The sequence below is a fragment of the Caretta caretta genome, chromosome 8 (genome assembly GCF_965140235.1).
Source record: "Caretta caretta isolate rCarCar2 chromosome 8, rCarCar1.hap1, whole genome shotgun sequence".
Lineage (NCBI taxonomy): Eukaryota > Metazoa > Chordata > Testudines > Cheloniidae > Caretta > Caretta caretta.
In genome coordinates this window covers 495,741-634,537 of record NC_134213.1, presented here as the reverse complement: position 1 = coordinate 634,537, position 138,797 = coordinate 495,741, and the positions used below count along the sequence as shown (strand labels likewise).

The window sequence follows — 138,797 nt, the reverse complement described above, 5'->3', positions numbered from 1 at the left end:
GAGTGCTGTGTTGTGGGGGGCTGCTCATTGTAGCGTTGGAGACTTGTCTGCAGGTTTTGCATCTCTTGCCTGGAAGGGTTTGGTGCTGTTTTGGGGTGTGCTGGTCTGTAGGCAGCTTGCTTCTGATGATGAGCTTGGGAAGTTGTTTGAAGGACAGAAAAGGGGGTTTGGGAAAGGTTTCTTTTGGGCTGGGGTCCCCATCGAGGATGGGTTGTAGTTATTTGATACCCCATGTGGGGTGGTAGGTGACAACTTAGGGGGTGCAGTTAGAGGTGTTCTGTATTGAAACAGGTTCTCCCAGGGTATTTGGGAGGCTCGTTCCATGGGGTGCAGGCAGAATCCTCTGCTGATTGAACCCTAGCATTAAGGGCTCTTATGCCTCAGCCCAGCCCTGGACAGAAGAAGGAAGGGATGGACTGAGCCAGGGGCAGGGAGACAGGCCCATGCAGCTCCCCATTGCCTGGGGAAAACTCCCACTTGGCTGCAGTAGGGCAGGGGTAAGTTTGCAGCATTCCTTAGCAAATCACTGGCTATTGCACTACTCAGGTTTCCCCCAGGGGGAGCTGAGGTGCCAATGAAATCTGCTGTAAGAGCTTCAGGGACCAGCCAGGTCAAGTCCTGGCAGCTGGGAGATGGGCTGACCGCAGATGATGCAGTTCTACCGCATATTCTGGTCCGCCCTCAGCCTGGCCCTGCCACCACCTGGGCTGAGTCCTTAGGGAGCAGGGTGCCTCCCTGTCGCGCAGGCAAGCTGTGCTCACCCTGCTGCCGAAGAAGGGGAAACTCTGAGCTAAGGAAGTGGCACCCAGTTTCGCTCCTCAGCATGGACTACAAGGTCGTAGTGAAAGCCATCTCACTGCTCCACCTCAGCCACTCTTACGCTGTCCCAGCCAGACCGTCTTCAATAACCTCCAAGAGGGGAGACCTAAAGGACCTGTAGCAGCAGGGTCCCAAGTACAACTAGCTCTTTCTGCCTGGGCCCCCAAAACCTGCCCAGGCTGGGGCAGTGGGGCTGACGGCATTACCACTTGCTCCAGTACATACCCATCCATCCTGGCCCGGGAAGCTGAGGGATACCAAGTGAGCGAATGACTAATGCCCGTTCTGTGTGCACACATGGAGCTCCAGACTGTGCTGCCAGGGGAATTTAACCTACTCTGAGACTTTACTATTATTGATCCTACAACACCCAAAACTGGGGCTGCATGTCACATAAGGAGGCAGATCCATGTCCCAAGGGATCACAATTGAAATAGATAACCCACTGATGAAGGCAGGGAGGGGAAGAGGTGGCCTTTGGGCCAGAAGATGCATTGGACAGACTGCCCTGCTTTCCAGACAAACTGCTGTGCTACTCAGATGTCTGCGCAAGGTGTAATCAGCACAGGGGTGTGGGAGTGCGTGTGTCTGTGAGCACTACCTAGTGCAGGTTTAAATTGTGTAAAGGGTCTTGTGCAAACTGGGTCTCTCAACATGTTATGGCATCCACCCCAGAAAACTGTAGTCACACAGAGAGCCAAGATGGGGGGGGGGAGGAGTGAAGACGCATTTTACTGAGATTTTAAAAGAGATGGGGAGTTGCTGAGGCAAATTGTATATGCACACGGTTGCAAGTGAGTGTGTGTTAAGAGGCTTACAGGCCATTTCAGGGCTGCAGAATCAGCAGGATGCAAGCACACTTTGGCCAGACCTCCTTCCACCCCAGATCCATCCCTCCCTCCTCTGGCTCTTGCAGCCCCAGATGCTTCCTGCACTGTGGAAGAGGAGATGCTGTGGACCTTGGTGGCAGGGCAGTTCAGAGCCTATGGGACTGCAGTATTCCTCAGAGAAGCTCAGGCCTTCATTTTGCCCCTTGCTGCAGGGCAATGTTGATGTGCCCCTCCCTGGTGCCTAATTGAGCATTAGCAACCCCAACGGTTTAAAAACCAAGTCAGGCCCCAGTAAATCAGGCTCTTGGCTTCAAAATGGTGAGCTTCTCAGAACCAGTAGCCATGGTCTCTGCCTGGAGGCATGCATGTGTTGCATAGTGCATGTAATTACTGAGTTAGAAGGTGAAGGTGCTGGTGCTTTGCTTGAGTCCCTGTTTCAGAATGAGCTCGGCTGGTGCTTGCATCCTTGTCTCTGCTGCAACCATCATCATGCCCCAGAATCCTGACTCCCTGAATGGTGGCAGCTGGGGAGGGGACACAAAGTAGCAAAACCAAGCATGGGCTAGGAGGGAGTAGGTCTGATTCAGAGGTATTGATTGTATCATGTCTCATGACTAAAGCAGGCAGGTGCCGCAAGGAGAGAGCTCATCTCTGTGCTGTGCTCTGTGTAACTGACAGTGGAAGCAGTAGAGGCTTCCTGGGATTCCCTTTGAAACACCTCAGCTGCCCTCCCCTTTGAGCTGGTGAAACCCAGTGAGCCCAGAGCCATGCTGGCTGCATGCTGAAGAATGTTTAGCAAAAACCCTTATGCTGCTCTGCTCCTACCCCACCCCCGTCCAGCACAATCAGGGCTCTGCATGCAACCTCCTCTCAGGCAAGGCCACATTCTAAAATTACTGCTGCTGATTAAAGGGCTGTCATTGATCTCGCCCACGTGTTCTCAACAATCAAGACTTCCATGGAGAAGTGAGAGAGGTGCCACTTAGTCTGGTGCTGACAACATGGTCTTTATAAACGGGGCAAAGGAGGGAGCCCCTGCAGTTCCATTACCACTGAGACCATATCACTGCAGCTCGGTAATGCGTGAACAGGAATGCTAGGTGTGCTTCCAGGCTCTGAACTGTGCATGGCTGGAAATTCTGGATGCTTCATACAATCAGATGTTTCATCCCTGGCCAGTTCTGTTTCCTGTCATCAACTTCAATGGGTTTCACAATACAAATCCCAATGATACATGTCCAGTGCCAAGCCCCAGGGCTGTGCAGCAAACAAGTTTGGCAGCACTGAACTCCTCACGTACACCTTCTGCGGAGAGCCAGGGCCTGTCACCATGCTCCACCAGGGCCAAGCACACATGCAGGTGGCTCCTATTGCAGCAAGGCGAGCCAGGCTCTCCCCACAGTGCTGTATGCTCCTTGGGTGTCCTAACTGTGGGACAGGGCACCTGCTGATTACTGAAACAGATCATAGTTTCCTGCTTGTGAGCTCCCTTCCCCTTTTAAGCTGCAGATTTTCTCCTGTAGGGAGTGGGCTGTGAGGCCAAGCATCATTTCACCTTGGAACAAACTGACCCTTAGGGACACAGGCTCCCTGCTGCTATGGCTGTAATAAAGGACACAGATGTGCAAGGACACACACTGCCCACGAGTGGATGTGGTGATGCTGCCCCTGTAAACAGTTGGAGGCATGGCTTGAAGCAGCCTACAGTACGTGTGTCTCTGCCTAGCTCTGCCTGTACCCTTGCAACCTTCTGTGGGGACAGGGCTTGATCATGGCCGAAATTCCAGTGCCCGGAGGGCAAGGGAGCAGATCTGTCTAATTCCTCTAGTAATAGTACTTGCCCTCTACCCATCTCTCCCTCCTGCCAGCCAAGGGCTCCAAGCACATCGGGGATGTCTATTCGTAAAGCTTCGTAATCACCGCCCCCTCCCCTGGAGGGAAGGGTTGTTATCTCCTTTGTGCAAAGGGGGAAACTGAGGCACAGGGAGGGGATGAGATTTGCACCACCACAGTGAAGCAGAGTTGGGAACAGAACCCCCTGTACATACCATCTTTCTGGGAATAGTAGTGGCATGGAGGGATGGATCAGACGTTTGTAATGGGGGGTTCTGGGTGACCTGTTCCGGGACTCCCTAGCCTGGTCCAGCTGGAGCCCTAGTCTTTAGGTTGTCTTGAGTCCTGGTGCTGTTTGTGAAATGGGGACCTAGACAGCTGTAAAGGGCAATAATCAAAACAGGCCCCATCAGCCAGCTGGAATCACACCACCCTTCCAGAGGCCCCCCCATGACAGAGCCCAGCGTTCTGGTGCAGGGTGTGAGCACGGGGCTGGCAGAGAGGCCAAAGGGGCACTAAGACTGAATACTTGTTTTGCTCCTGAGGCCCTGACATACAGGGCAGGGGCTCATAGCGTGGAGCACATGTGGATGCGGACAGTATCCGGTGGGCTGCCTCTGCTCCCAGTCGAGACCCCCAGCACCTTTGCACCAACAGCAGCAATCGGCTAGGTAGCAGAGCGGTGCTGCCCAGCGTTAGCGTATTCCTAGCTACCCTGGGTGTGCGGGAGCGGCTGGAAAGAGGGAGTGGGTGCTCTGGGGCAGGCAGCTCGCTGCAGACCCTGGCAAGGACGGGTTAGGCGAGGCTTTCCAGTGGCTGAGGTAGTTAAAAGTTACCTGGCATACATTGCAAGGTTGGGCAGTAGGGGCTGCGCAGGGCTCTGTGGATCGGAGCCTCCATGTGCCTGCCCGGAGGTACCTGCGGGCAGAGGCGGTGCTAACGGGGAGGGGCACTAAACAGGATTGCCCCCCCCAATAAAAAGCGAATAGGGGCCCCCTGAGCTGCTGGGGCTCTAAGCAATTGCTTAATCTGCCCGCGGGGCTACGCGGCTGTAGGAGCCAGCGGCTACTTCCCTGCGGAGGGGTCCAGCTACCGGGCCAGCCCCCCTCGCACGTGCCGGCCCCTTTGCAAACCGCGGCGGGCAGCGGCCCCGAGGGGCGGGGCGGGCAGTGCAGGGCCCCGCCCCCGGGCTGCGATCCAGGCCGGGCTTTGCCGCCCCGGGTTGGGTTCCCAGAGCGGCCGCGATGCGGCTGCGGGCGGGAGCCGCGTCCAGGCCGGGTTTTGCCTCTGCCCCGGCTGAGCTGCAGCCGCAGCGCCGAGCCCGCGCCGCGAGCATGGTGAGTCCCGGGGCGCTCGCCGGGCACGTGTCCCGCCGAGCCTCGGGCCCGGTCCGCGGCGCCCGGCCCGGCAGGAAACTGGCTTTGTTCGGGGTGCGCTGAACCCCCCTGCCCCGCCAGCTCCGGGCCGGCCAGGCCGGGGCCGGGGCCGAGCAGGGTGGGAGGCTGAGCAGTTGGGTCGGCCCGGGAGAGGAGCCGGCGCGGGGCTGGAACAGCTGCCGGGCGGCGGGGGGAGCCCGGCCGGGGCAGGCGGGGCGGGCCGGGCCGGGCCCGGGCTGCGGAGCGGCTCGAAGGCAGGGGTCTCTGCCTCGCTTACCCCGGCGCTGGGGGTCTCCGGGCCGATCTGGTTCGGCCACGCGTTGCTGGGCTCCCGAGCGGGAAATCTGGTCCCCGCAGCCTGCGGGAATCCCGGGGGAAGCGCTGTGCTCCGGCCTGCAGCCGGGGAGCTGGGCTGCCCCAGGACGGGGAGCCGAGAAGCGGCGTTTCTCCGTCACTATGGCTAGTGCCGGGACACCGGACCGGAGGGCGCTCCTGCTCGGCAGCCGCCCTGCTCCTACCCAGCCTGTCTGCTCCGGCTGGAGGGACCCACCCCCGTTAAAAGGCTGCTCCGGGCTTGAGCTCTGAGTCAGAATTCCGGACCTGCGGCCCCCCGGGCCCCGCCTGGCTCCGGGTTCCTCCGCATGCCCAGAGCCCCGGGCTGCGGCGGCCCCCAGGCGGGCCCGGTGCTGCCCTCTTCAGCTCAGGGTCTCTGGGGCCGCAGCTCTGTGACTGCCGAGTTTAAGACTTAGATTTTCAAAACAGGTTCTTTCCTCTGCGGCCATGTGAAAGACCCTGCAAATGGGGGAAAAACAACTGCCCAGGGGAGACAGGGGAACAGACTGTACCAGGTGCTGTCAAACACACAGAGACAACACAACAGGAATGTCTCCTCCTCCTCCAGTCCTTGTGTTCTGAGCTGTTACTTGCGGCAATAGGACATGAACAGTGTTCAGACAGGAGTGTGGGTCTGGAGCTAAAGGTGACCCCCCTTCAGCAAGAATGTGTCCATATTTCAGCCTGGATTGCTTCACAGAAATCCCCAGGCCTCCTGCAGCTGTTCTGTGGTGCGGGGGAACCAGGGAAGAACACCAGCCCTTCCTGCCTCTTTGCATGGGGTCTTCACACCAGGCGCCTTACGCGGGATGCTCAGGGTTTATGGTGTTGGGCAGTGAGGGTTTGCTGACTTGGACTCTTGGCTTATACAGCATGTGTTGGGTTTTACTGGGATTTTACGCTTGAAGATCCCCCACCTGTCCCCGCAGATATGTCCCTCGTTCTGAGCGCTGCTGGTCATTTTAGAGCTAGGGTGATCAGGCTGATGGGGAACGCAGGTGTTGTCTCCCCGTCACCGTTGAGAAGTGGTGTGTCTGTGGGACTCAGGTTACAGAACCTGCTAGTGCGTCTCTGTTGCATATGGAGTCTTGACAGCAAGGCTTTGGCAAGCGGGGGATGCAGGGTAGTGGCAGGAGTCATCTCTGGGCCGTGTGGGATGGGTATGGGTGGCTGAATGCCTTGTCCGGTGCTTGAACAGTTCCTAGGCTGTGCTGTGCTCTGGGACTCCGTGTGGGATAGTAGCTGGGGTGCTTAGGTGGGGGTCCCAAGTGGTGCTGTTCACCTGCCCTGGGGATTTCACAACCCACAAGGTCTGGCTGAAGAAACCAGGAGACGCCTGCCATTTTCCTGGTCTGGAGCTACTGCCTCTGCTTGCCACAGGCATCTTGTGGCTGCCCATGGAAGTGCCCATCTTCCCTTGGGGTTGATGATGTTGCCGGTTCCTAGTCCTTCCAGTTGGAGTCAGAAGGAATGGACGGCCCCGTGCTGAGCATCCTGTCGCCGCCCGGCACCTGGGGCTGGTAAATAGCTCGTGGCTCCCAGGGAGCTTGCCCAGGGCAGGGGGATGGAGCAGCAACTGTCTAGAGCAGGGGGTTCTCAAACTTCATTGCACTGAGACCCCCTTCTGACAACAAAAATTACTTCATGACCCAGGAGGGGGGACTGAAGCCTGAGCCTGCCTGAATCCCGCTGCTGGGAAGCCAAAGGAGAAGCCCAAGGGCTTCAGTCTCAGGCAGGGGGCCTGTAATCTGAGTCTTGCCGCCCAGTGCTGAAGCTCTTGGGCTATGGCCCTGGGTGGTGGGGCTCGGGCTTTGGCTTCTGTCCCAGGCCCAAGTAAGTCTAAGCCAGCCCTGGCAACCCCATTAAAACTGGGTTGCAACTCACAGTTTGAGAACCACTGGTCTAGTGTTTCCAGCCAGTGCTAAGATTCCTGTCAGGTTTTGGAGAATAACCCCCAGCCACCCTGCCTGGGACAGACTCCCTGGGGCTGCTGGATTCTTGCTGTTCATTGTGGTTCCAGGGCATGGGGAGGAAGCCTGGCAAAGCCAGTCTTCAGGAGCCAACAAAGCCCAGCTCACTGGGGTCTGCAGGACTCAGGGGATTGGGCCATTTCCTTCCAGGTTGCTGGCATGAGTGCAGCCCAGACTGCAGGCTTGGTGGCCTGCGTGAAGAGCTGCGGGACGGGGTGTCAGTCTAGTCCCCTAAGGCCTGAAAGCTGAATCTACTTTTAAAAACTCCATCTTAAGCGTGCATTGCAGAGCCTGCCCCTGTGGGTACAGCCACTGATTGGGCCCTGGTCTGGGCTCTGTGCTGGTCAGCTCTAAGTCCCAGGCTATGTTGTACTGGCCTCGGCAGCATCTTCCCAGCTCGAATGTTCCCTCTGCAGATGCCACTGGGCTGAAGTGTTCCAGCTGTGTGGCCGTGGGATGGGGCTGCTCTCTCACCCTGCCTCAATGGTTCCCACCCCACTCCCATGCTGCTCCAGGGCAGCTTGTGTCATCACATGGCTGGTCCCTGTTTGTCCCTGCCCCTCAAGCACAGCACTGGTGGGTGGATGTGCCCCTTCCCTTGGAATGCAGCCCCAGCTTCAATGCCCCTCCATGAGTCGTGCTGTGGCCATGACCCTGGGGAGGTGTCTGTGGTTTAGTTCCACCCAGGGTCTCTCCTGCAGTCCCGGTGCCTGTCCCTTTTGTTACTGAAGAGACAGGCTCTGCTGATGCCTGCCTCTCCAAAGCTAGGGCAGGGTACCAGGGCCCTGCCTGCTCCTGATGAAGTTGTGGCCAAGCTCCCATTGAATCAAGCCCGCAAGCTCTGCTGCGTTGCACGTGCACGAGCCCTTCCCCAGGCTTGCTTTGCGGAATGCGTGTGCACCCACTGCACGGACCTGCCCAGTCCGGAAGGGCCCTTCCAGCCCAGTGGGATTGGAGCCCGGCAGGTCCCAGACGCTGATTTGAAAGGAACTTCCAGACCAATCGGGATACAGGCCCAGGTCCTGGCAAGACTCTGTGGACTCCAGAGGGGCTGGGGTGTGTCCCATTGGCACCTGGAGGGAGTGGATATCCTTGCTTTGTGGCTGCCAGGGCAGGGCTCTGATGGCTATGCAGTGTTTTGTGCAATGGATAAACCTCACTAACCCGCTGCCACCCAAGGAAGGGGCTGGGGAGTCACTCACTGAGCATTCCCTGTTCCCAGGAGCAGGTGAGACTGTTCCTCAGGTCCGTGTGTCATGGATACCTTCAGGCTGCTCCCTGTCTGTGTCTGCAGCGGGGGCTGGGAGTTAGCCAGGCCTCCTGAGCCTGTGATCTCTGAAGTGATAAGCAGGACCAGTGCAGCTCACCTGCCAGGAACAGCCAGGTGCTTCAGGACAGTACGGGATGTTCTCCCTTCGCAGTAGGTGCTGATCCCACTGCCCCAGAGTGACGTTGGGGGTGATGTCAAATGGCACCTGACCACTTGGGATCATTGTATCCGTAGCCAAAATCACAAGAAGCTGGCTGGACAAAGCCGGCTCAGAGGTTCTCTGTGCTGCAGGATTGAGCGAAGCCATGAAGGAACGGGATGCAGTGCTGGTCCGTCCCCTGGCAAAAGGGGGCTGCCTCTGGGCCGGCTGCCCCATGGAGCCGGGGGCTCCTCACAGCCCCAGGTGCTGTGGTTACAGCTGTCTGTCCTAAGGCATCACAAGGTGGGGTGTGTGAGGGACAGAGCCTGACCTCTGCCTCCCCTCCGGGGTTCGGGGCTCAGCTGAGTCCCCCGGAGGGTAGCTCCGTACTGCTGGCTCAGCTCTGGGAGCGCATGGAGCTGTAGAAGGGAGAGTGCCTGACGGGGGGGGATTCGTAGAGTTTAAGGCCAGAGGGATCATTCTGACCATGCAGGCGGAACCTCTGTGGAGCACAGACGATGCAACTTCTCGTGGTTCCTGCGGCCAGCCCAGAGCTGGCTGAGCTAGAGTTGGGCTTTTACAAAAAGACAAAAAGAAAAGGAGTACTTGTGGCACCTTAGAGACTAACCAATTTATTTGAGCATGAGCTTTCGTGAGCTGCTCACGAAAGCTCATGCTCAAATAAATTGGTTAGTCTCTAAGGTGCCACAAGTACTCCTTTTCTTTTTGCGAATACAGACTAACACGGCTGTTCCTCTGAAACCTACAAAAAGACACTCAGTTTTGATTTAGAGCCTCCAATGACTGGAGAATTAACCCTGCAAGTTGCATCAATGGCTAATTCCCCTCCCTGTAAAAACTTTGTGCCCTGTGTTCAGTCTGAAGTGTGTTATTCCTGTGTGAAAGTGTGTGGGGTTACCCTAGGGCCCAAGGAGGGCAGCTGTGTCCCGGCTGGGGCTGAGAGTTACTTTCCAGTGCAGCATACCTGGAAATCCAGCTCAGGGCCCATCCCCTCCATGGAGGTGTGTACAGGGTTGTTCTGGGGTGGGCCACCCCACTGACATGGCTCACTGAGAGAGGCTGCTGCAGGAGGGAGCAAGGGGCCAGTGGGCTGAGAGGCCTGGAACTGCATGGTGCCTGCCCCTGCCATGTGCCCCTCAGGCAGCCAAAAAGCCCCTTCTAAGAAGGGGAGGAGGCAGTGGGCTGGCACCTGGGTACCACTTGCCTTGGTCTCCCAGAGCAGTGCCCTCACAGGGAGATGCCCACTGGGCACAGGTCTCAGTGGCATCTCGGGTACAGGGAGGAGATCGGGCCCAGGAGTTCCTGCAAGCTGAGCTGCTCCGCAGACCATTCCTCGCCCACAGAGGCAGTCTACCTCTTCTTGGGGTGCTTGTGTGGTTCATAGGGGGAATTGGCTGTGGGGTCTGGTCTCAGCAGCTTTCTCAGGATGTGGGGTCTGCTGCTGGAGAATCTGGTGCTTGAGGTGCAGGGAGCCCTGCCCAGTCTCTGAGGAGCGAGAACCCTTGCAGACCCCTCTGAGCTCCCAGCGGCATCCAGGGTGGCCCAGCTCCCCTGAGGAGCGTGGGTCTTTCCTCCCCAGGTTGAAAGCTGTATGTAGGCGGCTCGTGGGAGCAGATCCTGGGTTCCCTAGGCGGGAGATGACCTTGCAGGGCAGGAGCTGTCAGACAGGTTTGTGCGTGGCAGTGATTAAAGGGGAGTTGTTTGTTTACACAGTGCCTGGTGCAGAGAGCTGGGGCGTTACACCTGAGCTGCAGCTCCTGACCCAGGGCCCCCAGCAGGGATCTGTCGGGCCCTGGCAGTGCTGGGCTTGGAGCAGGCTGAGATCCCTCCTCTTGTCTCCCAAGCTTCAGTGGTGCAGAGACTTGTAACAGGTTCCCAGCTGTGGGCCTTGGACAGCTTCATCTCCTCGCCCCCACACTTGGGTGTCCTGGTCTCACTGGGGCTCTGAAGGGAAGATCCCTGCCCCCGGATGCTCGGGTATCCAGGGCTGAGTGTTGGAGAACCAGGGGGTGAGACTCATGGCACAGTCTGTGCTTTCCCGGCCCAGGCAGTTCTGGCACATGGGCAGCCTGCAGCTGTGCTGTTCCCGTGGGAGCCTTCGCTCCCAGCTTAGCCTGTTCATTTTTGGCTGTCATGACGTTATTCCAAGGCTGGTTGGTCTTTGCTGGGCAAGTCATTTAACTGCTTTGCCCCACTTTCCCCGTCTGTAAAATGGGGCCTCTAGTGAACTGTGCCCCCGCTGGCTCTGCAGTCTTTGGCAAGGGGAGGGTGTTGGAGGCAAGCCCCTGGAGACTGCCTTTGCCAGTGGAGATGCCACTGCTGATTTGGGTGCCCAAGGCAAAGCATGAGCCTGCAGTGAGTGGGCAATGGCCTTCGGGGGCATTGGGCTGAGTTCTGCAGTCTGGGCAGGTGGAAATGCTGCCCAGAGCGAGGAGCTCTCCCAGCTGGGCACTTGTGGGCATCATGCCGGTTCTTAGGTTGGGCTGGGTTACCTGTGTTCCCTTCTGGTGCGGCACCAGGCCCTAGAACTGGCTGGTCTCGCTGCACCGCTGCTGCCCAGGGTTGAGGGGCAGGGCACTGAGAGGGGAACAGGCAGCTGCTCCCTCGGGGGTGGAGCCAGCCTGGGGAGTGGACCAAGTTGGGGGTGATGCTGGGGTCGGTAGCCCTATGTACTGAGGGGGAGGCCTGACCACTGCCCTGGGCTGGGTAGCACTGGGGAGGTAAGGGCTGTTCCTGCCTGCTGCGCCTCAGGGGAAGGGTGAGGGGCTTGTCAGTTGCTAGCAGCATTGTCTGTTTCCTCCTGGGCTTCCTCCCAGGCCCAGCAGGGCCCAGAGTGTGCAGCCCAGAACCTGCTCAGGAAACTGCCACTTCCTGCCTCACGTCCTTCCTGTTCCTGCCTCCCCTGCTCGTGCCATCTGGCCTGTGCCCCACAGCCCCCATGCCACAGTATCTGCTTTTGTTCGCTGCCTGAAATGGAGTATCTTAGCCCTTCCCCTCCTCGGGGCTGGGGCAGGACTGTCCGGAGGAGCTGGACGCCTAGCCCCTGTGTCCATCCTCGAGAGGATGGAGTGCGGGGGCATGGGGAGGATCGCAGGGAGTGCAGGCCATGGGGCCTTGGGTACATGGAGGCCTGGGCTGCCATTTGCCTTGCTCCTCTTGGTGCAGCTGGTCAGGCCCAGAAGGTCGAGGTGGGATAGGAACCCTGTTCTGAGCCCATGGGACTTGGCAAGAGTTTGTCCATTAAGTGCAGTGGGGGCAGGATCAGGACTGAATGGAAAAAGAGTTTCTGGCTCATGTGCGGAGCTTCTCCCCTGCCAGACTTTCCATCCTAGCCGCAGCAGTGCCCTGCTGCTCTGGGGGCACTTGCATCTGCCACCTGTGGGCTTTGGCATTGTGCTGTCGTTAGGAAAGCACTCGGCATGATCAGTGGCCCAGCCTCCAGCAAAGGGCCATGTTTCCCCTGTGGGGGATTCCCCTGGTACCTTGCACTCGCACTTCAAGGGTGAAAGGTGCTGGGCTTCTTTCCCCCAGCCCCAGCTCCTGAGCTGGGTTCTGGTCCTTCCTCTGCAGGGAAAGCTGCTGCACTAACGGGGAGGTGAGGTGCTGGCCTAACAACGCTGGGGGAGCCAGTCATGCCCACAGCAGGCACAGCTCAGAGAGGAACACTGCCCCGCTCCTTGGGAGCCAGGGGGTAGCAGCCTCTGTAGCCCAGCCAGCCCTTGGCCCCTCTGCTGTAGCTGCCAACAGGGAGCTAAGCTGGATGCTGGATTTTGTGCTACTGAGACCCCAGTTTGCTGGTCCCAGGCCTCAGAACAGCCATGGAGGGGTGTTGTCTGCTCAGCTGGGCTGGATCCCCCGCACCCCTCTTGACTGCTCTCCCCTGAGCTGGTCTGAGGAGCCCCACCCCAACTCAGTGCTGTGGCCTGGGTCTGCAAAGGCTCCTGGAAGCACCATTGGCTGCTGGGTGCGTGCGCGCATGAAAGGTCATGCTGCTGGCCCAGGGTCCCGTCTGAGCTCGGAGAGGGCAGCCACAGCCCCGTGTGGACCAATTGTCCAGGAATCAGCCTGGGGACAGAGCCCAGGCAGGTGACAGGAGCTCTGGAGCTTGCCTGCCTGGCTGGGTGGCATGTGCTTGTTTTGGTTTCCCTCCCCAGCCCCCCAGGCGGGAGGAGGAGCTGGGTGTGGGAACCACCACGTCAGATAGGAGCGAGCAGTTCAGCCTTGGCTGGGTGGCAGGGCAGATCGACTTCCAGCCGGATCCTCCCGGTGTGCTGCTCCCCGGGGCTTGGCTCTGGCTGCCTGGGGGGAGCAGGTGAGTGGTAGAGTGGTTTTATCTCTGGGGAACATGCTGGTGTCCGGCTGGCTCCTGTTGGGGTTCCCAGCTCCAGAAGTTGAAAGAAGGCACCTGCGTCCTCAGTTTATAGGCCTGAAGGGAGCAGCTGGCTCAGTACAGACCCACTTCTGCCAGAGGCTGCTTGTAAGCAGGGGGCGGGGTGGGGCTAGGATTATGGTCACATGGAGACTGACTCCCCTCCTGCATGGGGACCCTGGATGATTCTTTGGGGCCCTGCTGTAAATGCTGGGGTGATCAGGGACTTGTCAGGGGGGAGCAGTAGTGGGCGCTGCGTGACACAGGGAGATGTGGCCGCTCTGCCTCCCCTCTGGCTGGCTGGGCATCCATGGGGATGGGGGGGAGGGAGCACGGCTCTCCCCCTCAGGGTGGGGCTGGTGGACATAGGGTAGCCCCAGCCACTCACACCCCTTTGCTGATTGTCTGTTCCCTCCTTTGGCAGTGCTGGTCCCACCTGCTGGTCTAATTCTCCATGGCAACAGCACAGGTCCCTCATGTGACCTGTGACCCTGGCAACTGCTTCCTTGACTCTTCCCTAGCCTCTGCGCCTGGGAGCTGCGGCTGCGGCATGGGCAGCGTGGGCAGCCTGGTGGAGAAACAGGACTTGACGCCTGTGGAGCTGAGGGCGGGGCTGGGGGGCTCGCGGGGGTTCCGGCAGCCGGACGGCCTGCTCCGGAAGGGCCCGAGCCAGCGGGAGCTCTTCAGCTACCTGCACGGTGCCAGGAAGGAGCCCCGGGCCGAGAGGAAGCACCAGGCGCCGGGAGCGTCTCGGGACTACGAGAGCGACCGTGAGAACCAGTCCCCTGACCGCTACTCCCGTGAGCACCACCGGGGGGCAGACTTCTCCAAGAGCTCGCTGCCGGAGCGGGGCCGCTTTGACAAGGTGAGGCCCCTGGGTGCTGGGCTGGGGCAGGCAATGTGGCTAGGGATCCACATGACTAGTTGTAGGGATGTTTTCCACAAGTGCATCGCACCAACCGCCCCTGAAATGCAGCTGCCTCCAGAGTGGAGAGCAGCCACCAAATGGGAGCTGGCTGGCGCAGAGCATGGGAGGAGGGGGCCCTTGCGGACAGCCCCCTAGCTCTTGGCAGGCCAGGTGGTGCTGGGCCCATGTATCTGCTGTGACAGATAGAAGCTGGGAGGTCCTTGTACATAAGCCTCATATCTGTGTCCAGGGCAAAGGGGTGGGGCAGCGCTGAGCCATCCTGCAGCTGGGGACACAGACTGGGGTTCCCCAGCTCTTCTCCCTGCTGAGCGGCTCTGCTGAGACCAGGTTGATCCTTGGCTCCCTTGTCTTTCAGTGTCGGATCAGGCCATCGGCCTTCAAGGCAGTGGCTGGGAAAGGCCTGGTGTCCATGCAGGGCCTGGCCTCATCCAAAGGGCAGAAGCTGTCAAAGAGCAACGGGAGCCTGCACACCCTCCTGTCCCAGAGCAGCACCAGCACCGGTCCCTCCTCCCAGCATGGCCCCCTGCGCACCCACCTGCTGCACACCATCAGCTTAGACGAGGCCTCCAATTCCAACCACAACTCCATCCAGAGCTTCCCCATCTACCCTCCCCACTTCAAACCTGCCCAGGGCCAGTTCAGCGCCTCCATGGGCCACATCAACCACATTGGGGGCTCCCTTGACAGGGCCTCCTGGGGCCCCAGAGACCCCCTGGCAGTGGAGAAAGCGCCTCTGTCCTGCAAGAGCATGGCCACGCTAAGCCGGCTGCAAAGCTGTGGGGAGCCCCCACCCCCCTACGAGTTCACCTACTCCCTGGAGGACGTGGTGAAGCAGCTAGAGGACCGGCTGCACGAGAAGAGTGGGGAGCTGTGGCAGTTGAAGAGGAGCCTTAGTGAGACTGAAGACCCCTTCACACAGGTGAGTGCAGTGGGGCTGGCCTGAGGGTGCAGGGCCCTGGGCCCGCTTCTCACCCCATCCGTGTGCCCCCTCTGCCCCCCCAAACAGGGAGGCTAGTGTCTCATGCATTGCCCCTGTGCTGTTGTGTGGAGCTCACTGTGCTGGGGTCTGTGCGTGGTCCTTGATTCCCTGGAGCACTGTGCTGGCAGTAGTGTGCCAGCGTGTTGTGTCCGGTGCGAGCAGGGCTGGGGAAGGGCACGTTCACCTCCAGAATCCAGTGACCTGTTGAGCAATGGGGAGCCTGGGCTCTGCTGCTCCCAGTGCCAGAGCATCCGGCTTGCTCCAGAGCGATCGGACTGGGAAATCTCCATGCACGAGGAACCTTTTCCGCCTTGCACCAAGGTGGTGGTGGGAGGAGGCTGGGGTGGCCAATAGGAGCAGCTGCCCAGCCTGTATCTGCTCTCTGAGAAAACGGAGACATTTGGTCCCCGGACTACATTTCAGAAGCACGTACTAGTGTGAGAATGGTCCAGTGCCATCCTGGCTGAATCCTGCTTGGAGATGGACTGTGTGTTGCTGGGGGGTGACTCTTAGAGCTGCTGCTTCCCATTCCAGTGTCATGGGGCCAGGCTGCTCCCTTTGAGGCCCTGGGGCTGTAAGGAGTGATGGGATCCTTCACCCTAGACCTTGAGCTGCTGGAGGGGGCTGGGCTGCCTGGCACTTTGTCCCAGGAGCTGGGCACAGACTTCTCTTTGTGCCAGCAGGTTTTTGAGGACAAACAGCATCTGTGGGTGGATGCGCTGGACGAGCTGAAGCAGATGTATGTCGCCAAGCTGCAGCAGGTGACCCAGCAGGCCCAGCGCAGCCAGCGGGCATTGCAGCTGCAGCTCTACAAAGCGCAGCAGGAGAAGAAGCGGCTGCAGGAGGAGCTGAGCCTGCACCAGGGCCAGTGTGAGGAGCTGAGGCAGTGGCAGCAGCAGTGTGAACGTGTCAGCCCCAAACTAGAAGAGACCAGGTGGGAGGTGAGTAAAGGAGAGCTCTGCATCTCTCCTCCACCCTTCTGCCCCAGCAGCTGTCCCAGCGCCCCTCAGTCCCAACCCACAGCCTCAGCCCTGGGCACAGGCTCCAACTGTACCGTTCTCCGGGGTTTTTGTGGGGGAACTTTCTCTCAGGATGAAGCAGAGAGAGGTTGAGCCACTGTCATCCATGGCTTAATGCAGCTATGGACCCGGCTCTAGAGCCAAAAGCCTAGTGACGCCCCGCCCCATCCCTTCTCATTCTTCACACCCCTGCAAAGCCTCCATTTCCTGCCTGTGGAAATCCTGAGAGTGCTGTCTGGTAATGGCTGCCACATGGCAGGTTTAATGCTCTATGCCCCTGCCTGGCAGAGTTGGGATAGAATGGGGGTTTCCTATCCAGATGCACCCAACAACTCTAAACCCCACCCCAACTTTTCCTGTGCATCTCATTTCTTGCTCTGTCCCGCCCCACCCTTTCTCTGCATCTCCTGCAGGTTTGTCAGAAGGCAGCTGAGATCTCACTGCTCAAGCAGCAGCTTCGAGACTCCCAGGAGGAGATGGCTCAGAAACTCAGTGAGATCTTCAGCTTGAAGACCCAGCTGCGGGAGGCCCGGGCAGAGGTGCAAGCCAAGGACTCGCAGCTGGCCCAGCTAGGGGACTCCTTCCAGGCCCCACCAGAGCCCAGCTCCTCCCTCCCTTTGGGGGATGCTCCCATGCCAGTCTGCCAGGACTTCTCTGGCTGTGAAACTGATGACTCCAAGTGTTGGGGTCTTCACAGCGAGAGTGGGGAGCCCCCAGAGAGGCAGGTGGAGTGGCTGTGGGCAGAGCTGCTGCGTGAGCGGCGCCAGGCCCAGCTGCAGGCTGTGAACTTTGAGCTGGAGCGGAAAACCTGGCAGGAGGAGAAGGAGAAAGTGCTGCGCTACCAGAGGGAGATCCAGGCAAGCTACATGGAGATGTACCAGCGCAGCCAGGCTTTGGAAAGGGAGCTGCGGTACCTGCGGGCTGAGCCCAGAGATGCTGACCCCGACACCGACTCACCCTGGATCGAGAGAGTCGAGTCTTCAAAAATCTGAATAGGAAGCCAGCAGCCTGGACTGGGAAGGGGCAAGAACTCTTGGGATGGTACCCAGGCTGCACCATGGACTGACTGGGTTAGCCAAGGGGGCTTCTCCATCTCAGACTGATGAACCTGTGACCACTGCAGGGCCATCCCTGTGGGAGTCTCAAGAGCAAGTGTTACTTCTGCCTCTGCAGCAGGGGCATGTGCTCCAACAGCTGCTTTTGGCAGGGCGAGTTTGCACCATGATTCTTACTGTCCAGCAAACAGAAGCCCAGCATCAAGTGGGATTTCCTGTTCCTCCTCCCCCATCCCCTGCTGCTTCCTACCCCAGTGAGGGCTCTGGCCCTGCTAGGGAAATGCCCAACTTCATCTCCTTACGCTGTCCAAGCTGCATGCCTGCCAGTCTTGCTCCATGTCCTTCACACAGTGCTGGGGCCAGTGGGCAGTCCAGCCTGAGAGCTGCAGGCAGAGTGAACCTGCCCTGCTGTGCCTGTGCTGGGTGCCCATGCAGGTAGCCTGGCCTTGGGCTTGAGGCCTGGGAAATGTGAAACACGGATGCTGGGAGCACTTCCTGCCAGGGCTAGAGCTGCCCTGGCACCTGGCTCTGCTGGAGTATCTGCAGCAGGAGAAAAGGAGTGATTATAGGGCTCATGCCACGGGGGACAGGTGCAGGGGCTTTGCATGCCACCCAGGGCTGTGGCCTCTGTGCTGGGGCTTCTCGTGCTGCTTCAGAGATGGAGAAGAGCTGGGTAGGTATCCTGCCATAGAGAAGGGGAGAAGGAAAGCAGCTCCTGCCAGAGAGCATGCACCATCACTCAGGCCTATCCTCGCCCCCTGCCCAGCCGACGTCTGGGTATGAAGCTTGCCTCGCAGAGCCTTCTTTCACCAGGAGGTAGGCTGTGGGTTGGTGCTGAGGGGTGGGCAAGGGCTGGCTAGCACCATGGGGTGGGGCGGGAAGCTGGGTGCTCTGGATATGAAGGTCCAGGCCTGGCAAGGCTCTCCTCAGCCTCTCCTGGAATAAATCTGAATTTGGTACTTCTGGCTCCTGTGGCTGCTTCTTTCTCTCCCTCCATGGGGGTGACCCCAGCAGCTGTCCTTGGATGCTCAGTGGGTGAGTTACAGGCCTCCCGGCTGGCAGTATATGGCAGCAGTGAAGCTGGTATTTGCTCTGCACTCCAGGAGGTTGCTGCAGACAAAGCTCCAATTGCTGCTGACCAGGGAGGTTGAGCAAAAGGCAGGAGAGTCTGGGAAGGGGAGCAGTGCTCCCAGCGTGGGGACAGACCATAGGCCCAGTTTCTGAGGATGATGCAGACAGGGCTCCACATGGCCTGGCCCCTAGCTGCCCATGCTGGGCCCCACCTACAGCAGCTGCCTGCTCCATTGTCCATGTTGCTGCTGCAGTGTGGGGCTCTGGTTTGTCTCTAATGGCCTGGCAGTGACATGCTGCTCTTTAAGGTCAGACACAAGCCCCCACGAGCAGTCCTGGTGCAGCACCACTTGCCTCTCCCACCTGCAGGTTATTTGACGGGTGGAGAGGAACCAAACTGGCTTCTGTGAGTTGATCTACTCAGTTCTGCTGGGCACAGGTGCTGCTGGGCTGGCAGGGTCAATCTCTCTGGCCTCGTCCTGGCAGCACCCTCTCAACTCTGTTTGGAACTGAAATACACAAGATGCCAACAGCTCTAGTACCCTCAACCACTGGCCAGGGTCTCCTTTTAAATCACCTCTTGTCATGGTGGTGCTTGGCACCTGTCTATGCCATAGACCTGGCTTGGCCCTGCAGTGACTGAGGCTGTGTGCACACAGAGCCGTGCTCCCAGCTGCTAGCCCAGTGGGGCTTGGCTTTAGGGAGTGGGAGCTGGAGCTCGGGATCTGTTGAAGGTTTGTTGTTCTGGGCCAGCTGGCTGTTGAAATCTCATTTGTTTGCTGGTGCCCACATCAGGCCAGGGCTCTGGGTGCCAGGCTCTGATCCTTGCAGCAGGTTTACACCCAACAATTAGAGCCGTGGGGAGGTGAGGTGGGACGTAGGAGAGGGCGGCACCAAAACTTGGCAGGGAAGCCAGAAACCAAGCTCCTGCTGCAGATGCCACAGGGCAGAGTTGTGGCGTCTCAGGAAGAATCGAGTGTTTAGATTATTGGGTTGGTGGTGAAACCGGTTTACTGAATTCCACAACATTGATTCACCCTCTGTGAAAGATGGTGGCCCTCCTGCAGAGGCCCTTCTCCAACAGCACTGCAGAGCAGCTTGCCCTTGCTTGGGACCTTCAGGCTACGCCAGCCCTTCCTGCACATGCTTCTAGCCGGTGCAGACACCCTCATGCTACCACCATCTCTCTTTGACCCAAGCATCATCATTCCCCAGGGCCTGGCACGAGGCAGGAGCCCCAGAGTGCAGCTGCAGCACCTGTGCTGTGGGCATGAGGCAGGGAGCACCGGGGGGAGTGGGCAGGGACGCCCACTCCAGGCCCTTGGGGCTGGTGGGGCCAGGACGAAGGGCATGAGATCACAAATGGTATTATGGGTTCCCTGCTAGGTTGCTGACCCACCAGGTTTTGTTCCCTCCACAGGAGCAGAGCTGGTCTGGGCCTTGATACCCTCCCCCCAGCACTGACCCCTTCCCTCCCCTCCCCTCCCCTGTTCCCTCCCCCCAGCACTGACCCCTCCCCTCCCCTGTTCCTTTCCCCCAACACTGAACCCCCCCCCGCACCATTCCCTGCCTCCAGGACTGAAACCCCCCCCAGCACTGACCCCCCCCCCCCCCCACCGGCACCATTCCCTCCCCCCAACATTGACCCCACCCGGCATGGTTCCCTGCCCCCAGCACTGACCCCTCCCCTTCCCTGTTCCCTCCCCCCAACACTGAACCCCCCCCCACCAGCACCATTCCCTCCCCCCAACACTGACCCTCCCGGCACCATTCCCTGCCCCCAGGACTGAAACCCCCCCCAAGCACTGACCCCCCCCCACTGGCACCATTCCCTCCCCCCAACATTGACCCCACCCAGCACCGTTCCCTGCCCCCAGCACCGACCCCCCCTTCCCCGTTCCCTCCCCCCAACACTGAACCCCCCCCACCGGTACCATTCCCTCCCCCCAACACTGACCCCCCCCATTCCCTCCCCCCAACACTGACCCCCCCCATTCCCTCCCCCCAACACTGGACCCCCCCTTCCCCGTTCCCTCCCCCCAACATTGACCCCACCCGGCACCGTTCCCTGCCCCCAGCACTGACCCCCCTCGGCACCGTTCCCTGCCCCCAGCACTGACCCCCCTCGGCACCGTTCCCTGCCCCCAGGACCGAAACCCCCCCCCAGCACTGACCCCCCCCCACCGGCACCATTCCCTCCCCCCAACATTGACCCCACCCGGCACCGTTCCCTCCCCCCAGCACTGACCCCCCCCCCCCCCACCGGCACCGTTCCCTGCCCCCAGCACTGACCCCACCCAGCACCGTTCCCTGCCCCCAGCACTGAACCCCCCCCACCGGCACCATTCCCTCCCCCCAACACTGAACCCCCCCCACCGGCACCGTTCCCTCCCCCCAACACTGAACCCCCCCCACCGGCACCGTTCCCTCCCCCCAGCACTGACCCCCCCCCCCACCGGCACCGTTCCCTGCCCCCAGCACTGACCCCACCCAGCACCGTTCCCTGCCCCCAGCACTGAACCCCCCCCACCGGCACCATTCCCTCCCCCCAACACTGAACCCCCCCCACCGGCACCATTCCCTGCCCCCAGGACTGAAAACCCCCCCAGCACTGACCCCCCCACCGGCACCATTCCCTCCCCCCAACATTGACCCCACCCGGCACCGTTCCCTGCCCCCAGCACTGACCCCCCCCCCCCCGGCACCGTTCCCTGCCCCCAGCACTGACCCCCCCCCCCCGGCACCGTTCCCTGCCCCCAGCACTGACCCCCTGCCCCCAGCACTGACCCCCCCGGCACCGTTCCCTGCCCCCAGCACTGACCCCCCCCCCGGCACCGTTCCCTCCACCCCTTGCCCGCCCCCGCCAGGAGCCGTGCGCTTCGCCGCAGCTTGGGCGCGCGGACTCTCGGGTTAAACACCCGGGAAATGGTACGTTCCAGCGCCCTCCCCTTCCCCCCGCCCGGCGAGGATGGTTTGCCCGCACTGTGGACGGGCGGTACCAAGCTCGGGAGACAGAGGGCCGGTCGCTAGGTGAGCCCCTCCCGTAGGAATGGGCCAGTCTCGCCCCCTCCCACGCCGGCTGCCGTAGGAACCTACCACTGCTCGCCTCCCGGGGAGGGGGATCCCGCCGCGCAGTGGGACAGTCCGGCCCCCGCACTCGGCAGCTGCCGGAAGCGCTGAAGCTGCCCAGGCGCCGGGTGAGCGGAGCGGGCCGGGCCCGGCGGGGCTCGGCGCTGGAGCCCCCCGCTCGGCGGGGTCTGGGCGGGGCAGCGCGTGCTGACGGGGGCCTGGCAGTGGGGGCCGGCGGCGGCGGGGGGGGAGTTCGTCGGGGGGGCGCGCGCTTGGTGGTGGTTTGCTTCCCCCCGTGGGCTCCGTCGGATGATGGAGCCTCGCGCCTGCGCCTGCGCCGTGTGCTCCCCCCCCGTGGGGTCCGTCGGATGATGGAGCCTCGCGCCTGCGCCGTGCGCTCCCCCCCCCCGTGGGGTCCGTCGGATGATGGAGCCTCGCGCCTGCGCCGTGCGCTCCCCCCCCGTGGGGTCCGTCGGATGATGGAGCCTCGCGCCTGCGCCGTGCGCTCCCCCCCGTGGGGTCCGTCGGATGATGGAGCCTCACGCCTGTGTGTTGTGCTTCTCCCTGTAGGGTCCGTCGGATGATGGAGCCTCACGCCTGTGTGTTGTGCTTCTCCCTGTAGGGTCCGTCGGATGATGGAGCCTCACGCCTGTGTGTTGTGCTTCTCCCTGTAGGGTCCGTCGGATGATGGAGCTGTGCGCCTTTGTGGAGCGAGAGCTGGACAAAGTGCTGCACAAGTTCCTGAGCTATGGGCAGCACTGTGAGCGGAGCCTGGAGGAGCTGCTCTGTTACGTGAGCCAACTGCGCCAGGAGCTCAGCAGCACAGGTACCAGCCAGCCCGCCGGAGTGAGGCAGTGACGCAGCACTGTGCTCCTCCTGCAGCCGGCCCTGTTCCCAAACCGTAGCAGGGTGCTCAGGGGCAGAGCGCCGGGTCCAGGTGGGGTGGTCGCTGACCACAGATCTATGGATGGAGACTGACCTCCACTTCCATCTGCTGAGCAGACAGCCCTGTGGCTCAGCCCCGCTTCTGGCTGGGGTGGCTGTAGGCCAGTGCGGGGACACACCAGCTCTTGGGGGGTGAAATCCTGGCAGAGCTTGTGAGGCATCTGCCTGCAGAGGGTGATACTGAGTATCTGAGGCTGTTGCTCTGGACCAGCACTGGTCAAAGTCCTCGGCTGCACCAGCCATTTCCAGCTGCTCCCAATCAGCTCTGCGTTATCTGGCCCCCGGACGCTCAGGCTGCTCCTGACCCCAGTCCTGCAGCGGGGAGCAGTTGCCCAAACTTCATGGTGGATTAGAGTGGTGCTTAGTTAAACAGAAGTCACTCTGAGGCCTAGCCTAGTGGCTTATTGTTCTGGCAGGGGAGGGGGAGTTCTGGTGCATGGTGCAGTGTTTGGCAGATGTAGCTCAAAGCTGCTGCTTTTCTGGTGCAAAGCCTTCGCAGTAAGGGACTTGCACTTCCTGGAATAGGCTCCTGGCTAGTCCCCGCAGCTAGGTCTGAAGACCCTTTCTGCTGCAGCCCTGCAGGGGGCACCGCTGTCTGCCACACTCTCCCTGATGATGGCCCAGTGCTGTCGAAAGATCAAGGACACGGTGCAGAAACTGGCCTCGGACCATAAAGATATTCACAGCAGTGTCTCCAGGGTGGGCAAAGCCATCGATAGGGTGAGTACCCCCTTTTGTCTAGGATCCAGGGGTTGGACCTGGGGGCCCAGATGGGAATCCCTGCCTTAGTGATGGCTTTCACTCCCATTGGTTCTTTGGCCCTCTGCAGGCTGGAGTATGGGGAGAAGATATCCCCCAAGGTCTCCCTCATCTGCTGGTGCCCAGTGGCATCATGGTGGGAGCCAGTTCTCATGGTGTTGGGCTTTCTGTGGTCCTGAGTGCCTCCTGCTCCTGTGGGTTCATGCCTGTTTTATGTGCTGCAGTCAGGATCGGGGCCCTCCTGTTCTGACGTGTTCTTGGCCCTAAGGAGCTCACATTTCACCTCTGTGAAGGACTCCCCAGGGTACAACTTGGAACTGGGGTACTGCTGTGCCCCCTTAGCTCTCCAGACTGGGCTGTCTCTCACAATGCTTTGCTAGTGAAAAGCAGCAAACCCCTTCGGGCGCTGTTATCACTCAGTACCCTAACAGCATGTGGACACCACACCTAGCTAAATTGCATGAATGCTCCCTGAACTACTCATGAATCACATGGAGAAAGGTACCAGCAAATCTTCCAAGCCCCCAGCCTTGCACCCCAAAGCTGTTCCGTCTTGCCCTGATTAGAAGCCTGACCAGCGTATGTTTACTACCCAGTCTGCCCCTCCCTCGATGTGGAGAGGACAGTCACTAGCCTTTGTAAACTGAGCTGAGATTTACGAAGCACTTCAATTGAAACACACTGCTTTAGGTAAAATATAAAACAGATTTATTAACTACAGAGAGATTTTAAGTGATTAGAAGTGGTAGCCACAAAAGGTCAGAGATAGTTACCAAAGGAAATAAAAGTTAAGTGTGCAGTCTAAATCTTAAACCTTATTACATTAGGCAGTATTTGGATCAAGCAGTTTGTCTCACCCCACTGGATGTTGCAAGTAGGTGATATTTCTTAATACATAGGCTTCCTCTTTAAGCCTGGGACCAGTCTCCTCAGTTCAAGTCTTTGTCTTCCCTGTGTTCTTGTTGCTTCCAGCATAGGTGGGGGAGGAGAAAGGCCAAAGCATGAGTCCACTGTCCTCTATTTTATATCCTCAGTCCATGTGCCTGGAAAACATTAGCCCAGGTGGGCTTTGCTGAGTCACAGAGTTGAGCAATCCCCCTTTGTGTGATGCTTGTGCAGCCCTCTTACTGCATTGTAAATCCCTTGTTTACAACTCCTCTGCTGTTTAATGGACACTTAACACCCTCCTGGGTGGGGATCACCTCCTTTTTTGTCACTAGAGAACTAGCAACATATTTCAGTAAAAACCATATAGCAAAATCTCACAACTTCACACACAATAACAGCATACATATTTGGACAGAACAGTGGGTTTCTGCGGATCATGACCTTTCATATGACTCCTTACATGACATACTTTGTATGAAATAGATCATACTTATATGATGGGGTGTATATGGGGGGTCCAGGGTGCTGCTTTGAGGTACAGAGTGTCACGACCTACTACTATGCCACCCAGAAATGAGATGATGTGGCTCTGAGGCTGTGATCCAGTCAGCCAACTGAAAGCAGCTCAGTGCAGGGGCTGTAGTGGTTTGGGTGGGAGCGTGCTGTTGTGGGGTGGCTTTGCAGGAAGTTGCAGGGGGTTTGTTTATGAGCATGTGATCAGGCCGGAAGGTGATAGATGGGGGGGGGCATCCCCTCATTCTCAGGGGCACCACTGACTCCTCTCATTCATTTCCCAGAACTTCGATGCCGAGCTCTGTAGCGTGGTCTCAGATTCGGTGTGGGAGTCGCGGGAGAAGCAGCAGCAGCAGCAGATTCTGCAGATGGCGATTGTGGAGCACTTGTACCAGCAGGGCATGCTGAGCGTGGCAGAGGAGCTGTCCCAGGTACCAGGGCTGCTGGTAACAACACTGGTCCTAGCTTGCCACACAGCAGCATTGTGTGAGGGAGGGCGTGGCCTCCCTGGGGCAGGGGCACCAGCAGTGTTGTGGGCCTGCTCTCTGGTGAGTGGGCCTTACTCAGCATTTGCCCCTGGCAAGGTTCGCTCCAGGCCAGCACCTCTAGCCAACCCAGGCCCGTTGGTATGAGGCCCTCCCCAGCTCTGCAGGGACCGAATTGCGGCTGCCAAGTCTGCTGCTCCCCTGCATGTGTTCTGTGCTCCAAGGAGGAGGGCCTCTCTCCATCATGCAGGGTAGGAAACCTCGCCCATCTCTGGCTGGGGAGCCTCTCCTGGCACCACCCCTCCGCCCCGGTGCTGCCTGCTGTATGCCACCCTCCCCAAGAAGCTGGTGGGATGTGACCACTGGCTCTCATTCTCCACAGGAGTCCACCCTGAATGTGGACTTGGACTTCAAGCAGCCGTTCTTGGAGCTGAACCGGATCCTGGAAGCGCTGCACAAGCAGGACCTGCGTCCAGCTCTGGAGTAAGAACCAATCATCTGGGAGCGCTGAGCATCCCAGTGCTCCTCCTTGCCCATAGCCTCCGCATCCTTACTGAAAGTGGCCCCTCCCCTTCTGCTTGACTCATGCACCGAGTCTGGGTTGGGGTATGAGGTGCTTTGGCTGGTCAAGAGGGAGCACGGTGCACCCCAGCTAACATGTGATGATCGCACTCACCCTGCCTGCTGGAGCATGCTCCTTGCACCTTGCATCCCAGTCAGAATGAGGCCTACAAGCACAATGCTCCTTAACACCCCAACCAGCCCTCCTGGGGCAGTGCCATGTGCAGGGCCTGACACACATCCTCTTGCCCATGAGCCACTTATGTTCCTTTTTTCACCCCAGCTGACTCTGGTGCTACCTGGGTAGTCCCTGGAATTACAGACACTGGAGGGAAAGGAGCCCTCTAGGCCAGCCCGGCCAGGGGCATTTCACACAGAACAGTCTCCAGGAATGGGAACAACCCCACCCTCGTCTTGTCAGGTTGGGCATCAGCGAGAACTTCCTGGCTGTCCTGGCCCACCTTCCCCAGACAGTCAGGACTTAGCTGCCCCCTGTTCTTTCCTATCCAGCTGGGCAATCTCAAACAGGCAGCATCTGCTGGAGCTGAACAGCTCCCTGGAATTCAAGCTGCATCGTCTCCACTTCATCCGGCTCCTGGCTGGTGGCCCTGACAAGCAACTGGAGGCCCTGAGCTACGCTCGCCACTTCCAGCCCTTTGCCCGCCTGCACCAGCGAGGTGAGACTGTGCCAGGTGGGGCCCTGCCACTGGCCTCCCGAGTGGGGCACGGAACTGTCCACTGGGTAGCCCCGTTCCCAGGCTACAGGGGGCCCCATCCTGGAGGCACTGATAGGACAGGGTCGGGGGTTGTGGCCACGTTGCTTCTTGAGGCCAACCAGGGTGTTGTTTTGTTCAGAGATCCAGGTCATGATGGGCAGCCTGGTGTACCTGCCTCTGGGCATTGAGAACTCCCCGTACTGCCACCTGCTGGATGCCCGGCATTGGACAGAGATCTGCGAGACCTTCACCCGCGACGCCTGTGCCTTGCTGGGACTCTCGGTGGAATCCCCTCTCAGTGTCAGGTAAGCCCCAGGCCAGGGCCTGTGGGGCCCCCCTTAGCAGTACCACCAAGTTCTAAGGCGTCTCCCTCTCATGCAGCTTTGCGTCCGGATGTGTGGCACTGCCCGTGCTGATGAACATCAAGGCAGTGATTGAGCAGAGACAATGCACAGGTGTCTGGAGCCACAAGGATGAGCTGCCTGTAAGTGTCATCTCGTGGGGCGGCGGGGTGGGGTGGGGCAGTGGGGCTGACCTCCCTGTGCTCTCTTGGCAGATTGAAATTGAGCTGGGCATGAAGTGCTGGTACCACTCAGTGTTTGCCTGCCCCATCCTTCGCCAGCAGACAACTGACTCCAATCCGCCTATCAAACTCATCTGCGGGCATGTCATCTCCCGGGACGCGCTCAACAAGCTCATCAATGGGGGGAAGTAAGTTTGGTTTCTTGACGCTCACCCGTGGACCCTGACCCACCTCTGCCCTGCAGCCCCTGTCCCGCAGGCTGGGCCTTCGCCTGGCATCACTTTGTGTGATGCAGCCTGGTGCCATGGGAGTGTGAGTGCTCTGAAGATCCCTTGGCCTGTGCACTGTACCGCCAGGGTTCCTGGCTGCCCTTGTGCTAGTCTGGGCCAGGTCACCTTCCCCAGCCCCCCTGCTCTCCTGCAGCTCGGTGCTGCAGGTTGCAGTGAGCCTGAACGGGCTGGGTGCCGTGGATGCTGATGAGCAGGGCTTGTTATCTCTGGTGCTGGGAAGTAGGGTGCACACGCAGTGCTGCTGCCTGCCCATGGCCAACCCTGTGCCCCTGGGGGATGCCAGGCCTTCCTTAGACTGAGCCTTGGGGACTGGGCTGTGACGGGAGGGGCAGACTTCTGCTGCCGTCGGCCCTGCAGTGCCCCAGAGCTCTACCATTTTCTCTGTGTTCCCCGGCCTTCCCACCTGATGCCTTTGTCTCTGGACCTCTCCTCAGGCTGAAGTGTCCCTACTGCCCCATGGAGCAGAACCCAGCTGATGGGAAGCGCATCATCTTCTGACGCTGGTGTGGTTGGAAGGGCTGTGGCAACAGGTCACTGCTCTTCCCCTTAGGTGGCCTGTCCCACCCTCGCAGTGCGAGAGGCGGTGGTGCTGCCCACAGCAGGGCGTGGGCTGCCTCTTAGGCTGTGGGTCTGAGAGCAGCTCTGTCCACTGCAGCCCCATTGGGGTCCCTTCCTCCTGCAGAGCTAGGGCAAAGTCCAGAGCAGTGGACCTGAGCCTGACCGCCACCTGAGAAAGGGAGCTGAAATGGACAGAGCAGCAGTGTGACGTGCTTGCTGCGGTGAGCTCCGGGAGGCCTCAGTGTGTGCTCTCCTAGTGATCTGGCTTACGCTGCCCTGCTCACTCTGTGCTCCCGTCCTGTCGGTCTAGCCTGCTGGGCAGCTGTCTTTCTGCTCAGTAATAGGCAGAGCCCCTCCTGGCCTCAAACATGGCTACGGGAGCATTCCTAGCCCTCTGCCAGTGCAATGGCCATGCTGTACAGTCCCTTGTGCATTTACTGATATTTTTTGCATTGTAAATATTAAAGTGGGAGCTGCCTGGAGCCATTTTATAAATTCCAGAAAATAAAGCCTGTTAGTCTTTCCCCCTTGCTCTCTGAGCGCCTTGGGAGAAAGGAGGGCTGGGTCCTTAACAGCTTGGGCCCAAAGATGACATGAACCCCACTGTAAGAGGGGACCCGCTTTCTGATGTGGGGGCTGGGGCTAGCTGTCCCTCTGGGACTGTTCTCCCGCCTCCCCTGCATCAGCCTATGAAATAGGGCACAGAAGTGAGGGGGAAGAGCTGCTGTTAGAGCTGAAAAATGGAGGGGTGAGGTGGGGGGCATGTAGAGGGGGTGTAAGGAGACAGAATGGGAGGGGGCACATGGGGGCTCCAGGACACTAAGTCTGGGGGTGGGGTAGCAGCTTTATGACAAGCAGACCAGTGTTGAGATAAACCTTTTATTCTAAACAGAACCAGGTAACAAACGTTCTACTGTGACTGCCCTGTCCTAGGCTCCTTTGGTTCTTCCCCAGCCGGAGGGATCACGGGGAAACCAAAGACTGGATAAAGTGTACAGGAGTGTGGCATGGCTAGCCGTCCTGGAGAATTTATTCTATAGCATGTGGTCCCTCTTTTAGATCTCTTTACTGAACTAAAACACTGTTATCTTTAAACTAAAACCAATACAGTACTGATTTAACCACCTTCAGGTTGCTTTAACACTTAATACGTCTCACTCTGTCCCTGAGGGCATTTCAGCAGTCTTCCCCATCTGCAACCTCTCTTTGGGCAAGCCCTGGTCTGTAAGGCTGGTCCACCTCATGGTCAGTTTGTGGCTTGTTTCCATCTTGTGTCTGCTCTCACTTCACTTGTCGTGGCCACATTGTTGGGTATCATGGCAGATGCTTACAATTCCGGGGTAAGATTTTGCTTTGACTGTACTCACTGAATCTAAGGTGACTCTTCTTTGGTCGCTGCTGCTTTGACTGGCCAGTGCCCATCTTGCCACTCTCTCTCCAATCTTTGTGTTTAAGTGGGGTAGGCTTTGCCTCACTTTCCCAGACTCCTTAGTCGTCTTTTGTTTGTCCTATAGCTGCTAATTGAGTATTCCGAAGGATCAGAGAAATGTGGGGCTGGAAGGGACTTTGAGGCCATCAAGTCTAGCCCCCTGCATTGAGAGAGGCCCAAGTAAATCTGGACCATTCCTGGCAGGTGTTTGTCCAACCTGGTTTCAAAACCCCCCAATGCTGGGGATTCCACAACCTTCTCACGAAGCCTAGTTAGGAAGTTTTTCCTAATATCTAACCTAAATCTCCCTTGCTGCAGATTATGCCATTTCTTGTGGTCCTACCTTCAGTGGACATGGAGAACTGATCCCTGTCCTGTTTATAATAGCCTTTCACAGCTTTGAAGTGTGATTGGATCCCCCCTCAGGGTTCAGTATCCTTGGTGATGCTTTTCAAGTCTCTTTATGTGTATTGCAATCAGTGATTTGTGGTCAGTTTTTACTTTGAAGCTACAACACTAGAGAAAGTAGTGAAATATGCCAGACCTAGTGGCTCTCTGTGTGTATACAGCCTCTCTGCGGCTGTCATACCCCTGGATGCATAAAAGACTGGCAACCAGTCAGTCCCCTGACACACCCAGCCTTCCTTTTGAAGCATCTCTGTAGATGGGGCAAAATATCACAGCACTGAAGATGAAGTCTGAATGGGCTTTAAATCATTGACCAAGTGCCTGAATCCTGGCCATTTCTTTTACTCATGCTGGTTTCCAAATCACTGACGTCATTTTCTGCTTCCATTTTTCTGTCCTCGTCCAATTTTAATTTCTGTGACCTTTTGCCTTGCTGATTTCACTATGGTATTCAGTCACATGCTCTGTGCCTTTCTTTCGGCATCTTTTGTGTACATTCTGCTGCTTGGCATGTCAGAGCCATCATACTTAGTAATCGTTCAGACTCACTTTTTGTTACAAGCGGGACGATCTAGTCTTTGAGCGTTTATTCACAGGACTAACTTAAAATTAGTCTTGTGACAAATCCCTCTGTTTTCCCTTTGCTGTGTTCTTAGCCTGAATAGCTCTTTCCCAAGTAACATGTTTTCTAGGGACACACTGATCCTCAAACATTTTCATTATTTATGCACCCCTTTCCTGCCTGCCCCACCATCTGCATGGGATGCAGTGTGTACAGCTGGGGCTTCTAGGCCTGCCACTGCTGAGTGCAGAGCAATCGTTTCCTTAGCCTCCAGTGGCTTTCCGGCTTCTAGGCACACAGCATTTCCGCGCATGCTTAGGGCTGCAGGGGCGTTACTTGCAGGCGCCCGGGCACTGCAGCTGCCATTGTAATACTGGGCCTTCCAGCTCACGGTGACTTCCCTGCTGGTACTTACTACTGCCCTGTTGATGAGCAGATGGTATCAAGGGCTGTGCCGCTGGGGTGCCATAACATAAGCACTTGCTACAGCAATGGCGGGTTTTTCTGTGCCTAATTTACCTCCCCGAGCAGCAGGAATTAGGTTAATGGAACAATTCTTCTGTTGTCCTAGCTGCATCTCGACCGAGGGTTTCGTTCATCTGAGCACTGCAGCTGCACTGAGCTATGTACAGAAATGAGAAATGTTTCACTGCCTTGTGTAGCTGCAGCCTGAGTGTGCCCTGGCTTGGGCACCTTTGGTTCTGCCCCAGAGGCAGTCTCAAAGGCTGCAGAGTGTACAGAAGTGGGGCATGGCTACACCTGGCCAATTTAGTCTAGAGCTCAGGGTGCTGGGGCTGTTCTTGGGGCAAGGCTGGCCTGGCCAGCAGAGACTAGGCTGGGAGCCTGGCCTTGACTCTGCAGTGTGAGCATGAGGACAGCAGTAGCTCTGCAGCCCTGTCTCCCATCACCCAAACCTGGCGGTGAAGGATGGAGTCCAGTAGTGGTGGGGGTCGAGCCTATACATCCAGGATAGCCACCAGTACCTGCTGCTAACAGCAGAGCAATCAGTTTCTCAGAGTGCAGAGAGTGCTGCTCCCTGGTACAAGGTGCCCCGTAGTTGGTCAGTACCTCACCCCTGGGTTCTGCTGCTCTTTGGACCCAGCTGAATCAGAGGCTGGGGTGGTTCATAAATTGTCGTCATTCCAGTTTGCCCCTAGACCAGCCAGCACTGTAGTGGGGCACACTGGGGCAACGGCAGGAAAGGAGGGAGGGTTTTTTTTGCACCAACTAGGATAGAATCAATACGTGTCACAATGCTGCACAGTCACATCATGCGTGGCTGACTGCAGTGCTGAGACCCCAGCCCCACTGCCTGGCAGACACCCCACATGCTGGAGCCATCTCCCCACCAGTGGTAAGGGGGGAGAAGAAATGTGTCCGAGACTTCAATACATCTCCACCCCCCTCAGCAGGCTGGGCATAGCCAAGGGTTGTGGGGACTGGTCATAAGCAGCGGCCCCCAAGGACATGAGTCCAAATTCCTCTCCCCCCCGTGATCCTGCAAGAGGCTGATATTTTTGATGCAGAGAGAGGCCACCAGGCAGCCATGTGCCATGGTTGGGGAGTGCATGGTGCAGTAGCTAGGCACAGGTCCTGCCTTACATTCATTTAGTCAATTTCACTGTAGCCTTTTGTTCACTGAGCCCAGGCTCCACTTTGCCTCCTAACACAGGCCCCAAACACAATGGTTCCCACCTAGCTGGGGCTGGGCTGGACTGAACTGAACGGGACACCAACCCTCTCCAGCCCCGTCTACACCCAGAATGGCCTCTATTTATTCCAGGGCAAACGCTGGTGGGCCAGAAAGAAAGTGGTTTCTGCGCTGTCAATGTCACTTCTACACAGTCATCCCTGTTCCTCCCCCATTATCTAGCCTTCAGGCCCAGCCCTGCTGATGCTGGAGCAGTGGCCTCATGCTCTGATGTAGCCTTAAAGCCAGGGTGCCACCGACACTGGCCTAGCTGCTTTACTAAAACCCACAGCAAACAGCTGTACAAATACATTTATTTCATCCATCACAGAACAGGTCTGACTTGATGCTCATGGCATGGACTCTTCCCCCACAGGAATGCTAGCCTGTCCAGTAAGCCTGCTGTCCCCCTCCCTTCAAGGGGGAGGTCAGTCACCATCTGCCCCCAACCTCAGCAGCTGCTACTCAATTATTTCAGAACAGGTTTTTTTTGGTTAAAGATAAAAAGCCCAGGGTCCATGCAGCCCCCTCTCCCGCACACTGAGCACCCAGCAAGTAGCTGCAGGACCAGCTCACATTTCATTTTGTAAAGTCCTCGGAGGCCACCGAATATTGCTGGGGCAGTGCAGGCCCAGCCTTCCAGAAGCTCCAGAGCAGGCACTCCCCATGTCCTTCACAGGGGGACAGGAAGAGACACAACCTCCTCCCAACACTCCTTATATGCCTCCTGGTACTCCTCATGTGGCTTGATCATTATCACACAGGTTGGGCGCTTTGAGCCGCCAGCTGCTCCCAGATCCTGAACAAGAGGAAGAGGATATCAGAGATGCCCAGGAAAGCTGCTGGTGACCTCCACCCACTGGGGGGAGTGGGAATCCTACCACTCCTCTGTGGAGGAGAGCAGACCCCTGCACTCCACCCCACAGGGGAAAGTATGGCTCCCCTGACCCTACGGTCACCCCCACCCCCAAGTGACTGAACCAAATTGTAAAGCAACCTTCCCACAACTGAGCAGTCTCTCACCCTCCCGCCCCCCCAGATTAGAGCAAGGGGTCCCAAACTTTTTGTGGGACAACCCCATTTGAATTATTTCCTTCTGGGACCTCAGAGGGTACAGAGTACCTAATTCTGAAGCACAAAATGGCATCCTCCACGCAGCGTGACCTCGTAGCTGTGTGGCGTGTGAGGTCATGCTGTGCTTAGCAAGCCATTTCACAGAACAAAATGGCATTATCCATCTGCCGTGACCTTGCACACACCAGAGGAGAGGTCACGCTGTGTAGAGCAAGACAGCATCCGTTGCACAGTAGGGAATGCCAGGCCCCATCTGCTCAGGGCACGACCCCATTTGGGAACGGCTGCGTTAGAAGGACTTCTTATCTTCCCCAACTCCTCCCACAGCCTGTCCTTACTGATCCAGAAACATCCAGCACCTGGCCTGATGGGGCCCAGCAGTACTCTGCAAGGATGGCATGAAGTCAGCAGGGCCAATGTCTTGCCAGGTCGGAGGAATATTAAAGCCCTAAGGATGCCAGTTGGAGACACCCCCTTAGAGAAGATTGTGCAGGGCTCCCGTTGGGGTTTTTTTTATTTTGCTATTTGGACAATTTAAAGGACCTGCCAGACGAGAACAGAACATAGATATCTCCTGGCTGCAGCGGGGAAAACTGGATGCTTTAGGAACAAAGATGAAAGCTCTTTGACTAGAACACACTTCACAGTATTACCCCAGGCAGCTCAAAGCATTTGCCTGGCTGTGTTACCTCTGGCAAAATAACAGCTTCAGTGTTAGGCAGTGACCCGCCTTCAGCCCCACCCTTGAAGCAGGATGACAAACAGCCCATAGAGTGTCACCGCTAGGGATCCCTTAGCTCAAATGGTCGATTTTAGGGAGTTGTGCAGGAGGCCAAGTGACACCCGTGTGTTCAGTCTGACTTTGGGAATGGGGGAGGAGCAGCAAAGACCTGGGTTTTATGCCCTGGGCAAGAGCTTCTTAGCACCAAAAAGAGAAAGCGGGGAGGGAGGAAGGAGGCACCACCTAAGCCACAGCTTGTTATCCTGCTGGAATGTTTCATGCCCTCTTGGTGCCCACGAAGGGGAGATTCCCCCAACTCCTGAGAGCCCCCTGAGCTTACCGACTTGGAGGGGATGTAAGCGTAGGGGAGGGACCTGTCTTCACACATGACGGGGAGGTGGCAATAAACTTCAATGGGCAGCGTGTCTCCAGCAAGGACTATGATCCTGAAACAGCAAAGAGAGACGACTTATCAGTAGCGGTGGACAGGGAGATGGGAACCGGAACGTGCCCGTCGAGAAGCGCTGAGGAGGCGGTGACTGGTCACGAAGGGGGCCGGGGCCGGGGCCAGCATTGCCGGTGCCCCAGCAAAGCGTATCCGGCCGTGGGACGCAGCCTACCCGGGACGATGCCACAGGCCTGTGCTCTCGGAGCGGAGAACCCACGGCTCTGGTCCTTCGGCCCCGGCCAGCGCCTGTCTTGCCGGCAGATACCGCAGGGCCCAGCTTTGGGGGTGGCTGCAGCTGGGCTGCTGGGTTCTTACCCCTTCTCGCCCTTGTTGATGAATTTCTGAACTTCCTTTACTCCCCGCCGGATCTGCTTGTGTTTCGCCGCTGGAAGAGAAATAAGCGGCCATCAGATTCAGCACGTGCTCCGGGGGGCTCCCGCTCCGGCCCCGCTCCCCAGGCCCGTGCACGGGACTCTGTCTCGTTCCCGCGGCGGTTCTCCCGCAGGGCCCGGCCCCCCCCCGCAGGCCCCGGCCCCCCCCCGCAGGGCCCGGCCCCGGCCCCGGCCCCGGCCCCGGCCCCGGCCCCACCTTTCTTGATGCACTTGTAGAGCTTGCGGGTGAGCCTGCGGGAGGCCAGCGGCCGCGCGATCGGGTTCAGGTTCCCCAGCAGCTCCTGGTACGATCGCTCCGGCGCCACTTCGGGCTCCGGCGCCGCCTCCGGCTCCAGCGACTTCTCCCGGGCCATGATCGACAGACACGTGGCCCGCCCCGGGCTCCACTTCCGCACGCGCGCGGGGCGCCCTGGGAAGGGCCCGGTTACAGACTCCGCCCGCCTCCACCCCAGCCAATAACAGCCCTCCCTTGGGTGCCCCGCCCCTCGCGGCGGCGGCCTGGCGGCGCGGTCCCACGTGCCGCGCCTGCGGGAAGAAGGGAGGCGCGTGACCGTCCCGCGCCTCAGAGACACGCGCCTGCTGGAGCCACGTCCGTGCGCGTGCCCCGGGTCTCCCCGGCCCGGCCCGGCCCGGCCCGGCCCGGGTTCTGGCTGCAAGCCCGCAGCTGCAGCCCGGGCTACCAGCGCCCCGCCGCAACCGGGCCACGCACCCGGCGGGGGAGGCGCCAGGCCCGGCGGGGATGGCAGGGAGCGGGCCCGGGTGGGGGGTGCCAGGGAGCGGCCCCAGGCCCAGGGCGAATCCAGATCGGGACCAGATTCCCTAACCTCTGGACACCAGCCAGGCTTTTCACCGGAACGGAATTCAGGCGTCAAGTCTGGACTCCAGCTCCTCACCCCAGCCCGGTCTCTCTGGCTCCTCAGCACCTGCAGGGAGGACGGACTAAGGCAGGGAACAAGCCCTGAAGCACTGCAAAGCCTCTCTCCCTGGGAGGTCTCGTGGCAGTAGCTGGCTGGGATGGGACCTCTGGGCTGAGTCTGGGGCACGTGCGAGTTCCAGACACTTCCCCCTTTAGCAGTTAAGGAGTTCTTTCTGGGGACAACTGTGTGAGACTACCACAACTTCACACACACAAGATTTATTAAAAGCAGAGAAAATGGAAATAAAAGCAGAGGCTTTACCCTGTTTACAAGCGGACTTAGATTCCAAGCCAAAAATGCAGTTAAAAGCAAGCACACATACCGGTGCTGGAAGGGTAAAAACATTTACAGAGCTGTTGTAATGATCCCCAAACCAAACATTACAAACCCAGGAAATTCAAGTTTAGATTACACTTAAATCCAAATGTGTTAAGGGATGGAAAAGCACCATTAAACAACCTTAACTCTGCCCTGTGGTGACATCATGCAGTAGCCATATGATTATGATTAAGGCACTTCAGTGTGTGTGACCTCAGGTTAAAGAGATTTTTAAAGGCCTTGTAGTTTTTCCCCCTCATGTCCTCATTACAGGGATTACATTGTAGAAACAAAGAGCCATAACAGCCACCTTTCAAAGGCTTAAATTACCTTACTCAGAGCCTGCATTTCACGAACAGTCTGCATAGCTCTGCCTCTGCCAATTTTGGTATTGTCCTTTCAACTATGCAGACTGACAGAGTCTTCCAATACACCCTTCCTTCCTCATTCTCCACTGTGCTAAACAATGAATCAGGGACAGAGGTACAGACGCCCATCACAGGAACTCTTAAAGGGACCAAGGGCTATACAGCTCATTTCTTTGGGGACACCATCTTTCTTTACTGGCCTGGGAAAGGTCCCCAACCCTTGGGAACATCACCACCACCCCAGCCAAGGAAGGAGGCATCCAGCTCAGGGAGTGTGTGCTCGGCCCCACCCCAAGCCAAGGAAGGGGATGTCCTTTCCAGGGCAGAGGAGGCCCCAGGAATCTAGAAATTGCATTTAGTTTTTTTAATCCATCTTCCTGGGCTGTGAGAAATGGTTGCTAGTGCAGGGCAGGGGAACAGGGTCTGGAAGAGTGCTGGGGGAGGGTACTACCCCCCAAAACTGGCCCCTCATCTGACCGTCTTCCTACATCCTCCCAAAGCCCAGCCTCTCCTCTGAGCACAGGAGGGCCTCACCCAGCAGCTGAAGCTGCTCCAGGACATCTCGCTGCATCTCCACAGCCATGCGGTGCACGTGATGGTCAGAGCTGTTATACATCACTGCATTCTGGAACATCAGCATGAGGTCCCGCTGGAATTGGGCTGTGGTCCAGATCTGGCCCTTGGACAGGCGCCTCTTTATGTTGGTTAAATCCATGGGTCTGGAAGGAGGCATGAAACTCAACTGTACATACCTAAGGACTGCCCTAACCTTGCCTGGATGGGGGTGGGCACCCTCTCCCTGAGACGGAGGTCTCATTTTTGTTTCCCTGCAGCCCCAAACACTGGAATGCTTAGGCCCAGTTCTCAAGAGGAAAATGGCAAGAGCTTAAGAAAGCTGGAAAGAAACTGCGGATTTGGGTGATCTATATCACACAGCTAATTAACTTGCCAAGCCACTAGCAATTATTTCTGAAAAGCCAAATGTGACACTGAGCAGAAAAGGAAAGAGGCGTGATCCTGGTAATTAGCACCTGTCAAATCAACCCCAATTCTCTTGTGATTGAAAATGGCACATGTTAAGAAAAATATCTATAAAGAACGAGAATCTAATGGTCCCAAGGGAAAAAGCAGTGGTGGTGAGGGGGTGTGTTATAAGGACTAAATCTTATTTACTTTCTTTTGAAATCATTACAGAATTGATGGGTGAAGCAGGAGGTGGAAGAGGATGACCGTGATTAGAAACACGGGCCAGAAATAGAATGAGCATCATCTTTAAAAAATGTACTTAATCCATCTGGGGGAAAAAGGATCTGAAACTCAGCTCCTCACTTTGCAAGGTTTCAGAGTAACAGCCGTGTTAGTCTGTATTCGCAAAAAGAAAAGGAGTACTTGTGGCACCTCAGAGACTAACCAATTTATTTGAGCATAAGCTTTCGTGAGCTACAGCTCATGAAAGCTTATGCTCAGATAAATTGGTTAGTCTCTAAGATGCCACAAGTCCTCCTTTTCCTTTTTCACTTTGCAAGGGGAACCTTGCAAAACGGGAGTGATTGGGAGACTAAGGAGAGGAGAACTGCAAATGAGACAAGTTTACAACACAATATGATGATACAACAACATCAGTGCAATTCCAGGGCAGCCTGTACGTGGCCCTCCCCATGCAGCCCTGGAGCCTGCCCTTGGAGTAGTGCTGTCAGAGCTCGGCACACATTACTAGAACTCCAGACAAACTGGAGGGAGCACAGAGAAGCGCAACCATATGCTGACGCGGTGAGAGAGTGTAAAACAAGTCTTGGACAAAAGGCTAGATTCACAAAGGGACTTTGGGTGCCTAAGTCCAACACCTAGGCACCACTGAATGTCACAGCAAAAAAGGTCACTCACTCTGTGCAGTGATTGTTGTTCTTTGAGATATGTCCCCCTATGTGTGTGCCTCTTCAGCTATGCAGGAGTCTTGCAAACCCTTGACCAGAGCTTTTCCATTAGCAGTGTATGGTCGGCCCACACATGCACTCTGTACAATCTTGTGCTGCACACTGAGGGACTATAGGGCTGCACGGGCGAACTGCCCCAGTTCCTTCTCTGACTGCCCAAGAAAGAGGGGAAGGAGGGTGGGTAGTGGGGCACCCACAGGGGGACACATCTCACAGAACTACCATTACTGCACAGGCATACTCCCCTTCTCTGAGTAGTGTCCCCACGGGTGCCCCACTTCAGGTGCTTCCTGAGCAGCACCCCACAGGGAAGAGGGCGCTTCAGAACGGAGTCCAAGGCTGAAGCAGTACAGGAGGACCAAGTGCCACATCAGCTCTGATGCTGTGGACCAAGTGTTTAGACCAAGTATACACTGAAGCCCAGTAGCAGCTGGGCATATCTCAGAGTGTTTTTGAGCCAAGTGGTGGAAGTTGCCTGTGATTGGCCAGAGGGTGCTTTTATCCTTTGGGGTAGGAGGCAGACCACCATCTGCATTGTAGCAAGCGACCACACACCCAAAGCGCCATCTCAAAATCTCTGCGTAAAGATTGTGAACCACTTGGTCTTTCTGTGCTGGAGTCAGTCTAGGTGATTTCCAAAATAGCTTGGTCCTATCTAGATAAAAGGCCAGTGCCCATCTAACATCTAAAGTATGAATAGATGTTTCATGCTGAGATTTACATCGTTTGGGGAAAACACTGGTAGACGAATACCTTGGTTAAGATGAAAATCCACCAATACTTTAGGTAAGAATTTAGGGTGCAACCATAAAGGGACCCAGATTTGAATATCCTGTGAAGAATTTGAGAGTCCAGCTCCCATTTGTAGTCCTGGGAGAAGTGCCTGCTGATCATATTGTCTGTGACATTCTGGATTCCAGGAAGGTAAATGACTGAGATATGAAGAAGTTACTCACCTTGTGCAGCAGCGATGGTTCTTTGAGATGTGTGTCCCTATGTGAGTAACTTCCTCTTCTTCGTCAAGTAGCGTCCCTGTGGATGCTCCACTGAGGTGATTCCTGAGCAGTATCCCGCACTGGAGGCTGGGGCTTCAGAGTTGAGTCTACTATAGCTAATAGCACCATGGCACCAAATCTGGCATCTGACTGCAGCAGAGTCCCTCAGGATGGCATAGTGTTCTGCAAAGGAATGTGCAGATGCCCAGGTAGCTGCTCTGCATATTTTGGATATAGGGATACCCTTGGAGAAGGCGACAGACGAGGAAACTGATGTCGTAGCGTGTGTGTGGACTGTGGATGGAGGTGCTAAATTACGAATCTGATAAGAGTTTGATCCAGTTTGAGACCCATTTGGAGAGTCTTTGAGCTGAAATTGCGTGCCTTTAGACATGTCCATGATAGAGAGGAAGAGTCTCGGAGATTTTATAAAGTTTTTGTCCTGTCCAAATAGAAGTCCAAGGGTCTCTTTATGTTAAGTGTATGGAGGATGGCTTCCCTATTATCCTGATGAGATTTGGGATAAAAGGTCAGAAAGTGAATGAGCTGGTCTATGTGAAATGCTCAAGTCGTTTTGGGGGTGAACTTCAGATGTGGTCTGAGGGTGACTTTGCCATGGAAGAACACTGTGAAGGGTGGATGCGCCATCAGAGCCACTATCTCCCCAATCCTTCTTGCTGAGGTGATGGCGATCAGGAACACCGTCTTCATGAAAAGGTGAGTCAGAGAACAAGTGTCCATGGGTTCAAAGGGCGGTATAGTCCTTTTAAAAGTAGACTGAGATCCCATTGTGGGGTAGGAAGCCTGGGTTGGGGAAAGAGGTTCGCTAGGCCTTTGAGAAACCTCTTTGTTGTCAGGCGGGAGAAAATTGAGTCCCTTCTATTTGCTGGTGGAAGGTTGCTACTGCTGTTAAGTGTACTTATAGCGAGCTAATGAGTCCCAATATCTTGAGATTCAGCAAGTAATCTAAGATTACAGGTAGAGTGGCCGTATCCGGAGTGACTCCTATGGGCTGGCACCAAATTCGAAATCTGGTCCACTTTTGTAGGTAAGGTTGCTGGGTAGTCATTTTCCTGCTGTGTAATAACACTTCCTGTACCTCTTCAGAGCAGTGTGATTCTATGTGCTGGAATCATGAAGGAACCAGGCTTTGTGGTTGAAGGGGCACCTCCATTAGGAGAAGCTTAAGTCTCAGTTCTCTAGCCTTTCTGCACCTCAGCTTCAGTTGTTGACATAAGCCACACTTATGTGGTTCTCTCCCAGACAGCAGAGCAGAGACGCAGACACATCTACAGTGCAGCACCCACAGGGACACTTCTTGAAGAAGAATCTGATGGGCTATACACCAGTTCCACAACTTTATAGCTTTGACACACAGGGAAAGGGATCTTGCACCTCCCCATTTGTTGATACAGAATATGCAACCCACACTTTCTGTCATGATCCTGATTGATTTGCCCCAATGAAGCATCAGAACTGAAAGCAGGCATTCCTGACTGCCCTGAGTTCCAACAGGTTGATATGAAGACCTGTTTACTTAGATCACTATCTGCCCTGAGTTGTAAGGGTACTGATGTCTGCTTCCCACCCTCACAGTGACGTGTCCATCGTCACAGTTATCAATGGAGCGGAGCGGATGAAAGGGATGGCCACTCAGGCACTGAGTTGATTTTTTCCACCAGTGTAGGGAGTCCTTTACCTGGAGGGGAACTGTGACCTGTTTGTCCAAAGCTGTCTCTGGTTGAGGAATAGAACCTTCTGAACCAGCCCTGAAAGCAGTGGTGGTGTAATCTTCCATGTTTAGTTAAAAGATGCAAGCTGCCATATGATTTCGAAGTTGTAAATAGTTCCTTATAGTAGTTTGGAGTCTTCCTTGAATTATCACAGATTTGCCTAGGTTATGAATCCATTCACAGGAAGGAAGGTTCTGGCTGCTAATGAATCCAAGTATGCCCTTATGAATTGTATTTTCTGTACTGGAACTAACATAAATTTTTTTTTACATTTAGCTGGAGACCCAAGTCCTGGAAAAGAGCAAGAGCTGTCTGGGTGGAGGTCCACACTGCTGTGTAAGATCGGCCCTTGAGTAGCCCGTTATCGAGACACAGGAAGTCTAAAATTGCCTGTCACTGAAGGTAAGCAGTTACTATTACTAGAACCTTTGAGAACACCCTTGGGGCCCAAGGGAAGTACATGGTATTGAAAATACTCCTCGCCCATGGTAAAATGTAGGTATTTCCTGTGAGCAGCGTGAATCACTATATGGAAATAGGTGTTTTGCAGGTCAAGGGCCAAAAAGCAATCTCCTATCTCCAGAGAAGGACTTATAGTTGCCAAAGTCACCATCCTGAACTTCTGAGATGTCACACATTTGTTCAGTCAACTTAGATCTAAGATCAGTCTCCACCCTCTGTATGAGAAAATACTTTGAGTGAAAAACTTGCCCCCTGCGAGGAAATGGGAGCTGCTCTATCACTCCTAAACAAAGGAGACAGTGCACTTCTTGACTCAATGTGGTCTCGTAAGAGGGGTCCCTGAAGAGGGATAAGGAAGGGGGATGGGAGGGAAGAAGGGATGTAAAGTGGATGGTGTAATCTGATGTTATAACTTCCATGACCCCTTGTCTCTTGTAATATGCTGCCAAGTCTGTTACAAATGGGAAAGATGGTCTCCAAAAGTGGGGCGGAGGCCAAAAGGTTGTAGCTTGCAAACTAGAGGTGAGGGCAGAATTGAACCCTCCATTGACCTGTCAAAATGATTGTTTTGATGATGACTGGGTACTCGATGAAGGAGAGTGAGGAACTCTCCTCCTCTGGAATCTTTCTAGTGGGTTCGGCAGTTCTGTGAAATCCAGAGAACTGGGCAGGGCACAATCTCTGGGCATTCTGAGACCTGCTAAATCTCTTGTTCATAGGGGTATATATGTCCAGAGACCCCAGTGTGGCCCTGTAGTTTTCGAGAAGAGCTTCTGACCATCAAATGGAAAGTCCTCACCAGTATTCTGAACCGCTCTCGAAAACCCTGATAGATGCAGCCATGAAACCCTGTGCATAACAACTGCTGTGGAGATGGATCTGGCGGTCGTGTCCGAAGCATCTAAGGACACTTGGAGAGGTTCTGGCTAATCACTGACATTTCCTGATGATGGCCTGAACGAGTTCTCTATGTTCCTGTGGAAGATGTTCAATAAAGGCTGCAAATTAGTTGTAATTCATGATGTCGTACTTGGCCATGATCATCTGATAGTTTGCGATACGAATCTGGAGGGTCATGGATGAGTAAGTCTTTAGGCCAGAAAGATCTAACCTCTTCTGGTCTTTATCATAAAGGGTAGACCTAGAGCAGGGGTCGGCAACCTGCGGCATGCGTGCCAAAGGCGGCACACGAGCTGATTTTTAGTGGCACTCTGCTGCCAGCCGGGGTCCTGGCTGCCGGCCCCATTCAGCCCCCTGCTTGACTGGCTGAACGGAATCCATGGCCGGCAGCGGGCTGAGTGAGGCCGACGGCTGGAACCCCAGACTGGCAGCAGGCTGAGCGGCTGAGTCCACTGCCGGTCTGGGGTTCCATCCGCTGGCCCCTGCCAGCCAGGGTCCCGGCTGCCGGCCCCGCTCAGCTCGCTGCTAGTCTGGGGTTCCAGCCATCGGCCCTGGCATGTGAAACCTTAAATTACAGTGAACAAATGAAGACTTGGCACACCACTTCTCAAAGGTTGCCGACCCCTGACCTAGAGCAATGCTGTTTACCACTCTCATTTACAGCATCTGTTATCAGGGAATTAGGCAGAGAGTGTGAGAACAAAAATTCTGAGTCCCTGGGAGAAACACATGTTTCTTAACTGCCTATTTGCAAATTGGCAGGATGACAGCAGTAGTTTGCCGCCCAGTCTTCACTGGATCTAGGAGCGGTTCATTAATGGGTAGTGCAACCCAGGTGGATGTTGCTGACTGCAGAATGTCCAGGAGCTTGTTTAATCGACTCAAGAGGTATCTGAAGGGCGTCAGCGACCCTCTTCACAAGGTCCTGGAAAAGCAAAAATGGTCAGCCATTGATGGTGGTGGAGGCATGAGTACCTCATCCACAGATGAGGATGACATAGGGGTTTGAGGGCAGCCTCCTTATCCACTCTAGTCTCCTGCTCTTCAAAGGTCTCCTCGTGTTGGGAGTTCGGTAGAAGAGACTGTGTAACCCTAGTCTCTCGGTGCATTCGAGCCTGAGGTCTAGAAAATTGCTGACGATATGCCACCCAAGGATCCCAGGCCACTGAGGGGGCATAAGGGAGAGGGGGTGGCACCCAGGGCTGATCCCACCATCCCTGTTGTGGATGCGGATCCTTACTGAAGTATGGATTCCTGTATGGATGAGGAGGGGAACCCTGCACTGCTAAAGACAAAACTGACTGACTGTCTCCTTCATCCTCCTCCATGTCTTCCAATGGTGTGGGTCGGGGAAGGCAGCAGAAAAAGGCAGAGACACTTGTAGTATCAGGAAACAATGGTAATTCAGAGACTGGGTCTCGGTACCAAGAGCTGTCTGGTACCGCTAAGCAGTGGGGGCACTGGCTTGTTGAAAATGGACCAGTCCCTAGAGTAGTGTAATTCCTGCAATATTGAGTGGGTCAGTGCCACGGCATTTTGGTGGATGGTACCATTGATCTGGAATGCATTGGCACCGGGACTGAAGGTGTCTGGCATTTCAATTTTCCTGATACCAAAGGTGCCGAGTGAGAGGGCACTGATGTTATGTCTGATGTAGATGGTGCCATTCTAGAGAAGTATATGTCGTGGGCCTCCCATCCTTCAGAGACAGTACCAGGGGCCTGCTGGACCCATGCTTCTCCAAAGTGCGCCGCGTCTCCTGGACCCGGAGACGCGAGGAGAAAGAGTCTTTTGCCTCCACAATACTGAACCAAGAGGTCAAGGCCTCCGACACTGTAGACTTAATGGGAGATTGGGGTCTTTTGGGAGCCAGCTCCTTGTAGTGGAAGACCAAGCTCTGCTTCTTTGGTGCTTTCGCTGAGTCTTCTGAAGTCTTCTCCCTCTTAGGGGACATCTGGGCCAAGGTCAGAGGGGTGTGTGGTGTGTGTGTGGTTGTCTCCTGACTCAGAAGTGGGCTGCAGGACATGCATCATCATCAGAAGCCTCAATTTGGTCTCCCCATTCTTATGTGCTCTAGCTATGAGAGCCAGGCAAAAGTTACACTTTTGAGAGAGTCCCGCCTCTCCCAAGCAATAAATACATCTAGGGTGGTCGTTGCTGACCAGAACAGCCTCCTGACAGGCGAGGCGGCATCTGAAACCTGGTGAGCCTGGCATGCACAGTCAAGCCAAATAGGCTCCCCGGGAAAAAAAAAAAGCACGGAAAAAAGGGAGAAGAAAAACATCAGTCCTCTCACAACTAGCTAATGAATGATGCATTAACAACTACCGCTAACAGAACAACTGCAGAACACGCTGAGGCAGGCAGAAGGTGAACATGCCAGAGCTCTGTGCCAGGCCGAGGTGACAGAGACAGCAGCTCACCTGCACAGCCCTATACACCCTTGGTGTGCAGCATGAGGCACATGTGCAGGCCAAATGGAAATCTCCAGTCAAGGGCTCGAGAGGCGCATGCGCACCTGAAGTGGAACACCCATTAGGACACTACTCAAAGAACCACTGCTCTGCTGCTGCTAACCCGGTAGGCACCTGAGTTTCTGCTGATGGGGATGTATGTCCTGACACTACCAAGCTCGTTGGCCCTCTAGCTCACACCTAAGCCCCAACAGCATGCTCCAGCAAGGCACTCCCCTGCCTACCTCAATGTGGTAGGTGTACTTTGAATATGCCTACCCTACATAAAAGACTGCTGGGGTAAGAGTTTTTTGGGCAGATTGGCTGATACAGGTATCCCAATAGCTCAGAGGTTAGGGCCCTCACCTGGAATGTGGGAAAGGTAGGTTCAAGTCCATGTGCCAAGAAATTAGCCTTACAAATTAGAACATTGCCAGCAGGAGAGAGTGGGAGACACAGCCCCAAACAGTGAGTAGCCTAGCAGTTAGGGTGCTCCCCTGGGATGTGGGAGATCCAGGCTTGAATCCCCATGCTTGCCTGATTTGGAGCTGTGACTTGAATCCTGGACCCTATAGCGCAGGTGAGAGCTATCACTCCTATCCCCTTGGCTACAAGGGGTGTGTGCGTTTCCCTTTATCTTCCCCCACCATGAGAAAGATCTGATCTGGCTCAAACACCTAGCTCCAGGAGAGGGCTCACAACTCAGCAGCCTGAGTAAAGACGATGCCCTAAGCCTCATCCCCGTCCTCTGAATTTCACCCCAGCAGTACCCTTCTCAGCTTGCTGGCTCCATGACTCCCTTTCTGAGGTGCCTAGCTCTCCCCAGCCAATGCATGGCTAACATGGGCATCTAACTCAGGGCTGCGAATGCCACTAGGGGCCTGGGAGTCAGGCTTTGCGCCATCCAAGAGCCCATAAAGCTGTAGCTGAAGCTGTTCTCACACAGCTCCTTTTCTGTGTCTTGCCCCACCCTAGCTGTTCACTGCTCAGACTCTAAGCTGAGAATGCCCCTGCCCCGTTTGTTTGGAAAGCCCCCTCTGGGTGATAATACAGCCATGCTCAGGGGCTGGAAGAGCCCGCTTTGTGAGGCAGGACTACGTTAATTTTGCATAGCTTGGCTCATTCTGGTTGTAGCATGTAAAGGCCCCGTCAGGACAGGGCCCTGGTGCACTGTGTGCTGTACAAACACATCGTCCTGCCCATAGCAGCTCACAAACAAACTGGCATTAATGACAAACAAGGGGGAGGGTGGGCATAATACATGGTGCTGTTGCAGGGTCACTTCACAAATCAATGGTCCCAAATCACCTGGAAGGGGTTTCTATGAAAATAAATTAAATCAGCTCTCCCCACCTACCACCGTGCCTGGCTGGTTCCTGGAGGCGTCGCAGCAGGGGATGGGGCTAAGAACAACTTCAAAGTATTTGAAGGGTCTAAACCCACGGGAGGAAGTGGGAGTATTTTAGGTGCGCCAAAGGTGTGACATTTCAAAAAGGAACATGGATGCTGAACAGCAAAATGGAGGCTGTATATAAGAAAAAGTTTCTAAAGAGTGAGGTCTATTCAGGGACAGGAGAGTCTCCTCAGGAGAGCTGGGGCAGGATGGGAGCCCCACTGCTTTGGACTAAGCCTTGGAGAAGACACTGTAGGGAACCTTCCCACCCTGTTCCCTGATGGGAGCAGATACCATGGTGACAAACATGGGCAGATGACACAAAGTTGCCCCATAGCTTTTTCCTCTCTACATGCTGGGGCTCTGGGAAGGTAGAGGAAGCAGATGAAAATGCTCTAGAGCAGTCTTCCTACCTTCTCACCACATCCTTGTACCCAGGAGCCTGCTTGTCTGACACCGGCTTCAGGAATGGGCCACAGTACCTAGAGGGACAAGCCCAAAGAGGCAGGAGAGAATCAGGTTTGTCCCCCACTGTTCACGTGACTCTCGAAGAGGGGGCAGCAGGTCCACTGTTCCTCTTCCCTGGTGCCCATGAAGGTTGATTGTGGGGCCAGTGACTAGCAATCCCTAGGGGAAACACAGGAAGGATGGCAAGAAACCTCGGAGTTCACTGTTGGTGGTCGCTAAGGCAGGAATCTGAACTCCGTTTCCTGCTCGAACCAGTGGCTGCCAAGTTAATCAGATGGAATATACAGGGCCAGTGCCTCGCGTTAGTCCCATCCCTGCAGCAGGAGGCATTCCTGCTACAGAGACGGATGTGGGTGAACCCAGCGAGAAATTATCCATTTTACTCTTGCCCTCATGGGTTAGAGTTAGGGACAGTGTGGACAGGGGCCAGGAAGTTTCATTCCCAGCTCTGCTGCTGCCCCTCAGTCCCAATCTGCAGTCCCTCTGCTATTCTAGCCCTGGACTTGTCTCCCACTCCCCCCAGCTCTGCCACTGCCCTCAGCCCACAGTCCCCTGACACTTCAGTCCTGCTCCCCACACCTCAGCTCTGATGATTCCCCTCAGTTCACTGATTCAAAAAGTCCAAGGCCAGAAGGGACCATTGTGACCTTCTAGTCTGACCCCCTGTATAACACAGGCCAGAGAACTTCCCCCAGATAATTTCCGGTACGAGCTGTCCCCCAGAGATACACACCTGTGGCTGGCTATCATCTTCCAGATGGACAGCAGCGTCTTTTTGAAAAGCAAATGTCGCAGTGAGTTAGCGCAGCTGAGCGGCACCCTGCACAGAGGAGAGGTTATCAACTCATCATGCCAGATAAGGAGCAGGGGGATGTACTGCCACTGCTGGCCTCCAGGACACTCGGGAGGAGGGAAGGTCACTGCTCTTTAGCTTGTAGTCTAAACAAAACACCTTCCAGGTAGCTACAGGGCAAGTCTCCCCATCAGGGATGTATGGAGTGGCTCCCCCATCAGGGATCTATGGGAAAGTATTTCCCAAGGCACTTCCTTTGTTTGGGTCCCTCCAGAGACTCTCTTTAGGGTTCAGCTCAGTCGCAACAGTTGCCATTGGACCCACAACTCACAGGCTAGAACAGGTCTTTAGCAATGGTTGAGCCACCAAGGCACCATGTGCAGAGTTTACTAAAGGCAGCAAAACCTGGGGAGAAGTCACTGAGCTCCCGCGGGATCACTGAGCTCTCTCAGTCTGGTGGTGGAGAGTCTCTTTTGCTCAGATCCACAAAGGGACTTTCAGCGCTGCTGTGATCCACACAACTCCTGCTCAGCTGCCACCTAACCCTGTAGGTGCCTAAATTCACCAGGCTGTAAAAGTTCCCTCAGCACCGAAGTTTCTGCCTCTGGGGATGAGCTCTGCTGCCTCAGGCAGGTGTCTGGAGGCCCACCTCAGGTATAAGCCTTAATGAGATCCCCAAATGGATGGAAACAGGCACTCCTCTGTTTAGCTTGCCTGTAGGGCCCACACTGGCCCAGACTTGCTGAGCATGGCTGCCCTGCACAGCATGGCCAGGGGGGAGAGGGCAATAACCTCTCTTATGGCCTTTAGCTTAGTGGCTAAGGTACGCACCTCGGAGGTGGAAGACCCAGGTTCAGTGCCCCTTTCTACTTGGTGAAGCAAAGGGCTTTGCTTTCAGGTAAGGCCCCTCGTCATTGGCCTGTTGGAGAGTCCAAGGTAGGGGTCTTTCAGTCTCTCTTGTTGAGGCCATTCCACTTTGTATTAATGAATTAAATATGAATGAGGTCAGAGCACAAGTGAGTATAACTCTATAGTCCAGGGGTTAGGGCTCCTATCTGATTAGGGAATCCCTCTTCATGCTTCAGAGAGGGGACTGAACAGGGGTTTCTCACATCCCAGGGAGTACTCTGAGATTAGCTCTGCTCTAGGAAATATTTTGGGAAGTTATCTCGTTAATGTGTCACGGCGCTAAGCAGCAGGTCAGACTAGATGATCACAGTGGGGCCTTCTGGCCTTGGAATCTATGACCCTGTAAGGAAGGCCTCAGCCACCTGACTCCAGGAGAGGGCTCCTGGCTGTGGATCGCAAGCAGAGACAAGTACCTCCAGGCACCCTGGATTTAGGAACTGAATGCTGTGAGGGGGTGGGGCTTAGGATACTTCCCTCTCCTCAGCCTATCCCATTGGCCAGTTTAGGTGGTGCCTGCATAGTGTGCTCATGTTCTGTGGATCCTCATTGTACAGGGACCCTTGGCACCTAACCCAGGCTTTGTGGATGCCAAGGATATTCTAGGCACCTGACATTAGTTGTTGCAATGTCTAAGTCCCTTTGTGGATCAGGGCCTTGTCCCTGCTGCAGCCCTCCAGTTCCCATGTTCCATTCCATGGCCCTACATCATACCTAGCCTCCTGCCACACAAGTGCACAGAACTCACGTGGGAGTCTATGCGATGGTGGCCTGTCACTTTAAGGATGTCTGGCTCCTTGTGCTACAAGTGTGGGAATGGCTGTGAAATGAATGAAGCAGGACAAGGAGTCCAGTCTTTTGTCTTTCTTTCCACAGAACGAGATGCTGTAATTGGTGTGAATATCTCCATAGGAGGAGGCAGTGATAGCTCTGACTGGTGGGTGTCTGGTGTGCAGTGTTACTACAGTTAGACCACTACTAAATCACAGTGTAGCAAACTGGTAATCAGCCAGGACTTGAGGCACAAGAAGACGCAGGGTTATAGGTAGCAATCATAGAAGGTGAGATGAGCTGAATCAGGGCAGCTCTGAGGAGAGGCCAGGAAGCTGGGTCCAGAACTGGGCAAGAAGCCGCAAACCACACTGGGGCAAAGGCCTTTATTCTGGTGACTTTTGTTCTCGTTCCTGTCCTGGAAGAATAGATTTTATTTTATGTTCTGCTGCATCCTTTTCTTTGGAAAGCCAAACCAGCTTCTCCAGTGTGTAACAGAGCCTGTCTGTCACACACCCTCCCCAGGGCAGGGTTGGCTCGGCTGCCTCAGCACATCTCCACCTGGGAGCGGGCCTGGACTCTTGTGCCTGGCAGAGCATGCCAGGTAACCCCGAAAGAAACACTGGGGTTTCCTGTACATTTGGTTCCCACCCCCCATTTCACTTTACCTGCATTAGGACTAGCATCCAAAGGTTGGATGCTCTATTATCACCCAGGCATCCAGGGCCCTCTCCTTCCCCCTGTTCCCTGGTGTTCGCTCACCTTCCGTGAGATGACCCCCTCCATGTACATGCTCTCTGTCTTGGGCCCATGGAGACAGGTCCACGCTACGGCATGCAGGTGGAGCGAAGGGGCCACAGCATCAGCAGCACCTACCAGACCCAGGGCTGTGCTACTCACAGCTGTGAGGAGGCTGCGCTCATGAGACTGGAGTCCACCAGGGATGCTCTAGAAGGACTGTAGCTATCACTGTTATCATGTGCGGAGAGATCGTTGTCCTCCTCCAACAAGTGGCTCTCGCCCTGAGCACGTTCTGCAGGCTGCTCCAGAACATCACCCTGGAAACAAACAGAAAGGAGGAATAATGCCTGCAGGGCTGGGTACCTCAGTGACAGGGATGCCTGGCAAAGCAGCAGATCAACTGGAATCCCCCAGCCAGGGGACAGACTTGCTGCATGTCCCCGTATTACAGCCAAGCTTCAAGACAGGGTCTTTATGGTCTCCTGGAAGCTGTTCTCTTAGGTGGGCAGAAAGGAGCTGTGAGTCTCCCTCTGTGCATCTGACACTCACCTTCAGCCTGTAGGAGCTGTGAGTGTCCCTCTGAGCGTCTGACGTTCATTTTCAGCCTTTCAGTCCAGTGGCGGCTGGTGGCCAATATCCCCTCACCACACCTTTCTCATGCTACCAGAGTGGCCACACTCTGTCCATCAATAAGGCAGTCCCCAAAGAACAGCCCAGATGGATGTTACCTTCCGCCGGTCAGTCCAGAAACTAGGAGTGGCATACGGGGAGGTCCAGGGACAGAAAAGAAGCAGAATGACCAGTGGCTAACAGAGTTTAGCAAGGGAAGGGGCCTGACCAGTAGCAAAAAGGAAATGGCTGTGAAGGGAAAACTGTGCCATAGGGAGTTTGTGTGGTCTATTGACACAGGTTTGAGCTGGTTCCAGCTCTGGAGGGAAAGATTGGGGGCTTAGATAGCAGGTTCAGACACCAAGAGAGGCCACACGGGTACTGAAAGGGAGGCAGCAGACACATGGCAGGGGGAGATGATGATGGATTAGCTGAGGAAAAGGTAGACGGGAGGATGTGATAACTAAGGCACATGGTCAATCAGGAAACAGGTACTGGTACCTTGGCAAGGAGGGACAGCAGGCCAAGGAGGTTGTAGCATAACTAGTGATCAAGAAGCTACTAAAAGAGCCCACCAGGAAACTGAGATGTGATCCTGACTGGTCAGAGAACAGTGAGGTCACTGGCCTGCAGCCCACAATGGAACCCTGAACTTTGCTGAACTGATCGTGCACAGTCAGGAAGGCTTCTCAAAACGCATGGGCCCTCTCCTCTACAGAACTGCTTGCACTCCCAGAGTCAGCACGGTCACACCTTAGGAAGTTCTGGACACCATAAAAGAATCTTGACTCGAAATGTGTGAATATGAGCCAAAACTTTCCTGGCTGTTGTAAGAGAGTCATGGGCCACTCCTGACCAAAAGAGCCAATCCCAAATTCAGGGAAGGAATCTTCCCTTCCTCTTTCAAACATGCAATAGTCCAACCAACACTGAAGAATCTCATCCTGGCTACATCAGTTCGAGCCAACTACCAGGATCAGTATCCATACGAAACCTTCGGTTCCTGAGCAAGCTCACAGAGAAGCTAACCAAAGGCCAACTACAAGCTCACCTAGGAACACAGGAATTGCCATATTGGATCAAACCCAAGATCCATCTAGTCCACTGACCATCTAGATCAGAGAGAAGTGTTACTTAGGGTGCTAGAGGGGGCGTAACTAGGAGTAGTGGATTGACTCAGAACAGGGCACCTTGGAAAGCGCCAGAGGGTGAGATTTGAGGCTGTGGAACAGGCTCCCCAGCGAGATGGAGGACTACTCCATCATATGGGACTTTGGAAATTGGAGCGAGCCCTATAGATACATCTCCAGGACACCCTTGGCCTGGCTGTACAGGAGAAGCAGGTGGACCCTCAAAGGCACTTTTCATCTCTTGTATCTGACTCTGTGACATGGCAACGCAAAGGGCTTGGCCACAGATAGCAAGGGTACTGTCCTACCCAGCCTTATCATTGCTTTTATTACAGTAACACCTAGAGGTGTGAAACTGAGATGGCCTAGTCTGAGCCCTGCATGGACACACAGGAGACAAAGAGTCTAATACAGAAGACAAAGTAAGGATCATTATCCCCATTTTACAGATGGTGAACTGAGACCCAGAGAGATTGTGACTTGCCTGAGATTTATTAATTGATTTATTCTGTTAGACTGACCTCACACTTGGTAAAGCAACCCTCATCCTTTCATGTATTTATACCTGCTCCTGTATTTTCACTCCATGCATCTGATAAGTGGGTTCTAGCCCACCAACGCTTATGCCCAAATAAATTTTTTCGTCTCTAAGGTGCCACAAGGACTTCTCGAGATCACACAGGCAGTCTGAAAGGAACCCAGGTCTCTAGACTCCGAGTCCACTGCCTTGATAACAAGACTAGGTGTTTTCATGCATTTACCTCCACGCTGCCTGGGAGCACCTCCTCCAACGCACTCATGTCCGAGGAAGTCTCATCCAGAAGCAGCTTCCTGTTCTTCTCTTCCTCCTCCATTTCTCTTCCATTCTCCACTGGAAACTGCAGCTCTCTCTGCTCTCCTGAATCTCCTTCCTCCCCTCCTGGAACTTGGGGCTCTCCTGTCTCCTCTCCTAGAATCTGTTCTTCCTCAGCTTCTCCAGCCTCCCAGCCCAGGACCTGCAGCTCTCCTGATACCTGTGGTACCCACTCCTCCCGCACCTCTCTTCCTGGGATGTGCAGTTCCCCAGCCTCTTCTATCAGGAGCTGCAGCTGCCTTTCCTCCTCTCTTGGGACTAGTGGTCCTGCCATTTCTTCCTTGAAGCTCAGGACTTCCCTTTCCTCTTGCTGCCCAGAGCCACAGAAAGTCCAGTGATTCTGTTCTGAGTCTGTGCCACTAATGCAGAGGGGTTCCATGAGGTGGGTCACCTGTAACACAGAGCAATTTATTACCAACTTCAAACTACGAGAGCATGAGTGATTAGGAGGAGGGAGGGATCAGCAGCATGAACCACATAGGGCTCCTCCATTACAGCTGCCTTTTCACCTTCAGGGACTTTAATAAAGCACAGTGTCCAAATCAAGAGCATTATTAAAAGAGCGTCAGCCCATCACCTTTTAAATGGTTGGCTCTGCATCAGGATCAGGAGACCCACAGGCAAGACAACCAGCCAGCCACTGTGCCCTCTTTAAATATGGCAGACTTGGACTTTCCTTTGAGAATACAGTCATTCATCTAAATGGGCTCTAGGGGTCTCTGTTGCTCCACACTAACAGGTTTCAGAGTAACAGCCGTGTTAGTCTGTATTCGCAAAAAGAAAAGGAGTACTTGTGGCACCTTAGTGACTAACCAATTTATTTGAGCATGAGCTTTCGTGAGCTACAGCTCACTTCATCGGATGCATCACGAAAGCTCATGCTCAAATAAATTGGTTAGTCTCTAAGGTGCCACAAGTACTCCTTTTCTTTCCACACTAACAGTTATACATGGCAGAGATGCTCAGAGCATCAGTGTTTCCAAGGCATTGTTCTAGAGCAGTGCTTCTCAAGCGATCTGATGTGGGGGACCGGCAATTTTTTTTCCAATGTGCATGCAGACCGGCAGCTGATGGCTTGCGGACTGGCACCGGTCTGCGGACCACCACTTTGAGTAGCACTATTCTAGAAGATGGGTCATGCAGACTCTTCTCCAGCTACCCACTGCAGCAGCCCTACCTCCAAGAGGAACTGCAGAAGACTGTCTTGTTCACACTGCCCTGCCTCTTCCTGGAACTCTTCTCTGCCATCCTCCCATACCAGAGGTTCCCTGGACTCCAGCCTGCGATCCTCTTCTTCTTGACTGCTTTCCTCTTGTTCCTCCACAGCGGCCTCTTCAGTCATCCTCCAGCTCCCCACCTCCAGCTCCAGGCTGGAGTCCCAGGAGCTGCTGAGAGACAGGCAGCCACTACTCTTCACAGAGTCACTGGGAGATTCTCTGTTGGACTCCAACCACAGCCACGCACGACCCATCTGCAAAAAGACACAAGGGGACAGGTAAAGCCATTTGTTTACAAATTAATCCCAAACTGCACAGACTCCAGCTCATTCCCTTGCATGCTCAGAAAGCCAAACATTGGAAAACCCACATTCGGAGCAGAACCTACTCCTGACCCCAGAGGTCACAGCCCATTTTCTGCTGCAATCAAAGGCTCCTGCTGCACCACAGAAACTGTAATTTCTGAGTGATTGGACCTAAGTTTTTATACTACACTCCTCTCTGGCATCTCAGCACCCAACCCCTGAGGGCACTCATCCTACTGCACTCAGAGGGGACTGGGCAGGAATGAAGCTTGCACCTTTGTCTGTCTTGTACAGAAGGGGTGCAGGAATGTGAGAATGCAGCTGACAGAAGCAAGAGTTCCCCGGAGGAGTGGTGCCTAGGGAACTGGAATGCTATTTAGGTACTGTGAATAATCCCTGATTTCAAGGAATGCTCACCATGACAACCTCAGCTCCCAAGGGAGCACTTTGGAATCTCCTCAGAACAAGAGCTCTAGAAACACTTGTTTTAAGTGAAAGCTGTGATTAGATGGAGAAGGTGGGGTCGGTTGTGTGTGCCAGCCCTAAGGGAGTTAGAACAGAAGAAACATAACCACCCATTTGTACTCCACTGGGGGAGAATCCTATGGGCACTTTAAGAAGATGAAAATATTTTGAAAAAGTGAAAAACCATTTCTTCAGATTCTCCTCAGCAGCACAGACCCTGCTCACTTAAATGGTGTAAATCCTATATCATGCCAAAGAAGTCCATGGAGTTGCTCCAGATTCACATTAGAGTAACAAACAGGACTGGCCTATCCTCAAAATCCTGAATCCTTACAATGCAATTCTGACCTGACAGTCCATCAGAAAAACTCGCTTCTAAGCTCTTCTGGATGGACCATAGACCAGTGCAAAGCTCTTGCGAGGCAGCTCTGAGCAGTGGTGTTGGAGTTTCATATTAGTCAGGTGGGGCCTGATTTGCAGAGGTGCTGAGCAGCCACAGCTCCCACTGACTGCACTTGGCACTGGCGGTGCTCAGCATTCTGCAGATCAGACCCATGGCACCCAACATTCCATGTGGCCTTGGCACCAGGAAAGCTGTTTGTTTACTTTCTGGAGATGGCAGCAGGAGGAGTTTGCTATTGAGACCCTCCTTCAATTTTACTGTTGGAGGAAACAGATGGAATTTGATTCTTGAAATGACAATGAGACAACATGATGACTCAAACTGGTGCTAAGTGAAAGGCACAACACAAAAACCTTATTTATCTCCTGTGAGCAGTCTGGACTCTGAAATATACCGGAAGGCTGAGCTAGGTCTACATTTCTGAAATGTGGCTAGGTTACTGCTACTGCAAGAACCTTCACTTTAGCATTGTGTGACTTGTGGATTTAAAAATAATATAGGACTGCACAAATCTGCTCCTGAACTAATTTAATATTAAAGTTTATGTACATATACATGCCCAGGAAAAAGACCTGTTAGACATAATATGTCCCTTCTGCTTCCTTCATTAAGAACTGTGTATTGTGGAGAAATTCAGCAGTTTGGATGGTAGGATTCGAGGGCTGAATCTATCAGTTACATACAGTGCATAGTACATGTCCCATTTACTTCCATTTACAATTTCACTTTTGTCTCTCCCTTCCCCTCCAAATACAGGGAAACAAATATTTGCCAAATTATATCATTTAAAAAAAATCAGCTGTTTTGGGGTTGAGCACAAATAGCCCTGAATTCTTTATTTACAGTGGAGTCTCCTTGCCCATTCCAACAGCCGAAAGGGTTTTATTTAAGCTCTCTAGAAAAAGCTGAGAAATGTAAGCCCCAAAAGTAAGTTTTCCAAGAAGATAGTGTGATGTGTGTTCGGAGCAGAGATGCCACCTCAGACTTGCAGGCAAACGCCCCCTGGAGGGTGAGAGACTTACTGCTTGGATATATTTTCAGCCCAGTTTTGAAAGATTTTTGGTCACTTTTAGTATCTTCATTTAGTGACTGGTGCTGTTGCTTCTTTGGGGGACCTAACATTCTCATACTGTTCTTGTCTCGCAATCTGCTTAACATCCAGGTCACACAATGTACAACTCCCATCAGAAGGAGGCACAGCTGGTGGCAGATAAGTTCTATTTTTCCTCGGTTTGGTTAAACTAGACAAACTTCAGTGCATTGTTTCCTGTGCCTTAATGTATCTGCAGCAACACTTAATGTATCTGCATCAACCTGGGGGTTACAGTGGACGAGAAGCTGGATATGAGTCAACAGTGTGCCCTTGTTGCCAAGAAGGCCAATGGCATTTTGGGATGTATAGGTAGGGGCATTGCCAGCAGATTGAGGGACGTGATCGTTCCCCTCTATTCAACATTGGTGAGGCCTCATCTGGAGTACTGTGCCCAGTTTTGGGCTCCACACTACAAGAGGGATGTGGAAAAATTGGAAAGAATCCAGCGGAGGACAACAAAAATGATAGGGGACTGGAACACATGACATATGAGGAGAGGCTGAGGGAACTGGGATTGTTTAGTCTGAGGAAGAGAAGAGTGAGGGGGGATTTGATAGCTGCTTTCAACTACCTGAAAGGGGGTTCCAAAGAGGATGGATCTAGACTGTTCTCAGTGGTAACTGATGACAGAACAAGGAGTAATGGTCTCAAGTCACAGTGGGGGAGGTTTAGGTTGGATATTAGGAAAAACTTTTTCAGTAGGAGGGTGGTGAAACACTGGAATGTGTTTACCTAGGGAGGTGGTGAAATCTCCTTCCTTAGATATTTTTAAGGTCAGGCTTGACAAAGCCCTGGCTGGGATGATTTAGTTGGGGATTGGTCCTGCTTTGAGCAGGGGGTTAGACTAGATGACCTCCTGAGGTCCCTTCCAACCCTGATATTCTATCATTTGAGACATATTTAAATCATTCTGCTAGTTGACTCTTTCATCATTAGATGCAGGGAGCAGCATTTCATTTCACGACAGTTTCTTCATCCCATTCTCCAATGTTGGGGTAATAGCTCCAAGACAGGTCAGAGCCAAAATCTCCCACTTCCACTTTCAGCTTCCTTTGGCAAACTTAGAGGGAAGGAAGAGGAACGGAGTATGGACAGGATGAAAGGTGATTGGTAATAATGGAGAGAGTAGAAACTGAAGAAGTGGACTGTCAATTTGTGACCAGGATGGGAAAGAGAACCAGGAAGCATTCAACCTGGCTATAGGTATCAAAGAGTTCTCAGATAACCCAGCGAGTCAACAACTGAGGAACCTGTCTTGAGGAAAAGAAGAGAAAACTATAGGGGACAAACCTCATGGGCATCCTTGTGATATGAAGCAAGCAGCTACTTAGAGAGGTTCTTCAAACCTCCTTAGAAAGCAAGCAATAGTAATCAGCCACTCCTTATTAAAAAGAGTGCAGAGAGATCTCAGGAAGAGACACACAGATAATAAGCTGATGCGCTGTCCCCCTGGAGCGAAAATATGAGATGCAACTGCCAGATGGACAGGGCTATTAGGTTGTCTGGCAAGTCTTCACTGATGACACAGTAGAACCATTATGGGGAACTACAGATTTTCTAAGACTTCAGGGATCTTAAGTGGAAAGTCAAGTTATATTCTCCAGAATCCTTTTGGTCCAACAAATGAAGGTGGAAAATACTGGAGATGAACCATTAGCTGCCTGGCTGGCATGAAGCTGAAGGTTTTGGTTTTGTGGAACACTGGGCCACATTACAGTGGGAGAAGAGACTGTATGAACAGTTAGGATGGCTAATTTAGATTAATAGATTCCCAGGCCAGAAGGTACCATTGTGATCACCTAGTCTGACCTTCTGCATAGCACAGGCCAGAGAACTACCCCAAAATAAGTCCTATAGCAGATCTTTTCGAAAAACATCCAGTCTCGATTTAAAAATTGCCAGTGATGGAGAGTCCATCGTGCCACTTGGAAAATTGTTCCTAGGGTTATATACCCTCACTGTCAAAAATGTACACCTTATTTCCAATCTGAATTTGTCTAGCTTCAACTTCTAGCCACTGGATTGTGTTAGAGTTCTCTCTGCTAGACTGAAGAGCCCATTATTAAAGATTTGTTCCCCATGTAATCTTAGACTGTAATCAAGTCACCCCTTAACCTTCTCTTTGTTAAGCTAAAGAGATTGAGCTCTCTTTGAGTCTGTCACTATAAGGCAGGTTTTCTAATCTTTAAATTATTCATCACTATTCTCTGAACCCCTCTCCAGTTTGTCAACATCCTTCTTGAATTATGGGCACCAGAACTGGACACAGGATTCCAGCAGTGGTCATACCAGTGCCAAATCCAGAGGTAAAATAACCTCTCTGCTCATACTCAAGATTCCCCTTTCTATGCACCCCAGGATTGCATTAGCTGTTTTGGCCACGGTGTCACACCGGGAGCTCATGTTCAGCTGACTATCCATCAGGACCCCCAAATCTTTGTCAGAGTTGCTGTTCCCGGGATAGACTCTCTCATCCTGTAAGTGTGGCCTGCGTTCTTTGTTCCTCGTTGTATACATTTAGTTATACCAAAACACACATTGTTTGCTTGCACCCACTTTACCAAGTGATCCAGATTGCTCTGAATCAATGACCTGTCCTCTTCATTTATCATTCCCTCAATTTTTGTATCATCTGCAAACTTTGTCACACCTGGAAAAAACATAAAATCATGACTAATAATGTGGGAATATTTCATAATATTTTTATGAGGCCAGCTTGTGCCTCAGTTTCCCCATATGCTGTTATACAGTAGGTGGAAAAGGACTGTTTGTGCTCAGAGCAGGATAAGAGACCTGGGTGCAGGTGTCACCTGTCTGGGGATAGATCCCCATATCAATGGAGCATTGAAAAGACAATGGCAAAGCTAATTGACCAGACACTGACACCCAGCAAGCAAGGACCCAAAGGGATTTGGATCTCCCCACTTCTCAGCAGGGAGGCTGAGCAACACTCCCCATCTGAAGAACAAAAGACTGGGAAGGTGTGAGGTGGGGGATCAGAGTTGGAGGCTGGAAGGAGATAGGGCTCTCCCTGGAGGCTGACAAAGGAGGTTAGACTCAAAGACAGAGCTTAAACCAAGGGGTTCAATACAGTTTGGCTGGGCTGACCAGAATGGACTATTCTTTAACCTTAATTCCTCTGTGCTACCCTAAGGACTTCCTGTGCTGTGTTCCAGTTAATGAATAAACCCTACTGTTTTGACAATGCTGTGTGAGTGTCGCTGCAAATGCTTGGTGAGGCACATTAATCCCTGAGGAGCGTACAAGTCTCCAGTACGGTCTGTCTCAGCTAGACTTGCTGAATGGAGCTCACATTGTAAAGCAGGGGGGCTGAAGGCTCAAAGGTCCAGTCTAAGGAGGCAGTGAAGCCATGTGGCTTACCCTGGAAGAAGAGTGAGATGTCTAGGGGGTCTGGCACACTGAAGGGGGTCCTCCTAAAGACAGTTTCAAAGCACCGATCCTGTGGATCCATGACACCAGGTCATTGATAAAAAATGTTAAATAGCATACGGCCTAGAACCAATCCCTACAGGACCCCACTGGAAACACAGCTGCTTGATGACAATTCTCCATTTACAATTACATTTTGAGAGCTAGCAGTTAGCCAAGTTTTTAATCCATGCAATGTGTGAAATATTAATTTTACATTGTTTTAGTTTTTTTAATCAAAATATTGTGTGGTACCAAGTCAAATGCTATTCGGAAGTCTAAGCATATTACGTCAACATTATTACTTTTAATCAACCGAACTGGTAATTTCATCCAAAAAAAATCCAGTTAGTATGACAGGATCTATTTTTCCATAAACCTGGCTGGCAGAAGACTAGCTAGAGCAGCTAGGTACTATTAAAACAACATAAGGGGAAGGTGCTAAGTCATCACAGGTGATATAAACTCAGTGTGTCACAAACAAATTGAAATGATGTGACAAAGAATGGAGAAATCTTTCAGTTGCTTATGTCTGAGTAACAAGCAAGAGGAACTGAAAACTCTCATAGATAAGAAGAAATGATATAATTGGCATTACTGGAACCTGATGGGACAATTCATGTCAGGAATGTTAAAATCCCTGGTTATAACTTGCTTAGGAAGGACAAAGAGGGTAAAAGATGGGGGGTGGTGTGTGTGTGTGTGTGATATGCTACATTAAAGACAACATTACACGTTTAGCATTATTGATTACTCAGGCACAGAATCTTGTGGGGTATGGAAAGAAATACGGTATTATGGGGGCCTTCAATTTGGAAAATGTATGCCAGAAGTCTCATGCTGCCAGTAATAAAACATCATTAGAGTTTCTAAAAATGGTACATGACAATTTTCTAGCACAAAAGGTATTGCACCCAGCAAAGTAACTTTTGGACATTATAATTGATAAAGATAATTAACTACCGGACAGGAAGTTGGTGCTTGTCTCGGGACCAGTGATCATAAACCGATTACATCCAGTGTCAGCAAATAGAGGACAGTCCCAACTCTCTATCTATATTTGGTGCTACAAAAGCTCATTTCCCAAAGCTGAGAAAAACAATCAAAATTGATGGGCAGAAAAACTCAGACAGAAAAATGTGAATGAAAATTGGAAGTTTTTATTAAATGGCAAAAAAAGCCACATTTGCATGATCCAGAGAGAAGAATTGTTGGCTAAAAGCCCACGCTGGTTCAGTGGTAAAATGAAGGCAGAAATTACAATACAAAAACAATATATAAATGGTAAAAGGGGACATACAGAGCAAGCAACATCAACTAGAAGTTAGGAGCTGCAGAAAATTGCTAAGGAAAGCTCAAGACATCAGGAAAAAAAATTGTTGTGCTTAGTTCTGCCAATCACAGGAGGTTTTTAAAAAAGTCTATAAGGAAGTAAAGGAACCTCAGCAATGGTACAGACCCTTTATTAGACGGTGACATTGTTAATAATGATGCATGTTGACCTATGATCTAGTCATATCTGAGTTATGTTAAAGTATATTGGCTGACAAATATTATAATGCAACTAAGGGGTAGATGTGGATTGGTTTATAATGCTTGTTAGAGTGGACATATGCCACAAAGGGAGTGGGAGAACGAAGACAGTAAAAGTGTAAGGCTTTGCTGTAGTATAAAGGTAACATTTATGTAGTGTGAGGGCTAGTGCAGCAGGCTTAATTTTCAGTTAGCTGAAGTAAGCCTGAGGGTTTGACCTAGAGGTCAAATAAGTGTATAGTCTCATACTATGGTCACAAACAAGTTAACTGCAGAAATACAGCACACAACAGAATTGCTTAAATAAATTTAAAATAGATGTTTAGGTGTTTTTGCAACTAATAACTATGGAAATAATTGTATTGATGCAAATGATTTATTAAGGACTTAGCTGACTCAAACAGCTTTCTGACTACGGACATAAGTTAAGTGTAGTCACATGGAACACCACATGTGAACAAAGGCAGGGCCCACATTTATTATGGTCAAATCTGGCCATAGATCTATATGGGCTTAATAATTTAGAGGTACAGGAGATTGAGATATTTGCTTAAAGCCTTGGGTGCACTCTATCTGCCAACCAGCATCAACTGGATCAGGACTTGCTCACTGATGTGCTCTACTGAATGATTTTGTCTATTGTTGTTTTCTGTGAATCTTAGGAGTATGTTCATAACCCTACAAGCTCTCTTTTTAGTTGTAGCTTGATGTTGTTTGGTTATATTAACAAGTGGACTTATTTGGATGTTACGTAAAGCATTTACCTACATCTTATGTAGAACTGCTTGGGAAAATTGTGGGGTAGTAAAATAGCATACCTTTCCAATTTCATACACAGAGCAGGCTACATGTAGAAAAAGCAGAAGTGTCAATAAATATGTCTGTTCTTTATTTGGAAAGAAGCAGGAGGATTATACTAATATTAGACAAGGATATTGAAATAAGTTCCAGTCCACGAGTAATTAAGGAGGATGTTAAACAATTATCTACAAGAAAAACATTGTTAAAACACATCTGGGTAACTTGCACCCTCAAGGAGTTGGCTGAGATTTTTGGCCCACTATTGTTAATTTTCCAATAAATATTGGCATAGAGGGAAAATTCCAGAAGACAGCTACTGTTGTGCCACTATTCAAAAAGGGCAAGTAGGGTGATGCGGGTACCTATAGGACAGTTTGCCCATCAATCCCAGCTAAAATATTTTTTTTTGGAGGGGGTTGGGGGGGGGAGGAAGAAAGATCTGAATACCATTAGTTCTCTAGAAAAAAGGTCCTGTAATACCAAATTCCATTCTTTGATGAGATTACTTCCTTTATCAGTGAAACTTGTAACTGTGTTAATGTAATAACCTTAAACTTTTGTAAGGCTTTTAAATTAGGTCTTTGACTTAGGCAGAGTAATTACTCTTTTCTGGAGTCACTCTTATTCTGCAATACAGCATCCACAGAAGGAGTTATAACAGTATAATTATTTCACTACACTCATGCCAGTCAATTTTCCCATGTAGGCACATCCTTAGTACTGTACAAAAATGATTAAAAATTAGCTCTATTGAATATCAATAAAACCCATGGTAAATGGAGTAAGAACTGGCTAATAAAAATTAAAAAACCCTCAATAACGGGGGATTTCAATTGTCCCCATATTGAGTAGGTACATGTCACCTCAGGACAGGATGCAGAGATAAAGTTTGACACCTTAAATGATTGCTTCTTGGAGCAGCTAGCCCTGGAAGCCACAAGAGGAGAGGCAATTCTTGATTTAGTCCTAAGTGGCAAACAGGATCTGGTCCAAGAGGTGACTAAAGCTGGACTGCTTGGTAACAGTGACCATAATATAATTAAATTTAATATCCCTGTGGTGGGGAAAACACCACAGCAGCCCAACACAGTAGAATTTAATTTCAGAAAGGGGGACTACACAAAAATGAGGAAGTTAGTTAAACAGAAATTAAAAGGTACAGTGCTAAAAGTGAAATCCCCGCAAGCTGCATGGAAACTTTTTAAAGACACCATAATAGAAGCTCAACTTAAATGTATACCCCAAATTAAAAAACATAGTAAGAGGACCAAAGAAGAGCCACCGTGGCTAAACAAAAGTTAAAGAAGCAGTCAGAGGAAAAAAAGGCATCCTTTAAAAAGTGGAAGTTAAAGTCTAGTGAGGAAAATAGAAAGGAGCATAAACTCTGGCAAATGCAGTGTAAAAATATAATTAGGAAGGCCAAAAAAGAATTTGAAGAACAGCTAACCAGACTAAAAAAAAATTGCTATTACTTTTTGAAGTACCTCAAAAGCAGGAAGCCTGCTAAACAAACAGTGGGGCTACTGGACAATCGAGATGCTAAAGGAGCACTCAAGGACAATAAGGCCATTGTGGAGAAATGAAATGAATTATTTGCATCGGTCTTCCCAGCTGAGGATGTGAGGGAGATTCCCAAAACTGAGCCATTCTTTTTAGGTGACAAATCTGAGGAACTGTCCCAGATTGAGGTGTCATTAGAGGGGGGTTTGGACTAAATTGATAAACTAAACAGTAATAAGTCACCAGGACCAGCTGGTATTCACCCCAGAGTTCTGAAGGAACTCAAATGTGAAACTGCAAACTAATTGTAGTTTGTAACCTACCATTTAAATCAGCTTCTGTACCAAATGACTGGAGGATAGCTAATGTGACGCCAATTTTTAAAAAGGGCTCCAGAGTCGATCCCAGCAATTACAGGACAGAGCCTGACTTCAGTATCGGGCAAACTGGTTGAAACTATAGTGATCAAAATTGTCAGAGACAGATGAAGGAAGAGTCAACATGGTTTTTGTAAAGGGAAATCATGCCTCGGCAATCTACTAGAATTCTTTGAGGGGGTCAACAAGCATGTGGACAAGGGTGATCCAGTGGATATAGTGTACTTAGATTTTCAGAAAGCCTTTGACAAGGTCTCTCAGCAAAGGCTCTTAAGCAAAGAAAGCGGTCATGGGATAAGAGGGAAGGTCCTCTCGTGGATTGTTTCCTATCTTTTAACTAGTTAACAAAGGGTAGGAATAAATGTCCAGTTTTCAGACTGGAAAGGGGTAAATAGTGATGTCCCCCATGGGTCTGTACTGGGACCAGTCCTATTCAACGTATTCATAAATGAATTGGAAAAGGGGGTAAACCATGAGGTGGCAAAATTTGCAGATGATACAAAACTACTCAAGATAGTTACATCCCAGGCAGACTGCGAAGAACTACAAAAGGATCTCAAAACTGGGGGATTGGGCAACAAAATGGCAGATGAAATTCAATGTTGATAAAAGCAAAGTAATGCACATTGGAAAACAATCTCAACTATACCTGTAAAATGATGGAGTCTAAATTGGCTGCTACTACGCAAGACAGAGCTTGGAGTCATTGTGGATAGTTCTCTGAAAACATCCACTCAATGTGCAGCGGCAGTCAAAAAAGCAAACCGAATGTTGGGAATCATTAAAAAAAGGGAAAGATAAGACAGAAAATACCATATTGCCTCTATATAAATCCATGGTACACCCACATCTTGAATACTCTGTGCAGATGTGGTCGCCCCATCTCAAAAACGTTATTGGAATTGGAAAAGCTTTAGACAAGGACAACAAAAATGATTAGGGGTATGGAATGGCTGCCATATGAGGAGCGATTAATAAGACAGACTTTTCATCTTGAAAAAGATGACTAATGGGGGATATGATACAGGTCTATAAAACCATGACTGGTGTGGAGAAAGTAAATAAGGAAGTGTTATTTACTCCTTCTCATAACACAAGAAGGAGAGGTCACCAAATGAAACAAACAGGCAGCAGGTTTCAAACAAAAGAACTATTCTTCACACAATGCACAGTCAACCTGTGGAACTCCTTGCCAGGGGATTGTGAAAGCCAAGACTATAACAGGGTTCGAAAAAGAACTAGATAAGTTCATGAAGGATAGGTCTATCAATGGCTATTAGCCAGGACAGGCAGGGATGGTGTTGCTCAGCTCGGTTTGCCAGAAGCTGGGAATGGGCAACAGGGGATGGATCACTTGATTACCTGTTCTGTTCATTCCCTCTGGGGCACCTCACATTGCCTCTGTCAGAAGACAGGATACTGGGCTAGAGGGATCTTTGGTCTGACCCAGTATGGCCGTTCTTATGTTCTAATAGATCTCAACAAGTAGTTGTCAATAGGAAATAGTTGACTGGTGGAGTTTCTATTGGGGTTCCACAGGGATTGGTACTAAGTCTGATGCTATTCAACATTTCATCAGTGATCTGGAAGCAAATATAAAAATCACCATTTTATAGATGACACAAAGATTGGCAGAGCAGTAAACAATGACGACAGGGTAGTGAAACAGACCCATCCAGATACCTCAGTAAGCTGGACCTATTCAAAGAAAATGCATTTTTAATACAGTCAAGTACAAGGTCATACATCTGTGAACAAAGAATACAGGCCATACCTATAAAACGGGGGACCATGCTGGAGGGTAGTCACTCTGCAAAGGACTCAGAGTCATAGTAACAAGCAACTAAACATGAGCTTCCACTGCACTGCTGTGGCAAGAAGGGCTAATGTGATACCTGATGTATCAACAGGGGAGTAGTAGTTGTGAGATCTTGCCTCCATGTATGGCTTTGGTACCCATACTGGAATACTGTGCCAATTCTGGTGCCCATCTCTGCAAAAAGGATGTTGAAAAAAATGTAGAGGATGCACAAGAGAGCTACGAACATTATTTCAGGGCTGGAAAAATGCCTGAGCTCTTTGCCTCTCACTGTAAATTTGTTTAGTTTACCAAAAAGATTGAGAGGTGACAATTCTAGTCTAAAAAGTACCTTCGAAGGGAGAAAATACATGATTCTAAAAGACTCTAATTTGACAGAGATGGGCATAAAAAGGACCAGTAGCTGGAAACTGCAGCCAAATTCAGATTAGACAAATTTTAACAGTGAGGTTGATTAACGATTAGAACTACCAACAACAGTTGTAGATTTGCCCTCTCTTCAGGTCTTCAAATTAAGATTGGATGCCTTTCTGGAAGTTATACTTTAGTGAAACAAATTTGATTCAATATAGGGGTAACCAGTGAAATACAGGTGGCCAGACTAGATGATCTAGTGGTGTCTTCTGGCTTTAAATTCTTGACTCTCGGGCGGGGAGGGGTGGTGGTGGTGGTGAAGGGAGGAATTGATCTATGTACGTCGACTTCAGCTACTTACCACAGTGTCTTCACTGAGATGTGTTGATGGGAGACGCTCTCCTGTCAAGTCCCCTTGTGCTTCTCGTTGAGGTGGAGTACTGGAGTTGATGCTAGAACGATTGGCGGTTGATTTATCGTGTTTGTACTAGACATGATAAATTGACCCCCACTGGATCGATCGCTGCCCATCGATCCAGCCGGTAGCGTAGACAGGCCCTCTGGCTCCTGCATCCCTGGGTGAGAGGACTAAATACAGTGCAAGGTACAGGGTGGGTAAGTGCGTAAAGCAGCCCATCCCCTGCCTACTGCAAACTCAGGAAGCAGCAAATACAGTCCAAAACAAAACCTGCAGAATTTACGGCCTATGGGATCACATGAGGAATGTACATTTACAGTGCGTAAGTCTCAAATTAGACTTTAAAATGCTGAGGTTCTGACACTTCTTGCAGATTAAAGAGCCTCTGGTCCTCTTCATAAGAGCAAGGTCATATCCTGATGCACTTGTCCGAATTCCCTCTCCTTCCTACCCCACTATGGTGCAACATTCTGGGCATTAGATGCTGTTCTCCAATCCAGAGGTGGCCACATTTCAGCCGCTGGTGGTATATGCAAACAACTGGAAAGTACTTCAGGATCCATGAATATGAGAAGTGCTATGTACATGATTCTAAATCAGTTTAATTTCCTTCAACAGGTCAGTGATGCACACAGACATGAGTCAATACAAACACATTATACACACACACAAACCCTGGGATTCTCACCCATACTTTATTATACACATTTACACTTCACTAATAAAAATCTGTACACTTCACATTACAGTATGTCCTAGCCACCAGCTAGCTAGCTAACATTGGGACACAGATGTGGCCTGAGACTGCTGCCCTAGAACAGGCAGTGGGGGCTGCTCTTCCTTTCCAGAGAAGTTTCTTCAGCTTACACTTATCAGAGAGGACACTGTTTTCCATGTAGATGAGCCAGGACAGTGGAACAGGCCTCAGCAAGAATCCTGCCTGCATTCAGCTCTTCCCCTATTCTGTGAGATGGGCAGGCATGGTGCTCACGCCTTGGCTCAAGATGCCAAGTAGTGCCTTGCCTCCTGCCTACAGCCTTATTTCTTCATCTTCATGTCAGCCTCAATGGCACAGCGACGGCCTCGGGTTCCCCCATCCTAATCAAGATGCAAACAAAAGGAAAAAGGTCTAGTATTAGCAAGGATGGAAAAAGCTTCCTTCCCTACTCAAGGGACTGGGAAACTGCACAGATGGAAGACAAAGCTCTCTGCTTACTGGAAGCTAGGGGAGGGAAGTACACTGCAGTCTGCTGTAAGATAGGCAGGGGAGACTTCCTTGAAGACCTTCCTACAAGAGTCAATGTGGGTCTAAATATATGAAGTCCCACTGGGGACTCAGAATCCCAATGCCTCTATGGTCTACTGAAAGCAGGAAGAGACAGAAGTTCAGCTGCTTCTCACCTGGAGAGACAGGCTTTTTGGGGCTAATACAGTGCTGCTTTTTATTATGTGAAACATTCCAGATGAGCTGTTCAAGTGGGAAGAGGGGACTGTGGGCTAACATACCTGACCAGCTGCTCATCCCTACAGGAAGTGTTCCTCCAGCTTGGTGACCCTGGCTCTAGCTCCCTAGCTTCGCCGCACAGCTACTCTCCATGAGTGCAGGGCAACTGGAGGGCTTCTTCTCATCGGATCCCTCTCCCTCTGGCTGACAAGCATTTTAGCAGAGGCAGCATCTCTAACAGATGTGTGAGAAAACAAACCCTCAAAACTTCTGTTCCCAGCTCAAGGGCCTGAGCTCCCAGGAAAGGAAGTGCTTTTCCAGGCTCTCCCAAATGAGCCGAGAGGCACAGCAGAGGTGCCTATAGAGGACTGTGGTTGCTTCCGGATCCATGAAACAAAGATCAGAGCAGATCCCCCCAGTCCTGTAGCCTGCTCTCAGTGCACACTGTCCTGGATGGGAGGAGGGCGGCTCCTATATATGCATGAACAGGTGTGAAGTGTATAAGAATCTGCAGTGCTGCATTTGACCCATTGTAATAATTTGGGGTCTAGCAGGCCAATCCCAATGGGGAGCTCAACTGGGGAAGAGTGCATAAAGTTTATTAAATGTTCCAGTCTCCCATAAAAAAAGTATAGGAAAAGGTATGAAACTGAGGCAAAGACTGAATTAGTCAAAACAAAAAGGCCTACTGTATTATCATCATGTTTGGTAAACAAGAGTTTGGGACTGGAAATCAATAGATCAAAATTGATGTGTGGGAAATTAGGCCTAAGTGGTGTACAAGACCACCAGGGTACCAGCTATTCTGCCCATCACTCCCTCTTGGGTCCTTCAAAAAGGACAGACAATGGGGAGAATCAAGCTGGCTGAAGTACCAGTGGACTGGTTGGCGCTTCACCATCATGGCTGCTGCCACCACCACCGTTTCCTAGAACCCACTGTTACGTCTGTGTCATCTTGATCCTGAGGGGTGTCCTGATCAGACCTGGCTAGAGAGAGGGATCCAGATTACACAGACCTCCGCCAGCTCCAGCTAAATCCTAAATCCCACCTGCTACGGGAGGTCTTGGTTCCTTTTGTCACTCCTCTCCTCAGGTATCCTTATCCTTCCCCACCTTATTTCTTCTCTTTCCTATCCATCTCCTTTTGTTTAACAGACTGGCTTCACCAGTGAAGACTGCGTGTTTTGTAACACTGCAATCAAAGGGAGCCAAGAGCAATGCCCTGAACAGTCCAACAGAGGTACAAGTTTGCCAGGTTTTGGCATGGGTGATAAGGCCAAGTGCAGGCCCTGTGTTTCTCTAGCAGAGAAGCAGCAAGTCAGAGTCAGCACCAGAAGCTGCATTTCCAGAGAGGCTGGTTCACATAATGATCGCAGAGCTATTCTAACCAGTGTCTCCATGCACCGCAGCATCTGAGTATTTGACCCTCTTGACTTTGCTGTTCTTTTCTCTCTCTCCCCGCATGTGTCTTGTTCCAAAGCAAACAGGATCGGACTTTAAAAGACAATTACCACCATTCTTTAATACCATATAAAAGACTGGCAGTTTTCCTTAAACGCTCTAGTGCTAAAGGGAAAGGGAATAGGGGATACTGTTAAACTGACAGCCCTACCTAATATTTCACATGTTTTTCCTTCTTTATTGCATCTTTAGTAAATGTTAAAAAGATTTTTAATGAACTAAGGTGGCCAAGGTCTCTGTTACACCCCAAGCCTTGTGTAACTGTTTAATGTTGTACTATGACAGGGTCCCTTTAACACAGGGGTAGGCAACCTGCGGCACGCAAGCTGATTGTCAGTGGCACTCACACTACCTGAGTCCTGGCCACTGATCCAGGGGGCTCTGCATTTTAAATTTAATTTTAAATGAAGCTTCTTAAATATTTTAAAAACCTTATTTACTTTACATACAATAGTTTAGTTATATATTATAGACTTATAGAAAGAGACCTTCTAAAAATGTTAAAATGTATTACTGGCACACAAAACCTTAAATTAGAGGGAATAAATGAAGACTTGGCACACCACCTCTGAAAGGTTGCGGATCCCTGCTTTAACACCTTTGACTCTCTGGGCCCACATATTCCACAAAAAACAGCACAACAGATCTGTCTTCCCATTTACGTGGGGAGAAACTAAGACAAAAATCACGGGAGAAAAAAGGGAAGTAGATGACTGTGCCGCAACCCCGCAAACCAGAAGGAAAGGCAAAAGCCATTCCCTACCCTGAGGGCAATGGAATTGAGAAGTTTCTTATTTGATGACCCTAGATGTACATCCACTAGTTTAATGCATCGCTACAACGCCACAGATTCTGTGAGTGTGCCACAATCCCGCAGACAAGGAGCCAGCAGTACCTTCCAGCTCACAGTTACCTGCCGCAGTCACTCAATACTTACAAAGAGAGAGAGAAGGAAGGCAGGAGAGCCCATGGGGACGCTGTCCTGTCAAAAGGCCAAAGAGATTTACTGATCAGATTGCACAGATATGAACATGCAAACACCCTACAGAAGCCACACAACCTGCATGCTCATAAAGGCAGAAAAGCAGGCACCCGAAAGTTTCCCTCCCGCAAGATATCACACAGAAACAAATAAATAATTAGGGGAAAAGGAAGGACCATGAAGTGAGGATTCTGTGACAGCAAGAACACTAGGTCAGGAATTTCCCTTCACTCCACCATGTCGTTTCCAATCAAGGTCTGCTGTGTCCCAACACCATTTTGGAGCTCTGTGCACTCACCCTCTATTTCCCACAGCAGCTATGTAGCTCCCAGATGACAGGATACATCAGTTGCTACCATATGAAATGATTTAATCAAGACTGGATGCCTAGCTAAGATACACATTACTTCAGCAACAAGTTAAGCTTGATGCAAGAATTATTGGGTGAGGTTCTCTGGCCTGTGTTACACATGAGATCAGACTAGATCACAACAGTCTCTTCTGGATCTAAAAATCGGCAAACCAGACCATCCAAGGGAGGGACACTGGAGCATTTCTCCAGTTCTTGATTCTCCACCCCAATCTCCCTGCCAAGCATGGACTCCTCCAAACCACCCCCTGCTTCTTTAAGGTTCCGATTACTACTTTAATACAGACAAAAGGACAGAACTATCACAATTGCTGGGGTGATCCACAAAAGTTGTCTGTGTGGTAACCTACAGCTGCCACCTCTAAACTCTAACTGAAGGTCACATTTCCAGAGAGGTTTGTTCACATAAGGATCTCTGAGCTAGTTTAACCCCAACTGCATTCATGCACCCCAGGGTCTGATTAGGTGACCCTCTTCTGCAGCTCAGTAGGATCCTCCTGAAGGAATCCCTCTCTCACACAAAAGCATAAATCACCAGCCTCCTTTTCCCCTCACCTTCTCTGAAGCATCTTGTTTCCGAGTGGAATCTCGCCCACGCAGGCTCTTTGCACTGATCCCGGACTCTGATGTCTGCATGATCAGCTGCGTGGCCAGAAATTGCTGCATGAAACCACATATTCAGTTATGGTATCAAGTGAAACAAGCTCAGTTAGTGGCATTACTCCCACAAACCATAAGGTCGAGCATGACCACTTTGGAGGGAATTTCAATTTCTAGTTTGCTTCTCATCGTAAGCTCCCCCCAGCCCTAAAGAGCTACAAGTCATTCTGAGGGAAGAGTAAAAAAGCCACACAAACTCATCAAGTTAACTTTAACTATCAGCTGGGACTTGCCAACCCAGTGGGAAATTCTAGAGGGCACAAAAAAGCAGCAGGCACTCAGAGCCGAGTAGCCTCTTCCTACAGACCTGCTCAGTACCTCCCATATCAACCAGCGCATAAGTTCTGTCCAACACTGCCCTCAGCTCAAGCCTTTACCTGGATCTGCTCCAAGACATCTCGCTGCATCTCCACAGCCATGTGGTATACATCATGGTCAGAGCTGTTATACATGACTGCATTCTGGAACATCAGCATAATGTCACGCTGGAACTCAGCTGTGGTTCGGATCAGCCCATTCTCAATATTTTTCTTAATGGTAGATAAATCCATTGGCCTGTGAATGAAATGCAGTTAGAAGCAGCAGTAAGAAAAACTAACATGGTCTATCCTCCACAACTCTTCTCTTCCCAAAAAGCTTGGTCTAGATAATTAGTCCTGCCACAAGTGCAGGGGACTGGACTCTGTGACCTCTCGAGCTTCCTCCCGGTTCTATGATTCTATGTCAGGAGTCCAATAACTCCAGCTAGTCTGTCTAGCACCATCATGGTCAAACAGGCCTTCCCTGACATCAATGGTTCTAGACTCAGGACAGGAAGCGAGATGAGATGCCATCTTCTGAATGGCTTCAAAGAGAGCGTTAATCCTTAGCAACTCTGGGGCTGTACTGTGGGGTGCCCAACAGAGGTGTTTGCTCCTGGCATTAATGGGAGGGGAGCTAGTGCAGAGCCCACAGATGGTGCATGAGGCACTGCTTGAGCTGGCAGGTGGTTCTAGTAATATATTTGAAGAGAGTTGCCTGGCAGGATGTAGATGACAGTAGATCAGCTCTTTAAAGGAGCTGAAGGGTGCGTGGGGGGGGGGGGGTAGGGGGGAGTGTCGCTAACCCATCATGGGGATGGTATGAGGAGGCTGCCTATAATGGCATATGGCTCATCCGCAATTGCTAACTGCAAGTATCTCCAGTGGCTGGAGACAGCATACTGGCGGGGAGGGAGGGGGGGAGGAAGGGCTCTGAATTACTACAAAGCATTCTTTAACAGATGTCTGGCTGGTAGGTCTTGCCACATGCTCAGGGTCTAAGTGATTGCCCTATTTGGGGTAGGAAGGAATTTTTCCCCAGATTGGCAGAGACCCTGAGCGGTTTCACCCCCCTCTGCAGGGTGAGGCATGGGTCACTTGCAGGTTTGAATTAGAGTAAATGGTGAATTCTCTGTAACTTGGAGTCTTTAAATCAAGACTTGAGGACTCAAATAGCTTAGCCAGAATTTATGGGCCCATTACAGAAGTGGGTAAATGAGGTTCTGTGACCTCCGATGTGCAGGCGAGACTAGACGATGAAAATAAACGTACAGACTAAGGCCAGCAGGGACTAAGTTGGGACAGGAGGGCAACAGCCATTTACTGTACCACCGACACACTGTTCTGAACACAACTTCTGTGCACCCCATCCAATCGGAGAACACAGACTCTTCTGTAAATGAAGATGAACCTGTCCTGGGGAAGCCTTTTTTTCCACTGACTGACAATGGTAATGAGCTTCTTTTCCCACCTTGCAATCTGACTGTGTGCTGAGGCTTAGTAATCCCCTGCCAGAGACTCCAATACAGACATGTCAGACAGAATCTGACGGCAACGACAGCTGGGCCACTTACCTCTGCACAATACTGTGGTAGCCTGGTGCTATATCATCGGTCACAGGCTGTAGGAAGACATTAGCATATCTGCAGGGAGAAGAAGGCAACTGTGAGCAGTCAGTCCCCTCGCTGGTAACAGAGAGAACACCTGGTCTGAGGGTGGAGCATGCTCTGCCAGACAGAACCACTAAGCACTTGTTTCATACACGGATGCCCTTCTGGTCAACCACCACCAGACAGATGTGGGGAGTGGAGAGTCCCCCACCCAAGCACTAGTAGAGACCAACCTGGGGAACAGGAGAGCAAATAATTCCCCTCTTCAGCTTGCTGGGCACAGGTCCAGACTTCCTACCAGTCCACATAGGATCAAGTTCACTTACCTGTGATTGGCTGCTGCTCTCCAAACTAGCATAATAGCTTTTTTCCAGATCTTCTGGGCTTGAATCGCTTCCTGGTCCTCACTGCAAACAGAGCTAAGGAGAAAAGGACTGTCAGAGTGGGATGCACTGGAGCCCCTAGCCAAATGCACAGGGTCATTGCCAGGTGCAAGACTTCCTTCAACAAGCTCCAATGTTGCACTGCGGCAGCAGCCTAATTTCAGTCAGCCCTGGATCTACCCACATTGCTCCATGCAAGCCAAAGGAAAGGAAGCCACACCTGTCTCCTGTGAGCTGGCTCGATGGAGTTGTCTGCACAATGCTCCTGGGAGTAGGGAGACCACAGGAGCCAGACAGATCAGCAGCCGATCTCCACCACAGGCCCAATCAGCCAGCAACACACAGAAATGAGAATCCCATACTCTTTCCCCAGCATGGACTGAGATTTGCATTGTGGGTGGCTGAAGGTTTCACTGATACTCACAACTGCGAGGAGGCAGGGCTGCTGGGGATGGAATCAGCTAGCGTGTGTGACTGCAAAGGTGCATTATGGATACTGAAGCCATCATCACTCTCACTCACAGGGGGCTCATTATCCATTTCCGATAGGTACCCCTCACCCTGGTCTTCCTCCTTGGGTTCCTCCAGACTGGCAGCCTCACTGGCACCATCCTCATCCTCATCTTCACCCTGAGCATCCTGAGATATAAGATCAAATTCCATCAATTTAACCTAATCAAAATGCAGCTATCAGTAACAATGCCTGGGTCACCGCCTCCAAAAGATGACTGTTTCAGTAAGCAGAGTGGAGCCCTGTATCACAGCTGCTAGCCAGTTCTAGGGGCATTTGCACAAACACTGAAATCCTTGCCACAAAGTATTACAAGGGCCTGGAGTGAGTCCCTCTAAGCTACAGATATCAGATGCAGATACATACTGGCGCCCTCTCCTACTCGGGGGGGGGGGGGGGGGCACGCGCGCGGGCGGAGAACGCGGCGCCCACTGGTTTTCCTATCCACTGTGTGGGAGCTGAGAGGCAGCAGCAACATAACAGTATCAAACTCATTTTAAACCACTGGACTCAAGTAGTTCAAGGCCATTTACCTTCCCAAAAACAGCTCGGGTCTCTTCCTTCATCGACTCTGGGAGGAAAAGACAGAGCAAAATTTTGATTTCCAGGAGCAGTTTTTAGAACATCCCCTCCTGCACCAGTACCCTCCCCTTCCAAATTAATTATTCCCTATTTCTACATAGATTATCTTCACCCCATGCTGAACCAGACCACACTAGCTGAATGGACTTTAAAGTTGCAGGTAAAAGATATCCTAGCCCAGTTAAATTACCTGACAGCTCAAATTTGTGCTGAACATCAGCCTGTGAGGAATCGTCACTTGCATTTAGGACATGTGGAGGGGATGAATCATCATCAGGTGGTATCTGGAGGGAACAGAAATGCACAAATTTAAGTATCTCACTACCCCAAACCCAGTCCCAGACAGACAGTGGGTTTTCACAGAATGCCAGGACAACAGCAATTCTGCACATGGACTGGCAGCAGACAGCGCAAAGATCTACTTATTATACATTCAGGGCTTCAAAGATCATAGAATAGAATATCAGGGTTGGAAGGGACCTCAGGAGGTTATCTAGTCCAACCCTCTGCTCAAAGCAGGACCAATCCCCAATTTTGCCCCAGATCCCTAAACAGCCCCCTCAAGGATTGAACTCACAACCCTGGGTTTAGCAGGCCAATGCTCAAACCACTGAGCTATCCCTCCCCCCCAAAAAATTAGCATGTAAGGCCCTCACCAAGGGGCCCATGCCACCAAATATTAATACTTGTCCTCAGTCTCTCTCCCACAGCAATAGTCATAACCCACAAAGAAAGTCACTACTCTGCTCCAAGCGTACTCACTGAAGAGACATCTCCAGAGAAGGAATGGACCCCTATGTTTGAGCTGCTTTTCCTTGACTGCCAACGGTTACCTGCTTTCAACCACACCAGTCCAACACATCCTCCCCACCTATGTACCTCTATCTTCACCGTACTGTGTGTTGCTGCTTCTCCCTTGGCTGATTCTGTCTCCGTTTCAGAGTTCTCTCCCACAACAGCAGCTGCTTTCTGCTGCTCCTCTGTCTCTCGACTCCTGAGCTCAGGTGTTTCTGCTATTTGCATGGCACCTGCAGAGTTCAATTCGTTCTGCTCCAGCTCTGCAGATTCCATCTTTATTTCTGACCCCAGCTCCCCAATGCTTATTAGGTCTTGGATTTCCTTTGCCTCTGGTTCGTCACAGTCTCGCCTCTCCTGCTTCACAGTCACTGCCACATGGGGGATCTGTGCCCGTTTCTCGTGGTCCTGCTGAATCGGATGCTCCCATGGGCCAGTCAAGGCCTGAGGGTCATCAGTCTCTTCACAGAAAGACAAAGCAGCTTCAACTGCTGCTACATCCAGGACTTCAGGATGGTCATCTACCTTTACCAAAACAAAGACAGCAGCACAAGCAAAGGTCAGCAAGGAGAGCAGAACCCCTGCACTGGTTCAGCCAGAGAGCCCTTCCCACCCCAAATACATCTCTATCTAACAGGCCAGGGCCACCGTGACCCAGCGCTGAGGAAGCTGCAATGGCTGCATCAGTTTAATTCCTAAACAATAAACCAGCATGCATGGGCAGCGGGTATCATAGGTAGGGGTAGACTGTGCCTCCCCAAACAGCCTAACATGGCCCCACCCACGGTCCAGGCACCTTCTTCCTGCGGTTCCCAACACTCTGCTCTGGCTGGCCTGCCTTCTGCAGGGATTCAGGGTGGCTGGGGCTGTGCCTGGCCTGGTGCTCTGGGGCCTTGCCCCTGGCTGCCCAGCGCTGGGGGCCATGTGGGAGTGCTCTGGCTCCTGAAGGGGAAGGCAGAAGGGGAGGGTCTAGCCCCCCCAACGGCTGGGTCACCAGCAGCCCATGCTAACATGGCTTCTCAAAACCTTATGAGCTGGCTGTTAAAACAGGGGTATTAAGGAGCTGGGAAGAGCCATTACTGAGAAGACATTAACAGGTCCTGACACCCATGGACAGGCCACATATATTGCGTCTTCAGATGGGTAACTCCCACTTTGGGCCAAGTACATCAGATTGCTAGCAATGATTTAAGGTTCCCTACTAGCCACTCAGTACCAGGTTCCTTGGTCTTGTCAAGTACTGAAGGATATGGAGAAATAAGATTCACCTGCCTGTACTTGTGGCCCAGGAGACTCCTTGGCAGAGCTTGGGGCCTTCACGCTCAGAAACATGGGGCTTCCGGGACTACATAGTGCTAGTAGCACTTATGTGTGTCTGTCTGGGATCTGTTCCCCATTCAATGTTGGTGCCAGCTGAAACCCAAGGGTTTCCTCTGAGTGCAACACCACACTACACAGCTGTTGCCAGCATACTAGGGGGTTGCCAGGGGACTGGAACTTAATAACTTGGACAGACAGGGAGGAAATAGGCAGGTGAAGATCGTTGAATGAGCAAGAAATACTTCCTAATCCTGCTTCTGTGTAACAACTGAGATAAATACATCCAGGCCCTGGAGAGAAATGCAGTTGGCTTCCCAGCCTGCTTTGACATTTACCTTGTCCTCAATGATGGCTATAATATCTCCAACAGTTTCAAAGTCCAGCTCTTCCCCAGTATAGGAGACTGCAATGTCCATCTTCTCAGCGAGATCCAGGTCTTCTTTCCCATCCATGCCGTGATCTTTGGAAGGCCCAGCAGCACTGCCAGCATCAGTACCCAGACACTCCTTCTTGATGGAATCAATGATCATGGAGATTTCACTGCTGTCCATAGACACCGTCACTGTGTGGGGATCAGACACTGCCTCCATGGAAACACAAGTGTCTGACTGGCTCACTGGATAAGGATAAGAGAGTGACAACTCAGAGACCAGTCAGGTGAAAGCCTGCCAGCATCAGTGACCATTAAGGTGGAAAAGAGCAGCAGCCTCTCTCACATAGCCCAAGCCCACCCACAGCAGTATGGCCAAAAAGGATAAAGAGACACACAGGGCAATTTGCTTGCTACCCAATAATGGATGCAAATCAGGAACCTAGTTCTTGTATCATGATCCAGCACACCATGCCAGCAGCCAGCCCACCCAGCATATTCCCTTGTAAACCCCATCCAGCACCTCTCCTCAGGAACCCCAGTTCAGCCACCCATCTAGGAATCAGCTTTACATGCCCATGCTCCCTCATCCCCTTCTGGGGACCAGCATCTGAGGTGAGGTAGAAGCCCCAGCTCACATCTCTCTGTTTGAGCCTTTGGGAAGCGCTGCTTTCAAGTACTAAGCCACCCATGAGTGCGTAGTTCAGGGACGCACCTGTCGCTACGCTTTCTGGAGTTGCAGCTGGTGGCACAATGGATGGTGCTGACAGCGTGGGCATCATGGCAATGGTTGCCTGGGACACAGACTCTACAGGGGGTGGCAGGAGTTTAGCTGGAGGTTCGCTGGCAACAGCAGAGAAGGAAGCAAGAGGTGTGGTGAACTGTGCAGGACCAGCTTCTAGAAGCCGAGAAAGAGTAGGAGCACCTGACAGAGTACAACAGGGAAAAAGCACATGAGCAAGAAGCAACAGCCATTGAGCTCTCCGATGCAATCACCAGACTTCATGGACTGACTGCTCCCTCCTGAGCCCAAGGTACTGTAAATGACCTATGGGCAGAGAGAGCCATGCTGGTAGACTGTCAGAAATGCATGACTAAGGTATGCAGTCTGAGCCAGAACCATGCAGAGACTATGGGAACACCATGAGTTTAGTGTAAAGAGACTGCAGAGGCTACACCACTCATGCAAAAGATGTTAAGGGCCCTCTTTAAAAAACTTGCCGCAAATAGAGCCACATGGTGTGAACTAGGAGGAATGCAGTTCCTAGTGATCAGAGTGAGGGAAGAATAAAAGAGAGATTCTCTTTGCAAATTAGTTCTGACAGCTGCCTCCTGGTTCAAGGGCTGCTATGCATCTTAAATCCTACTTCCAGCACAAATTTACTGAACCACTTCAGCTCCAATAGCAGGATTCAAAAGATCAGACATTCAGAAAGCAGAAAGAGAACATTCACATTGGATAGGATAAAACATGTATAAAAGGCATAACCTCTCCTGCTTCAGAAAGCAGGAGAAAACCAGTAACTGGCCACGGGCAGGAAGAAAGCTTCCCATGGACAGGCTGTTCTGTAACTGTTCACTGCAGATATTCTTGCACCTGTGTGTCTACCTGTTCACCTGGCCCTCAGCACCATGATATCCAAATGCCTCACAATAATTAGTGGGTTTTTTTCCATCACAATACCTCGGAACTGAGGCAAAGGGCAGATTAAATGACTTGCCAAAGTTTACAAGAAATCCGTAGTTGAACCAGGTTTCCTATCTACTAGACCATCCTCCCTATCCTGAAGCTTCTGGTGTTGGCCATTGTTAGAGACAAGAGACCAGACTATAAGACCATGATCTGATCCAGCCTGGCAATTCCTATCATCCAGTGTTTTTGCAGCTTCGTTCTCTGCCAGGATTAGAGTCATTTTAAAGAAACCAAAGAAGTGTCAATGGATTTCTTAATGGACTGTGATGAGCAGATAGCCTGGCTGTCTTTGGACCCATCCTGAAAAGGGTTTATTATAGAACCGTCTATGAAACTATATTTCGCAGACCAAAGCCTCAGGTGCCCCAGAAGAGAGAACTATGAAGAGAGTCTGTGTGGGTTACCTGAAGCAGCAGGGGATGCAGGGACAGCACCAGATGCCAACTGCATTTCCCCACCATGCAGCACTGGAAGGACCCCTCCTACCTCCAGGAGGACTCCTGAGCTATTCATGTGACCAGAAGTCACTGCCATCTCGTTTTCACCAACCTGCCAAAGGAGGACACAGATGAAGCTCCTGGGCTGGAGACATGTTCACATCACTGATTCTCCCCTAGATATGCACCCCGTTAATATATCCACCAATCTGTGAATCAGAGCCTCTTCTGCACATTTCAACCCAGTCCAGCCTCTGACTGAGGTGCATTTTGCTTTGACACACAAACATGGCTGGTTGAAATATTTGATTACAATCATTTGAAACAGATGCCATGTGGCTGTTGCCTTGGAAGTCAGAGTGAGTGCATTATTTGCTGTGCTCTAGACCCTCTACCCAAGGATCCCAAACTGCTTTACAAATATCAGTATTTAATCTCACAACCCCTTAAGTGGCAGGGAAATAGCCTCACTTTGCAGATGGGAAAACTGAGGAAGTGAGAGGGGCAGTAACTGGCTCACTGTGTAACCTCGAGCAAATGACAGAGTTGAAAATGGATGCCAAATGCATTGTTAATGCAAGAAACCCCCTGTAATACTTAAACTGCCACACGCCTTACCCGGTTTTCCCCATACCTTAAGATGGCATTCTGCTGGATGAGAACTCCAGAGAACAGCACGGAAGAGTTACCCCAGCCAACTGCATTTCTGCAAGTGGAGGGGACTGGAAGTGAGGCAGCAGCAACACCTGCCTCTCTGATTGAGGTGGTCCTATCCCTTTCTCTAAGCCTCTCACTTCTTTGTGATCCAAACTTCTCCGCACCTGTGAGAAGTCCTCAGCCTCACTAGCCACCCATCTACATGAGGGACAGTTTTTTAGAAGTTTCCCATATTAACACCTATTTAGCTCCACCAAGGTTAACATTAGGAACCAAAGCGGAGACAGGCTGATGGCTGCTGACTCCATTTTCAGAACAGATCTAAGAAACAAGTTACTGAAGAGTGTCAGCAACTGGTTGTCCCTCTAATACTAGGGATCCCAACATCATTAACACCAGTAGGGTTGAACTGGTGTTAGCAACAGTGGTTATTTTAACAACTGTCTAGGCTATGGACATGAGCCATTGAGGGACTAGTCCAGGACAGGACAAACCTGTCAATCCTGGTCTCAGTTTTTATTTGCATAAAGGGCATTTGTTTGACCTCCCTACTTATAAGTTAACCTGATTTTTGTTGAAAATTAAAATTCAACTTTGGGCTGAGATGCAGACAAGCAGATACAGATACAAGGCCTCCAAGTAGACTAACTAGGGGTTCTGCTCTGATCTCCCTTCTGAGTGCAGTGTCACTCAATGGCAGTCTGCTACTCCAACTCTTCAGGTCCCAAAGGGGACAGTTTGCTTTCAGAGGGCTTGTCTTCACTACCAGGGTAAGTTGGCCTAAGTTACGCTACTCCAGCTATGTGAATAATGTAGCTGAAGTTGACGTAGCTTAGGTCGACTTATTGCGGTGTCCACACTACGCTGCATCAACAGGAGAAGCTCTCCAGTCAGCTTACCAAGAGGTGGAATATCAGGGTTGACCAGAGAGCGCTCTGCCATCGATTTAGCGGGTCTTCACTAGACCTGCTAAATCGACAACCGTTGCATCGATTGCAGCAGCTGATAGCAAAGACAAGCCCTGAGTTACCCAACCTCTTCAGTCCTGAATTCACAGTACCACAAGGAAAAAGTTCCACCTTTGTGGCTCACAGGGTTTAATGACAGCTTTAGGATTTTCCCTGTGCTGGAATCTTCAAAAACTATCCAGATCTTGCAAGCCCTTTACAGCTCTCCTATTCAGTGCGAGAGTCTGAAGCACAAATTCATCAGTATGTTTGTATATGTGAGCAGAGTGCTCCATACCAGCCTGGGGCTTGTGGGGAGGAGGCTGCCCTTCTTCAGTAACTCCGAGAGCAGAGGGGAAGGAGGCGGAGTTGCTTTCTGTCCTAGTATCTTTTTCTGGGGTGAATCATCAGTGACTGGGGTTATGGGGGCATCCAGGGGAGCTGAGCCTGGAGGGGTGTCAGGGATCCCAATGAAGGAGGCAACTGGGGTGCTGGGCAATGTCCCTGGAGTTACCTGAGAAAGAGAAAAACCACACTGTTCAAAGCCACACCTTCACCATACTGACTAGACCCACTTATCCCTTCCCCCAAGGCCACTGACCCAGCACACCCCAGGGGCCTGCTCCATTCATTCACTGCACCGCTCCAGGCATGTGCTTTCACCTTTTCACTCCCTGCCTTTGCCCCAGATACCTGCTCCACTACCTCATCACAGACACTGAAGGGAATTTGTATCCTGGATGATACTGCACACTGGCCATACTACAGCACTAAGATAGGGCAAGGCAAGGGGCACTCCCAAGCTGCACAGAGCTCCCCAGTCCCTGCTGCTTTCTCTCTTACCAGGGGAAGCATCCTTACCCCTGGGCTGGTCTCCTCCACAGCTTGCTGAGACAAGTCCCCCAGAGCATAGTCTCTTCCAGGGGAGGATGAACCTGCAGGAGAGCGGACCATCACACCGGTCAACCTTCGTGGGGGGTTCTTAACTGCCTGACGAGCTGGAAGAGAATGGAAAGGAAGTGAGACCCCAAGGCTCCAGCTGGGAAACTTCCTTGGAATCAGTTCTGCTTCTCGCCTAGCAGACACCACCAAATCAACCACTTCAGTTACAGTGATTGCCACAAAGTCACCTAATTCAACTCCTGCACCACAGCAAGGCTGACCATCATATGCCATCCCTAATGAATGGCTGATGGATCCCTGCTTTGAACCTGCCCAGTGGCAGGGTCTGCACAAGCTCCCCTACCACTGGTTCCATGGCTGAACTGTCCCGAAAGCTACTAAGTTGTTCTGAATATTTAACCCATCTTTCTGCTGCTGCACCTTCAGGCATGAATGTAAGTTTTATCTTCCATGACTAATGAGAGTCTTACTCCCGGTCCATTTCTAATATTCCTTATCAGGCCATTCTCCTGCTTCCTTTCAGGTGCCTTTTCTGCAAAGGACTGCATCCAGCTCTCCCCCTTGCCTAATGGGGCATTTTTACTTTATGGGTTCCTCTTTCAACTCTCCTCATTTTGCACTTTTACAATATGGTGTTGAAAATTGCGTGCATCCCTCTTCCTCCTAACCCTGAGCCAAGGAGAGCAGAGTATCCAGGTTCTTCTTACCTGGGCCTCTGCAGGTTCCTCCCTTTCTCAGGGCTGGATCCTAACCAGCCTTAAATTCACCCCAGATTTTTTTTTTTTTTAAATAAACAAGCGCTCCTGTGTGTGAGTGTAGGGGAAGCAAACAGTCCCATCTCACCCTGATAAGCAGCATCTGTAGCCTTCCTTTTCACCTCTGCCTCCTCTTCTTCCATTTTTTTCTTCCTGAACAAAGCAAACAAAGTACTTGGTGGCACAATGCCCCCGGGACCCAAAAGCCATCTGGTGCCTCCCCCAGGGCCAGCAGGTCAGACACCTGTTCCATAGTCTTCATATGTCAATGAGACGTCCCTCCTAGCTAAGGCCCGATTGTCCTGAGCAAAGGAGTAGTCAGGCTTCAGTCAGGGAATGAGAGACATTCCAGGGAGTCTCACTCAGCTCTACACCCAAGATGATGCCAACAGGACACTGCAAGCCTGCACCAGGCTCCTTATGCCAGTGCTGGAGAGCTCCAAGAGACACTCCATATTGGCTTGCGCTCCCATTCCAAATATAACCCTTAAAAGCCAGAGCATCTGTCCAGCTTAGCTATTCCTCCCAAGCCTGGGAGTGCAATGACTGAAAGAGAGACAGAGAGAAGGGGGAATATCCCCAAGCCCAAGGGCTCTGAGAAGTACAATCTCAGGGGGAATTGGAACAGGGAAATAATAAGATAACCCACACCACAATGTCATTGCACAGCTCCTCCAGTCTGCTATCCATGTGTCCAGCCTGGATCAGCTCTGCATCCTTCTTCAGCTGCCTGCAAACAGACACAGCGTCACCTCAGCTCCACACCAAGCCTGCAATGTACACTCTTCAGTTCCCTCTGCTATACTCACTCCCTTCAGTCAGACCAGAGCCTGACCCCTCTAATATGTACCTATACTTCTCCTGTGTCTCCTTGATAACTTTCTTCAACTCCTCAACTCGTTCTGCTGTCAGTTTCCGCACGATGACATCTTCCACGGTTTCCACAACCTCCCCTTTCTCACCACGTTTTCTCCTACAGAACAAGGACAGGAAAATGATACAAGCACCAACCACAGGAACCCCCAGTCCTCCTATAAACACCATCTGCTGCCCACACAACCCCACCATTCCAGCCATGCCCTATTAGCTTCTTCCTTACCAACTAACCTGGTCCCCAGTTTACCTCTTCCCCTTCTTTTCCCAGAGAAAATACTGGAACTCACACTGCTCAAACACCCTCCTGCTGACCAAGCCAGGTCACCTGTCTGACAGTGGCCAGCACCAAATGCTTCAGAAGGTGCAGAAAACCCCATCACGGGGCTAGTTTCTTCCTATCTTCAAAGAAAAAGTGGATGATTCATACCATGAAGCAGGAGGGTTTGCCTTCCTGTCAAATTTTTACCCTAGCTAGTATAACTTCAGATAAGATTCTTACTATCCATAAATGCTCAATCCCGCTCTTGAATTCTACTCTTTGTTTCAGTAACCTGTGCAGTGAGTTCCATATGCTAATTATGTGTAGCATAAAAAAAGCTACTACTAGGAAATGTTTTCCCTCTAATTTCATTGGGTGTTAAGGGCCAGCATAAGCACCCTAGCTCAGAACTTGGGCCTATGCCAAGCACAGACTGAAACATTTCAGTCTGAACTGTTGTAGTGTTAGTATAGATGGAAAGAACAGGAGGTTCAGTTGCTCCTCCCTGCACAATCCCAAAATGCTATGGGCATATAAGAGCAGCATATAGCGAGAAGTGGAAAAAGCTTGGTCTTCTATAATCCCAGATTCCTCTCTTATTCTGAACTGTAGTTTTATGCATACAGCTTTTGGTTTATATGGCAATGCATGTGATCAAGACTTTTTTGTATAAAAAACAAAACTATTTGGGTGCAACACCAGTGCCATATATTTTATGAAATACACCCTTGTTTAATATTACTGCCTTACTGGGATGCATTATGTTACATTATCTTTCTAACTGTGGACTGCAACTACCATAAAATGCTACTTTGGGGAGCTTTGCTGAGAATTCTGGCCAAGATAATTCAGGAGCTCCACAATGCGCTATATTATAAAGGTTGCAGGAAGCGATATATATGAATGAACAGTACCATTTCAGGAATAAATGTTACAGTAACCAGTTACAGAAACTTTTAGATCTGAAAGGGTCTAGTCCTCTAAAGTAGGAAACTGGATGAACAGAAAGAGCATTCTAGGTGAATATTTCTATGCTTCCTTCCCAGCTGTTCCTCCCTTGGCAGCAGTCACCCTCCCTGCCCAGATATCACATCTAGATTTCCCTGTCCCTGCCTGCTCTTCCTTTAACAGTTTGGGCAAATGCACTGCCAGATAAACTGTTGAGCCCTCCAAGAGCTGTTGCAGAAACCACGTGCCTCATCCTTTGCACTCACTTGGGGGTCTCTGTGGTCTCCAAAAGCTCCGAATACTGAGATGCACAGTGCTAGGGAAAAAACAAAGGGAGTTAGAGCACACATAGAACAGTCATCACAGACAATTCTATTAGCAAAGCTCATGTGGGCACTGGGCTCCCCTCTTCAAAGATCTATCACCCACTGAGTGTGTTCTCAGAGGTATGGAGAGGGACACAGCTGCACACATTGGAGTCACATTTATGACTGCAAGTGGGTTCAATGTACCAGGATTTCCTCCCACTCCCACTCTCTGCTCCTGTCCATACCGATCTGCCAGAGGAAAGAAAAGCAGATTCCCCAGCCTAATAATGTATGCGTCTAAGAAGGGAAATACTACAGTTATGAGGAGCAGCTGCAGGATGTTCTCAGAGTTGGTACAGGCCAAGAATATCTCAAAGACATTTGGTTGGCTAGAACTGGACCAAGACCAGTTCTTCATAGGACATAATTTGGACTAGAAAAATGACAATATTAAAAAAGTGATTCCCCATCTCCTCCAGATAAACACCTCCTTCCCTGCTATCTCAAGTTACTGACCTTCAAGCAGCCATACCCCCCAGAAGCCAGTCTTGGCAAGTTGTAGCCCCTTTCCAAAATTCAAAAGCCAGCATCTTACCTTCTGAGAGAACCAGTCAGGTGGGCGGCCTGGCTCTGCAAAGGGTTTGATAGCTCTGCTGACTGATACCCTGCAAGAAAGAGCAGGTAAAGGACTGGAAACTTGCCTTCCTGTCCTCACCAAACACATGGCAGAAGGGTGCTAGCCTGTCTCACTGCTCACTTAGCCATAGCATGTGTAATGTACAGAACTTTCCTAGGTACTTAAGAGTATAAGCTCTTTGGGAAAGGTACTGTCTTTGTACAAGACCTAGCACAATAGGGTGCTGGTCCCTGACTTGGGTCCTAGAGACTTTCGTAATACAAATAATAAGTTAGCTAGTGCATTCTTGGGAATTGTCCAGTTTTAGCCCTAGGACTGTTGAAGGGATCTGTCCATTTCCAAACAAACTAAAGCTTCCTTTGGAAGAAAGTGAGTTTCAGACTCCTGATAATACCCTAAGGACAACATTACACTCACTCTGCAAAAACATGCACAATCGAGGAAAAAACTATGGTAATAAGTAGGGCTGTCAATTAATTGCAGTTAACTCAAAAAAATTAATGATTAATCTCATTTTTAACCACACTATTAAATAATAGAATACCAATTGAAATGTGTTAAATATTTTGGATGTTTCTCTACATTTTCATATATATTGTGTTGTGTTGTAACTGAAATCAAAGTATATATTATTTTTGATTATTTCTTTTATCATTTTGACAGTGCAAATATTCGTAGTGTTTTTCAATTCACCTCATATAAGTACTGTAGTGCAATCTCTATTCTGGAAGTTGAACTTACAAATGTAGAATTATGTATAAAAAAAGCTGCTTTTAAAAATAAAACAATGCAAAATTTTAAATCCTGCAAGTCCACTCAGTCCTACTTCTTGTTCAGCCAATCACGAACACAAACAAGTTTGTTTACATTTACAGGAGATAATACTGTCCTCTTCTTATCTACACATGTCCCCTGGAATGGTGGTTCAAGCATGAAGGGACACATGAATATTTAGCGCATTTAGCATGTAAATATCTTGCAATGCCAGTTGCAACAGTGCCATGAGAACGCCTGTTCTCACTTTAAGGCGGCATTGTAAACAAGAAGCAGACGCATTATGTCTAAAAAATGTAAACAAACTTGTTTGTCTGAGCTATTGGCTGAACAAGTAGGACTGAGTGGACTTGCAGGCTTTAAAATTTTGCCTTGTTTTATTTTTGAATGCAGCTTTTTCTGTACATAATTCTACATTTGTACGTTCAACTTCCATGATAAAGAGGTTGCCCTACAGGACTTATATTAGGTGAACTGAAAAATACGATTGCTTTTGTTTTTTTACAGTGCGAATACTTGTCATCAAAAATAAATATAAAGTGAGCACTGTACACTTCCTATTTTGTTGTAATTGAAATAAATATATTTGAAAATGAAAAAACATCCAAGAGTATTTAAATAAAGGGTATTCTATTATTGCTTAACAGTGCGATTAATCATGCAATTAATGTGCTTAATCGCTCGACAGCCCTAGTTACCAGCCTTTAAAGACACAGTTAATGGATCCAGCCAATTGCCGTGACAGGTAGTCGTTCGATTCTCAACCCCTCTCTACTCTGCTTTCAGTCCTTCCCGGACATGGGCCCGCGGCTCAGGCACGACGGGTCCTTCTCCCTGTAGCGAAGAGCTCCAGGAGACGCTCTCCCTGCAGGCGCTGCGGCTGGAGCAGGAGGTTTGTGAACCGGGGCTCTGGTCAGTGTGAGCTCTCCCAGCCCCACCGCGGGTCGGGTTCTGGAGCGAGCGAGCGAGGCGGCGGCGCGTGGGGCCGGCGCCCGGGAGGCGGATTTTCGCCGTGGAGAGGCTCTCGCCGCTTACCAGTTCTGGTCCCCACTCCGCATGACCGAGGAGGCGAGGCAGAGCTTCTCCCGGACGGACCATGGCTCCGTGGGGCCGGCGCCCAGCAGCTTGTGCTCTGCCAGGCAGAAGGGAAAGCTCAGGGTGCTGCGGTGGGGTGCCCCCCCTCCCTCCAGAGCCCCCGCCCCCCGAGTCTGCCCCCCTCCCGAGCCCCCGCCCCCGGTCCTGGCCCCAGCCCCGCAGGCGGCACCTCCCCGCCGCGCGCCCCTCACTCACTCCCCGTCCCGGCCGCCATTTTCCCCGACAGCCCCACCACGGGAAGGGGGTGGAGCCAAGCGCAAAGCTCGCCGGGAAACACTCACTCACCGGCCTGCGGGCGCCCATGGGCGGCTGGGAAATAAACGCCGTCACCTTGCCCCGCCCCCAGCCTCGCTCTGACTCCCTCAGCCCCGTCCCAGCCTGTGATTGGCGGTAGGGCTGCTCGCGTTCTGATTGGTTAAGCGGGCAGACCGCGAGGTTTGAACAAGCAGCAGGACGGAGTCGCCCCCAAATCTAAAGTGAGTGGGGGGCCGTGAGCGGGCGGGGCCGGGGGGTCCTGGGGGGGCCTCGAGGGGACGTGTTGGGCTGGGGCTGGGGCTGGGGCTGGGGCGGAGGGGGGGCTGGGGCTGGCGGGAGCGTGGCTGGGGCGGGGGGGGGCAGGGGCTGGCGGGAGCGTGGGCGGGGGCTGGGGGGAGGGGCGGTGGGCAGGGGCTGGCGGGAGCGTGGGGGGGCTGGGGGGAGGGGCGGTGGGCAGGGGCTGGCGGGAGCGTGGGGGGCTGGGGGGAGGGGCGGTGGGCAGAGGCTGGGGGGAGGGGCGGTGGGCAGGGGCTGGCGGGAGCGTGGGGGGCTGGGGGGAGGGGCGGTGGGCAGGGGCTGGCGGGAGCGTGGGGGGGGCTGGGGGGAGGGGCGGTGGGCAGGGGCTGGCGGGAGCGTGGGGGGCTGGGGGGAGGGGCGGTGGGCAGGGGCTGGCGGGAGCGTGGGGGGGGCTGGGGCGGAGGGGGGGTGGGCAGGGGCTCGCGGGAGCGTGGGGAGGCTGGGGGGAGGGGCGGGGGGAGTGGGGGAGGCTGGGGGGAGGGGCGGGGGGAGTGGGGGGGCTGGGGGGAGGGGCGGTGGGCTGGGGCGGAGGGGGGGGCTGGGGCGGTGGGCAGGGGCTGGCGGGAGCGGGGGGGCTGGGGGGAGGGGCGGTGGGCAGGGGCTGGCGGGAGCGTGGGGGGGGCTGGGGCGGAGGGGGGGTGGGCAGGGGCTGGCGGGAGCGTGGGGAGGCTGGGGGGAGGGGCGGTGGGCTGGGGCGGAGGGGGGGCTGGGGGGGGCAGGGGCTGGCGGGAGCGGGGGGGGCTGGGGGGAGGGGCGGTGGGCAGGGGCTGGCGGGAGCGGGGGGGTTGGGGGGAGGGGCGTTGGGCAGGGGCTGGCGGGAGCGGGGGGGGCTGGGGGGAGGGGCGGTGGGCAGGGGCTGGCGGGAGCGGGGGGGGGGCTGGGGCGGGGGCTAGCGGGAGTGGGGTGGGCAGGGAATGCAGTTGAGCTCACCTTGTCTGTTCCCCTTCCTGGTCGGAGCCACCTGTGAGGACCATGGCCCAGGGACTCCTCTCCCAGCAGGGGCTGCTCTCTGACGAGGAGATCACAGCCTCGCCCCTGCTCGAATCCACAGCTGCGGAGTTTGGGTCCGGCCTGCGCAAAGATTTGCTATCAGATTTCTCTGCTATTTCCCCAAGCCTGGGGGAATCCCAGCAGGTGAGTGGGTTAAGGCTGCTTAATGCTTTTGTTTTTGGAGCTCTGATGTTCTCACTGCTAGCAGCTAGCATAGCCTGCTAATTTAGCAGACCTCCCTGGTTCTTGTAGAGAAAGACCACAGGCACAGTTCCGTGATAAAGGCACTTTTCCAGGTTTATTGCCCTTATGGTACAGTTCTAATGACTTGCACAAGTACTTTAACATGAGTGTCCCATGGCACAGCGTGGCTTAATCAGCAGTGGGAATTTTTGCTTCTGCCTTGGCCAAACAAAGAATTAAGGCGAGGTACCCCGACATTTATAGACTGAGACAAGCAACTTATGTATCACCTTGCATGCTTCATGATGATTATCATCTCCCCTTGTTGCTGATAGTTTGAAAAAAACCTTTATTTTGTCAAACTATCTTTTTAGTACTAGATTGGGATGAACATGTACTAGCTTTTTGAAACGTATTTACATAAATATTTAGTGCCTAGTACTTACAAATGTATGTTTTAGCAACACTAGCAGCAGCTTTGCCAAGTTTATGTATTGGGCAGTAAACCTGTAATCATTTGCTTTAATACTGCTTGAATGGTCTGACTTTGGTTTACAGCCTTTGGTTCATGTCTCAGCACCAGGTCTAGTGCTCTAGGCTCTCTTTCTCTAGTTCATGGGTCAGAGATCTGACCTAGGGGTGACTCATTTGCGGAGGGGGCTGCACATTGAGCTTTGGCTTGTTTGCTGCACCAACAGGTTAAGATATCAGCCCAACAGAGCGGGAACCAAACCAGGGGTCAGAGCTGGAGTTGTAGTCCAGGAACCAAGCCAGGGGTTTGTAACCTTTATGATGAAAATGTTCCCAATTAATATTAAGTGACTAAGATAAGGGTGTAATCAAACCAAACTCTGTTTTCAGGTTCAAGCCTCTCAGCTGGTTACCAAAAACTTATTTAATAGAGGACCACTAAGTGACACTTTGAATTATGCAGCCAAAGTTTGCTTAATTATTTTCTTTTTAACAAACACGCATGCAATTACCACTTTCACTAATGATACTGTTATACTCTCACTTAAAGATAGAATGGTGAATCAATGAGTATCAGTCCACTAACAGGGAAGTACAGCCTTATAATCCTGGAACCAAACAGTACCATTTTGACAACTGGGGCTCCCTGCAATTTGGCAAGGCTACTCATTTTATACTCTAATACTAATTAACATTAAACTGCTCTTTACCATAATTCTATTTCTATCACCTTCTTATTGGCTTTTTTTATTAGACATTATTTAAATTAACATCTGCACCAATGTCCTTCCCATACTATCAATATAGATAGCATTTTAATAAATTCATAATTCTCAGAAACCTTATAACCAAAACATAACCCTGGGTCATGCACTTGCTTTTATTTTCCCATAACATTTTGTCTCCAACTTACCTCTAGCTTTCTCAGTGTAGTAACTTCATTTTCTCATACTCTTCTATGCTTAGGCCCAAAACCTAACTTCTGCTTATTTCTTCATCTAAACCATTCTACAGGCCAGAGCCAGAATAAGTCCAGGGATCAGACAAGAGTCAGGTCTGGTACGCCCATGAGTCAGGAAGTCATTCAGTTGCTCAGTCAACTTCCTGTGCCTCCTTCTGGCTTAAATGGTATGGTCTGGCTCGGGGCGCCATCATTGTCCCCAGTCGGGATCTGTGTGGGTGGTGCCTCTGATGGGGTGAGAGTTGTGCTAGATCCTCACTTCCAGTACTGCTGGATGAGCTGCCTAGTGGCTGCCTGGGAACCCAGTGGATGTGCCTGAGCAAGCTTATTTTTTGAACTTCTGGAGCACTTGAGGCTGAAGCTGGAGCAGGTACCAGTAAAGTGCCCAGAAGCTTCTGAGGCATGAGTCCTATGAGCTACCTGTGCCGCATGCTATGGTTCCCATTGGTGCACTGAATTTTACAGAACTTTCTGGTACTTCCCCTGTGGCTGATGTATCTAACCTGTGTGGGGTTTTGCAGGCTGCATCTGAGGACAATAATGGGAAAGTGAAGGTGTATCTGAGAGTCCGGCCCCTGAAGCCATCTGAGCTGGAGAAACAGGAGGATCAGGTGAGAGCCTGGGGCCAAGCAGGAGCTGCATGTGGAAAATACAAGAATCCATTTCCCCAACCCACCGGGAACAGGGTGGTTGTGCTGCAAGTGGAGATTCCATAACCTCATGCTGTGTCTGGGTGGTGGAGTCGCGGGTGGGGGGGAGATTTCTCTTCTGAGCCACTGCGATGATGGAGTTTTGTTTGTACCCCTCAGGGCTGTGTCTGCATTGAGAATTCAGAGACCCTCCTTCTGAGAGCGCCCCAGGACTCTTTCACCATGCGGAGCACTGCACGGGGGGTAGGCCAGGCAGTGCATAAATTCACCTTCACCCAGGTAGGTGCTCAGGCCCAGATCATGCAACCCACCTTAGCGGGATTTGTTTCTCTCTCTAAAGAAACATGTAACCATAAATGTACTGGATCAAGCATAACTGGCAGCGTGTGCTCAGGAAAGGCTGGGACTGGAATAGCTGATAGGGCTGTGTGTCAGGCTTGAGGGGTATTGGCAAAGGGGGAGCGGGGGGAAGGGCAGCACTGGAATAGCAGTGGGTGCTTCAGCCAAGGGAGGGAAGCCACCATGTGGTGTCATCCTTGCTCCCCTGTGGTGTTTGTGGTTGCAGATCTTTGGGGCAGAGGTGGGGCAGAAGGCATTCTTTGATGAAACGATGGGCGAAGTGCTAAAGGATGTACTCCATGGGCAGAACTGGCTGGTTTACACCTATGGCATCACCAACTCTGGGAAGACACACACCATCCAGGGTAAGAGGAGCCCTTGCTATCCAGTGATAGGTTGATGATTTCTCCCTGTATGAGTGCTCAGCTTGCTGCTGCTCTCTCCTCCAGGGAGCAGCAAAGATGGTGGGATCTTGCCTCGCTCCCTAGCTGTCATATTTAATAGTGTGGAGGATCGGCTCTACAAAGCTATGGATCTGAAGCCCTCGCTTTCCAGTGAGGTTGCCTGGCTGGACAGCAAACAGGTGCATCAGGAGGAGACCAAGAAGCTGGTCCTGCTGTGCGGGGGGCTGCGGGAGGTGAGTGTCCCTTCTGGGTTTCAGGGCAGGTAGGAGAGCATGTTGGTTGTGTCGGACTCTCACTGTCCATGGTTTTCCAGGAGGAAGTGCTGACTCCACTGAAGAAGAGCCACAGTGCAGAGTCCCAGTTCCAGGCTGCCACTAGTGCCAGTTTTGACAGTGGGGTTGGTGGCCTCTCTTCTACCAGCCAGTTTGCCAACCAGTCAAGCATCAGCCAGCTAGAAGGTACATCCAGCGCCCTGCTGTCCTTTGCCACCCATTCCTCGATTGGGGAGGAGTGGATTTTTCACCCTTGTTATTGGATAGTTGTGCTGTGGGAGGGGCAGTAAGGATTCTGCATTCTCTGGGGCTCCCTGTTTCTTTTGGGGGAAGCTCTGTTTTTGGGAAATTTTGGGCTGTGAATACCTCTCTTCTCTGTTCTGTACGTTGCCCACTGTGTCATCCTGGGGCAACAATCAACATGAAAGAAATAGACATGCCCCTCCCACAAGGGGATACCTACCTGAGTAGCTGAGTGTTCCACCACACCCAGCTGGCCGATGGCTTGGGCTCTGTCAGACTGCTAAGGAAGCAGGCTCTGGAGCTGAGGGGCCCCACTGAAAGCATTTGTCCCCTAGATTGGGAAACCTAGGGACAGTCAGCTGATCTCATCCGATAGACTTGAACCCAAGGAGAGTAGGGAGTCTTGGGTAGCCAGGACCAAAGCCATAGAGGGATCCAGTATAGAAGGTTGTGTGCTCCCCCAGTTCTCCAGATCAGAGACAGGGCATGTAGGAAGTTCTTGACAAGGGAAAGATGTGAGAGCTAAGGGGATACCTAGCATATCCTGGCTTGAAGTCCGTGTTGGGGGTGGGGACTCCCAGGCAGGGCATATGGAGTGCATTTTGGGCTGGGGTAGAGAGTTTCTGCTGGGCGAGGGGGTGTCGCCCTCTATTCAGCTGGGACATGCTGGGCACTGCTGCAATCACTACCATCCTTTTTACCTCTTCCTCCCAGAGCTGGGTCCTCGCTGGGCTGATCCAGACCGCATCTCGCTCCTCACGGTGGATGTGCAGGTCTCCATCTGGGTCTCCTTCTTTGAGATTTACAATGAGCAGATCTATGACTTGCTGGACACGCCGTTGCCTGGCCAATACCGCAAAAGGCAGATGCTGCGGCTGTGCGAAGACCAGACTGGCAGCCCCTATGTGAAAGGTAAAGCTACCCAGTCTTACGCTCTGGGGCCATCTGGGGAAGGGCCTTGCCAGCTCAGGTTTAGACTGAAGGGAGCTATAGATGGAGCGGGTGACAGAGCAGTAACTTGTGGGTGGAGGATGTGATGTGTGTGAAGAGGGGCACTAATGGGGAAGGGAGCGTGCTCTGTGGTATCTTCTACCCAGTCAGCAGCTGCTCTCAGTTGTGCTGTTGTGTTAATGTTTGGTCCCGGCAATGGATAATGTTGGGGGAGCTCAGACTGGCTCCTGGTAATGGAGCCTGGGCTAAGGTAGGTAGCCGGTGCCTGGGAAGGCAACCCTGGTCTCTGTCACTCTCCCACTTGCCTGGCCTGATCTGTGTCTGCTCTTTCAGATCTGAACTGGATCAATGTCCAAGATGCTGATGAGGCCTGGAAGCTCCTGAAACTGGGGCGGAAAAACCAGAGCTTTGCCTGCACCCACTTGAATGAGAACTCCAGCCGCAGGTCTGAGACAGGGAAGAGGATTGGTGTGGTGTGGTGGTGGTCTTATTCTGAGGCTGGGAGCTGTGGAACTGGGGTGTTTTCCAGGAGCATTTGATGCATGTTCCTTTCAAGCTTCTTTTGTCTTTGCTCCCTGCAGTCACAGCGTCTTCTCAATTCGGATTCTGCACTTGAAGGGAAGCAGCAGTGAGATGCTCCCCAAAATCAGCGAGTGAGTCCTGCACTTCTTTGTATGGGGCAGGGAAGTTGGCAGCTCCTGTGTGCTCAGTTCTCCCATTTTTGCTGCCATTAAGGATGGGGGGTTTGCTGTTGGGGTTGGCAATTTGGTGGGGGGAGAAAGGGGAACTGCTATGAAAGGTGTTGGAAAGCACCATCTGAGTCACCAGGTCCCCACTGAATTGTTGTGAATAGGGTGTCTTGCTCCCATCTCGGGGTTGTGGGGTTCTCTGTGGCTGAGCTGCTGTTAATGGATTTGCCTACCAGCAACGTAATAAACTACAAATGCGAGTTGGCTCTGTGCTTGGAAAGCAGCTGCCACCAGGGAATCAGGGATTTCTGGCTGTCTTGGTCCCCAACCCTGATTTTGGTGGCAGTGTTGACTGGCCTCTAGGTTTGTAATGACAGCTACCCCATCAGCTGTCCTGGGACCCAAGCAGCTTGTGCACCTTCTCAAAGAAACTGGAAGATGGGCTTTTAAAGGGAGGGTGAGCTTAGAGCTGGGATCATGGGATATTTGGAGTGTGGGGGTGGGGCAGAGCCAGTGGGACCAGATCACATATCTCCCTGGGCTTTCCTCAGGTTGTCCCTCTGTGACCTCGCTGGCTCGGAGCGCTGCAAGAACCAGAAAAGCGGGGACCGCATGAAGGAGGCAAATAACATCAACACCTCCCTGCACACGCTCGGCCGCTGCATCGCTGCGCTGCGCCAGAATCAGCAGTCCAAGTGAGTGTGTACAGGAGATGAGGGGGAGAAAGAGGATTCCCCAGGTGCTTAACTGTTGGGCTGAGCAGGTTCTCCTTTCTCCCTTCAGGCTGAAGCAGAGTGTTGTTCCCTTCCGGGACAGCAAGCTGACCCGTGTGTTTCAAGGCTTCTTCACGGGACGTGGGCGTTCCTGCATGATTGTCAACATTAACCAGTGCGCATCTACGTATGATGAGACCCTGCATGTGGCCAAGTTCTCAGCCATAGCCAGCCAGGTCAGTGGGCCAGTGCCTAGGGGCCAGGGTGCCCAGTAATGCAGAAGTTGCTCTGGATCTTCCAAGAGCCTGTAGTCTGGTCCACAGACCTTGTGGGGTCATAACCGTGGACTTCTTTTGTCTCTTCAGCTTGTTCAGGCGCCTCCCACAAAGCTGGCACTACCGTCTATCCAATCATTAATCAAGGAACACACCAGGCGAGACAGTAGGAGTTCAGGGGCAGGCTCAAAGCAAGAAGTGGAGACCGATGAAGAGAGCGACGATGATGCAGAAGTGTCCATGTATGATAAGGAGGTGGGTGATCGTTTATCTTGTACCCTGTGAAGCCACCCTGACCTGCAGGGATGGAGGGGTGAGTTGGTCTCAGCCCCAGCCTTTGGGAGCAGGAAGGCGGGACTGGAGCTCAGGCACTGTAAATTATTGGGAATGGGAACAGCTCCAGATGGCTGCCAGCACAACTATTGAATCAGTGAACGCTGGGAGGGTCAGAGAACCATTAGTACTAAGCCTCACAGGTTCCCTCAATGCACAACGGACACTTGCATCCATGTCTCAAATCAGCTTGGACATGACACTGTCCCATGAGTGGAGCATCTGCTGACCAGGAAAGGGCAACAGCTGACAGCAAAGGGCTACTGGAAAGTGTGGAGTTAGCCTCATTTAACAATCTGCCCATTGGGAAAAGGGTACTAAGCAGCAGATCCACTGACTCAGTGATGTGAAGTTGGGAGGAATTGCAAATCCTAGTGAGGACAAATAATGCACAGTAAGAATGATACTCAGCCCTTCACAAAGAGCGGGGAGTGAACAGTAATTCAGTGGCAGAACCAAGATCAAGGGCCAGCCCAGTGAAATCTCTACTGGGCCAGGGAAACCTTTTCTATGCTTGGATTCTTTGATGCATAAACATAGGTAGAAGGCTCACATCATCTTGTGCCCTCCTTGCAGGACCTTCCGCGAGCGGTGGAGGTCCTGTGGGATCTTCTGGTGCAGGAGCGGCAGGACAGGATGCATCTGGAAATGCGCCTCCGTGAGGAGCTCTGCAATGAGATGCTAGAGCAGCTGCAACAGAAGGAGCAGTGGTGCAGGTACTGTCATACTGCAAGGGAAATGGGAACTCCTCTCTGCTAATCACCCCTCAACCCTGAGCCTCCCCTGTACGTCTCTTATCTGGTACACATAGCATCAATGTCACATTGTGCCCTCCCTCTGTAGCCAACACTTGGACACGCAGAAGGAGCTACTGGTGGAACTGTATGAGGATAAACTGAACAATCTGAAGGAGTCACTGACTGATTATTACCAGGAGAGGATTCAGGTATATGTGGGGGAAAATGGACCCACTGTAGGGAGGGGGCATGAGGAAACCAGGCTTGGGAGCAGAGCCAGAGATGTGAGAAGAGCTTGTCTGAGCCCAGGAATCTTCTGTGACTCTCACAATAGCAAGGCTTTCCAGCCTCCCATTTTATGTGACTGCTCCAATTGTATCTTCTGCTCCTCCCTACAGGCCTTGGGCTCTGGCTAGTCCCCAGTTCCAACTTCTTGGCTGCTGTTTTATGTAGCACAGCATCACGGTCTGCTTGGGCCTAATTTTTGGGCCCAAACTGGACCAAAACGTAAGCAGGTTGAGTTACCACTCCACCTGACCCTGAGCCAGAGCTGCAGTCACCATCTCCTGCCCTGGGGCCAGCATGCTGGGACTCCTTGGCACACTCACTCCATAGCACGTGCAGCGCAGCCAGGTGGTGGCAGTGGGCAGGAGCAGAGCACACAGCTGTTACTGACCCACACTTGAGAGGGTCCAGGTTTTACCCACCTGAACCAGCCTCAACACTTGTCATCAGGTCCCATTTGGTTGCAGGGCTCTAGCACGGCCACTGTTTGGCAAGGGCTAACAGGCAGCCAGTCTGCTGAAAAACAGCATCTTTGCTTCCTGTGTTCTGAACACATTGCAAACACACCCTCCAGTCTTAGTGTACATTCTGGAGAAAATAGTAAAATTGACAGATTAATGTTAAGGATTGGTAGATTTCTCTTCCCACCTATTCTTATTGGTGATGGTGGGTAGCTACAGAACTGTTTGGTTTCATTCAATTGAGCAGGCGGGTGCCTGGGGATATGCTGCAGACCCCTCTTGAAGGTGCAGACCTTTAAAATGCCCAGCTAGGAGTAGCTGGAAGCTGTGTGTTTATTACAATTTAGTGAACTGCAGCCCACATGCCACTTAGGTTTCCTCATGGGAAAGTTTGGCACCTCTTCCCAGTAACAGGGCTTGGCTCTGAGCAAATCCGCCCTTCGTCCCCAGGAGCGTGATGAAAAGATTGAAGAGCTGGAGGCTGCTCTGCAGGAGGCAAAGCTACAGTCAGAGGCCCTGGAGAGGAAAGAGCAGGAGCAGCCCCTGCGCAGATCAAAACGAGCAGTAGCAGCTGCATCCACTCTGCAGCAGGAGTTGCTGGAAGTTAAAGCCAAGCTGGAGCAGTGCCAATCAGAGCTGAACACCACTACTGCAGGTGTGGCATTCGTGCCTGGGTGGCCTGAATGGGGCCTGGGCTCTCCTCAAAGAGCTCTGATTAGAAAGGTGCTCAAGGCAGTGGGACTGGGAATCTTGAGACCAGAGTTCTAGTCCCAGTTCTACCATGTGACCAGCCACTTCACTTCTCTGTGCTGCTACTTCTCCACCCACCCTTTGTTGATTTAGATAAAGCTGGTTTTTGGGGCAGAGGCTCTCCCTATATGTACGAATAGTGCCTAGCCTACTGGGGCCTCTAGGCACTGTAAATAAGAGTTGGGGGGAAGAGTTAAGAGAAGAAATTTCCCTCACCCAAATAAAAGGAGAAGCCCTGAGTATGAGGAGTTTCAAATGGAGCAGTTCTAGATCTGAACTGCCTGACCTGTGCAATTCTAAAGTTTTGGTTCAGTGCACCTGTTGCTGCTTCCAGGTGTTTCACAGGGCCCTGGATTATACAGAACCTAGATCTCTGTGCTGAGGTATGTGCATGAGATGTTCTTTTTCCCCACTCTGCTCCTGGTTGTTTTCAGAGTTGCACAGGTACCAGAAGCAGCTGGAGCCACCTCCTTCTGCCAAACCCCTCACTCTGGATGTGGACAGGAAGCTGGAGGATGGACAAAAGGTAACTGCACCCCTATGAGGATATGGGAACCCCTTTGGAGGGCTCTTACCAGTTCACAATCAGCACTGTATATTTCATGATCACCTGCTTAGCTTCAGCCACACCCTTATGGAAGCCGGTGTTCTGCTGGTAACATTCTCCTCTGGAGTGTGGGATGTATTGCCTCCCCAGTTGTTCAGAGAGCTGCTGTACTGATCCCTGCTCCAGTGGGATCTTTGAGGAGTGAGATGTAGGTCAGGGCTGCTGTGGTATGGCTTTGCCTTGAGGACTGGGTGTTTGTGTCCTGCCTTGCTGAGTCTCTTGCTTGCACTGAATTTCCCACCCTCCTTCAGAATGTGAAGCTGCTGCGGTCAGAGCTGCAAAGACTTGGGACGTCCCTCCAGGCTGCTGAGAGAGCATGTTGTCACACTACAAGTGCAGGAAAACTTCGAGAAGCCCTCTGCACCTGTGATGACATCCTGGCTAGACAGGTTATGTGACAATTGCTGTTTGTGGGGTTGCATGGGATTCAGCCTAGGCACTTGAATGCCACCAAAAACTTAGCTGCTTAAATGTATGGAAATATACGTTTATTGGGGGCAAGATGGAGAATAGAAAGGAATCCCATGTCCATTTCCCCTTCCTTTCTCAGTTGCTGGAGGGCAGATCAGGATAAAGAAAGCCACCAGTTAGTACTGTCCCTTATTATTCCATGGGACCATATGTGTAAGAGTAACCATAGTGCTGGCTTCCCCCTCTCAGGACCAAACACTGGCGGAGTTGCAAAACAACATGATGTTGGTGAAGCTAGATCTGCGGAAGAAGGCAACCTGTATTGCTGAACAGTACCATACTGTGCAGAAGCTCCAGGCCCCTTCAACATCTACTTTAAAGAAACGCTTCTGTGCTAATAGGGAAAACCTGCAGCCAAGTCAGCCTCCTGGCAAGAAACCCTTCCTGCACGGCTTTCTGTCCCGCTCACCCGCACATCCTCGTATGGCAGAGAGCAGCCCCTATAGCCGTATCCTGCGTGCCCGGCGATCACCAGTACTCAAGGCCCTGCCCTCTAGTAAAAAATATTAAGTGGGGCCTGTGGGTGAGTTGACCCACCAGCAAGGAGTTACTTTCCCTGTCTGTGTGTATAAACTACCATAGTTAGTAATTCTTCACGGGCTTGTGCAAACACTGCATGTGACTCCCAAAGATGGCTTCAGGTAACCTACTCTGTTTCAGGCCAGCTGCTACTCCAGTCTCTATGGAACAGGGCCTTAGTTCCAAAGTGTAACATTACCTTGCCTCTCAACTTGTATATTCTGTTACATGGTCTATGCATGACAATAAATATACAAACTTACTTAGTGTTTTACCTGTGCAAAAATGTGCCTGCAACAAGTGTCCTAGATGATAGTACCAACCCTGCGATCCTCCAGAAACATCACCTGTTTTAGCCTTTCTACAGCCATGTCAGCATAATGTGCCTAAAGTAGATTTGATGATTTTTTGTTTTTGCTCAAGGGCCACATCTGGGTGGGGAAATTGTATGCAGGGCCATGAATATAGGGCTGGTGTGGGAGGGAGTGCAGTGTGCAGGAAGGGGCTCAGGGCAAGGGGTTGGGGGGCAGGAGGCGTTTGGGCTCTGGCCCTGCTTACCTTGAGCAGGTGTGGGGTGGCAGTGGTGTGCAGCAGGGCTAAGGCAGGCTTCCTGCCTGCCATAGCCCCATGCCACTCCTGAAAGTGGCCAGCAGTGGCTCCTGGGGGTGGGGTGGGGCAGGGCAAGCCACTCTGCCATGTGCTGCCCTTGCCTGTGGGTACCACCCCTGAAGCTCCCATTGGCCATGGTTTGCTGTTCCCAGCCCATGGGAGCTGCTGGGGGGCAGTGCCTGTAGGCAAGGGCTGTGCATAGAGCCCTTTTCTTCCCCCCTGCTCATAAGCTGCAGGGATGTGGTGCTGACTGCTTCCAGGACAGTTCTGTGCTCCCAACTCCTCCCAGGATTCTAGGGCAATTCTGTCTCAACTCTTAACAGAAAGCAGTCACAGGAAATACTAGTTTCCCACTCCCAGTACAGAGTTTTGCCTTCTCTATATCTCCAACAGTTTTCACCCAGTGTCTATCAGCAATAAGCAGCTCTTCTAAGGAGAAAAAGATAGAAATGAGATACCTTGACGACCTGCTAATTCAAAGATTAACGCAACAGCTGACCAACAAAGCACAGCATCCTAAAATTTTCCCTTGTTGCGTTTCAAAGTCAAATTCACAGCTGTCAGCTCACACCATAGAGTTCATAGCTGCACTGTCAGACTCTACCTTCCACAGCAGGGATTTCAGACAGAGATCATCATCAACAGACTTCAAACCCATCCAAGAATACCAGTGAGATCACGCTCTGACTTCTAGGACACATGATCTCATGCACTTTTGTCACACAGCATGCCAGACTTCCATGTATGGATCAAAGGTGGTGTTGAGAGTGGTATGTCTACCAACCAGGCCCCACATGGATATAGTCAGTCCCACAGTGGAGGACAGAACCCTTGCAGGTGTTCACTGGTGTTTCTTTTTCCATACCATTAATTACAAAGACTATCTCTGAGTGGAGCTATGTTATCAGAGAGGCCTCATCTGGCTTCAAATTCAGGGACTATGGTCCCCTCAGGAAGATTGTTTGCACATAAACACTTTAGGGCCAGCTGCCTGGCATGCAAGATTTTTCTGACTCTTCTCCAGGCTGTCAAGAAGCCCCAGCTGTGGGAGCGGTGCAGCATTCTGCACAGATCACACCAGTAGCTTGGCACCTTCCTGGATTTCAGAACATCCTGGCAGACTAGTTCAGCAGGGACTTTTGTGAAGCCACAAGTAGTCTCAGACCCAGTTGTACACAGCTTCAGGCAAAAACCCAGGCTCCCTGAAAGAGGACTTCCTCATTCCTTGGGCGTTAGGGTTTATATACCCATATCCACCAATCCCTGTGAAAGTGAGGGTCCTGAGAAACCTGAGGCAAAAAGCAGGTTACGTTGTCTTGACAGCTCCAGCATGGGCCAGGAAGTTTGATTTGATAGATTTACCAGATCTAAACAGCCACAGATTGGGTTATCCATTCTATGCAACAGTCTCCCAAGTCAGTTCTCAGAAACTGCATTTGGGCTCAGAAAAAAGTTACCTACCTTTTGTAACTATTCTCTGAGATGTGTTGCTCATGCCCATTCCACTCTAGGTGTGTGCACGCACATGTGCGCAGTTGTCGGAGACTTTTGCCTTAGCCGTATCTGTAGGATTGGCTGTGGTGCCACCTTGAGTGCTGCGCTTACATGTCGGTGTACTGGGTGCTGTTGACCCTATGCCTTCTCTATTCCTTCCAGCTGGCAACACTGGTAGGAGGGTGGGTAATGGAACGGACATGAGCAACACATCTGCAAGAACAACAGTTAAAAGGTAGGTAACCGTTTTTTCTTCGAGTGCTCATTCATGTCAATTCAATTCTAAGTGACTCACAAGCCGAATCCTTGGAGGTGGGCTCGGAGTTAATAGTTTAGCGGCTTGTAGTATTGCCCTACTGAAGCCAGCATCGTCTCGGGCCTACTGGATAGGTGCATAGTGGTACGTGAATATATGGACGGACAACCAGGTAGCCTCCCTTCAAATGTCCTGGATAGGCACTTGGGCCAGAAAAGCTGCAGAAGAGGCCTGTGCCCTGGTTGAGTGGGTGGTTACAAATTGCTGGGGGTGGCATCTTTGCCTGATCATAGCAGCAGCAAATTCAGGCAGCGATCTAAGAAAAATTCTTTGAGTGGACACTGGGCGAACTTTTGTCCTATCAGCCTGTCAAACATACAGCTAAGGATAGCATAAAATCCCTCCTTTACCTGTAAAGGGTTAAGAAGCTCAGATAACCTGGTTGGCACCTGACCAAAAGGACCAATAAGAGAGAAGATACTTTCAAATCTGTGGGGGAAGGTTTTTGTTTTGTGCTTTTGTTGTTCACTCCGGAGACAAAGAGATACCAAGCAAGTAATCCAGCTCCTACTGATACATCTAAAATTACAGAAATAGTAAGTAATAGCAAGGAAATGCGTTAGTATCTTTTGTTTTAGCTTGTGAATTTTCCCTATGCTAAGAGGAAGGTTTATTCCTGTTTTTTGCGTAACTAACATTTTGCCTAGAGGGGAATCCTCTGTTTTAAATAATTTTATGGGGTAATAAGATCTTCCATCCTAATTTTACAGAGGTGGTTCTTTTACTTTTTTCCCCTTTATAATAAAAGATCTGTTTTTAAGAATCTGATTGGGGTTTTTAGGACACTAAAAACCCCAGGGTCTGGTCTGTGTTTACCTTGTTTACTCTCAAGCCTCCCCAGAAAAGGGGGTGAAGGGACTTGGGGGGATATTTTGGGGAAACAGGAACTCCAAGTGGTCGTTTTCCTAAATCTTTGTTTAACTCACTTGGTGGTGGCAGCAATACTGTTCCAAGGACAAGGAAGAATTTGTGCCTTGGGGAAGTTTTAACCTAAGCTAGTAGAAATAAGCTTAGGGGGTCTTTCATGCGGGTCCCCACATCTGTACCCTAGAGTTCAGCACTGCAGCGAACAATTGCGTTGACTTGCGGAATGGCTTGGTCCTTTCAATGCAGAAGGCCAGAGCACTCCTGACGTCCAGGGAATGCAGCCAATACTCCTCCACCTTATGCGGCTTTGGAAAAAAAGACAGGTAAGAAAATGTCCTAGCTCATATGAAACAGAGCGATCATGTTGGGCAGGAAAGCAGAGTGCGGCCGCAGCTGGACCTTGTCTTTGTAAAATACTGTATAGGGCGGTTGGTTCCAAGGTGAGCACCCTAATCTCAGAGACTCAGCGGGCAGATGTTATCGCAACTAGGACCACAACCTTCTAGGACAGGAGGAGGAAGCAGGAAGCCAGAGGCGCAAAGGTGGGTTCCATGAGCCACGACAGGGCCAGATTCATGTCCCATGGAGGAACATGGTCCTTGACGTGCAGGTAAAGGTGCTCAAGGCCCTTGAAGAACCTGGCCGTCATGTCTTGGGCAAAAAAAATGACCTAACCTCAAGTGGCAGATGGAAGGCTGTGATAGCTGCCAAGTTGACTTGGATAGATGAAAGGGATGGGCCTTGCAGCTTGAGATGCAGAATGTAGTCCAGGATCAACTGCAGCAACGCTCGCTTGGGCTGAATGTCCCAATGAATGAACCAATGTTGGCACGGCCAAGCCAATGCTATGAGGATCACCTTTGCCCTGTCCTGCTTGATCTTCCTGAGGACTCTGTGAATTAACAGTACTAGGGGAAAGGCTTAAAACAGAGCTCCCGATCATGGGAGCAGAGAAGCATCTGACAAGAAGCCTCCGTCAATCCCCTAAATCAACAGAAAATGTGGCATTTCCTGTTCTGTCTGGAGGCAAACAAGTCCACCTGGGGAGTTCCCCACTTGTGGAAGATGAAGCTGACCACTTCTGGATGGAGTTACCACTCTTCGTGAGACGAGAAGGTCCTACTGAAGTGATCTACCAAAGCGTTCTTGGCCCCGGGGAGTTGAGCAGCTACAAGATGGATGTCGTGCTGCAGACAGAAGTCCCACAGCCTGAGGGCTTCCTGGCAAAGGACAGACGATCTGGCTCCACCTTGCTTGTCGATACAGAACATAGTTGCTGTGTTGTCCGTTAAGACCTGGACCATCTTGCTTTCTATGTGAGGTAGGAAGGCTCGGCAGGCCAGGCAAACCACTCTGAGCTCCCTGACGTTGATATGTAGGAAGCGATTGTGACAAACTGCAGGGTGTAGCCTGAAGAAATTGTGTCACGCATCCAACGGTCTGAGGTTAGCAGAGACCAGGCTGATCGGAAAGGGTGGAGGCGGCTGAGAAAAAAAGAGGGAGAGTGGATCCAGTGAAGTGACTGGGGTGTCATCCTCGAGTGCACCCTCAAAATGCCTGCTTCCGGCCTCCCTGGTTTCTGGGAGGGTCAGGCTGAGCAGATGGGTGGGAAGATGACGAGTGTCGCTGCTTAGACCCCTTGTCTCGGTCCTTTCTCCTGTAGGAACCAAATCGGGGAGTTCCCCGGGATCTAGACTACAGGGGTGGAGGCGGCGGAGCATGGAACAGCTTCCTGGCCTCCTAAGGAGTTTGAAGGCCCAAGGAGCAGAGAGTGGCCTGGGAGTCTAAGGCTGTGGAGCCTTGAGTCCATGAGCTTGGAGAAGAGCCCCGCCCCCTCAAAGGGAAGGTCCTGTATAGTGGCCTTCCTCTCTTGGGACAAGCCGGAGGGCTGTAACCAGGAGCTGCACTTTATGGACACCGCAGAGGTGTCCACCACAGCCACTGAGTCCGTAGCATCCCAGGCTATAGCATCCCTTTGCCACCGCTGTGCCCTCGTCCTCCAAAGCAGTGAACTCCTGGGCTCGATCCTGTGGAGGGCCTCTCTGAACTCATTAAAGGAATCCCACAGGTTAAACCTGTACATGCCTATCAGTGCCTGGTGGTTAGACACCCCGAATTGTAGGCTGGCCGCCGAATAAATCTTTCTGCCAAATAAATCCTCTTGGCATCTTTGTTCTTTAGTGTGCCACTAATGTGGCCCTGCCTGTCCCTTTCATTCACAGTGAACATGATCAGTGATGGCACCGGAGGGTGCATGTAGAGGTATGTGAACCCTTTTGCAGGGACGTAATAATTCTTTTCTGCCCTCTTAGAAGTTGGCGGAATGGAAGAGGGGGTTTGTCACAGCGATTTGGCAATTTGGAGGACCTCTGGGTGGACAGGCAGCACAACCCGGGCCAGGGTGGCAAAGGATACAACATTAAAGAGGCTATCTGACTCCTCTGCGATATCCTCAGTCTGTAGGTTCAAGTTAGCTGCCACCCTTTTAAGGAGGGCCTGGTGCTCCTTGAAGTCATAGGGGGGACAGCCTGTTTCCAAGGGACCTGCTACTGCTTTGTCCGAGGATGATGACTGTACCACCTGTGGAGAAGCAGATTCCCCCTCTCCCTCCGGGGACAGCTCCTTAGGTGCTGGGGTTTGGAGTGCTGCCCTCGCATTCCGACTCCAGTGCTGGGACCAGTTTGTCCAAGGCAGCTAGGGAGGGCTTAGGGGAACATGGGACCGTCCTTACTGACCACAGGTTCTAATGTGACCTCTGAGCAAGCCACTGTCCCTGCTGCCACGATGCCACTGTAGGTGCTGCGCTGGTCTCATGAGTCGGCTGCGAATCACCTCGTCTTGGCGACGGTCTGAACTCCTGGTCTGACTCAGACCACTGCCCTTCCAGCAACCAGGGTGAAGCTGTCAAGGCCTGAGTCTGCTGACTCTGGTCAGCAACTGGCAAGGTGAGGGCAAGGAATGGTGCCTGCCTGACAAACGGCACCAGTGTAAAGGGATTGGTGCCATGACAAGAGTGGCCCCGCCTGGGCAGGGACCAACATCTGGGAGACTGTCTGGGTGAACGTGACCTGGCCATGGCGATCTCTGACAGGAAGCTCACCAGTACTGGTAGTATGGGGACTGGCACCTCAACTCCGCTGTTCCATGTCTTGTAGGTGGAAAGCACATCGAAGACCTGGGCTTTCTAGTCAGAGACCTAGGATACAGTGCCTGGGTTGAAGGTCGTGGAGATCTGTGCCTGCAGTCCAGTGACTGAGGGTGGTCCACTGTCCTATGAAGTGGTCCCATGATTAGCTTGCCCTTAGATGTTGGGGGTCTTAGCTGAGCCTGCAGTGGCGCCTGGCGGTGCCAGTCGGCCTACTTGTTCTTTAGCCGCCAGGGCTGCCTCAAGCAATGAGTGCCCTGGGAGATACTGGGGTCCACTGCCACTCCCCACAGTCAGATCCCTGGTTGGGCTGGGGTGTCCGACCGCCGTGGTACCCATGAAGCCCCCAGGTAGGCACATGGCCTGACGTTTGTCCTTTGCCCAAAGCCCCATTTCCTTCCATGCTAGGGGGGCTCCTTCTCTTCCGCCACTTTTTAGGCACCGGTGAGGGGGAATGATGGTAGGCAGAGCTCGGTGCTGGCGGTGCGCTCCACATGGAATCCAAATTGCTCCGTGTGGGGTCTGAATGGGAGGGCTCCGACACAGGACAAAGCGCAGCCTCCATGAGGAGGGCCCTCAAGTTAATATCCTGCTCCTTTTGGGTTCTAGGTCAAAAGGTTTTACAGATGTGACAACTGTCTTTTCTAAGGGATTCCCCCAAACACTTCAAGCAAGGTGTCACTGATAGGCTTGCTGCTTGTCTACCATGGTTTGAAGCTAGGAGAGCGGGGCATGCCCTATTTTGGGACGAAGGCCCAGTCAGGAGTAACTACAGTAAAAGCTGTAAGAAGAAAAGGAGTACTTGTGGCGCCTTAGAGACTAACAAATTTATTTGAGCATAAGCTTTCGTGAGCTACAGTTCACTTCATCAGATGAAGTGAGCTGTAGCTCACGAAAGCTTATGCTCAAATAAATTTGTTAGTTTCTAAGGCGCCACAAGTACTCCTTTTCTTTTTGCAAATACAGACTAACATGGCTGCTACTCTGAAACCAGTAAAAGCTGTGTTATCTGGCACTTTACCAACCGGAAAGCTGTAGAAACCGGCATTTCTGATATCTCCCAATATAAAACTTCAAACTAATTACAGGGACTGATGCCAAAGCTAACCGGAATCGATGCTGAAACTATTCAGGACCCAAGTATTTCCGAGAGCAGTCAGACAACACTCGAGTTAGCAGAGAAGAGCTGAATGCTGTTCTTTCTGTTTGTATCTGCCCTTGTGATCAGTTGGTTTATTATGCAGTGTATTGTCCTATGTTTATCATAAAATATCAATGCCATCCTACCCTTATGGCATCAAAAATACCAGCAAAAAGCATAAGAGTTATGTCATTAAAACAGAAAATAGATGTTTATACACATCTTGAAAACCGTGAGAACAGGAATGTTTATTCACTTTATTTTATTCTAATTCTTTGAAAATTGGAAATCCATTGGTAATTATAACTCTTAGTTAGCTGGAATTTTTGACTAACCGGCATCTCCCCAACATGCCAGATAACAAAGCTTTTACTGTACTAACTAACCTAACACTTAATGGCTGAGTACCTACAAACTATATACAAAGAAGATAAAGGCTGTAAAGAACTGCTTACGTTCCTGTGATCTGCAAGACAAGGCATTCCAACCAACTAACTGTCACGGGGAGTAAGAAAGGGTGTAGGATTGACAGTGCCTAATATATCAACGCATGAGCGTGGCACCATAGCCAACCCTGCGGATACCGCTAAGGCCAAAGTCTCCTACAACTGTGCACGTGGGTGTATATATACCTACAATGGAATCAACATGAGGAAGCATTTGAAGAATCTTTATATGTGGCAGTGAGATGGTGTTCACCAAATGATGCTATTGGGCTAACGTTCAGAACATTCTACTCCAGAGCAGGAAACCTTCAGCCAGAAGGACTGGCAGAACTACATGAAATGTTTGCTATCTGGCATTTCAGGACCAGCTTTCTCCCCTGACAGCAACACATGCATCACTACTCCACTAGTTGGTAATCCTGAAGCAATGGGGAATTTCCATTAGCTTTAATAAGAATCCACCTAGCAGCAGTATAAGGCAAGTCACCCTCCTACCCAGGGCCACACTACATTTTCCCCTCCCTACAGTGGGAAAATTCCTGACTGACTCTCGCATGTTTTCCCCCCAGTTTGAGGCCCCATGATCCTTTCTGGGAACTCAGTACCAAGAGAGTCGATAGGTCCCCGCTTCTGAGCTTACTCCTTTTACTATGTTTCAGTGCAAACTCTTAGGCCTGGATGCACAAAAGAAGTTAGGTGCCTAAGCCCCAGTTTTAGGTTCCACAGTGGTGTACTATAAGTACATCAGTTAGGAGGGTAGGGGAGATTCAGGCCCTTATGCCAGATCCCCCTGATATGGCGTTTCAAAAGGACAGAGTTACTCTTAGACCTCACCCAAAGTTCCTGTTGAAGGTTATTTCAGAGTTCCAGATAAACCAGCCCATTCACCTCCTGTTTGCTTTCCTAAACCTCACTCTATCCCAGGTGAAAAGTAGTTTCACACATTCAATACAGTGAAAGCATTCTGTCTAGACAGACAGAAGATCATTCATAACATGCCCAGGGCAACCTATATCATTCTATGTTGTCACAGGTTATCCAAAAGAGTGTCTGGTTGCATAAGAACACGTTATGATTTAGCTATGAAAGGTGCCCTAGCCATTTTAGAACACATTCCTCTAGGGCAGGAGTGGGCAAACCTTTTAGCCGGAGGGCCACATCGGGGAATAGAAATTGCATGGCAGGCCATGAATGTTCATAAAATTGGGGTTGGGGTGCAAGAGGGATTGCAGGGTCTGGGGTGGGGCTGGAGAGGAGTTTGGGGTGTAGGAGGGTGCTCTGTGCTAGGACTGAGGGGTTTGCAGGGCAGGAGAGGGATCAGGGCTAGGGCAGGGAGTTGGGGCATGGGGAGAGGCTCTGAGCAGCTCTTACCTCAAGTGGCTCCCGGAAGCAGTGGCATGTCCCTTCTCCGGCTCCTACATGGAGGTGCAGCCAGGCACCTCTGCACGCTGCCCCATCCACAGGCAGCGCCCTTGCAGCTCCCATTGGAGCCTGTAGGAGCCGGAGGGGGCCATGCCATGGCTTCCGGGAGCTGCATTTTGCAGCCCCCAACCCTGCGCCCTGGCCAGAGTGGGGCTGAGCTGCTGCGGCCCCCGACCCAGCGCCCCGGCTGGAGCAGGGCCAAGCCATGTGGTGCAACTCACAGGCCAGCTTAAAACAGCTCACGGGCTGCATCTGGCCTACGGGCCATAGTTTGCCCACCCCTGCTTTAGGGCTCAGGCAGCCTTTGCTGCCTGCTTGGTGAATACTTCCATAACTGACATATACAGAGCAGTAATGTGGAGATGAGCTATATATTTACCATTGACTGTTCCTTCCTACAGATTGGATGCTTATTTTGGAAGGGCTATCCTGCAATCTCTATTCAAGTAGGACTCTGAGTCCTCAGACCTACCCCTAAGTGGTCACCAAGTGTAGAATCTGTGTGGACAATCACCCAAAGAAGAACAATTCCTTACCCTACAGTAACTGTGGTTCATGATGTGTTGTCCACTTGGCTTCTAGAGCCTGCCCTCCTTCCCCACAATTTCAAAGTCCTACTCCTCTGAGATTCCATAATGATCAAGGAACTGAGGCAGTTGGAGCAGTTCCGCCCTTAATGCCCTTAGATTGGGGGGGCACAAGCTTATGCAGAGAACAACCCCAATGGATACCGCTAGCCAAAAGAACTGTTCTCATGAGCATGGGGCACATGTGCACCAAGAGTGGGATCTGCATGGACAATGTGCAGAAGAACCAAAGTTACTGCAGGGCAACTGTTCTTTACAGCTCCAGACCATGAGCAAGAGGCTCACATAAAAACAGGTTTGTTTCTCTTCTAACAATCTTCCCCAGGCTCTGTCCAACAGAATGCCAAGATAGGATGTAAGTGAAGATACTCTGCCTTTCTCGAACCTCTATCTTCTGGGATGTGCATAGAAACTCCAACCATTCAGCAAACCAAGCACCTGTAGAAATAGCTCCATATACTCAGTTTAGAGAATGAAACTGAACAGCAACTGAGTGACTTGGCTGAAGTCAGACTGCAGGTCAGTGGTCAAACTGACTCTGTTCCAGGCCCGTCTAACCACCACTTCTGTCCCAGGCAGTTCAAGTCCAAACAAGATGCTGCATTAGTTTGAAGGACTCTGACTGCCACACAGGACACTGAACAGGGCTACTCAAATCGGAGCGAGGTAGCTACTAGCCACCTTTCCCCCTCCCTTCCCCTTAATGAACTTATGGAACATTGGATCTTTTCTGCATTTAGTTCAATTGTGTTTGTTATAATGGGAAGGAAATTCGTGCCATGACAATGCCCAGGGACAGTAACATGCCCACTGACATTTAATGAGGTTATTCCCACTAGCTGCTTTGTCACTCACCAGCAAAGCCAAGACATTTATCTGAGCCACAGACCTAACAGCAACCAGTTACTGGGGAGGCCACTTAAGATGGACACCTCTCAATCCCCAAATGCTGTTTCCCTTTCATGGCAGCAGTGAAGCTGAAATGTCCCTCTTACTGTGCTTGCTTAGGTGCAGCTGCAGAAAAAAGTCCACAGAGAAGCCAGCAGGGGACAATTCTTGCAGTAGGCAGTAGCAGTCCCACTGTGAGGCCCTTGAAAGAAGTTCAGTGAAGTTCAGGGGTAACAGAGCAGAGACAACAAGTTTAAACATGTTTCACCTCAGGCAGACAAAACCCCCTCATCTAGGGAGCAGCTGCTTCTCACACACTTGGAGCGTGACAGTGAGAAGCATCGTGGTTTCTGACATCTCAGCATAGGCACTTCACATTGGTTCCACAATGATCTTTGCCTGCACTGACGCAACAGCTAGCTTCAGCTATGGGTTCTCAGGATTTCTGCCTCCAACAGAAGGCAGTACCAGACCGAAGCTTCACAGGAGTGAGATGGTTGTTTCTGGAGGATGGGTTCAAGTCCCCACTTGCCCTACGGTGGCCCAGAGGGGTATCAGCACAATTCATGGTGTAACTGAAGACAGGTTGAGTGGGGATACTCTCCGTGTGGGAGTGTTGTTGGATGACAGCGATGCAGGGAGGAAGAAGGGAGCAGAGAGCTCTGTAGAGGAGGTTTCCCCTTGGTTGCGTAGTTGTAAAATCTGTCTCAGCAGGGCCTTCCCTTCTTCTCTTGTCTGAAGGGAGTCAGAATACTGCATTAGTAGGTCAATTCCACACTAAAATGTAGGTTGGGGCAAAGAAGCTTCTAAGTCAAATTCAGCAAAAAAGTGAACAATCACGCAACACTACTAGTTTGGCTCTCACTGGGATTGCAAGATACAATATCACATAGTAAAGATGTTGGTTTTACAGCTATTAACAGCAAGGTTTAAGATAAAACAACCCCCCCCGAATATCCTCTTCCCAATCCTTTGATATGTAGGTTACTTGCTTTGCACACCTGATTATCTTGCGTGTCTATACTGCCACCTCACCATAACATCTAGGCACCTTCCACAAAATAGACTGGCAATAGCAAAGACTTTAAGGGACTCGGGCTCTGGTCTTCTCTTCTCAAGTTCTAGACAGCTTTGCTTGGGAGAAGGGGCAAGTTTTATGCTGGTGATGGCCACAACATCCCCTCCTGTGTTGACATGGAAATGCAGAGCGCCCAACTAGGGCCTGAGAGAATCTCAGATTCCACACATGCCAGGATACCAAGTACTTCTGTATTCTTTGCACTGTCAATGTGGAAGAAACACAGGGGATTCCAGGAGCACACTGTATAGTAAGTCCATTAGTTCCTGCAGAAAGATAGCAGGGTTTCCTGCTAGAGATCTGCAGACCACTACAAGTTTTAAGTTATTTTTGTACTACTGAATGCCAAGCCAGTGCAACCCTTAGCCCCAGATCTTCAACTAGTTACTAAGAAGCAACAGCAGGAAATAGGTAAGCAGCAGCACTGGGGGGGTCTTCTCACATAGCTGAAGATCGTCCACTCCAAGTGGATGCAGCCCATGCTCCTTCAACAGAAGGACTGCTCTGACTCCCAGAAGAGATCAAGGTAAGAATCCCCGTAAGAAAGGGACAGTGGCTACTCACATCATTGAATGCACAGCATTTCTGAGCACAGGCAGAGGCTTCATCCCAGAGTTTACACTTGAAGTAATATTGGGCGAGGTAGCGGAAGGCAGTGCTCACCTCCAGGTGCTCCACTATCTCCTACAGCACAGTAAAGAAACAGCAAGAGCTGGTTTGGAAGGTAGTTCTACATCATTCTCCCTCACTTCTCCTTCCTGTCCCCCTACCATTGACTCACCCCACAGGAATAGATATCCTGGATGTATTTGATGTAGCACTGAGCAGCCTGTTCTGATTCATTCAGCTGTTCATGCAGCCTGGGAAAGGAGAGAAAAGGGGTCAAAAACATAGCATGGAAGAGACCCAAAAGCAAGAATTTCTGTCTGTCCTGGACAGGCCTTTAGAAAGGGCCTCTCCCAAATAAGAGCAAGTTCTGGACCGTGCTTTACTAGCTGCAGACAGGCCCAGTCCCCTAGAAGCAGACAGACAACACCCTATGCCTGAGGGACAGGGTAACAGACCACCCACCAGGATAGCAACTAGTTGCTAATATTGCCTGCCAATGTTACTATGGATTTCTAGGTTCTTCAGCTGACAACACATGCAAACAGAGGTTCTTTTTCAGAGCTAGGGCAGGACATTAGGATAGGAATTGCACTTTCCATAGACCTAGGGATACCACTAATAGCACATCTAAATAATACCTAACCTTACAGATCTCAAAGCGCTTTTCAAAGAACACTGAGAATAAATGCTGAGCCATACTCACTTGGCTAGTTTCACCAATGCCATTTTCTCCACATCTCCCACAGCATAAGCTCTCCAATAACACTGCCAAGGAGGGAAAAGGTCACATAAGCACCTCAGCAAAATGTCTTCTCTAGCCTGCAGTGGGTTCAAGCTGATCACATACAGACCCAGTCACTGCAATGCCCTCAAGCAGAGATGCATGAAGAGGGCTGGTTTTCTGGAAGGCCGCAGCAGACAAATTCACCAACTGCTCACGGCAGCTGGTTAGTTAAGAACTTCCCCTGAAGTCACAATTATAACAGGAACCTGCTAAGATTAGGCCCAGACTGCACACAGCTCCCCACTCCCACCCTGGGATCAAGGTCAGGACTGAAGAGGACTGAATAGCCATTCTGAGCACTATCCCACATCCATTACTTCTTAGGTGTTCAGAGGAAGATAGCTCAGGACGATCTGAAGAACTAACAAGACTTGTGACTCTGTCTGCTTCCCTGGCAGCCACCTGGATGCCCAGCCTGCCCCACAGCACATCTGAGCCCTCAGTTACCTTTTTGGCTTCCACCAGCTGATTGAGTTTCTCATAACACTCTCCCAGAGCAACCAGCATACGGGAATCATTGGGCCTGTGAGAAATAACAGACAGTCAAGCTACCTCAGAACATGGTATTGTCTCAAGCTAACTGAATGATGGACCCTACCACTGAAATCCAGCCCTAAATACACTATCTAACCACACTCTTCTATACCCTGATGATACATGGAGTACTAAACCTTTATTGATGCCTCTAAAGAGACTGAATAGAATCTCTACAGAATGTAATCACTTCAATGAGACTGCATACACTAAGTAATTGATATCTCCTGCACCTCAGCTTATAGCGTTCATTCTGAACTGCCAACAGTTATGGCTGCGTTCCCAGCTTTACCTCAGCTGGTGGGCCCGTCGGTAGTAATACAGACAGTAAAATGGCATCTTGAGGATCTCATAGGTTTGCCCCAGTCCATACCAGGCTCTGTAGTCCCTCTTGTTCACCTCTATTGCATGTCTGCCAAAGAAAAGAGAAAGTGATGTAAGTGTTCCGAAACAGGTGGGATCCAAAGCAAGTCAGAGTTCACAGGGTTAGGAATATGGACCAACAAAAGAGAGCTCCTAAAAGGCCACAAAAGATACTCCTCCCCTTCCACCCAAATCTGTCACTACTTCGTGCACACCCAAAGGCCATTCTCTGCCTTGCATATTTCCTGCGCACACACACACCTATAAGCCTGGATAGCTGCAGATGTGTTCTTCATTTCCATGTACTCATGTCCCATGAGGGTCCAGGCTCCAAGATACCGAGGATTCAGTTTCAAGGCTCTCTGGAAATAGAGTGCTGCTTTTTCATGCTGAGAGCGTAGACTATAGTAATTTCCTAGAGGAAGGTCAGAGGAATAAGGTAAACAGGAAAAAGCAGCAGGGGATTAGGAAACATACAAGCTGCGGCATCTATTATTTTTTCATATAAATTAGAGAAGGGACAAACCTATTACGTCAGATCCAGTTCATTGCATAACTCCAAGCCCCAGTCTGACCTCAGTTTGGTCTCCAATGCTCTTGTCCAATCCATTTCATTTGTGCAAACCAATGAAGCTCCCACCCCTGACCCTGGAAAACTATCCTACAAACTAATAAATTCCACTTATCTATTTGGGTACTAAGTCCCCAGAACCAAACAACAGTATTCCAGTATCTCAGAGCTGCATAGAGAACCCAACACCAATACGCCCTTACCAAAGGCCGGCATCATCAACTCTGTGCACTGCCAACGCTGCATTGACTTCTTTTGCTGCTATATCATTTCATCTGCTGTTTTACCGTGACTGAGAGCTGCTTCAGCCAGCCTAGCCTCAACAGACCTGCTAACAATTCCTGTGGAGAGGGATCAATAAGCCGCCTTCCCACTCCCTGAAGCCTGGGTGGCAAACTAGTAGAAGAGCTGCCTCTCACCTATCACACAGCAGGTCTCCACACGATACTTGTCAATCTCACACAGATTGTGAGCCAGGTAGCTCAGCTCAGGCTTCATGCTCTGGTAGAAAAGAAGGAGATTGCTGTGGGGACAAGTGTGACACTACTTCAGAGGGAAGAGGTGGTAGGGAGATTAGAAATGCACACCTAGCATACCAGTCCATGGGGAAGAAGGGGAAAGAAGACAGATGCAAGTTTATGTCCAGAGAGACTTGTTAGCATTCATATGATTGGACAGACTTAACTCAGGTATTCTGCTAAAAAGCCATAAAATGCTTGCTGTGTGAGCTGGTGTAATTTACTGCAGAGGATTGTGGGTGAAAGGAAGGGGTGCTCACCCGGACATACAGCAGGTTGGAGAAGGTGTCCATGTTTTCTATCCTGTATGGGTCTTGTTTCCTTAGTTCATTGAAGATAGAGAGAGCTTTGTCTATATCTGCAGACAGAGGAAGGCAAACATCAGTGAGTGCTGCTGATTGATGAAGTTTGTAGCAGGAAGCACTCCCCTTAGCTGAGTTCACTGACCTCTGATATTGTGGTAGGCAACTGCGATCTGGGAAATGATGTAGGTGCTCTTGGAGAATCCTGCATCAATGAGACTCTGGTACTTCTGCAGAGCCTCTTCTATCAGCTGCAGCTCTGTGTAAATGTGCGCCAGGAAGAACTCCTTCATCCAGGTGTCTGGCAAGGACAGGCACTTCAGCTGGCAAACAAAAATACACATTCAGAGGACAATCCACATCACCTCAATGCCTCCTGCAGAAAAGGGAAAACCATCAGCTCTCTCTTCACCCAGTGGCTGGATCTTTAGAGGACAAAGGGCAACACTTCCCTCCTCCTGCAACAAAGCCTTCTCCTTAGACAGTAACTCCACCCAGCGGTGCAAAGACCAAGAAACAAAAGCGTGAACTAAAGGATTCTATCAACTTAATATCAGACATTTTATAAAAGGAATTCAATCCTGACCACAGATTAATAGACTTTTTTTTTTTTAAAGCCAGAAGGGACCCTAGCCCAACGTCCTATATAAAACACAAGCCATAAAATGTCATCCAGTTATTCCTGCGCTGAGCCCAATAACTTACTTGGCTAAAACATATCTTCCAGAAAGACATCCACCATTGATCTGAAGATTTCAGGAGATGGAGAATCCACAGCTTCCTTGGCAATTTGTTCTTATTTTTAAATCATCCTCACTGCTAAAAATGTATGCCTTATTTCTAATTTGAATTTGTCTGACTAACTTCCAAGGATTGTTTCTTGTTATGACCATCTCCACTAGATTAAAAGGCCTTTTAGCACCTGGCATTCTCTCCCCAGTAAGATATTTGTACACGATAATCAAGTCATCTCTTGATCTACCAGATTTTTGTGGCTCCTCTCTGGACAGCTCAATTTTTTCAATACTCTTTTTAAAATATGGCCACTAAAAAATAAAATAAAATAAAATAAATAAATAAATAAATAAACAAACAAACAATCATACACAGTATTCCCATATCAGTCTCAGCAATGCCATATCCAGAGGTAAAATCATCTCACTACTCCCTTGTTTACACAGCCAAGTATCACATTAAAGTCCTTTTTGCCATACCATTGTCCTGGGAGCTGATGTTCAGTTGCTGGTCCATGTGAGGGGGTGTACCAACCCCACACTGGGCCAACAGGGATGGACCAATCACTGTGGGCCCAGGGGGCCGCGCCCTGCTGCGCATGCTCCAGGTGGAAGAGCCAGATAAAAGGAGGCAGCCCAGCTCAGTCGGGGCTGGCTGCAGAGGAGGAAAGATGTGTACTGCAGGCTTCTCCAAAGGGTCCGTGACTCTCCAAGCAGCAGAGCCTGTGGACCCGGACTACGCTATGGGCAACTCGCCGACTGCAGAGACTGACAAGGACGCCAAGCTGCCACCAGCTGAGGAGATGCCTGGGATGCAAATTGTGGTAGGAAGTGATCCAGGGGATGCAAAGGAAGCAGATACCTAAACCCTCAGCAGGGGAAGTCCCTGGCTTTATAGGGCCCTGGATCGGAACCTGGTGGAGAGGGAGAGGCCGGGTTCCCCTACCACACCACACAGATCACTAGGTGTGGCTGCTGTTTGCTCTCAGTCCCAGCCCGGGACTCAGGGACCATAGAATGTCTGTTCTGACCCACCAGGGGCTATAGACGGATTGCTGTTCTGCCCTGCCCCAGAGGCTGATTCCCTAATTGCTACTGTCTGCCCCAGCCAGGAAGCTTAGGGGCTACAGATTAATTGTTTGCCCAGCCCTGCCTGGGGGCTGCAGGCTGACCATTGTTCCATCCTACCCAGATGGCCAGAACTCCAACTGTTCTTGTCAACTCCAGCCCAAAGACTCGGGGGCTACTGACCGTTTGCTCAGCCCCACCAGGCGTTCGGAGCCCACTGTACTGCAGTTACCTGATCTAACAGGGAATCCTGACAACTAGGTGGCAGGATGTACAAACCCCGCTCTGGGCCAACAGGGGTGGCCCGGCTCAACAACAGGGCCCCCCCATCACACATGCTGGAGAATGCGGGCAGCGGTTGGGTCCTGCTAAGAAGACTAATATGAGGAGAGCTGAGTGAGAAAACCCCAGAGCCACTATGGATACTGACAAGATATTAAAATGGATACTGGAAAGCCAGCAGCAGCAGGCTACCCAACAACAACAAGCGGCCCAGCTGCGACAGCAAATGGTCGCCCAACAACAAGAACAAATGGCCCAGCACTAAGAGCAACAGCAACAGTTGACTAAGGAGCCAGCAGCACAGCACCAATCTCAGCAAGAGCGTGTAGTTCAGCAAATGGAGGCACTCCTGTAACCGAGGGGGACCACCCAGACCTGCCGGGGTGAGCCAGGGTTCGGGGAGCACTCTGACTGGGTTACCAGTGAGGCTGGCCAAGATGGGGCTCAGATATGACCCGGAGGCCTTCTTGGTCACATCTGAGCAGGTTGCCACTGTGGCCCGTTGGCCTCAGAGCACTGGGCTACCCCAGTGCCCCACGGTTAACTGGACCTGCACAGACTGCCTATCGGAGTCTAGACCCTACAGAAGCTCTCAATTATGCCAAAGTAAAGGCCGCCATCTTAGACCACACAAGGGTGAACCCCGAAATGTTCCGTCAGGGGTTTCAACAGGAGAGATATCCCTTTGGAGCACGACCCCAGGCAATGGCTCAGAGGCTCTGGGATTATTGCTGGAGGTCTTCAGAACCTGAGAAGTTGACTGGGCCTCAAGCAGCAGAGGCCATAGTCCTTGAGCAGTTTACTCAGATCTTCCCCCCTGGGGAGAAGGAGTGAGTACACCGACATCAGCTGACGACTGTCGCAGAGGCGGTGTCCTTGATGGAGGATTACTTAGCCGCAGAAGGCCCCCTACTTCCATCTCCTAAACCAGGGAGCCCTGGAGGCCACAGGAGGACACAGATGAGAGACAACTCAAATTCAAAGAAATGGGACCCCGGAGTAGGCCTGGGCCATGGAGGGTAACCTCCCACCTGGGAATTAAGCAAAACCCAGCATGAGACCCCAAGGGGAAGAGGCCCCATCTGGTGGGCCCAGATGAGCACCACAGAACTCCACGATGGAGATACTGAAGGATCGATGTTATGAGTGTGGCCAGGAGGGGCACTTAGAATCACAGAATCATAGAATATCAGGGTTGGAAGGGACCTCAGGAGGTCATCTAGTCCAACTCCCTGCTCAAAGCAGGACCAATCCCCAATTAAATCACCCCAGCCAGGGCTTTGTCAAGCCTGACCTTAAAAACTTCTAAGGAAGGAGATTCTACCACCTCCCTAGGTAACGCATTCCAGTGTTTCACCACCCTCCTAGTGAAAAAGTTTTTCCTAATATCCAACCTAAACCTCCCCCACTGCAACTTGAGACCATTACTCCTTGTCCTGCCCTCTTCTACCACTGAGGATAGTCTAGAACCATCCTCTCTGGAACCACCTCTCAGGTAGTTGAAAGCAGCTATCAAATCCCCCCTCATTCTTCTCTTCTGCAGACTAAACAATCCCAGTTCCCTCAGCCTCTCCTCATAAGTCATGTGTTCCAGTCCCCTAATCATTTTTGTTGCCCTTTGCTGGACTCTCTCCAATTTATCCACGTCCTTCTTGTAGTGTGGGGTCCAAAACTGGACACAGTACTCCAGATGAGGCCTCACCAATGTCGAATAGAGGGGGACGATCACATCCCTCGATCTGCTGGCTATGCCCCTACTTATACATCCCAAAATGCCATTGGCCTTCTTGGCAACAAGGGCACACTGCTGACTCATATCCAGCTTCTCGTCCACTGTCACCCCTAGGTCCTTTTCCGCAGAACTGCTGCCTAGCCATTCGGTCCCTAGTCTGCAGCTGTGTATTGGGTTCTTCCGTCCTAAGTGCAGGACCCTGCACTTAACCTTGTTGAACCTCATCAGATTTCTTTTGGCCCAATCCTCCAATTTGTCTAGGGCCCTCTGTATCCTATCCCTGCCCTCCAGCGTATCTACCACTCCTCCCAGTTTAGTATCATCTGCAAATTTTCTGAGAGTGCAAACCACACCATCCTCCAGATCATTTATGAAGATATTGAACAAAACCGGCCCCAGGACCGACCCCTGGGGCACTCCACTTGACACCAGCTGCCAACTAGACATGGAGCCATTGATCACTACCCGTTGAGCCCGACAATCTAGCCAACTTTCTACCCACCTTATAGTGCATTCATCCAGCCCATACTTCTTTAACTTGCTGACAAGAATACTGTGGGAGACCGTGTCAAAAGCTTTGCTAAAGTCAAGAAACAATACATCCACTGCTTTCCCTTCATCCACAGAACCAGTAATCTCATCATAGAAGGTGATTAGATTAGTCAGGCATGACCTTCCCTTGGTGAATCCTTCAGACATGACTGCCCTTTTATGGCTGCAACTATGGCCAGGTCTGGGTAGCAGGCACTCGGGCCTGGAAGAAAGACTCACCCAAATTGATAGTCCCTGTGCGGGTCAATGGCACCCACATAACAGGTCTTGTCAACTCAGGGTGCAGCCAGACACTCGTGTGGGCCGATCTAATGAAGTCAATGGATCAGACAGAGGCCCCTATATACCTCCAGAGCATCCACAGGGATGTACAGCCGTACCCCCACCACTAAGGTAAAGCCGAGGTGGGCTGTCACAAGGAGACCTGCCAGGTTGGCCTGGCCAAAAAGCTAGCTTATCTCGTGGTCCTAGGTCATGAATGGTGGTGGTTCAGGGAGGTTATACAAGAGTGGGGGCAGTGGCTGCCAGTGGAAACGAACCCAAGATCACAAGCGAGGGAGCTCCAGAACCAAAGGGAAGAGGAAGGACGAGAGGAGGAACTCCCTGATCCTTTACAAGGTCCTGACAGCGTCCCATGGGAGGAGAGAAGCTGGAGGAGGCAGAGCATGAATGGCTGATGGGGACCTCTTCTGAGCAAAAGAACTCTTGGAAATGTTCGGCCAGGTCGGGATACCAAAAGAGATATCGACTGACCAGGGAGCCAACTTTTTGTCCCGACAAATGGAGGAACTGTGCAAGCTACTAAACATCCAGGCTCTGAAGACTTCTGTCTACCACTCCCAAATGGATGGCCTTGTTGAGAGGTTCAACAGGACCCTGAAATCAATGCTCTGCAAATTCGCTGAGGATGACCCAAGACATTGGGATGAACTGTTACCCGCCTTGCTGTTCACAGTGCTGGAGGTACCCTAAGCATCCACAGGGCTCTTCCTGTTTGAACTGTTGTATGGGAGGCAACCCAGGGGGATCTTGGACCTCCTCAAAGAGACCTGGGAGGAACAAGAGCCTTGGCTTATGGGGTCAGTTCCATATTTATTGCAACTGCGGGAGCGCCTTAGGAGGCTCGGAGGATTTGTTCATGGGAATTTAATGAAAGAGCAACAGACCCAGCAGCAAAGATACAACCAGGGAACCCGTCTCTGGGCCTTCGAACCCAGCAATCACATCCTGTTGTTACTCCACTCATCCCCGGCCCAACAACATGGCCCCCATCACAGTCCACTATGACGCTTAAAATCTTTTCAGAGTCAGAGGTGTCCAGGATACAGTCCCCCATTCTACAGGAATAACCTGCATTCATTGTTGCTAGATATAGGACCTTATATTTGACTTTATTAAAATGCATTTTGTTTGAATGGGTACATTTTACCAAGAGATCCAGATTGCTCTACAAACAAGACTGCCCTTTCCTTATTTACCATTCCATCAATCTTTGTGTCATCCGCAGATTTCCAAATTACTGATGAAAATGTTGAATAGTATCAGGCCTCATACGATTCCCTGTGAAACCACATCAGAAACATCTCTATTTGATGAAGACTCCCCTTTGATGAAGACTCCCCAGTTCGCCAGTTCTTAATCCAGTTGAGATGGGCTTTACTGAAATTGTACGGTGCTCTTTTTTTATATCAGAATGTGATCTAATGTCAGACACCTTATAGAACTGTCAGTATGATACCACCTCTTTGTTCTGTTTGTAGAGCATGTAGCACAATGGGGCTCTGGTCCATGACTAGGGCTCTGAGCAGTGCTTCATTTGTGCCAGGGCTGAGCCCCAGCACCCCTCAGCTTGACAGTTCATAGCCCTGGTATCTCTGGGCTTGCCACATCAGTTATGAAGTAAATCACTGCTTGAGCCCAGGAACCTGTTTCATTACAAATTAAGCACTGGCTCCAAGGCACTGCAGCAATACAAAGAGCTAACAATAAGTTACATCTATGCAGTTACCTTCATCAGCCAAATTTATCATCACTTCAGAAAATGAAATCAGGTTTGTTTGACAAGAGATTTTCCATAATAATAAAACCCAATCAACATACTGAATCAGATTTTCCATTATTTTGTCAGATCAACTGGCCTATTACTATCCAAGTCAGACAGACAGGTACTTTTTGAATATTGGCACAACATTAGCATTCTTTCAGTCTTCAGAAACTTCCCCCTATGCCAAGATTTATCAAAAATTAACATTAACAGGCCAGAGAACACCTCAGACATTTTTGTAGGACTCCTGAGTCCAAGTTATCCAGGCCTGCTGATTTAAAAATATTCACCCCTGGCAGATGCTGTTTAGCATCATCCTTAGTCATTAATGGACTGGAAAGTAGTTCATCCTCATGCAATATGAAATAATTCTGCTTTTTTCCAGCAACAGAACAGAAAACGTATTGAGCACTTCTGCCTTTTCACTAACAATTTTACCATTGGCATCTAGTAATGGGCCTAGACAGAGTTAGGATTTCTTTCATTCCCGATATACTTAAACTTCTTGATGTCCTTGGCCATGATAGCCAGAGATTTTGCCCTGAAGTTATTAGCTTCCCTTATCAACTTTCTACACTTCAATAACTTCTAATTTATACTGACTGCTGTCTACTTTTCCATTTCTTGTTATCTTTTGTTTCTAAGTGCTGCCTTCACTTACATAGGGGGTTGGACTCAGATGGAAAAGTCAAAGATAAGAAAAATCTGTACCAGATCCTGCCTCCAGTAAAGCATTCCAGACTACATGGCAGTAAATAGGTGCAGCATAGCAGCAGTTTCAACAAGATAAACAATGTAAAGGGTCCCTTGCCTATCTGATGAGCTTCTGAACTAAGAATAAAACCAAGTGCAATGCCAATTCCAGGATATTAATTTTGTGGTACAAGACAATGGTTGATGGAATAAAGCTAAATTTTACCATCTCTTTGTCTGTGATCAGATTACAGAGCTCCAGCCAGGCTCCCCAGTGCAAAGGCAAAACATGGGCAGCTTCAACAAACACATCAATGGCCTCTTTCACCAGGTCCAGCTTCCGCAGCACAACGCCATACCTGAGCAGAGAAAGATACCAGTATAACTCTTTGCATCACCCACCTCTACTAGCTGTACCCATCTAGTCATAACCTCAAACAAGTGACAGGGCTACAAGAAAGGAAAAATCAAATTCCCCAGTGACAAATTCCCCCTTATGGTGAGCAAAAGCACTAGAGTTCAGTTTAACAGGAGCCTCTTACTTCTTTATTCTGTAAAAATCAAATTGAAATAGCAAAAAACCAAGCCACAGAATATAAACTTTGAGCTCTATTTGAATTTTTCATAGTGGTTTCAAAATGGTACAGAGACAAGCATTAAAAAGTCACCCTTCTGGCAATTTTTGATCAATCTCACTTTTCTTTGTCCCCCATTTTGCAAAATACCTATTTTATGCCGGAACCTGTCTTTTGGCCACATGGTTACTTCTCCCATGTTGATTCCTTTAATACCAGTTATACATAGGTAATGTTTGTCTATAGAAACTTTCATAAAATTTTAGCAGAGAGCTGTGAAATAGGAGGCCAGGAGTTCAAATCCCATGCCTCCTAACTGGTTGAATTCTCATGCAATTAGCTAACCTTATCATTGAATAAGGCCATAAACCCCAACCTAAAACCCAGGGAAGAGTTTCTGAACACACCACATTTTTAAAAATAAGTTAGCAGAGAGCTTATGCAAGGTCATTGCAGGCCCACAACCGGGGTCTCTAACAAGACTAACAACTGCTCCTGGCCCACCTGCTTCCAGGAGTTCATGAGAGGGTACAGAGTGTTTCCACACACTCCTTCAGAGGCTCCCTTCGGCCAACAAGTTATGTCTTCATTACTGAGGGTTACTCTTGCTGTACTTACAGTACTGTATGGTTAAAAATTGACTTGTTTAAAAAAATTAAAATGGAATTTTATTCAAATCATATTTTTTCATTTTATTTATAGTAAATTCTTTTTAAAATCAAGGTTTTAAAAATGAAATCTGAATTTAATACAAAATATGTTAAGGCCTTAATTTATTATAATCTCTTAAAACATTTAAATAAAATAAATATGCTGAATCCATGAACCCCAAAAATCTTTGAGTTAAAGGCTGTTTTTCTAAATAAAGGAAGAATTTGGGGAAAACCATCTAACTTTTGAGGTCAAGCCTTATAAATATGGTACAATAGGTCATGCACAGTATTATGGTCTTGCTTTGTTTAATAAAAATATATTTTACATTATATTTTGTGTGTTTAATTAAAGTCCAGTTACTATCCTCATGCAGCTTGGCACAAATCATGAGCAAAAAGTTAATTATCTAGTAAATAAGCAATGTGTCATTCACCATTTTTTATCATATTAAAAACAAAGTTAATTAATAAGAACCTGAAAATATTAAGCTATATAATTGCTTAAGTGTATATAGTTTTAGTATACCTTCCCTGGTAGCAAAGAGATATACCAAAGTTAGTGTAAAGTCTCTATTTAGTTGTAAACCTACATGTTTTAATGGTTATATCAACCAACGAGAACACATCTTATTTAGAAAATAAGATGTACAAATGGAAGCATTAATTTATATCAATTTAAATCAAGGCTTTCCATTTGGTGATTTCAATTGTAATTTAAATCAGTCCACCCTGTTACAGCAATTTTTAAACAGGGATAAAATGTACAAAGTAGTGCAGTTTCCCCCATATTCCCCAGCAGGGGCAGTTTCCCTTCTCCCTGAATCTAGAGAGCCATGAACTGAGGTACAGCAAAGCTGTGTGTATGTGTGATATTATATATATATATTTAAAAAAAAAAAAACACACAAAACACCACATACACACAGCTAAGAAATTAACAGACAAAAAGCCCCCTAAATTTAGTGGCATTTACTTTTGCATCAGGACATACTATTGACCCCAAACCTTAAGAGAGTGGAAATAAGTTAAGGGAAAAGATTTATCAGTATGAAGATGGAAAGGAGTATACAATGCTGTCAAGAACACATCCACACACAGAGTAAGACACTCACTTCCATCTCCAGATATCAAAAAGCATTATGAACCACAACTTCAAACTTGCACTCTAATGCAAAATCTTAGGCAATGATGGATAGGAATACATTAGTCTTTCCTTTTAATGTGGATAAGGCATGTCCTGCTGCAATCTTACCAGCCACTAAACAAGATTTTTGCTAATTCTCCAAAAAGATACTACTTCTCCCTGAGGAAAAGGGAAGAGGAAGAACAGAGAGCTCCAGAGGTTACTGCATCCCCATCCCACCTCCTCAGGGAAGGGTTCATATGAAAACTCCCAGACAGACACTTACAGATAAAGGCCAAAACCATCCAGCTCCTGTGCTTTGTGTTTTTTGCTAAGCTCCACCCTTAGCTCTCTTAGTGCTTCATTCTTCACCTGTCCTTTCTCCAAGGGGCCTGCAAAAAGAAGTACACAACTGGCTTTCAGGATCCTTCACTGGCTTGTGGCTTCACTAGTTTAGAGAATCAGACTTTTGAAGACCAGAAAAGTACCATTGCAATCACCTAATCTAATCTCATGCACAACAGGCCACAGAATTTCACCTAGTAATTGCTGTATCAAGTCCATAACTTCTGGTGGAATCAAAGCATCTTTTAGAAAGACATGCAGTCTTGATTTAAAGACATCCAAGTAATAGAGAATCCACCACATCCTTTGGTAGTTTGTTCCTATGTTTAATCACCTTCACTGTTAAAAATAATGGTATTTATATACTAATCAAGTCACCTCAATGTTTTTGGTAAACTAAACTGATTTTAAAATGTTGACACCAGGATTGAACATAGTATTGCAGTACTGATCTGACCAGTACTGTACACAGGAGGTAAAAGTCACCTCCCCCTGTTTATACATCCCCTCCCGTATATACATCCAAGGAACACATTCGCTCTTTTTGCTACAGTATCGCAGTTGCTTGTCCATTGTGACCTCTAACCCTTTTCAGTCACAGGTGTGTAGGCCTGGTCGCTTCTAAGGCCAGATCTCCTCTACCACACAGGCTGTAGAACTTCCCCAAAATAATTCCTAGACCGTATCTCTTAGAAAGACATCCAACCCCCCCCCCCCCTTCTTTAAGGGTGACCTACTTTCTTTAGGAATGGGTCAGCCATTGAGAATCTGTGGCAAACGCCTTTAGGAATACGAGACCATGCATAGGCCCAGCAGACAGAGCTACACTGCCCAACCACAGTCTCTCAGGACAGAAAGCAAATATGGTTTGCATAAGAGATGTTGGCAGTTCTGTTTTCATTAGCTTGGGTTCTCTGTTCCAGGTGAAAAAGCAGATCCTTACCCAGACTATCCACTGTTTCATCATCTTTCTTCTTTTCTCCTGACTGTAAAAAGAGAAGAAAAAAACCTAGTTTTACAATACATTATTCCACAGATTGCAGTATAATTCTGCTAACAGCATCTGAGCCTAGCTCCCAACAGCACCAACAAAAATTTACATTAGGTTTAGCAAAGAAACAAGGGAATAACCTGGCTTTCTAGATTGTTGCTGGAAAGAGAATAAGTGGAAGACTATAACCCGCAAGGCTCTGTGGGAAGACAGAAGGGTCAAATTCAATATTAAAGGATAGCTTTCCTCATTATCTTACCAGGTATCTGGAGTACATGTACAAGAAGTAGGCCTTCTGGCTCTTGCATCCCCGCAGAAAGTATGCGGCCCTGTCATACTCCTTCAGATCGAAATAAGACTTAGCTAATGTGTAAGCATCCAAATCACGAGCATCCTCCTAAAGAGGAGAGAGTTCATTGGAAGTCGTCTCATGGTGACAAATGGTTAGGAAAGAAAAAAGGAATACACTGCTCTGGAAGCTCAGATTTAATTCTCTCTGCCACACCAAATAAAAATTGAATACTTTCAGACATTCTCCCCAACCCCTCATTTCATCCCAACCACCCAGTTCTTTAATGTAAACATTTAAATCTTAGTTTGAAACAATGTATCAAACAGTGAAATTCCAGAAAATAAAATATTAAGTGATCAACCACAAGAATAGATGAGTTAGCTGAATGCGAGCATGAATGAATACAGAGTATAACTTTAGGTGGGGGGAAGGGAGAGACAGGGGAAAGCAAGTAATTTAACTGAGGATTTCAGACTGCAAATTTAAATTTAAAGCCAGAGAACTCTAAAAATCTCCTTCATTATACTGCCTCCATAGAGCCTTATAACGCATCAATTATAAACTAAATTGGTGTAGTCAGAAACCAGATTATCTTTTGCAGAAGCACATCTTTAATCATTGCCCAATTATTGCCCCACTCTCCCTACAAAATGGTGGAGGCCTGTACATAATTTGTTTCTTGCAGAATGGTCTTGAGCCACTGAAAATGCTGGTTAACAATAGTCTACAAGTTTCACATTAGGAATTTTTTCTTCTTGGCTTATACTGATTTTGGTTTTTAAAAGAGTGGGAAAAGTTGTGAATAATATTAATAACCATGATTTCCACGTTCAGTCTGCATAATGTGATTTACTGTGTCATTTTATAAATCAGTGGTATGCCCTCACTTGGAAAACTGTTCAGTTCTGATCACTCCATACTAAAAAAAAGATACAAAAGGGGTCTAGAGACAGGCTAGGAAAGTTAACAGAGACCAGAAGACTTCCATGTCAGAAATTAAGATTAGAACCATTCAGAGAAGAGATATGACAGGGATAGGTAGGATTAGGAAGAAATTTCCCCTGTAATCAGGTATTCCACAGCTTTACAGAGATTATAGCTTCCTTTGATCCCTGTAGAAAACAGGACAATGTACTAGATGCATCACTGATAGGTTACAGCAATAACTACATTCTTGTTTTTATGATTTTAACTTTGCTGCCTTAATGCTGTGTTAACAGGTTTTGTTCGCATTTGGACGACCTTGAAAAATGGAGTAATAGATATAAGATGAAATTTAATAGTGCAAAGTCATGCACTTAGAGACTAAAAACAAGAATTTTTGCTGTAAACTGGGGACTTACCAGTTGGAAGCAACAGAGGAGTAGAGAGACTTGGGTGTATTGGTGGATCACAGGATTACTATGAGTCAACATGATGCAGCCATGAAAAAGGCTAATGCAATCTTAGAATGCATCCAGTGAGGTATTTCCAGGAGAGACAGGGAACTGTTCGTGCCATTATACAAGGCATTGGTGAGATCTCATCTGTAATACCACGTGCAATTCTGGTCTCCCACATTTAAGAGAGAGGAATTCAAACTGGAACTGGTACAACGAAGGGCTACTAGGATGAGCAGAGGAATAGAAAATCTACTTTATGTGAGGAGACTCAGAGAGGTAGAAGCGAAACTCGAACAGCTTAATGGGACTAAATCGGGGGGCCCAGATAATCTTCATCCAAGAATATTAAAGGATTTGACAAATGAAATTGCAAGCCCATTAACAAGAATTTTTAATGCATCTGTAAACTCAGGGGTTGTACCGTATGACTGGAGAATTGCTAATATAGTTCCTATTTTTAAGAAAGGAAAAAAAAAAAAAAAAAGTGATCCGGGTAACTACAGGCCTGTTAGTTTGACATCTGTAGTATGCAAAGTCTTGGAAAAAATTTTGAAGGAGAAAGTAGTTAAGGACATTGAGGTCAATGGTAAATGGGACAAAATACAACATGGTTTTACGAAAGGTAGATCGTGCCAAACCAACCTGATCTCCTTCTTCGAGAAAGTAACAGATTTTTTAGACAAAGGAAATGCAGTGGATCTAATTTACCTCGATTTCAGTAAGGCGTTTGATACGGTGCCACATGGGGAATTATTAGTTAAATTGGAAAAGATGGGGATCAATATGAAAATTGAAAGGTGGATAAGAAACTGGTTAACAGGGAGACTACAGCGGGTCATACTGAAAGGTGAACTGTCAGGCTGGAGGGAGGTTACTAGTGGAGTTCCTCAGGGATCAGTTTGGGGACCAATCTTATTTAATCTTTTTATTACTGACCTCGGCACAAAAAGTGGGAGTGTGCTAATAAAGTTTGCAGATGATACAAAGCTGGGAGGTACTGCCAATTTAGATAGAGACCGGGATATCACACAGGAAGATCTGGATGACTTTGTAAACTGGAGTAATAGTAAAAGGATGAAATTTAATAGTGAGAAGTGTAAGGTCATGCATTTAGGGATTAATAACAAGAATTTTAGTTATAAGCTGGGGGCACATCAGTTAGAAGCAACGGAGGAGGAGAAGGACCTTGGAGTATTGGTTGATCACAGGAAAGCTATGAGCTGCCAATGTGATATGGCTATGAAAAAAGCTAATGCTGTCTTGGGATGCATCAGGCGAGGTATTTCCAGTAGAGATAAGGAGGTTTTAATACCATTATACAAGGCACTGGTGAGACCTCACCTGGAATACTGTGTACAGTTCTGGTCTCCCATGTTTAAGAAGGATGAATTCAAACTGGAACAGGTACAGAGAAGGTCTACTAGGATGATCCGAGGAATGGAAAACCTGTCTTATGAAAGGAGACTCAAGGAGCTTGGCTTGTTTAGCCTAAGCTAAAGAAGGTTGAGGGGAGATATGATTGCTCTCTATAAATATATCAGAGGGATAAATACCAGAGAGGGAGAGGAATTATTTAAGCTTAGTACCAATGTGGACACAAGCACAAATGGATATAAACTAGCCATTGGGAAGTTTACACTTGAAATTAGACAAAGGTTTCTAACCATCAGAGGAGTGAAGTTTTGGAATAGCCTTCCAAGGGAAGCAATGGGGGCAAATGACCTATCTGGCTTTAAGATTAAACTCAATAAGTTTATGGAGGAGATGGTATGATGGGATAACATGATTTTGGCAATTAATTGATCTTTAAATATTCACGGTAAATAGGCCCAATGGCCTGTGATGGGATGTTAGATGGGGTGGGATCTGAGTTACTACAGAGAATTCTTTCCTGGGTATCCAGCTGGTGAATCTTGCCCATACGCTCAGGGTTCAGCTGATCATCGTATTTGGGGTCAGGAAGGTATTTTCCTCCAGGGCAGATTGGAAGAGGCCCTGGAGGTTTTTCACCTTCCTCTGTAGCATGGGGCACGGGTCACTTGCTGGAGGATTCTCTGCTCCTTGAAGTCTTTAAACCATGATTTGAGGACTTCAATAAGCTCAGACATAGGTGACAGGTTTATCGCAGGAGTGGGTGGGTGAGATTCTGTGGCCTGCATTGTGCAGGAGATCAGACTAGATGATCATAATGGTCCTTTCTGATCTTAATATCTATGTAGAGCTTGGCTTGATTAGCCTAACCAAAAGAAGGCTATGGGGAGATAGGATTGCTCTCTATAAATACCTCAGAGGGATAAATACTAGGGAGGGAGACGAGTTACATTAAGGATCAATGTTGACACAAGAACAAATGGAAATAAACTGGCTATCAAGAAGTTTAGGCTTGAAATTAGATGAAGTTTACCATCAGAGGAGTGAAGTTCTGAAACAGTCTTCCAATGAGAGCAGTGGGGCAAAAAACCTAACTGGCTTCAAGACTGAGCTTGATAAGTTTGTGGAGGGGATGCTATACCGAACTGCCTACAACGGCACGTAGCCGCTCTGCAACTAATAGCTGCAAATATTTTCAACGGACAGTAATGGGACACTAGATGGGGAGGACTCTCTGTTACTACAGAGAATTCTTTCCCAGCTGTTGGGTCTTGCCTGGGACACTAGATGGGGAGGACTTGCTGTTACTACAGAGAATTCTTTCCCAGCTGTTGGGTCTTGCCTGGGACACTAGATGGGGAGGACTCGCTGTTACTACAGAGAATTCTTTCCCAGCTGTTGGGTCTTGCCAGAATGCCCAGGGTCCAATCGACTGTCATATTTGGGGATAGGAAGGAATTTTCGCTCAGGCCAGATTGGCCTCGGGTTTTTTTCACCTTCCTCTGCAGCATGGGGCATGGGTCACTCAGAGGTCTGAGCTCTAGTAAATGGTGGATTCTCTGTAACTTGAAGTGTTTAACTCAACCAGAGGTTATTGGTCTATTACAAAAGTGGGTGGGCAAGGCTCTATGGCCTGCAACACGCAGGAGGTCAGACTAGATGATCATGATGGTCCCTTCTGGCCTTGAAGTCTATGAATCTACTGTTAGATGTATGGCTTAATATATTGTTACAAAAGAAAGACATAAAATTCTGGGAATTTACGCTATGGTTCCCAGAACAACTTTCAGCCACTCTGTGTGTACACACACACACACACTAAAGCAGCAGTCCTCAAACTTTATTGCACTGTGACCCCCTTCTGACAACAAACATTACTACATGACCCCAGGAGGGGGTACCGAAGCCTGAGCCCTCCCAAGTGGGGGGCCAAAGCCGGAGCCCCACCGCCCCAGGTGGGCAAGCTGGCCAAAGCTGAAGCCCAAGGGGGCCTGTAACCAGAACCCAGCCATCCAGAACTGATCTTGGGCTTCAGCTTCGGCCCCGGGCCCCAGCAAGTCTAACACCAGCCCTGGCAACCCCATTAAAACTGTGGGTTCCCAACCCACAGTTTGAGAACCGCTGTACTAAAGCATTCTCTTAAGGTAACAGTATACATTGAAATTAAGTACACATAAATGGAGACCGAGTTATGGTTGTTATGGGACTCAAATTTGAAATTTCTGATTTTGTGGAATGCACTTCTATAAGGTTGTTTTAATACACATTTTTACAGTTTTCTTGTTTAAAAATAACTAAGAATAAAGCACAAATGATTGCATATTAGAATAAATCTCCCACATGTATCTGGATACTGTCCTTAGTGTGACTTTAGATCATCAAGGATATCAACTAACTGTCCTAGTTCCAACCATTCATATTTTATTTTACAGCCTTGGCAAAATATATTCCTCAGTAAAGACTAGGAAAAGGCTTGGGTTGAACGTGATGTTGAAGAGTTTTTGGCTAGCCGAATACAAATAAAAACACCTGAAATGTTCTTGAAGTGAAAGACACCATCATCTCTCATATATATTTACAGATACGTAAAGAAGAGCTGAAGAGAAAGCTAATTTTCCAATAGAAATTCACCTTTGGGCAGAGAACAAGCTTTCCCAAATATGAGCTCAAAGAGTAATTGTTTTGGAAAGTTTAACACCCATCTGAGAAAGGGCTCTCAATGCAAAGCCCTCTACACTACAGGGAGCGGCCCTCAATTAGTTATAACATGATTCTATTCCGCAGCACAGGTAAGATCTCAATCGTATTCCCTAGACCAACAATTTTAAACTTGTGTCCGGAGTCTTATGGTAGTTCAGAAACATAGCTAACGTACTATCTATGTTACAAACTTGGATGGCATTGTGACTAAGTCAAGGAACAAGAGTGTGATATGATGGTCTCCCCCCTTGGTCATAATACAGCAAGGGCAACAACACAGCAGTCCTAATGCACCGGTAATAAAAATGGAGTTGCCACTGTCAAATGGAAGCGCTACTAGCCCTTGAGATCTCCTCGCACAAGACCATTCACATAGAATCGTAGTTAGAAGGGACCTCAGGAGGTCATCAAGTCCAACCCCCTGCTCAAAGCAGGACTGATCCCCAATTTTTGCCCCAGATCCCTAAATGGCCCCCTCAAGGATTGAACTCACAACCCTGGGTTTAGCAGGCCAATGCTCAAACCACTGAGCTATCCCTCCCCCCATATTAAAGGCAAAACATTTTGGATGTAAGGGAACAGAGAGACAGCCCCTTCTGCCCCTTCTACTCAATTGATCTTAAATCTATTCCAAATCAAAGAGAAACAGCCCCTTCTGCTCATTGTTGGCTGTTATCATCGTCTTTGCATCCCTACCTCTGTGAGCGCAGGAGCCGCAGGCAGCTCGCTCAGAGGCAGAGGATCCAGGGCAAACGCCAGCTCAGAGGCCCTGAAACCAAGAGACCTCAAACACATTAGCCCCCCGCAGAGCGCACCGCGCACACATCCCCAGCCCTCACGCAGGCACGGCCCCCGGCCCCACGGCCCCCCACCCCAGAAGCAGCTGGGCTCAGCAGCTGGGCAGGGCTCAGCAGGGACCCCAGGCACCTGGCATGCCCGAGCACCGGGGAGGAGGTCCTGGCAGCGGGGCAGACGCACACCAACACCCTCCCCATGGCTCCCCGGTTCCCGCTGTGCCGCGCGCCCCGCGCCCCGCGCCCCCGTCACCATTTCCCGCTGTGCTGCAGGCCACGCTCGCGGCTCCGCTCCGCCACGCTCAGAAGCTGCTTCTTGATCTCCCGCAAATCAGAGAAATCGCAGCTTCCCAAACCGGGCACAACGGCAGTAGCCGCCATCTTGCCCATACTTTCTCCGACCAATCACAGCCCGACATCCCCAACGCGCTTAGCGGCACTAACAACTATTATTTCTATTGGGCAGCAGCCCGCGCCTCTCATCCAGTCAAAGTGGGAGACGCAGATTCCTGACTGCTGATTGGCTGAGAAATGGAATGGTTTGGGCGAGAGATCTGAAGGGTGTAAATTGCGCCCCCCTTGGGCGCCTCCCTCCCTCGGTGGGGAGTCGGGGTTAGGCTGGGCTAGGGCTTGTCTGGCGAGTCATTGCCCCCCCTCCTTCCCACAGCGTGACCCTGCACCTCTTGGAGCCCCCTCCCACTGGGTGACCCTGTACCTCTCATTGCTCCCCCACAGGTTGACCCTCCACCCCTCAGGGACTCCCCACAGCGTGACCTTGGACACCCCCCACAGGGTGACCTTGCATCCCTGAGTGTCTGCCCACAGTGTGACCCCATGCCCTTCCTGCAGGGTAACCCTGCACCTCTCATTGCTCCCCCACAGGGTGATCCTGGAACCCTCTGCATCCCTCAGTGTCCCTTTCACAGGGTGACCCTGCACCCATCAGTTCTCTCCCTGACAGGGTGATTGTGAACCCCCAGGTGCCTCCCTCTCAAGGTGATTTCTGCATCCACATAACTCCTATGGAACAGCCCACCCAAGGAGCTGTTTGGGGGCTTGAGGAACCCAACACAGGGCCCTTCTCCAAGCATTTTTCTCCTGCTGTCTCTGACTGCTCCATCTGTCCTGTGTGTTCATATCTGTCTCTCTTTGCCAACCTCCCTTCCCTGATTACCTCCATTTCTCCCCTGTCCTCTCATGCTACCTGCCAAATCATTTACCCCTCCATCTTCCTGGCCCATTCAGTCATTCCATGCACCCCTTTGCCATCCTGTGCCCCTCAGTCACTGAGTTCCCCTGTTGACGTTTGCTTGTGTCATCTCACGCTACAATCATCATCTCACCACGAGGCTTAGCACCGAGATGATCTTTTCAGGGTAAGCTTTAGTGCTCATTTTTCGTATTTAACTTGTCTCTATGTTGTAATGGTAGGGAACAGATGTGCAAAAGAACACAAAAATACCTAAAACTGATATATATATTTTTTACACAACACATAAGTGCTGGGACTATCACTGGGACAAGGATCTTAGTAGTCCTCAAAATGACTTTTTATAGATAATGAGAACATCCACAGTTACATTAGACTAGTGAATGTAAGAGATGTAAATCCTCATTTTTTCAGGGCATAAACAATCATTAACTGGCCACAGTCAGGAAGACACTTTCCCTCTGGGTAGGGTATTCCAAAATTATCTGCTGCAGAGTTTCTTGGACTTTTGTCTTCTCTATCTCCCCTTCCCCCATCACCTCTATTTCTCCCCCTTTCTCTCACCCTACCTGCCAAATCACTTCTCTCTCCTTCTGCCAGGTCTGCTTGGTCACTCTATGCACCCCTTCGCCATTCTGCTCCCCTCAGTCACTGATTTCCCCAGGAGACAGGATACTAGACTGAATGGACCATTGTTTTGTTTTGGTATGGTAATTCCTGCGTTCCTCATTTGCTCAGCCTGTGGGTATCCTTGGAAACTAGTAGTAGTTATGGAAGCACTAATAGCAATCAGGACCAACACCTGCAACCCTGGCTTTGTCTACTCAAGAAAATTGCACCCATTCAACTTATATCAGTTTTTAAAGCAGTTTAGTTAAACTGTAGAAACCACCTGCATGAACACTTTTCTTTTGGTTTAAGGGTGACTTATTTCAATTTATCTTAAATCTATTCCAAATCAAATTAAGTGAAACCAAAATAAGGCACATTTAAACTGAGATAAGTGTCCACATGGTGATTTGCACCAGTTTAACTATAATAATTTGAAATTGCTCCTTAAATTTAACTGATGCAATTTTCTTGTTTAGACATCTTGTGTATAATCTTACTCTCCCCATATTATTCAACATATGTATAAAGCCATTGGGAGAGCTGGTGAGACATGGGCTGCAGTGCCAGCATTATGAGTATGCAAACAATGCCCAACTCTACATTTCCTATACACAAAACACAAATAGCATTATATCCCAGTGTTCTCAGTGCCTAGTTAATATTAGCAATTGGCTAAAGATGAATCTGGGCACAACAGAGGTGATGTTGCTAAGGAGAGAGCAACTGCTTTGAAGAACGTGCCTCTATAACATTTCCCACTATCAAAGGCATTTACTCTCAGAGTAAGTAGGTTCACAGCCTAGGGAAACATTTGGATTCCTCAGTACTTCTGGATGCCTAAATAACCATGATAAAAAAGCATCCACTTCCATTGTGACTGGCTTTCCTATTGTACCTAAACCTGTTAGACACAAACCTGTCAACAACAAACCACCTTTTGCCACCTTTAGGTTTAATTATTGCAGTTTGTTATAACAATAGTACAGCCACAGTCTGAAAAAGCTCCAAATGATACAAACTACAGTAGTTTCTGAGAGCCTATAGAGTGTGTCTAGGCTAAGACCAAACGTGGAAACTTCAGCCCAAAATAAGTTTGTCTGAGAATGCTATCAATGGCCAAGGGGAGTATAATGGAGGCTGCATTTCACCCTAAATGGTAGCAGTTGCTACTGGTCCTCCTACAACAGAGTTGAGAGTCAGCATGTTTTCGTGGTTTGTATTCACAACAGGGCGACAAGAGCTCCTGAGTTCTAATCCTAGCTCTCCCAGTGATTTGTTCTGTGCCCTCAGTTAAGTTTTAACCTCTCTACCTTGGTTTCCTCATCTAAAAGGAAGATATTTACTTATCTCACAGGAGGGCAAGAATTAATTTATTAATGTTTGTCAGGTACTACATAAGTGCTGGGTATTACATCATAATCAAGAACGTACAAAAAGAATTCGGTCCTCCTTTTATACAAACTGATTTTAACAGGAAAGTCTGTTTGATCTGCTTTTCTGTATTTATATGCACCTGCCTTTCCCAATCACCATAGTATTGAAGTGCCTACCAAGTACCTTAAAAAAGAGACAACCTCTCTCATGTCTATGTGTATGAATTTAGGGTTCAAAATTAGTTTTGTATTTATTTCTGAACATAGTGAGCTCTATGGTCATTCTTATTCCTTACAGGAATGAATTCCATAGTTTAGATCCAGTTTTCAAAAAAGTTCTGTCTCCAAAACTCACAAGCCTCCCTCTATAATCAACAGTTTAATTGTTCCAGTGGAACATAGCTGGCAGGGGAGATCATGCTCATGGAAGGAGAAGAGAGATTTCAGGTTGCTAGGGCCAATTCCACAGAGGGCTTTGAATACCAGGAGGCAGGCATCTTGAACCTGACTCTATATTCATTATGGAGCCAGTCTAGAGAACGGAGCACCAGGGTGCTGCATTAACAGCAATGCTATTGTTTAGGGTGAAATGCAGCCTCCATTATACTCCCCTTGGCCATTCATAGCATTCTCAGACAAATTTATTTTGGGCTGAAGTTTCCATGTTTGGTCTTAGCCTAGACACACTCCATAGACTCATTGGTGTTACACTAGAGAATAATTTGGCCTAGCATGTTTTTTACGTTGGTTATACCATTACCGAAAAATGAGCTGTGTAAAGCAGAGGTTTCCATGCCATTCTACACAAGTCTTCCACTGCACCAACATCTTGTTAGCACTTTCTCTAAGAAAGGTAGTCAGTATGTTAATGTGCACAGGCTGGCCTAGCTGCATAGAACAGCAGCTTTGCTTATTCTCTAAAGAGAGGTGATAAAAGAGTATTGTGGAAATACTTTTTCCTGTTTGGCTGCAGTGTCGTGTCCTAATGTGGTTGCTGCCATCTCTTTTCATGACCATGAAGGCTCCATGTTATCTGTATCAGGGGAAGCATCGGTTCCTCGACTCTGCTCACGTGTCCTTTCTAACATAACAAAAGTGACTTCAGTCAGAGGTCACAGAACATGAATTGGTGATAAAAGGAGAATAATTGATTAGCATGATGTCACCATACTTTATTCATAATTATCATAATGGGGGAATTTTTCTGTGATCCTTTGTAAAGCTGCTATTGCTGAATGTCATCTGTTTCTTGTTGCTGTGAATCCAAATTAACTTCTATGCCTGCCACCACCGGTTATTCAATTGTCTGTTGATGAGAACTGTACAGAGATAGCGCAGTTGTAATTGTACAGTGATTCAGGCCATGTCTTCTGGAGCTGTCTGCTGAAATGAGGGTTGTCTTGTCATTTGCAGATTGACAGAAATGGATAGTTAATTTGTCTTTAAAATGGAAAATTGTGAGGTATTTTTAGTCTCTCTTGCTCTTTCAAATAGACCAAACACATCAGTATGGCGGATGATGGGGGTCTGGTTTAATACTACGACATTTTTGTTTCTATTTCAGATTAGTTCCCATGTCTAATTGCTAAAGATTTAACAGAACTTGCAACTTAAATATTTGTATTGCATTCCAGACTCTTTCAGCCTGTACATTGGAAATGTAAATGGAATCTTAAATGCTTGTGGACTGACACATATAACTCTGGTACTGAGAGTACCAAAGGATCTGTCTCACTCCCCCCACAAAGGTTTTTTAATAATATATTTATTTGGGAATGTGAGGTTTAAGAAGTTGGTGTTATATTTTGCTCTGTAGGTATTTAATGTTGTCATTCTGCTTTCTGCTGTCTCTTCACAGTGCATTCCAAAGTCATGGACCATGTGCTAGGGTAGCTCCTATGCTCAGAAGTTTAACTCTCAAGTTTGGTAATTTCATTGTTCTAGATCAGAAGTGGGCAAACTACAGCCCACGGGACCCTCCTGCCCGGTCCTTGAGCTCCCGGCCCGGGAGGCTAGCCCCTGGCACCTCCCCTGCTGTCCCCTGTCCCCCGCAGCTTCAGCTCGCCATGCCGCCAGCACTATGGGCTGCGAGGTCCTGCGGAGCAATGTGACTGCGAGAGCCACTGGCCTGCCCCAGTACTCTAGACTGCGCAGCAGTGTGGCTGGCTCCGGCTGGGCGAAGTCCTGGTGCTCTGAGCAGCATGGTAAGGGGGCGGGGAGCAGGGGGGTTGGATAAGGGGCAGGGGGTCCCAGGGGGCAGTCAGGGGACAGGGAGCAGTTGGATAGGCGTGGGAGTCCCAGGGGGCCTGTCAGGGGACGGGGATGTGGATAGGAGTCAGGGGACAGGGAGTGGGAGGGGTTGGATAGGGGATGGAGTCCGAGGGGGGGCGGTTAGGGCGGCAGGTCCCAGGAGGGGACAAGGAGCAGGGGGTTGGATGGGTCAGCAGTTCTGAGGGGGGCAGTCAAGGTGTGGGAAGTGGGAGGGGGTGGATGGGGACCAGGCTGTATGGGGAGGCACAGCCTTCCCTACTCAGCCTCCTCTTTGCCCCGATGTGGCCCTCAGGGCAAAACGTTTGCCCTCCCCTGTTCTAGATGGTCTACAAATGGCTGATTGAAGGAGCATGAATTTTGACTGGTATGGCACGTATAGATGAGTTTAATAGAAAACTTTTTTTCAGTTGACAACCAGATAGATCATTTATGTCAGCAATTCTCCTCCGTCAGAGTCCACTGCCTACATCATTAGGTTTGGTTCCAGTGATTGAGCAGAAGGTGGTGCTCTGGTCTTTTAGCTGCAGCTGTCGTAAGAGGGTGAAAGGGTACTGATTGCTAAAAGTTCAGTAATTCAATTTCTCAAGACAGGCTTCATAATGAGAAATCGTAATTCATTCTGTCACTCCATTGTGTAATAGATGCATCTTTTAAGTGACACCCTGGGCTGACTCTTAAAGCAGGAGGCTAATTAAATACTCTGCATGAAAATGATAACATCTCAGAGAGCTGCAGATTAACTTAGCTGACACTAACTGAGGGACTGTTGGAAAAGCAGAAGTTTTGTTCATCACATCATTGCACAATTGCATGATTTAGACTAATAATCTCTAGTCTCCATTAGAAAATCTGATAACAAAAAAAATCTACTAGAGGTCAATGGAAAAATGAAGGCTAACGTGACTATTAGACAAATATATTGCTAAGAACACAGTAATTGCCATGTTACAAGGGTTAACTTTTAAGGTTAAAGTTTTCAAACCCACAGCGTTAGCTAAAAGAAATGTAACTGAGTGACCTTTATAAGTGGTAAAGAGCATTTTGCAGACATGGAGAGCATCATACAGTTATAAACATGATTCCTTCTCTCAGCCTTCTGAGAGAATTGGAAAATGTGTCCTTTTACTGCAGCTAATAATTCACATCTATCTACATTAGGCTTGTTTTGTTAGTTAGGTGGTTTACATTGTAAAGGGTTTTCTAACCTGTACAGAAAAAACTATAGTGAATGCAATTTTTTGCTCAATTGTACCAGATTTCTCAGTGTGAAATTACACATAATTTTTTGTCTGATAGCGTTTGCATTCCCTGTTTGGTACAGTCATGTGACTGTTATCTGTACCTATAATACAATGTCTGCCAGGATATGATTCAGATTAGATCTTGGAAACCACATGACCCTAAAATGTAAGGGAAACCGTTTGTATTTGATTTACACCCTGACTGAGGAGCAAACCCTCATAGATCAAGGATGGTAGCTACAATCTACTGTCTCTTGTGAGACAGAGCTGACACAGGTCATTTGGGAATCCGTGTCAGCACTTTGAAAATTGCTATTTTATGGAGGGTTGTTTGTTTTTAAAGGGGTGAGATTTTTCAGGTTTTTGAATCCATGGGGACAGGTCTTTCCTTTCCCACTGCCACCACTCTAATCTGCCCCATGTGGTAGTTCTGCTTCCCCCCCCGACCTCCAAGAGGAGGGTGTGGGGCATGTAGCTGTATATACATAGTACATTTGTACTAGCCCTTCCCCAGGTTAGGAGATATTAGTGAGAATCCATACGTGCTGGTTTTACCAGGGTAGTCCAGATTTTTTTCTCCATATGACATCCTGGAATCTTCCTTTGGGATGTGTGAAATATCCTGGTTTGTAATTTCATCAATCTAAAAG

General features: G+C 50.3%; 6 protein-coding genes and 1 long non-coding RNA gene across 18 annotated transcripts in view; 4 read left to right on the top strand and 3 right to left on the bottom strand.

The window, feature by feature from the left end:
- The window catches only part of N4BP3 (NEDD4 binding protein 3), an 18,137-nt gene extending 237 nt beyond the window's left edge, over positions 1 to 17,900 (top strand). Inside the window, exons 1-6 of one of the 5 annotated variants that reach the window (XM_048862407.2) lie at positions 4,683 to 4,819; positions 5,621 to 5,837; positions 13,385 to 13,825; positions 14,244 to 14,807; positions 15,551 to 15,808; positions 16,300 to 17,900. In XM_048862407.2, coding sequence (XP_048718364.2) covers positions 13,415 to 13,825; positions 14,244 to 14,807; positions 15,551 to 15,808; positions 16,300 to 16,878 — 1,812 coding nt within the window. In that variant the 5' untranslated portion in view covers positions 4,683 to 4,819; positions 5,621 to 5,837; positions 13,385 to 13,414 and the 3' untranslated portion in view covers positions 16,879 to 17,900. The other 4 variants (XM_048862406.2, XM_075131196.1, XM_048862409.2 and 1 more) reach the window with 4 other exon arrangements.
- Positions 17,901 to 20,962: 3,062 nt separating this feature from the next.
- RMND5B (required for meiotic nuclear division 5 homolog B) lies at positions 20,963 to 27,814 on the top strand. 4 transcript variants are annotated; one of them, XM_048862412.2, is made up of 10 exons: positions 20,963 to 21,042; positions 21,756 to 21,907; positions 22,601 to 22,746; positions 24,471 to 24,617; positions 25,054 to 25,154; positions 25,743 to 25,909; positions 26,088 to 26,253; positions 26,330 to 26,432; positions 26,505 to 26,659; positions 27,196 to 27,814. In XM_048862412.2, the coding sequence occupies exons 1-10, from the start codon at positions 20,981 to 20,983 to the stop codon at positions 27,257 to 27,259; spliced, it is 1,263 nt and encodes a 420-aa protein (XP_048718369.1). In that variant the 5' UTR covers positions 20,963 to 20,980; the 3' UTR covers positions 27,260 to 27,814. The 4 variants fall into 4 exon arrangements, with proteins under 4 accessions (XP_048718369.1, XP_048718370.1, XP_074987295.1 ...); XM_048862413.2 differs by lacking the exon at positions 20,963 to 21,042 and adding an exon at positions 21,066 to 21,209; XM_075131194.1 differs by lacking the exon at positions 20,963 to 21,042 and adding an exon at positions 21,066 to 21,209 and having other exon boundaries at positions 21,652 to 21,907.
- A 3,891-nt stretch (positions 27,815 to 31,705) lies between these two features.
- Positions 31,706 to 34,464, bottom strand: NHP2 (NHP2 ribonucleoprotein). The gene is made up of 4 exons (XM_048862415.2): positions 34,240 to 34,464; positions 33,967 to 34,036; positions 33,544 to 33,649; positions 31,706 to 32,207 (listed from the first exon to the last, which is right to left on the bottom strand). Exons 1-4 carry the CDS (start codon positions 34,394 to 34,396, stop codon positions 32,082 to 32,084), a joined length of 459 nt encoding a protein of 152 aa, XP_048718372.1. The 5' UTR covers positions 34,397 to 34,464; the 3' UTR covers positions 31,706 to 32,081.
- Positions 34,465 to 35,162: 698 nt separating this feature from the next.
- BRD8 (bromodomain containing 8) lies at positions 35,163 to 86,870 on the bottom strand. Of its 4 annotated transcripts, XM_075131193.1 has the most exons (26): positions 86,775 to 86,870; positions 86,520 to 86,616; positions 84,669 to 84,738; positions 84,032 to 84,081; positions 82,533 to 82,655; positions 82,332 to 82,412; positions 81,771 to 81,835; positions 80,886 to 81,022; positions 78,388 to 78,532; positions 77,006 to 77,215; positions 76,256 to 76,536; positions 74,685 to 75,125; positions 73,996 to 74,089; positions 73,757 to 73,794; positions 73,137 to 73,351; positions 72,656 to 72,748; positions 72,294 to 72,362; positions 70,798 to 70,975; positions 70,316 to 70,420; positions 69,346 to 69,390; positions 52,965 to 53,258; positions 51,696 to 52,178; positions 49,355 to 49,512; positions 46,718 to 46,804; positions 45,930 to 45,998; positions 35,163 to 36,365 (listed from the first exon to the last, which is right to left on the bottom strand). In XM_075131193.1, the coding sequence occupies exons 1-26, from the start codon at positions 86,791 to 86,793 to the stop codon at positions 36,131 to 36,133; spliced, it is 3,882 nt and encodes a 1,293-aa protein (XP_074987294.1). In that variant the 5' UTR covers positions 86,794 to 86,870; the 3' UTR covers positions 35,163 to 36,130. The 4 variants fall into 4 exon arrangements, with proteins under 4 accessions (XP_074987294.1, XP_048718357.1, XP_048718359.1 ...); XM_048862400.2 differs by lacking the exons at positions 35,163 to 36,365; positions 45,930 to 45,998; positions 46,718 to 46,804; ... (1 more) ...; positions 51,696 to 52,178; positions 52,965 to 53,258 and adding exons at positions 66,158 to 66,599; positions 80,323 to 80,538 and having other exon boundaries at positions 86,775 to 86,868; XM_048862402.2 differs by lacking the exons at positions 35,163 to 36,365; positions 45,930 to 45,998; positions 46,718 to 46,804; ... (2 more) ...; positions 52,965 to 53,258; positions 77,006 to 77,215 and adding exons at positions 66,158 to 66,599; positions 80,323 to 80,538 and having other exon boundaries at positions 86,775 to 86,868.
- A 78-nt stretch (positions 86,871 to 86,948) lies between these two features.
- On the top strand, positions 86,949 to 98,697 carry KIF20A (kinesin family member 20A). Of its 2 annotated transcripts, XM_048862404.2 has the most exons (20): positions 86,949 to 87,057; positions 88,084 to 88,265; positions 89,003 to 89,080; positions 90,258 to 90,347; positions 90,546 to 90,665; positions 90,952 to 91,090; positions 91,175 to 91,362; positions 91,443 to 91,587; positions 92,359 to 92,556; positions 92,929 to 93,040; positions 93,177 to 93,248; positions 93,836 to 93,979; positions 94,068 to 94,233; positions 94,363 to 94,527; positions 95,182 to 95,321; positions 95,449 to 95,551; positions 96,539 to 96,743; positions 97,273 to 97,364; positions 97,697 to 97,834; positions 98,106 to 98,697. In XM_048862404.2, the coding sequence occupies exons 2-20, from the start codon at positions 88,104 to 88,106 to the stop codon at positions 98,424 to 98,426; spliced, it is 2,778 nt and encodes a 925-aa protein (XP_048718361.1). In that variant the 5' UTR covers positions 86,949 to 87,057; positions 88,084 to 88,103; the 3' UTR covers positions 98,427 to 98,697. The 2 variants fall into 2 exon arrangements, with proteins under 2 accessions (XP_048718361.1, XP_048718362.1); XM_048862405.2 differs by lacking the exon at positions 89,003 to 89,080 and having other exon boundaries at positions 86,950 to 87,057.
- Positions 98,698 to 99,006: 309 nt separating this feature from the next.
- Positions 99,007 to 103,877, top strand: LOC142072926 (uncharacterized). Its single transcript, XR_012669536.1, has 2 exons — positions 99,007 to 100,773; positions 101,906 to 103,877. It is a non-coding gene; the product is annotated as an uncharacterized LOC142072926 (long non-coding RNA).
- Positions 103,878 to 109,181: 5,304 nt separating this feature from the next.
- CDC23 (cell division cycle 23) lies at positions 109,182 to 131,858 on the bottom strand. Its single transcript, XM_048861547.2, has 16 exons — positions 131,694 to 131,858; positions 131,343 to 131,415; positions 125,161 to 125,298; positions 124,854 to 124,896; positions 123,852 to 123,957; positions 121,441 to 121,573; positions 114,255 to 114,432; positions 114,068 to 114,165; positions 113,709 to 113,790; positions 112,980 to 113,133; positions 112,648 to 112,767; positions 112,269 to 112,344; positions 111,741 to 111,802; positions 111,210 to 111,288; positions 110,993 to 111,112; positions 109,182 to 110,085 (listed from the first exon to the last, which is right to left on the bottom strand). Exons 1-16 carry the CDS (start codon positions 131,828 to 131,830, stop codon positions 109,915 to 109,917), a joined length of 1,770 nt encoding a protein of 589 aa, XP_048717504.1. The 5' UTR covers positions 131,831 to 131,858; the 3' UTR covers positions 109,182 to 109,914.
- Positions 131,859 to 138,797: the final 6,939 nt, after the last annotated feature.

Coding starts and splice junctions, on each gene's coding strand:
- CDC23 (XM_048861547.2), bottom strand. CDS start 131,830: ATGGGCAAGATGGCGGCTACTGCCGTTGTGCCCGGTTTGGGAAGCTGC. Junction 114,433..121,440: donor TGATCACAGACAAAGAGATG/GTAAAATTTAGC, acceptor TTTGTTTGCCAG/CTGAAGTGCCTGTCCTTGCC. Junction 111,113..111,209: donor AGGATATCTATTCCTGTGGG/GTGAGTCAATGG, acceptor ACTGTGCTGTAG/GAGATAGTGGAGCACCTGGA.
- NHP2 (XM_048862415.2), bottom strand. CDS start 34,396: ATGGCCCGGGAGAAGTCGCTGGAGCCGGAGGCGGCGCCGGAGCCCGAA. Junction 34,037..34,239: donor CTACAAGTGCATCAAGAAAG/GTGGGGCCGGGG, acceptor TTTCTCTTCCAG/CGGCGAAACACAAGCAGATC. Junction 32,208..33,543: donor CTTACATCCCCTCCAAGTCG/GTAAGCTCAGGG, acceptor CCTCTTGTTCAG/GATCTGGGAGCAGCTGGCGG.
- RMND5B (XM_048862412.2), top strand. CDS start 20,981: ATGGTTTGCCCGCACTGTGGACGGGCGGTACCAAGCTCGGGAGACAGA. Junction 24,618..25,053: donor TGGCAGAGGAGCTGTCCCAG/GTACCAGGGCTG, acceptor CATTCTCCACAG/GAGTCCACCCTGAATGTGGA. Junction 26,660..27,195: donor AAGCTCATCAATGGGGGGAA/GTAAGTTTGGTT, acceptor ACCTCTCCTCAG/GCTGAAGTGTCCCTACTGCC.
- KIF20A (XM_048862404.2), top strand. CDS start 88,104: ATGGCCCAGGGACTCCTCTCCCAGCAGGGGCTGCTCTCTGACGAGGAG. Junction 91,588..92,358: donor AAGCATCAGCCAGCTAGAAG/GTACATCCAGCG, acceptor TCTTCCTCCCAG/AGCTGGGTCCTCGCTGGGCT. Junction 93,249..93,835: donor ATGCTCCCCAAAATCAGCGA/GTGAGTCCTGCA, acceptor GGCTTTCCTCAG/GTTGTCCCTCTGTGACCTCG.
- BRD8 (XM_075131193.1), bottom strand. Junction 72,749..73,136: donor AGCCCTGCCTCCTCGCAGTT/GTGAGTATCAGT, acceptor TTTTCTCCTTAG/CTCTGTTTGCAGTGAGGACC. Junction 70,421..70,797: donor ATGTCTTGGAGCAGATCCAG/GTAAAGGCTTGA, acceptor GGTTTCATGCAG/CAATTTCTGGCCACGCAGCT.